The sequence below is a fragment of the Gobio gobio genome, assembly GCF_949357685.1.
Source record: "Gobio gobio genome assembly, chromosome: 25".
Taxonomy (NCBI): domain Eukaryota; kingdom Metazoa; phylum Chordata; class Actinopteri; order Cypriniformes; family Gobionidae; genus Gobio; species Gobio gobio.
This window is the reverse complement of record NC_137121.1, coordinates 31,236,993-31,381,171: the sequence shown is the minus strand read 5'-3', so window position 1 is coordinate 31,381,171 and position 144,179 is coordinate 31,236,993. Positions and strand designations below refer to the sequence as shown.

General features: G+C 38.3%; 5 protein-coding genes across 9 annotated transcripts in view; 1 reads left to right on the top strand and 4 right to left on the bottom strand.

The window, feature by feature from the left end:
* The window catches only part of chst6 (carbohydrate sulfotransferase 6), a 13,900-nt gene extending 13,845 nt beyond the window's left edge, over window positions 1-55 (bottom strand). For both annotated transcript variants that reach the window (XR_013816000.1, XM_079809908.1), the window contains exon 1: window positions 1-55. This exon is cut by the window's left edge and continues 8 nt beyond it. The gene's annotated coding sequence lies outside the window, so the exon portion shown is untranslated.
* An 843-nt stretch (window positions 56-898) lies between these two features.
* On the bottom strand, window positions 899-7,079 carry tmem231 (transmembrane protein 231). Of its 3 annotated transcripts, none has more exons than XM_079809686.1 (7): window positions 6,512-7,079; window positions 6,259-6,425; window positions 6,054-6,182; window positions 5,784-5,927; window positions 5,333-5,414; window positions 4,525-4,630; window positions 899-1,801 (listed from the first exon to the last, which is right to left on the bottom strand). In XM_079809686.1, the coding sequence occupies exons 1-7, from the start codon at window positions 6,672-6,674 to the stop codon at window positions 1,639-1,641; spliced, it is 954 nt and encodes a 317-aa protein (XP_079665812.1). In that variant the 5' UTR covers window positions 6,675-7,079; the 3' UTR covers window positions 899-1,638. The 3 variants fall into 3 exon arrangements, with proteins under 3 accessions (XP_079665812.1, XP_079665814.1, XP_079665813.1); XM_079809688.1 differs by having other exon boundaries at window positions 5,784-5,885; XM_079809687.1 differs by having other exon boundaries at window positions 1,494-1,804; window positions 4,528-4,630.
* Window positions 7,080-7,087: 8 nt separating this feature from the next.
* gabarapl2 (GABA(A) receptor-associated protein like 2) lies at window positions 7,088-22,436 on the top strand. The gene is made up of 4 exons (XM_079809689.1): window positions 7,088-7,270; window positions 8,055-8,110; window positions 9,601-9,773; window positions 21,977-22,436. Exons 1-4 carry the CDS (start codon window positions 7,237-7,239, stop codon window positions 22,065-22,067), a joined length of 354 nt encoding a protein of 117 aa, XP_079665815.1. The 5' UTR covers window positions 7,088-7,236; the 3' UTR covers window positions 22,068-22,436.
* Window positions 22,437-24,683: 2,247 nt separating this feature from the next.
* On the bottom strand, window positions 24,684-51,833 carry adat1 (adenosine deaminase tRNA specific 1). The gene is made up of 10 exons (XM_079809685.1): window positions 51,698-51,833; window positions 51,459-51,620; window positions 51,303-51,371; window positions 51,166-51,220; window positions 49,924-50,054; window positions 45,167-45,728; window positions 40,192-40,337; window positions 34,786-34,885; window positions 33,656-33,742; window positions 24,684-24,920 (listed from the first exon to the last, which is right to left on the bottom strand). The coding sequence occupies exons 2-10, from the start codon at window positions 51,598-51,600 to the stop codon at window positions 24,788-24,790; spliced, it is 1,425 nt and encodes a 474-aa protein (XP_079665811.1). The 5' UTR covers window positions 51,601-51,620; window positions 51,698-51,833; the 3' UTR covers window positions 24,684-24,787.
* Window positions 51,834-59,062: 7,229 nt separating this feature from the next.
* On the bottom strand, window positions 59,063-142,605 carry wwp2 (WW domain containing E3 ubiquitin protein ligase 2). 2 transcript variants are annotated; one of them, XM_079809681.1, is made up of 24 exons: window positions 142,537-142,605; window positions 141,759-141,853; window positions 134,244-134,400; window positions 131,678-131,799; window positions 129,350-129,487; window positions 122,460-122,538; window positions 118,460-118,611; window positions 117,888-118,083; window positions 117,719-117,808; window positions 116,791-116,965; window positions 79,285-79,339; window positions 76,593-76,674; window positions 75,456-75,584; window positions 72,587-72,665; window positions 72,409-72,480; window positions 69,074-69,162; window positions 68,278-68,437; window positions 66,488-66,621; window positions 66,238-66,378; window positions 64,290-64,410; window positions 64,033-64,137; window positions 63,853-63,949; window positions 61,884-61,956; window positions 59,063-61,780 (listed from the first exon to the last, which is right to left on the bottom strand). In XM_079809681.1, exons 2-24 carry the CDS (start codon window positions 141,829-141,831, stop codon window positions 61,681-61,683), a joined length of 2,619 nt encoding a protein of 872 aa, XP_079665807.1. In that variant the 5' UTR covers window positions 141,832-141,853; window positions 142,537-142,605; the 3' UTR covers window positions 59,063-61,680. The 2 variants fall into 2 exon arrangements, with proteins under 2 accessions (XP_079665807.1, XP_079665808.1); XM_079809682.1 differs by lacking the exon at window positions 75,456-75,584.
* Between the last annotated feature and the right edge of the window lie 1,574 nt (window positions 142,606-144,179).

The window sequence follows — 144,179 nt, the reverse complement described above, 5'->3', positions numbered from 1 at the left end:
TAGTAGCCTAATGTGTCCGGATTCAGTGTTCTTGTCGTGAACTCTCTCTGGATGTGAAAAAAAGCTGAGACGTGGCCTATAAGAGTGATTGGCAGGATGTGGGCGGAACCATCTGCCTTCTGTAAGATGATCTGTGAATGAACTTCACAGAATAGATACATTGTCTCCTATTTCATTGTGCTAGGAATAATAAAAAGCTCATTGCAACGCTACTGTGTGCACTTACGTAAACTACAAGTTTGTAAACTACTAAACACATTGCTAACTAACCTAGTATCTGGGAAGTTTTTTTTTCTGAAAGATTAATATGCATCAACTAAATATATGAAATATATAAATCCCCATATCTGAGAAGAGCATGTGGAACATGAAGGGTGAATGAAACAGGAAAACATTACATCTGCATCCTGTCCATTGTACCAAACTTCCTGTGTTTGATCTTATTGGTATCATGGAGGAGAATAAAACAGCTAGGATAGAGATTATAAGAAATACATTGACACCGTTTTTGCCAATGTGTATCTGTGGAACTGAGACAAAGACAATATGTGGTGTTGTTTGGTTTGATTCAACAGTAGTTTGAAAGCATCTTACTGACAATTGTTATATCATCTGTTTCCTTTAGCTTGATTACTGACAACAATCTTCCAGAGGATGTTTATCACATAATTTAGTGTAACATAGCCTGTCAAACAACAACATTAAATATCCAACTACAAAGCTTGCAGTATCTTAAAAGTGCGGCATGTAGGATTGTAGGACCTAGTGGTTGAAATGGATACTGCAGTCCAAATTCAAAATATTGTTTGCCCCGCCCCCTCTTCCTCACGCGGGTTGCCAGTTTGAGGACACGAAACAGGAGCGAGCACAATTGACAATGAAAGCCACACTGTAAGTTGATGAGTTGATTTATCTGCGTTTTAATGTGCTCTCGTTCATAGAGATTTTTTGATGGATGCTGAGGCTTTTTCGGTAGGGTAAAATCTGCGATCTCTGACCCAGTTTGTTCGCTGGCTTCCATGGCTGCTATACGCTGTGTTTTCCGCAACTGGCAACCTGTGGTGTTGAAATACTATTACACATTTCAAGGTAAAATAACTGACTGTAACATTGTTTTTCAGTGAAATGAGTAGGTGAATTTAGCATGTTTCCTAAATATCTGCAAACATATTATGGTATTTGTATGCTTTAGTAAAGTGAAAAACTTACATACAGCACCTTTAACAAAGACACCATGCTCAAATTAGGACATTTCCTCCTTTACATTAAACAATATTCAGTGAGCCACTGAATAATGTAGAAAATGTTTCTTCATATTTATCAAACAACATAAGGCCATTTTATACAATCTTATCTTATGTCATGTTTAAAAAAACAAGTATTGTGTGAGGACATATTTATTCTATTATTCTTTCACATTGCAACAACACAACAAACACATATTGTACAGTATGCGGCTGAACTTGAAGTTCTTTAAAACCAGAAAAACCATATGTACTTGATTTACCATATGTACTTGAACTGAACAAAGACAACTAATTATATATATGTGAAGTCCTCAACAATGAATGAAGTTCCTGATAATTGTACAATAAGAATGAAATCATAAAAGAGGGAGAACAAGAAACTCAGGTCACATCAGGAGCTGTGCTGTTTAACCGCCGGCACTGTGGTGGTCGGTAAAACCTGGTTCTGGAAGATGAATGTTTGAATGTGCTGGAAAACCCAGAGAAAGATGAGCAAAACACTGACATACTGAATCCAGGCAAACTTGATCGTTTCCCAAAAGCCTGGTCGATAGGTAGAAAACCCAGTCAAGGAAATTAAACTTGAGTATAAAATGAAGCATGACTGGCAAGTCTAGGAATGCACAGAAGTCAGGAAGTGACTGCATGTGTCCAATACGTGCTCATCATGAGAGACATGGTTGTAGCCACAAGCTAAAAAGCAAAACGGGACAATTTCCTATCATGTGTTTTGTATCAAAATAATGTTATCTGAAAGAAATTTCAGACTTCTTTTTTTGGTTTTAGCATTTTTTTGTAGACCAGATGGTTGATTTTAGCAGCCAAGCATGACACAATAAAAATATGCAATATATCCTTGAATAGAGTATTCAATATCCTGTTGTCATGTGTCACATGTTTGGGCTTTAGTTTGAGTTTCCTGTTTCTGCTTCTATTCTCAGTTGTTTCTGGTATTCCTCCTGTGTTAAATATTCAACTAAATTACTGATCCGCCTGCATTGACACTATATGATAATTGAAATGAACTGATGACATCAGCGTTTTCTCCAGAGTGGCTGTACAGCCGAATCAAATTCTGTTGCATTATTTTCCTGTTAACACTGTGAAGCTGCTTTGAAACAATCTGACTTGTAAAAAGCGCTATATAAATAAAGGTGAGGTAAAGGTGTTTCGTGTTCCTTGTTTGTTTGTTTTTTTATGAAATACTTGTGTGCTTAGTAGCACATCTCTGCCTGCCTTCCTTGCCTGCCCTGTGTTACACCTGAATATATAGTTCCTTGAATAGATTATGTTTTACAACAAAAGGTTAATTCAGCAAAAAAAAATGTGAATACTTCCCTACTATATAGGGTGCAAAAAAAAAAAAAAATGCCAACAGAGTACTGTGTCCGTAGTATTTGAAAAACAGTCATCTAAACGTCCCCAGATGACCTACAGATTCTGAAGTGTGCATTCGATGGACAATTTAGTATCCCATGAGGCCACGGGAGAGGATTTATGAATGGCAGTGACGCCGTAGGTCACATGACAATGACAACACGGCGGATGTAGTATGTCCGAATTTTATTCATACACACATTCATAATAGAGAACATACTTTATCAATGGTTGTGAAGTAAGTTTCAAACCAAATGTAGTGCCTACTATACATTATGTGATTTTGGACACAGCATATGGCTCTTTTTCTTCTGTGGAAAAATGTTGAAGAAAGAAATGAGGACATGATTTTCATTTTTTTGGGTGATCTATCCCATTGTTGTAAAACACTCGATTTGAGGATATATATTGCACATTTTCATTGTTTCATACTTGATTACTATGACAATATGGTCGACATTTATGTTTTTTCACAAGAAATAATTAATTGTACTAAATTAACATTTAACGACAGTTGTACTAAAATGTGCTAAACCACTATAACAAAGACATACATTTCTGGAATCTGTGCAGAATGACAGAAATGAGGAATATATATAATATTCAGAATCTCATTCCTGTATATATTATATACAGTATAGATATACACCGAATCAGGCATAACATTATGACAGGTGAAGTGAATAACACTGATTATCTCTTCATCACGGCACCTGTTAGTGGGTGGGATAAATTAGGCAGCAAGTGAACATTTTGTCCTCAGAGTTGATGTGTTAGAAGCAGGAAAAATGGGCAGTCATAAGGATTTGAGCGAGTTTGACAAGGGCCAAATTGTGATGGCTAGACGACTGGGTCAGAGCATCTCCAGAACTGCAGCTCTTGTTGGGTGTTCCCGGTCTGCAGTGGTCAGTCTCTATCAAAAGTGCTCCAAGGAAGGAACAGTGGTGAACCAGCGACAGGGTCATGGGCGGCCAAGGCTCATTAATGCACGTGGGGAGCGAAGGCTGGACCATGTGATCCGATCAAACAGACGAGCTACTGTAGCTCAAATTCCTCAAGAAGTTAATGCTGGTTCTGATAGAAAGGTGTGAGAATACACAGTGCATCGCAGTTTGTTGCGTATGGGGCTGCATAGCCACAGACCAGTCAGGGTGCCCATGCTGACCCCTGTCCACCACCGAAAGTGCAAACAGTGGGCTCGTGAGCATCAGAACTGGACCATGGAGCAATGGAAGAAGGTGTCCTGGTCTGAGGAATCACATTTTCTTTTACATCACGGGGATGGCCGGGTGCGTGTGCATCACTTACCAGGGGAACACATGGCACCAGGTGCACTATGGGAAGAAGGCAAGCCGTCGGATGCAGTGATGCTTTGGGCAATGTTCTGCTGGGAAACCTTGAGTCCTGCCATCCATGTGGATGTTACTTTGACACGTACCACCTACCTAAGCATTGTTGCAGACCATGTACACCCTTTCATGGAAACGGTATTCCCTGGTGGCTGTGGCTCTTTCAGCAGGATAATGCGCCCTGCCACAAAGCAAAAATGGTTCAGGAATGGTTCGAGGAGCACAACAACGATTTTGAGTTGTTGACTTGGCCTCCAAATTCCCCAGATCTCAACAAACAAGTCTGATCCATGGAGGCCCCAACTCGCAACTTACAGAAGTTAAATGATCTGCTGCTAACATCTTGGTGCCAGATACCACAGCACACCTTCAGGAGTCTAGTGGAGTCCATGCCTCGACGGGTCAGGGCTGTTTTGGCAGCAAAAGGGGGAACAAAACAATATTAGGAAGGTGGTCTTAAATGTTATGCCTGGTCGGTGTGTGTGTGTGTGTGTGTATATATTATATATATATATATATATATAAAAACACACTGAGCATTTAAAGGATATGTAATATTCTCTACTGGATAGTTGATCTGAGCACTGATCTGGAATGGAGCATTCGCAGCTCTGCCCACTGTCCACACGGGAATGACGCCGGAGAGATGAGTTGTCACTGTGTGTGAGAAATGGACCATTTCATAATGACATATTCATAATGACAATATATTATATTATATTCATAGTACATATCCACCTGTAAATTCTGTTTATAGTAATAACCATCTGTATATTATTCACTGTACATATTCACCTGTAAATTCTGTTTATAGTAATAACCATCTTTCTATTTATAGATATATTTATAGATATTCAGTACATATCCATGTCCTGCACTTATGCAAACGTTGTATATCCTGCACTTGCTGCTATTGCACTTCTGGTTAGACCTAAACTGCATTCCGTTGCCTTGTACTTGTACTTGTGTAATGACAATAAAGTTGAATCTAATCTAATCTAATTTAAAGATAGAGAGACTGCTGGGAACAAAAGTGACATTTCAGCTCAAACAAAAGCAGCACATGAATGCCTGCATTTCCTGCAATGATGGGTTGACATTTGAAATTGATAGGAAGAGTTGGCAAACAAAGTTTCAAGAACATATATAGAATTAGGTGGTAAACACTAAACAGAAATGATCATGTAGCTCAGAACATTCTGGAGTAAATATTTTAGGTATAGGTGTTGAGTACAGTTGAGTATAGTGAGTACAAATCTGTGTTTTTGAAAGCAATGATAAGGAAGACGAGAGGTTTTGGACATATTCATAATGACAATAATAATAAAATGAATGTGTTTATGAATAAGTTTTGCTTACAGTTTCTCTGCTGATAGAGTCTAATGATGTTGGCCATGTCATATGTGCTGGCAAACGGACTGGATCCATCAACCACTGAAACCTAGGAGAGGCAATTCAAAATGAATATGTGATTTTTTACAAATTAATGATGCACACACTCTACACACATAAACCATATTCTGACAACATAGAGGCCTGCTTACACGAAAAGCTAGATTTGTTGATTTAGAATTTAGGACGGTGTTGAAAATCTATGCAAATACATTCCAAAATATTTCCATTGCTAATGTTTTAATGTGTTTATGATCTTCCTGTTCACACACAAGATTGTGGCATTGCAAGTCCTACCGGTTCAGTATCAATGCTTTATTTCCAGGAATGGATGAATCAGCACATTAATTTGTATGTTAGAGTAGGCCACGCATTGATGGACTTTAAATTCTACTCTGGGTTGTTCAGATATACTCACATTGTATGTACTATGCAAACCTCTGTGAGGAAGAGGAGTTCGCTGGTTTAGCCTCAGGTCTCCACAGATGGAAAGCTGAGAACCTGGGACAGGGGAGGAATGCTGCACAAAGGCAAGCGTCTGCATCACAACAGTAGACATTCTCTAGAGGGATGGACATTTAAACACAGAGGACATATGAATAATACAAACTGAGAGAGAGAGAGATAGAGAGCAATTCACAGAAAGGCATTTCATTTGTGGTGCTATATGAATGAACTCAATACACACAAACAGCTGGTATGAGAAGGTAAGGAGGAGCTGAACGCTAAACATCTGTTCTTCTGGCTTGAGTGGGATGCTGATCTGAAGCATGAGGAGGTCGGATTTCCCATCCTGGTTCCTGTCCTCCTCCTGGGCCTGAATAATGAACAAACCCAGTGCAACTTTGCTTCCAGAGTCCACTAAATGAATTTGGTTCATATTTCATACTCACAGAGATTTGTGGGATGCGTAAATTATCTCCGATCAGTCGATTAAAGTTGGGAAATGTGCTCCATGCTACATAATTCCCAGCTGTGTCTGTTGCTCCGATGAGAAACATGTCATACTGGAACTGTATGACCGGCTGCTCTTCATATGTGCTCCTCTTCAGCCAGAACCCTGTTCATACCAACAAACTGGGTCACTTTATTTTATCCCATATTTGGGATTTTGGAAAAATTAGCTTGAAATAAATTGCATCTTACCTTGACTTCTATAAGCCACCAGAAGAGGTGAAATATACGTGAGGCATAAAACCACAAAGACAAACAGTGTTGCTCTCGAGCAAACACATGCCCTGTATCTTATTAAAGCAGGGTGGGCGTAAACGTCATAAAAAGCCATTGTTATTAATATCCCAGGAAACATACACTTCCATCCAACAATTCACAAGACCATTTAAACACATGCATATCGTTTGAGCTGTATATGCGTTGACAAAAGCTTTTTGGCTTAATAGTACACTTTTGAAAACAAAAAAACTTAATAAAGATGAATCGGTCCAGCAAACAAACAACACGCGCACGCACTGGTTGTTGTTCCGGTGGCTCAGCGTCGTCTGTTCACCATAGCAACAGCCCGAATCTTAGCCGTGCGCGAAGTATGCGCATAATAATGATTCGATAGTTATTAATCTGATTTGTGTTTAAAAAACAAAACTATGAGTTCCACCACGTGGTTTCTGCAAACGTAGAGCTGTACTTGCAGCAGAGATATACGGATTTGTGTATTAACCCCCCGAATAGACTGAATGGTACGGCCGCGCTGTGACGTAAGCGCACGCTCTCGCGGTGACGTCATTACGCCTCGTCTGAAGACGAATGTCTGCTGCTGTTACATTGTTGACGTTTTTAGTTTTAACGTTTAATTGACTTTAAATCATCAGATATTTCCACTAACAGGTCGCTCTTCGAGCAATACCTCTGCAAAAATGAAATGGATGTTTAAAGAGGACCATTCTCTGGGTAATTCATCGAAAATGTCATGTTATTATCAGCAACGGCCTGTCAGATACGTGTAATTATTGATCTGTTTGTCAAACCGATGTTTTTATCACGTCAACCTGCTAATTTGATCTAATTTAACACCAATTGGCATCTAAGAAGACCTATTTTATTTATTTGCTTATGTCAGGCCTGTTGTTTGCCCATCATAGCGAATTGATACCGATAACAAACCGAGATTACACCGTAGTCTGACCGTCTGTCTGGTGTTGTTTTTTTAAAGTGCATTTGATAACAGTTCATTGTGTTCTGTCATTTAGCATGTCACCTTTTTATCAACCATATATGACATACAGATGTATTATTTGATGAGATTATCTCAGTCAATGCTTTGGTAATTGTCAAACTGTGTGTGTGTGTGTGTAATATATATATATATATATATATATATATATATATATATATATATATATATATATATATATATATATATGTATATGTATTATATATTTACAGTAGGAAATTTACAAAATATCTTCATGGAACATGATCTTTACTTGATATCCTAATGATTTTTGGCATAAAAGAAAAATAGATAATTTTGACCCATAAAATGTATTATTGGCATATACCTGTGCGACTTAGGACTGGTTTTGGGGTCCAGGGTCACATATAGTCATTAAAAAGAATGCAGATGAGTGAGGTGCCCAATCAAAATTCAAATAGGTGCTGTTTATAACACTCACTAATGTATAACATTGCATGTAGACTGATCGATGTCTCTTCTTTTGCGTCTGTCATTTAGAGCACAGATGTGTGGAGTCAGCCAAAATCCGCAACAAGTACCCAGACAGAGTTCCTGTGAGTATACATTTGAAAAGTTCAACCATTTTTATACTTTATCTTATCATTTATAATGATAAGTTATAGTGGCAAATGCTTATCACTGATTTGCAGCAGCGCATCCTTTCAGATCTAGACAACGACAGTTTTCCCAAACCAAATGTGAACAGTTGTTTGTGAGCGCAAACAAGGTTTTGATCTTTTTTTCTTCTTCTTTGACCTGCAATGAAAGATACACATATCAGGGCATTTCATGGTGCTAATGCACTGAAGCTGTTTTTACAACAAGCATTAAATACCAAATGATCTTAAAATGGCATTGAAGATGGATGGATGGGAAGTGGCCCAAAATAAACATATTAAGCACAAGCCCCAACAAAATAAATGTTTTTGCCGTTTGTGAGCCTTTGAACTACAGACATAACCTTTAATTGAGTTATTTGCATAAAATGTTGGGCAAAAATGCACACTTTTTTCTCTTGCACAAGACATCACATTTATTTGCTGCTAGTAGTCTTTTGCCTATCTCTTACAATTTAAAGATTTGTTTTACAATAAACAGGATTTTTTCATTGTAGTTAATGCAGTTCCATTGTAAAAGTGTATTTCCACCAATTTATTTAGTGATGCTTGTAGTAAAGTATATATATTTTGAATGATAATGGCCAAAGGTGAATTTCTGCAACCGTGTGCTTGTCTCACAAAGAATGGAATTTTCTCAAAATGGACCAAAGAACAGTTTTGGAAAACAGTGTTTGAATGAAGACTGTTTTATTCAGTTTTGCAGTGTCTTTTATTAAATTCCATTATACTAAAACAAAACAAAAACTAAAATAAGTATAACCTTCGTTAAATGTCTTGTTTGTGTTCCTTTGTATATTTATTGCTAAAATTAGTGTTAAACTTGACAGACCATCTGAAAAGTGCGTTGTAGGTTGCACGCTGGAGTGAATTTGCTTTTCATATTTCGTTTCATTCTTGGTATGACTGTTTGTTGTTGATTGTGTGTGTGTGTGTGTGTGTGTGTGTGTGTGTGTGTGTGTGTGTGTGTGTGTGTGTGTGTGTGTGTGTGTGTGTGTGTGTGTGTGTGTGTGTGTGTGTGTGTGTGTGTGACTGGTAATCCCTACGTTATGGGGACTAAAATGTCCCCACAAAGATGGCAATATCCGAAATCCTCGTCCTTGTGGGGACATTTTTTGGTCCCCATGAGGAAAACATCTTATACATCAGACTAAATGATGTTTTTTGAAAATGTAAAAATGCAGAATGTCTCCTGTGATGGGTAGGTTTAGGGGCAGGGGCAGTGTAGGGGGATAGAATATACAGTATGTACGGTATAAAAACCATTACGCCTATGGAAAGTCCCCATAAAACATGAAACCCCAACATGTGTGTGTGTGTGGCAGTCATACCAGTAAAACAGTTTCACATCATCATAACCTCAGGGTTTTATAATTGCATGTATAAAACATAATTGGCTGTAATTGCTCTTTTCTTGTGTTTATCAGGTTATTGTAGAGAAAGTATCTGGTTCACAGATTGTGGACATTGACAAGCGGAAGTATCTGGTCCCATCTGACATTACTGTGGCTCAGTTCATGTGGATCATCAGAAAGCGGATCCAACTGCCTTCTGAAAAAGCCATATTCCTTTTTGTCGACAAAACTGTCCCTCAGTCCAGGTAAAATCATGCTGTATTTATTACGATGATTCGACTGATTACAGTCTCTATAAAACGTTTTCTCCCCCTGGACATTCACATGGTGTGTAATTTTTAATTTTTTCCCCCAACATTGAATAACTGGACTTTTTCTTGGGCTTTTAGCCACCAATAAACAGAAAACGACTGAAAGTAAAAACAGACGTGGCTTCTGTTAGAGAAGATAAAGTACAAAAATCTGTTGTTTTTAAAAAGTTTTCATTAATATACCATCACTGGTGCAGGCCGTTCCTTTTAAAGGTTGCATGAGTAGGAAGCGGATAACACAGGAAGTCTCACATTTTCAAGTTACAAATGGCCACGCCCGCTCTAATGTTAAAAATATGGTTGATAATGGCAGAACTTACATGAACAGAAGAAAAAAACAACGGCACAAGATTTCCAAACCATTGAATATCCTTTAAAATAAAGTCATATCAATACTTAAGAAATGAAAAAGCAGGTTTTCCTCAAATACTGAGTGACCACTCAAGAAGGAAACCTGAGGGAGGCCAGCAAGAGACCACAGACATCTGTGAGAGTTACAAGCTTCTGTGGCTCATGTGAGAGAGAATATGCGCACTGTTGCCCTGTATTACAGAAACTTTCTGTCTTGAGTCTCAAGTTAAGATGTTACTAGTTAATTTGGGATTATTCACATATTTGTATTACAGAAGCAAATCTTAAAGGGTTAGTTCACCCCAAAATGAAAATTATTTTATTAATTCCTCACCCTCATGTCGTTCCAAATCCGTAAGACCATCGTTTTTTTTAAGAACACAAATGAACATATTTTTGACGAAATACGAGCGCTCTTTTACCCCTCCATAGACAGATATTTAATGTACACTTTCAAGGTCCAGAAAGGCAGTAAAAATTGTCCATGTGACTCCAGTGGTTCAACCTTAATTTTATGAAGCAATGAGAATACTATTTTCGTGCAAAAAACAAACAAAAATAATGACTTTATTCAACAATTTCTTCACATCTATGTCAGTCTCTTACGCTGTTGATGTAGTGTAAACATTGTAGCGCTCACCATTGGCTAGCTTCTGTGTCAGCATCACAGCATTAGAATGAACACAGTTACTTACATGTTGCATTACTGTCGAGCCCAGGCACTGCACACTATTTTGTAATCCTCAACAGCATGTTTATTGCTTTGTAGCTCGATCTGGTTTAACACTAGGCCTATGTTACTTAGGCTGCCTATTCTATTCATGTCATGCACGAATCGGTGGGCGGGGCTAAACAGGCAGTGATGAAGTAGGCGTTAATCTTCTTCTGCGGAGGCGGTGCTTGCCTTAGGGATGTTAACCGATGACCGTTTGACCGATGGTTGACCGTATCAACATTAACCGATCAAAGTTGTCGGTTGTCGGTTAAAAAAAAAAAGTGATCTCTAAATTAGGCTAATTAGGACTAAACGCTACTACAGTTAGCCATCTCATTCCAAAATCTTTTTGTGTGAAGTGAACAAATCCCTCACACTCAATTTTTCATAACTCGCCTGTTTGTACTTAATAAACCCATAAAAACATTTGGCGCGAGGTCACAGCGTTTGGGTTTGCGCACTCACAAGGTTTGCAAAAAGTAAACAGGCTAAAACACTCGAGGTTAGCAGGGCAGACGACAGTATGAAGCGTGCAAAGAAAAGTAGTGTGTGGGACCATTTCACCAAAAAGAACGACACAGATGTAAGTTGCAACTTGTGTGATACAGTGCCTAATTAGAAGGCACACAGTGAGTTAGACCTGCCTTGGCCGGTGCGTCTTTTACGCATTCTGAAGGTGCCTGTTTTATCCATTGGTTTTATCGTGTTGCAGTTTATTAGACAACATTCCGCATAAGATGGGCTTACATTTGGAAATATATTACATCTACATTTCAGTGGTAACACATAAAGGTGTTGATCATCATCTTTCTTTATTATTGTTAGCACTACCTCAAACTAAAGCGGCGTCTCTTCGGAGCTGTCATTTTCTTAAATGAGCCACGGTAATGTTTCAAATGAGCTTCTAACGCTAGACAAATGCCTTTATTTTCAACGCGATCACCTTGTACCCAAACCATTTCGGAAGCAAGGAGCCATTTGTCCTCCGATTACAAACAAGCTCCTCGGCGCCGCGTTTGCGGGACTCATGTTTCGCGCTGTAGGGTTTTTAAAAAAGTGACGTGAGTGGAAGGGAGGCGGGGCAATGTGTGTGAGAGCGGGAGGCAGAGCGGCAGAGAGATGCGACAGAGTTGCGAAATTGCAGGCGCGCCTCGCGGCTGTTATTTCAAATAGCGCAGCATATTTTAAACTAATCGGTTAACCGGTTTCAACCGGCTAATGAGGCTCGGTGGTCGGTCAAGAAAATGTTTAGTTTTCGCCATCCCTAGCTTGCCTCCCTTTGATGTCATAGATCCCCACTTTGAAAAACCTGTCGTTTGCTGGGCCTGGTGTCAATAAAAGCTTTTATTGGACTAACAAGGAAGTTTTCAGTTCTGAAACTTACAGGATATTCTTATAGTATGGTGACCTCTCATATGTCAAAAGCTCAAGGAAAATTGTATTTCTCAGTTCATGACCCCTTTAAAAAATGTGACGCCATTCTCAGATGGCTATTATGTGATTTTTACAGTTGGCTTTCAAATCATTTTGAAGTTAGGACACCAGTGTGGTTTTTAGGAATTTTTGTTGAGTTAGGATGCTTCTATAATACCTTTTTTCCTATCCCTAGTTAAGATAAGATTATGCACTTAAGAAATGTCATTCTGTAATAGCTTTCCTCCCAAATGAGGTCCATGCCATGTTTACCGAACAGATAAGTTATCGTAGATAAGGATCTTTTTGTAATACGCCTGATACTTAACAAGTCAGAGCTTGGCAAAAATCATATGACATCTCAGTTATAGTTTATATGTGGGCAAAGCCTGAAGCCAACTAGAAGGTTCTATGATATGACAAGACCAAAATCACACCTTTTAGCAATCAGGCTAAATGCCGTGTCTGGCAGAAACACACCATGGCAACATTATGTTGTTGTGATGTCTCACTGCGACAGGCCCTTCAAGGCTTGAGTGTGAAATACAGAGAAAACCTGTGAAGTGATTAACAGCGTTTGGGCATATCTATTTCCACCGAAAATAATTTCAATTTGATAGTAATAAACTTCTGTGGAGGCACACTGGGCCAGGTGAACAACTTGAAAGCCCTGTTTCAAAAATATGACTGAAATGAGACCAGTGTGATAGAATTGCTTACTGACTTTGTCTATATAAAGTTATATGGAAATGTCATTATCATTACCACATAAAACCAGTTAAACATCTGGGCCCGTATTCATAAAGAATCTTAATGCAAAGAGTAGCTCCTAGTGACAAAATTCTAAGAAAATTCTTAGAAATGTGGGCGTTTACTCTTAAAATTAACAAAAAAATCCTAGTAAAGAAAAAAGTAATTCAGAAAGCATCTTAACCCTTAAAAGAGGTCTTAAGATCAAATTTGTTAGGAGCACGGACGAGGACTTTTAAGAGGCTTAAGAGTTTCTTTAGCAGTGGAGAAAATGGCAGAAAGACGAAGAGGGAGAAGAAATGTGTTTCAGACGATGGATGACAGTGACTTAATAAGACACTATAGATTAGATCGTGCAGGGATCATGTTTGTTGCATTAAACCCAACTTTCAAACAAACATTTAAATAGACATACCAGCAATCAGTGTAATTGGAAAGAGTGGAACAATGTTTATAATTCTAAGCCAATCAAATACCTTATAGGAAATTAACAGCATGGTAAATAATAAAAGGATTTATATACAGTGAATTTTTTTTTTTTTTTAATTTACTACATTTTTTTAAGTGGTCGCAATCAAATTATTTGATCTCAATTTAAACAAAAACACATGCAATTCCCATAAAACCAATTCATTTTTTAAAATTAACATTAAAAAAACTAAATTTAAATTATTTAAACGAGCACAAATTAATTATGCTTAATTTAATCGGGCCATAATAATTTTTTTCAGTGTACATATATATATTGTGTGTGTGTGAGTGAGAGAGAACGGTAAAATAGGACAATTTGCGCTTGCAATTTCAAAGTGAAGGCTTAGAATAGACCCTATACTTAAAAGCGCTCCTTTTTCCCCCTTTTTGGACAACCAACCAATCACAGTCTTCAAAAGACTGTGTCATACGTAGCAACGGGGTCAGCCCCGCCTCTTCACTAAGATAAAAGTTTTTGCATTTTCCTTGCTCAGAGTTGCTCTCAGATCGGTCCCGAATAGCTCTTAAACTAAGACTCCTACGTAAACGTTTTTAAGCTAAATTAGGAGTTTTCTGAGAGGACTCTTAGAATCTTTATGAATACGGGCCCTGGGGCCGTATTCACGAAACATTTTATCTTAGCACTAAGAGTTCTCCTAAATAGCAGTAAAAGTTCTTAGCTAAAAGTTTTCTCTTAAATCCTCTTCACAAAGCTGCAGAGAGCAACTTTTACTAAGGAATAGAGAGAAGTCTTAAGCTAAGAGGAAAGGCCATTACATACTCCCAGTTTGGGAGTTCTTGCAGCTTGTTTTTGACACATCATCTGAGCTGAACCTTTTTCTTGTGGTTGTCCGAGAACTATTGTGTGATTTAAAGTGGGCGGGGTTAATGCGGAGAAACGTAAATGTGCGGCACCTGCTTCTCTCGTGAAGAATGGAATGTCCTGGCCAGAACGAACTTTGTTCTTTTTCTTGTCACCTCGAGTAAACAAACAAATTTCTTTAAGGGCGGGGTTGACCTCGTTGCTATGGATGATGTCATCATGCCTACTAGCTATGGCCATAGTGATTGGCTGATAGTGGAGGAGTCTCTGTCAGTGATTTAATTATGCAAATATTGTAGAATGATGTATAATTTTACCATATTCAAAGAAAGGTTTTAAAATAAGAATTTTGCCATAGTCAAATAAAGATTTTAAAAAGTAGGCTAAGTGTCACTAATTAAACAAGTATATGTTCAGCTAATTGTCAGCCTCTTTCATGTCTGCATTTTGAGAGATTGCAGAATTCAAGGGACAAATTATCTTTTATAAATAAAGTTCGGGTAGAGCACTATCCAATCAGCTCGAGTATATACAGTATACACAGCCGGCTCACCTACCTCGACAGCTTTCTGCATCCCTCCGCCACCCCGACTCCTCACTCTCGGCCCAGCCGGAGATTCGGGGGAGACTCTGGGTTTGGGCTAAATTCTGAGCTTGGAGCCCTCGAACCGTCGGACAACACCCCAAATAGGCTTATTTTACTCTTTTACTCTATCCGAGTGTGAACTCGTGAAACAACTGCCACGGGTAATCAGACATTATTTCTTTTTTTATTAATTAATTTACTTATTTAATAAATAAATATGTTTGGCATTTTTATTATGATAGGATAGTGAGTAGACAGGAAGCAAAATGGAAGTTACAGTCATCTGGGCCTGTATTCATAAATAATCTTAAAGGAGCTGTATGTAGGACTGTGGCCAAAACTGGTTCTGCAATCACTTTCAAATTACTGTAGAGCGGTGTATCCCCTCCCCCTGACTCGAGGTTGCCAGATAGGCTGCAGGATCCAGCAGGAACGTAGGCTGCTACACGGAGCTTTCAATGGCAAGTGACGAGTCGTACACAGTACGTTTTTTTTTCTTTCTGTTAATTATGTTTATGCTTCAAGAGCAATGTTTTGTGAAGTAATTATGAATCGCAAAAATATACTAATGGCGATTAGCCAAATATAATCGTAAATATGAACGCTCGTATGTGACAGTACATTCCCACATGAAAAAATACTATAGTAAAATTACAGCAAAGCTAAATAACATTAGCAATGGTCATACAGGTCAACTTGCAGCATGTTTTGTCCACTATATATGCGAAGAACGAATGAGGAATCATTTTTACTGAGGTAACGTTAGGCTACTGTCTCAAATACGTTTACACAGTGCTAATAGGCGTGCTAATGTTGTTTTCCTCAGCGTCCCAGCATAATGACAGAGAAACGGGCTCTGATAATGCATTACTAATGTTAGCAACATAGACTGTAAAAAAGGTTAGCAATGACGACTCGCCGTTTTTATTTACCAAAAAATTCCTTAACGTTACCTTTTCAATTCAATGACCCACCTCCTCCATCTGCGCTAACCTAACGTTACTTTGCACGAACATGCATATCTTTGTTCGACTGTCATGAATATTTGAAATGTCCATTTACATTAAGTACAAGTTAGCCAAACATAGATGAACCTTACCTGTCCAGGAGAAAATTAGCAACGTTGGCATCAGTCTTCAAATTATTCTCCGTTTTCAGCCGTCTCCATCTTTCAAAGGCATCATAAATCCTTGTTTTATTTCGGACACTGTCACAACGTTTTTCTGATTCATAACGAGGTCGTTTAGGTTTCGTAAAGTTAGACATTGTTTATCCAAAAAGTTTGTAGCTGCAGCTGTGGTAACTAGAGCAGAGCTGGCAACCCGAATACAGAAACACTACTGACTTCGTGATTGGTAGACAGGTGGAGGGTGGCGCTTCAGGCACAACACAACATGTCAACATCAACATCAGTTGAGGGCTGCAACTTCACTTTTAAAATGACAATATCTTGGCCGGACAACCGTTGTCAGTGATATAAATATTTGAAATTAACATGATTTCTTAATGTCTAGTGACATATCAGGGCCATTTTATGATTAATTGAAATACATTTCTTACATACAGTTCCTTTAATGCAAAGAGTAGCTCCTAGTGACAAAATTCTAAGAAAATTCTTTGAAATGTGGGCGTTTACTCTTAAAATGAACTTAAAAAATCCTAGTAAAGAAAAAAGTAATTCAGAAAGCATCTTAACCCTTAAACGAGGTCTTAAGGTCAAATTTGTTAGGAGCACTGTCGAGGACTTTTAAGAGGCTTAAAGCTACACTGTGTGATATTTTCCCCCATCTAGTGGTGAAAAGGTATATGACCATCCAGTGAATTTTAGTTTCTGTTCCTCTCAATTCCGATTTCGTTTTAACTCCTACGGTGGCCGATTTAGTCCAAGATTAACATGGCTTCCAGTTCGACCTCGTCCACGTTCGACACGGTGCCTGTGGGATATTCTGTGTGCAGTGGGATGGTTGGAACTCAACTGGCCTAATTATTCGGCTAGAAAGAACTGCAGCTAATCCAGAGTGAACTTAGATGATAGTAATGTTTATTCAGTCATCCAATTGCAAGGCATAAACAGGTTTGCGTGGATATGTACCAATGATGCGCGGGTTGATCCAAAATGAGCGGGTGCCCGCGGCCACCCGCGGTTACCCGCGGTTACGAGTCATCCAAAAATATTTTTAATGATATTCGGGTCACGGTCGGTCGGATCGTCAATAAATCCTTATTTACCTTTTGAATGTTGAGCGTTATTAACTTTTGAATAAATGCTGACGCGGGACAAAATGCCCGATTTCCCAAAACGTTGAACTGAGCAATGCCATTGTACCATTTTAATAGGCTACTTTTAAACGCATTTAAAGTCAGTTTTATGTATTTTCTGAGAGGGGGCGGGATTTTTGTTGGGAAAGTCGGGGGAGAGACGCACACTTCGATTAGACTGGATAAACACATGCAGCATCTTAATTGTTAAGAAAATTAAACGAAATAAATGAATAAATCAAGCCTGTATTACATAACACTAGGCTATATCATACAGCATTCAGAAAAATAACAGTTTGCGCTCCTAAGGGCTTTCACACTTTTCCAAATGTTTTCCAAATGTGGGCTGATGAATTCTTCAAGCCGGGTCGAAACATAAACATCGCGTTCATCAATAATATGCATCTGGAGCTGAAATGGAAAATGATGGGCCGCCTCAAGAACTGCCTGCTCTCGCTGCTGCACCTCTGAGCGCACCACGCCAGGGCCTGAAACATTTTCTCAATGGCCCAATGAGCTACGATGAGCATTTACTACTTTTAAAAAATGCGGGTCAGGAAGCGGGTCGGGTACAATATTTTCTTCTTTTTTTTGCGGTCCGAGTTGCGGGCGGGTTAGTTGAAAACGTCGGTCGGGTGCGGGTTGTTTATACATTGACCCGCGCATCACTGATATGTACATAAATGTGGTTTCAGTGAGAGAACAAATAAGGATGGTAAATATACATACACAGTTAAGAACTGTATAACTATACTTATAAGTAACATTTGTATAATGTAACCGTAAACCAGAGCTTATTGTACCATATATAGGCGCTAAATGCAGCTGCATTAAAAGGAGCGGAGCTGCCGCTGCTAGCAAGCGGTGTCCTGTTACAAAAGTGTGTGCGCCGCTTTAACGTTAGCACTGCAGTGCGCTCTGTATAACAATTGTTAATATGCCGATCAGACCTGATACATATTTCCATCAACATACATTACAAGCAAATATTTTCTAAAAACGAATAAACATTGTTGATAACAAAATAACTGAATGATTATTCAAATATGTGAGCATTACACTATTGTATGTTGACACAAAAATACTTCTGAGGTGACATCAACTGAATTACGCGATGACACACTCTGAAACACATCTACAATGACAATAACTATTATTACTTACGGAGTTATTAACGCACAGAAATACCACACAAGGAAAAACAGACTTTTGAGGAATAAACAAGCCAGGAAAACTGTATAACTCTGTTACTGGACGCTGCTGAGATGAAAACTCTCTGCACATGCACCAGACAAGTCTGAACAAGTTGACGCGCACATGCGCGAGGCAGAGAATTTTGTACAGTGCCATCGAGTATTAAAACCGGTTAAAACGCGAAAGGCGAAGCTTGAATTTACGGGTATGTCCCTCTTTGGCTAATGTACTTTCAAGATGGAGGGGCAACATGGCGACCACCGTTAGATCCCATTACCTTATGTATTTTCAATGGCATATTATACACTTACGAGAATACTTTATTACTTGAAAGAAGTAAATATACATTAATGAGCACATATATTTTTGAAAGAACTCAGTGTTTTTAGCTAAGAATAGACTAAAAAAGTTACACAGAGTAGCTTTAAGAGTTTCTTTAGCAGCGGAGAAAATGGCAGAAAGACGAAGAGGGAGAAGAAATGTGTTGCAGACGATGGATGACAGTGACTTAATAAGACGCTATAGATTAGATCGTGCAGGGATCATGTTTGTTGCATTAAATCCAACTTTAATGGTTTAATTCAAACCACCAATTAAATGCCAGCAACTGGAATGAGTGGAACAATGTTTATAATTCTAAGCCAATCAAATACCTTATAGGAAATTAACAGCATGGTAAATAATAAAAGGATTTATATACATAATGTGTGTGTGTAGGGATGAAACGGTATGGAAATTTAACATCACGATTATAGTGACCCAAATTATCACGGTTATCAATATTATCACGGTTTTGTTCAAACGAAATGAAAGTGTTCAAAAAGAACAGATGCACACACTTAAAACATTTCAACAAGTTTTATATTTGAAATTCAACAAATAACTAAAGCAGCTCTAAGCACTTTTTTAAGCTAGATTCTGTGGGATTTCCTTCCTTAATGGCCGTCATCAATAGCAACGCATAACACATAAATAATAATAATTTGTCGTAAATATAATCTCTAATATTATCACTGTAAATATATTCCCAAGCAATATTCTCATCAGTGTTCTATCAGACACATTTAAATCTAGCATATTTTGTGTTAGAGCCCAAACAGTATCCTAGTGAAATAATGCATATCCATATTTCCATATGATTTGACAGTTTATTTTATTAAATATCAAAATGTGTGCATCATACCTGACACCTAGATGAACACTTTACAGTCTTTTTATGACTGTCATTCTCTTCAAATGCTATTGAAGTTTGAAACGTGTATAACGTTACCAATTGTGTGTAACTTTAGAGACGGTCCCTAAATTCGCCAGCGTTATGCCTGTCATATCAGATGCGCTCATGGATGCGCTGTGGTTCTGCTGTGTTTTTTTTAAACCATTTTCGCTGCTGAAATAGAACAAAAACAGTCATCCACTGTATGATGAATGAATCTCCTGCATACAGCACACGTTTATCTCTGATCTGAGTGCAGATTTCAGCGAGTGAGCGGCGCGCGCTCTGAACAAAACTCCGCTAATCTGAACGCCTCTGATTATGAGATATTGCATTCATAAACTCAATAGAAGCACGTGTAAGTGCTTATAATGCGCAACGCGATTATAACAGATGGCTTTTGAGAAGACTATTATAAGTTCAACAGCAGAGTGGCTAGTGTGCAGCCGAAATAACGTTACACTCGCAAATGGCGGTTGTTAATGTCAAACCCTGATTATTATCCCTTAAATGTCACCCTAGTCTTGTCTGAATTTGTTCGTTCGCTTCACGTTATTATTTCCCAGACGTAGGTTTGGTATTGAGGTCAAAGTCCACTTGCCTTGCGTTCGTAGTTTTGAAGTGTTTTCCCTATTACAGCGACTTTCTTCTGGCATGTTCTGCAGACAGGGTGACCATCTTAGATTAAGTTTCCCTCAAGACTTTTGTAAAAGCCAAAATATGACCACACCTCAGATTTGGTCCTTTTAGAAGGCAGAACAATCCCCCGAGTGCTGTCACTGCTTTCTGCCATTTCTCCTCATTCAGAAAACAGCGGTGCGCCAGACTGACGCTGACTGGACAAGATTTACCGCGAGTTTTCACAACCGTGATAATCACTCGCGGTTTTAATGATAATAAAATTTTATACGATATTACTAACCGTCACTAAATTTCATCGTGGTTTATCGTGAAACCGGTAATCGTTTCATCCCTATGTGTGTGTGAGAGAGAACAGTAAAATAGGACAATTTGCGCTTGTAATTTCAAAGTGAAGGCTTAGAATAGACCCTATACTTAAACGCGCTCCTTTTTTCCCCTTTTTTGACAACCAACCAATCACAGTCTTCAAAAGACTGTGTCATACGTAGCAATGGGGTCAGCCCCGCCTCTTCACTAAGATAAAAGTTTTTGTATTTTCCTTGCTCAGAGTTGCTCTCAGATCGGTCCCGAATAGCTCTTAAGCTAAGACTCCTACGTAAAAGTTTTTAAGCTAAATTAGGAGTTTTCTGAGAGGACTCTTAGAATCTTTATGAATACGGGCCCAGGATTGTTTGTGATTTGGTCTTAGTGACTTAGGAGTCCTCTTGACTACCCCTAACGCTTCACTGATTTAGGAGCTAGTTTTAGCACTAAAATGTTTTGTGAGTCCTAAAATTAGGACTGACATGCCCATTATTTTTAAGAGTTTCTCCTAAATCGGCAAGTAAGGAGCTTCTTTTAGCTTCAAGATATTTTGTGAATACGGCCCCTGTAGTTTATCTTTAAGGGGGTGAAAACTTTTCATGCACTAGCTTTCCTTCCACCCACACATCTCATGGCAAACATTCCAGGAAATAAAGAGGACAATGACTCTCCTGCCAGGCAATTACTCTTGTAGGAATGCAGTTTACTGAAACAACCGCAGGAATTTATTGTTTTCTTATACACAATGTAGATTTACAGGATTTGTATCTTGAACACACACCATTCAAGCTGATGAAACCGTATAGGGCTGTGATTGTGTCCTGTAGATAAAGATATGGCATCAGGTTTCGTCTGAAAGGGAAGTAGGCCGAGTGAAAATATCTTCCAGTGACGCCTCAGGTCACAACCAACATCCTCCATTTAAATCCTAAATAATCTCTATTTACCTCCCCCGCCTGCCATCTCAAATAGACTCACCTGATATTCCTTAGCTTGGAGGAGTGTTGAGAACTGACCAAACAGGCTCAGAAGGGGAAAATGAGAGTTTATTTAGCAAGGGATTACTTTGGATTCATCTGTTCAGAGGTATTCATTGACATTGGGGCCTCCTCCTTTTGTAACTTTCCTTGTCTATCACTCATTGTTAAATATATTGTCACGAAATAGCCGAGCACACATCACTCATTAACAGCACATGCCATGCAACTGAAGATATAAACATACTTAACCAAACTGAACATTGGAAGCCAACCCAACGGTGTAATGTTCAACTCATAAAATATGGCAAGATGAAAGTTTACAGATTTTCATATTCAGAGTGATGTTTTCTTCAATTGAATACATTCATCTGTTTGGATAAATTGTTTCTGCATATATTTCTGTGTGTGTAAAAACACAATCTACGTTCTTCTTTCAGTCTGACTATGGGGCAGCTCTACGAAAAAGAAAAAGATGAGGACGGCTTTTTGTATGTGGCCTACAGTGGCGAGAACACGTTTGGATATTAAGATCCCGCCCGCATCACCCCTGGCTGTGCAACACATCACTCCCGTTTCTTTTGGACTAGCTCAATTGTTCTGTGGTTGGAAACAGGATAGACTCATCTGTGAAATAATCACATAGCAGATGTGTTTGTACCTCTATTGTCACCTGTCATATTGTGCTCTGAAAGAGATCGACTCCATTAGTGATTTTTCTTCTTTTGGTGAATGGTGTTGCAGTATTATTACAGACGCTTAATCTTGACACTGACAATATATAGCAACTTTTAATGTTTTAATTTATCTGTATTTCTCCCCTGTAAATTATATATTTAAGATAATTGAAAGGTAAGGTAGCTGGATGACCTAACCAATAAAAACCAAAACCGAAAATCGTCACGATGCTTTATTGAGACACACCCACCACTCTTGAAGAGGTCATTTTCAAAAAATCATGTCATTCAAACTTGTATGACTTCTGTGGAATATATTTTGGAAGGCGACATTGGACCTTCTCTATAGTATAGACAAAATGTAGAAAATATCTTCTTTTTGGTTAAAGTCAAGGTAAAAAAATCAAAGTAGTAAAAATACAAACATCAAACATAGACAAAACGCACACTGATCAGGCATAACATTATGACCGGTGAAGTGAATAACACTGATTATCTCTTCGTCACGGCACCTGTTAGATGTTGTGGGTGGGATATATTAGGCAGCAAGTGAACATTTTTCCTCATTTTGTCCTGATGGTTAGGCGACTGGGTCAGAGCATCTCCAAAACTGCAGTGGTCAGTATCTCTCAAAAGTGCTCCAAGGAAGGAACAGTGGTGAACCGGCGACAGGCTCATGGGCGGCCAAGGCTCATTAATGCACGTGGGGAGCGAAGGCTGGACCATGTGATCCGATCAAACAGACGAGCTACTGTAGCTCAAATTCCTCAAGAAGTTAATGCTGGTTCTGATAGAAAGGTGTCAGAATACACAGTGCATCGCAGTTTGTTGTGTCATAGCCGCAGACCAGTCAGGGTGCCCATGCTGACCCCTGTCCACCACAGAAAGCACCAATAGTGGGCACATGTGGACCATGGAGCAATAGAAGAAGGTGGCCTGGTCCGATGAATCACGTTTTCTTTTACATCACGTCGATGGCCGGGTGCGTCCTCCTTACCTGGGGAAAACATGGCACCAGGTGCACTATGGGAAGAAGGCAAGCCGGTGGAGGCAGTGATGCTTTGGGCAATGTTCTGCTGGGAAGCCTTGGGTTCTGCCATCCATGTGGATGTTACTTTTACACGTACCACCTACCTAAGCATTGTTGAGACGATGTAGGCCTACACCCTTTCACGGAAACCGTATTTCCTGGTGGCTGTGGCTCTTTCAGCAGGATAATTCGCCCTGCCACAAAGCAAAAATGGTTCAGGAAGGGTTCGAGGAGCACAACGAGTTTGAGGTGTTGACTTGGCCTCCAAATTCCCCAGATCTCAATCCAATCCAGCATCTGTGGGATGTGCTGAACAAAAAAGTCCGATCCATGGAGGCCCCACCTCGCAACTAACAGGACTTAAAGGGTGTGCTGCTAACATCTTGGTGCCAGATACCACAGCACACCTTCAGGGGTCTAGTGGAGTCCATGGCTCGACGGGTCAGGGCTGTTTTGGCAGCAAAAGGGGGACCAACACAATATTAGGAAGGTAGTCATAATGTTATGCCTGATCAGTGTATACACTTAAGCAAAGTTCACCCAATAATGAAAACTCACCTGACGTTGTTCTAAACCCATATTTGCATATCTTCATGACCAGGGGCTTTCAATCTACAAACATGTAATATGAAAGAGTATTACGATTTGAAACGTTTTTCACTGAAAATGTTCCCCTCTGCCGCAGCTCATTCAAACTTGGTTGTCACATGTGAAAGCCGATGTTGTTTGGTATCAATGATGTATCACTGAGATTTGAGAGCTTTGCCAGTGGAAAATCTTCAGGGAATAATATCTTAAATTTCAGCTCAAATGTTCCTCACACAAAGCTAGTGTATGACGTGGCATGCAGCACTACAGTCATATGGCCATTTTAGGTTTATTGCCCCTGGTCACTGCATGCTTTAAACAGTGTGAGCCTGCTAAACATATTTTTCGATAGAAATGTTGATAGAAAGGGCGGAGAAGGGGTTGATTAGGGTGACCAAACGTCCTGTTTTTCCAGGGCATGTCCTGTTTTCAAGTCCTGTCCTTAATATAACAATTTTCTATCCATACAGTGGGGGCATACTTTAAATGTATTGAAATGAATAAGGAATCTTTGAGTAAACTTCGAGTATCATTTGAGTATCTCATTGCCGGGCCGAGTGTCCTGGTTTTCGGAAATCAAAATATGGTCACCCTAGGGTTGATAGTTAAGGCCTTAGTTTAATCAGGACATTTAAATAGCTTTTAGAAATGTGCCTTAGAAAAAAAAACATTACTGGTGTGCATCTTGAGACAAAACTACGGCAGTTAAAACATGCATTGTAGTTTAGGACTTGGCTTGAGCTTTGTATGTGAAACCGGGGGACAAAGTCACACAGGTTTGGAATGATAATCCAGGTAAGCAATGTCAAACTCTTAAAGTTTCGGTTTTTACAATATTTACAAGAAGAGAGTCAATTTTATAACATTTATTAATGTGAACTGTGCTAAAAGGACAAGATACGGCTTCGTTTCATGTGATTCATTCAGGACACTGGAATGGTCAAATGTCCAATGGGCTAATAAAACAGCAGCAGTTCTCGTGGGCTGCGGGGCCACAGCGGGAAGGCCTGCAGTCGCAGCTGTGTCCAGGCCTGCTGATACGTCCCTGCAGCCTGCTTGTAGTCCCAGTATGTCCTCAAATCTTTTCCACTTCAGCAAGCAAAGAGAAGAAACAAACACATCGATCAGACACAACAGATACACAAACAACACCTGCGCACTGTGGGGAGCGCGCATGACATGTCAGAGGTCAACGCGACTTAAGGACAGGCATGCATGGCGTCACATTTCTGTTTCAAACACAATCTAGGGCTAGAAACAAACTTTACACAAGTTTGTAAACACAGACACAAATGGCTGACTCTGGTTTGAAAACTAAGTATGAATGAATCTCGACAGCATTAAACGTCTACATTAAATACAACAAAAATAAGTCCGTGTCTAACTAGACATGTCGTAGATACTTGATGCCACACAAACATTTGCAACAATAACATGCCTTGAGAGCTGATGCAATTCTCGAGGAAACAGGAGTTCCCCCAGCGTATGCTACGCGATACGAGGGATTCGCTCGAAAGGGAACACAAAATATAATCTAATTGTCACTATAGTCAAAATCCCAGAAAATATCAAGAAATAAATTCTCTTCAATATTGTACACCCCAAGGCTTAAGAAAAATCAATTATGTGATCATTGATTTGGATTCTTTTATTTGATATTGTGATTTAGTGCGGTCAAATCAATTAATCGCGATTAATCGCATCCAAAATAAAAGTTTGAGTTTATATAATATACGTGTGTGTACAGTGTATAATCATTGTTTTTATTATAATTATATTTATATTATATATAAATACACACTCCCACATGTACAGGCAAACCAAAATGTATTCAGACACCCTCAACATTTTCTCACATTATCACAGTTTATTCGCTGTAGTTTAGAAAACGGTAATAAAATATGACAAGAACTCTGAAATTCATCTTGATAATGTCATAACTTTGATAGAAAGGTATCTAATGGATTACAATCAACAAATCAGCTGTTAAATTTAAGTACACAATTAGATAATACCAATTACCAAGCAATGCTTTATTTTGATCAGTCTGTACAATTATTTAACCACAGTCTGTATGATTATATACACCAATCAGGCATAACATTATGACCTAATATGGTGTTGGTCCCTTTTTGCTGCCAAAACAGCCCTGACCCGTCGAGGCATGGACTCCACTAGACTCCTGAAGGTGTGCTGTGGTATCTGGCACCAAGATGTTAGCAGCAGATCCTTTAAGTCCTGTAAGTTGCGAGGTGGGTCCTCCATGGATCAGACTTGTTTGTTCAGCACATCCCACAGATGCTCGATTGGATTGAGATCTGTGGAATTTGGAGGCCAAGTCAACACCTCACACTCGTTGTTGTGCTCCTAAAACCCTTCCTGAACCATTTTTGCTTTGTGGCAGGGCGCATTATCCTGCTGAAAGAGCCACAGCCACCAGAGAATACAGTTTCCATGAAAGGGTGTACATGGTCTGCAACAATGCTTAGGTAGGTGGTACGTGTCAAAGTAACATCCACATGGATGGCAGGACCCAAGGTTTCCCAGCAGAACATTGCCCAAAGCATCACACTGCGTCCACCAAGCCTTCTACCCATAGTGCACCTGGTGCCATGTGTTCCCCAGGTAAGCGACGCACACGCACCCGGCCATCCACGTCATGTAAAAGAAAATGTGATTCATCAGACAACCTTCTTCCATTGCTTTGTGGTCCTGTTCTGATGCTCACATGACAGGGGTCAGCACGGGCCAGCCTTTGCTCCCCATGTGCATTAATGAGCCTTGGCCGCCCATGACCCTGTCGCCGGTTCACCACTGTTCCTTCCTTGGAGCACTTTTGATAGATCCTGACCACTGCAGACCGGGAACACCCCACAAGAGCTGCAGTTTTGGAGATGCTCTGACCCAGTCGTCTAGCCATCACAATTTGGCCCTTGTCAAACTCGCTCAAATCCTGACGCTTGCCCATTTTTCCTGCTTCTAACACATCAACTTTGAGGACAAAATGTTCACTTGCTGCCTAATATATCCCACCCACTAACAGGTGCTGTGATGAAGAGATAATCAGTGTTATACCAGCAGCCATATCAGCCTGTAGCCCAAGACTGGTTTCCCACTGAAGCTAAGCAGGGCTGAGCCTGGTCAGTACCTGGATGGGAGACCAACTGGGAAAACTAGGTTGCTGCTGGTAGAGGTGTTGGTGAGGCCAGCAGGGGGCGCTCACCCTGTGGTCTGTGTGGGTCCTAACGCCCCAGTATAGTGATGGGGACACTATACTGTAACAAGCACCGTCCTTCGGATGAAATGTTAAACCGAGGTCCTGACTCTCTGGTCATTAAAAATTCCAGGATGTCCTTTAATAATGAGTAGGGGTGTAACCCCGGCATCCTGGCCAAATTTGCGCATTGGCCGCTGTCCATCATGGCCTCCTATGCATCCCCATATATATATATATATATATATATATGATTGGCTTCATCACGCTGTCTCCTCTCTACCAACAAGCTGGTGTGGGGTGGGCGTTCTGGCACAATATGGCCGTGGTTCTGGCACTGCCGTCGCATCATCCAGGTGGTGCTGCACATTGGTGGTGGTTGAGGAGATTCCCCCTTTCTATATGTCAAGTGCTTTGAGTGCCTAGAAAAGTGCTATATAAATGTAACAAATTATTATTATTATTATTAATTATGCACTTCACCTGTCAGTGGTCATAATGTTATGTCTGATCGGTGTGTATATATATAATACAATATACAGTATACACTAAAAAAAATTATAAACGCAACACTTTTGTTTTTGCTCCCATTTTTCATGAGCTAAACTCAAAGATCTAAGACTTTTTCTATTTACACAAAAGGCCTATTTCGGTCAAATATTGTCCACAAATCTGTCTGAATCTGTGTTAGTGAGCACTTCTCCTTTGCCAAGATAATCCATCAACCTCACAGGTGTGGCATATCACGATGCTGATTAGACAGCATGATTATTGCGAAGGTGTGCCACAATACAAGGCCACTCTAAAATGTGCAGTTTTACTGTATTGGGGGTCCGGAGGGGTCCAAAAATAAAGTCAATATCTGGTGCAACAACCATTTGCCTCACGCAGTGCAACACATCTCCTTCGCATAGAGTTGATCAGGTTGTTGATTGTGGAATGTTGGTCCACTCCTCTTCAACGGAACTGGGATTGGACTTCCAAGATAATCCAATCCCAGTTTTTGTGTACAGACTGGGGCCGTGCATTATCATGCTGCAACATGAGGTGATAGTCGTGGATGAATGGCACAACAATGGGCTTTGGGATCTCGTCAAAATGCCATGAATAAAATGCACCTGTATTGTCCATAACATACGGGATTCATCCGTGAAGAGAACACCTCTCCAAAGTGCCAGACACCATCGAATGTGAGCATTTGCCCACTCAAGTCGGTTACGATGATGAACTGCAGTCAGGTCGAGACCCCGATGAGGACGACGAGCATGCAGATGAGCTTCCCTGAGATGGTTTCTGACAGTTTGTGCAGAAATTCTTTGGTTATGCAAACCGATTGTTGCAGCATGATAATGCACGGCCCCATGTTCCAAGGATCTGTACACAATTCCTGGAAGCTGAAAACATCCCAGTTCTTGCAGGGCCAGCACACTCACCGGAAATGTCACCCATTGAGCATGTTTGGGATGCTCTGGATCTGCGTTTACGACAGGGTGTTCCAGGTCCTGCCAATATCCAGCAACTTCGCACAGCCATTGAAGAGGAGTGGACCGACATTCCACAGGCCACAATCAACAACCTGATCAACTCTATACGAAGATTTTCTATACGAAGATGTGTTGCACTGCGTGAGGCAAATGGTGGTCGCACCAGATATTGACTTTTCAATGGATTATCTTGGCAAAGGAGAAGTGCTCACTAACACAGATTTGTGAAAAATATTTGAGAGAAATAGGCCCTTAGTGTACATACACTGTAAAAAATATTGTCGGTTTAACTTAAAAAAGTAAGTAACCTGGTTGCCTTAAATTTTGAGTTCATTGAAATTAAAAATTTGAGTTAATACAATGAAGGAAATTGGTTTAATAAATAGAAACTCAAAATATTATTGTATCCGAATCACATAAATATTTTTGTTGTTGTTGTGATAAATCAATTTGGCATGTTTACGCACAATTATGCTTACAAAATCTTTTAATAATATTTGACTAAAGGGTGATGTCGATTCTCAAAAATGCTCATTGTATTAACTCAAATTTTTAATTTCAATGAACTCCAGGTAACTTGATTTTTAAATATTTTTTTACAGTGTAGAAAGTCTCAGATCTTTGAGTTCAGCTCATGAAAAATGGGGGCAAAAACAAAAGTGTTGCCTTTATAATTTTGTTCAGTGCATATATATGAATGAGTGTGTATTCAAATATACATAATAATTATACACAGTACACACACATATATTATGTGCACACAAACTTTTATATTGGATGCGATTAATCGATTTGACAGCACTAGATGTGATATTAATATTTTCTTTTTGCCTTGATTATAATGGAGTTCTGTGATTTTATGTAACAACTTCCTGCCCATGGATTACAGATGCAAATAAGCTATCTAGCTAACTCTGGCACAATATTTGTGTTGTGTCTGGTCTCTGTTAAATAAATCAAATAAAATAAAACGAGTTATAATACTGCTCCAAAACGGTATTAGGGGAGGCGAGGACGTTAATGCAACCTCACACACAGCAAAAATGCATATTTGTACAGTGATATAAACTGTCTTTTGACATTTCAGCACAACACACAAAACTTGGGGTAGAAGCATTTGTGTTTGGGGGCCTATTAATGCTGCAAGTCATCTGGAAATCCAGCCATCATTTTCACGGTAAAATCCTACTGTCAGAAAAATGCAGAAATCCTTTGTTAATGAGATTGTGCAAGAGGACGGACGCGGGGTGATGGATTTATTTGCACATGGAGTGCATATATAACTGTGTGTCCTGGGATTTTTGTGGATGGACCATTGTTCTTGGCTCTTGTGTGAGTCTGTCAGCGGTGTAACAAGAGCTGGACGCTGGGCAGGATCACTTCAAAGACACCAGAACTCTGAACAGAAGAACACTGTTCCCTGAGGTCAGAACTAACAAAGATCTACTGTTTAATAATCATGCTGCTTTACACGAATAAAACACACCTATTATTAGATATATAACACAAATGTACAAAAAATTGTGTCATTTTACACAGTGATTCAGTAGTCTGAATCCAAACAGAGTAATGAATCTGATTACCACAATTTACCTCAATATCGATTTATTGAGAGGCTCAGGCTAGTTGTTGCATGGGAAAGGGCTCTAAGTTGGTACCCATGAGTCAAGAGTCTTATTACACACATCATGCTTGTTTTCTCTAGAGCGGTTTGTATGTTGGTGTCATTTTTCAGCTGAAAACTGACAACATTTTCCTGTTATCACTGTAAAGCTGCTTTGAAATAATCGGTACTGTATAAAGCGCTAGAAATAAAGCTGACTTGATTTGACTTTTGAATGTCATCATAGTTTAGTAATAACTGTAGGCTAAACATGGGGACAATAAAACCACACTGGGAATTATTAAGACATGGGTATCATTCATGAATGTTTGCATTTAGTACATTACATTTTAAAATTTATTTACAATTTACAATTTATTTGTGTTCATTGAACTGTATTTCTCGTTCAAAAGCTACAAGAACTACCGAATAGAGGAAGTCAAGTCACATTTATTTATATAGTACTATATAGAAGTACTATATAAAATATTGATAGTTTTAAAGCAGCTTTGCATTAATAAACCGGAAAATAACAGTGTTAAAGGAACCCAACAGTTGAGTTTTACCGTTTTCGAATCCATTCAGCCGATCTCCGGGTCTGGCAGTAGCACTTTTAGCATAGCTTAGCATAGATCATTGAATCTGATTAGGCCGTTAGCATCTCGCTCAAAAAATGACCAAAGAGTTTCGATATTTTTCCTATTTAAAAACTGGACTCTTCTGTAGTTACATCATGTACTAAGACCGACTGAACATGATATTACGCAGCGCCTGAAATAGGCTAACTTCCGTCAACATAACAGGGTTTTTCCTGGGTCAAAAAAGGTCTTCGGTGGTGGCTGACAGACATGGTCATCCATACACACACACACACGCACGCACAGTAAAAAAGTCCCCTACCCACGTGATCTGCAAGCGCAATACTGACAATACATTTTAAATAAATTCAAAGAAAGTTTGTAACTTTTGCTTATCTTATTTTGATCCCACATGAAAAAATACTGTAGTATATTATAGTAAAATTACTCTAGTAAATACTATAGTGTTTTTGAACCGTACTATAGTAAATATACTACAGTAAATTAACAAAGTGTAGTAAATACTATAATATACTATAGTATTTTTTCATGTGGGATACCTTGAAGTTTGTTTTTGTTCCTCATTTTTACACTATTTACTGATAATTGTTTTGGTATATAATCATATCAATATTAAAAAGTAGTAATAAAAAAATGAACAAATAGCCTAATTTTCTGCCATATACAATTTTATAAAATGATTAGCTAGCTAACAACAACTTTGTTCTGGGTTCACCTCACTCCAGTCTAAACTAAGTGATTTATAGGCTATTTATTTTACTACACATTATGAACATAAATAAGCTGAAAGACTGTGGATAATTAAAACTAATTCTTACACCCACTCTTGCTAAATTGTGTAAGCACACTTGTGTTCTCATTTCAGACGTGTTCAGAGTAAATGATTAAACTGATTTGTTAGTTCAGTGTTGGACAGATCAGTTGTTCTAACCAGTCGTTAAAATGATTCGGTTCAAATGAGTCATTAGGTGGCGAATCGGACATTAGCAGACGCTTTGTGTGCGAATCCCGTCTGTTAGAACATTGCGAAAGATTTGTCAACACACAGAAAACACTTCATAACCGGATAGGATTTGTTTCCCGTTTATTGAAAGTATGGTTTATTTCAGCTGGTCAGAGAATCAGTCAATGTTTTTTGAGCGCATTTCACACCCAGCGGTAATTAAAGGAAAACATTGTCTGATAGCGCCACGTGCAACATGGATTCGGTCTTCCGGCCTTTTGATTTTGATTAACGTAATATGTGTAATATTAGAAAGCTAAGAATGCTTATTTTAAAGACAGAGAGTGTGCGCGGGGGAGGAGCTCTGATCGTTCTCTCTGTCACTCAGTTACAAGCGCAGCATTCTACATCATTCATAAATCACAATAACTCATCAAATAAAGCTTTGGCGGGACAAAAATTTGTTTTGGCGGCCGCCAAAAAAATTTCAATGTAGGAAAAACCCTGCATAACCAATGTGACATAACCATTCTGGGGACTATTTTCAGGTGCTGCGTAAAATCATTGCGCCGCTGCACTCATGGTACGGCACAAAGTTCCTTGATTATTACGCAGGAATGAGAGTATAGTTCCTAGCCATATCGGTCTAGAAAATCGCAACTTTTCATTTTCCATTGGTCTTAGTACACGATGTAACTACAGAAGACAATAGTGACATTATTCAGCTCAAGTCAGTTCAGTTCAAATAGCGTTGATGTTGCCATGTTAGTGTCAGGTTAGGTAATAAAATGGGATGGCAAAATGGACTTAAAATAAAAAAATAAATCCACCTTGAGAAATGTTTACTAAATAATAAATATTCTGAATGATATCAATCAACAATCTGACTTGTGATGCTGCCTGAATCATAGGTTGCGTTCACACTGCAGGGCTTAATGCTCAATTCCGATTTTTTGAAAAAATGCGATTTTTTTTGCAAGGCCGTTCACATTTCCAATTAAATGCGACCTTTTGTGATCTCCTGTGTGAACGTGAAATGACCCAGAAGTGACCCGCATGCGCAGAAGAGTACTCAACGGTCAACGACGTCACTTGTTGTTTACGGAAGTAGCCAAATATGGGTGTCAGCATTGGAGTTCGTTTAGCTTTATTAAAGTTATTTTCGCAACGGAGCCATCACAACCTTCTCATGTAAAGAAGAAAATTAAAAAAGAGGAGGAGAGCAAGGTTTTTGGCCATGGCGTTTTGTGGAGCAGTGGTAGCAACGTCGGTACAGAGAAACGTGTGTGTGCGGAGTCGCAGCCAGGAGTGGTGGGATACTGATGTGAGATTGTGAGTGGCTTTACTGATACGTTTGTCGCGTATCAACGACGTGCGGGTCGGATACATGTGACCTGGCAGTTCAGACTGAAGACGCATTTAAAAAGATCGGATATGTATCGGATTTGGACCACATACCCAAGTGGCCTGGGTCGCATTTGAAAAGATCGGATCTGTGTCGTTCAGACTGTCATGAAAAGATCAGATACAGGTCGCATAAGGGCAAAAAAATCGGAATTGGGTCGTTTCAGCCTGCAGTGTGAACGCAGCCAAAATCACATCATGTTTGTTCATTGGCCAGAGGAAAACTGACCCTAGTTTTTTTTCTCCATTCTGTCACCTGATGGAGTTTGGTTTATTGCCACTGTCGCTTGCACAGTTGGGGACAGTTAATATTCAACAATATTATTGAATTGAACATTTTTGATGATCTTTACAGTTATTGAATGGAACTGAATCAACACTGAACAGACTTCAGCTGAACAATGACACTATTGTCTTTTTAGAGCTGCGTTTCGGCAGAATTGAACTCTGTTTGCATCACTAAATCATTATTTTCCTGTTATCACTGTAAAGCTGCTTTGAAACAATCTGTATTGTATAAAGCGCTATATCAATAAAGAGGACTTAACTTAACTAAGGTCTATATGAAAACACTCACCGGAGGGTCTCTGGAAGCTGAGAGTCTTCAGTTGCTGCCACCAGTTTCAGAAACGAATGAAAGAGCTCCACTTTACTGATTAAAGACCTACATATGGAGAAATATAAAAACAAAATATGCCTGAGCTCAGAGCTAGTTATTGTGGTGACTGAATGTTTTGTGATGACATTGTCGACAAAGTGACATTAAAGGGATAGTTCACCCAAAAATGCAAATTACCCCATGATTTACTCCCTCTCAAGCCATCCTAGGTGTAGATGACATTCTTCTTTCAGACGAATACAGAGTTATATTAAAAAAGGTCCTGATTAATCCAACTATAATGGCAACCCAAAATTTGAAGCCCAAAAAAGTGCATCCATCCATTATAAAAGTGCTCCACACGGTTCCAGGGGTTAATAAAGGCCCTCTGAAGTGAATCAATGGGTTTGTGTAATAAAATATCCATTTTTAAAACTTTATAAAGTGAAATATCTAGCTTCTGCCAGATCGCCTTCCCCCAAACGCAGAAAGTGTAACGCCTCTCGCAGTTCAAAGCGTTTACGCTACATCTGACGTCATCTTCACATGTTTTCAGTAAGTTGATATATTTTATGTTAGAACGTGCTAAATATGGATATTTTTCTTACACAAACCCATTGATTCACTACAGAAGGCCTTTATTAACCCCTGGAGCCGTGTGGAGCAGTTTTATAATGGATGGATGCACTTTTTTGGGCTTCAAATTTTGGGCTGCCATTTACTGCCATTATAGTGCTTGGATTAATCAATCCGGGCGCGGAAAGTGAAGTATACCCCGGGCTTTAATCTGAAAGAAGAAAGTCATATACACCTAGGATGGCTTGAGGATGAGTGAATCATTGGATAATTTTCATTTTTGGACTATCCCTTAAATCATGGGGTCATTTTCATTGTTGGACTATCCCTTAAATCATGGGGTAATTTTCATTGTTGGACTATCCCTTAAATCATGGGGTAATTTTCATTTTTGGACTATCCCTTAAATCATGGGGTAAATTTCATCTTTGGACTATCCCTTTAACCAGGCTTCATTCCGAATGCATGCAGCACAACATCTGTGCGACTCACGAATATGTTATTTGTAAACTTATTTGTTATCATGAGATCACCTTGCTTGCAATGTGCCCAAAGCTTTTTTCGTCACTCCCTGTTTATAGCCGTTAGCAGTGACATCTAGAGGCTGCTGGGACACTGCACACCAGCTGATGGCTGCAAGAACATTCATAGTTTTGTTAAGTCAGGAAAGCAGGACATTTATTTACCTTATTTAACTAAACTAGGCCTTACTATACAATATTTGCAAAGAAAATGGATGAAACTGATAGTAAATTTGAAACATAACAGATCAAAGAGGATCACTGACTTCTGAGTGTGTTGAAAAGGAAGTTATGACGTTCGCTCGGCGACTGCTATGACACTTCTTCACACTGCAGTGAGAGTACAGCGTTTCTGCTAACTAAAACCGGAAACCGAGAGTAACGCAGATATGACGCAATCGACAGGCGACTCCCTCAAACACATAGCTCACACGTCCCGGTTCCTTGGTTAAAGGGTTAGTTCACCCAAAAATGAAAATTCTGTCATTAGTTACTTACCCTCATGTCGTTCGACACCCGTAAGGCCTCCGTTCATCTTCGGAACAGAAATGAAGATATTTTAGTTGAAATCTGATGGCTCTGAAAGGCCTCCATTGGCTCAATGGCACGGTTCACTCTCAAGGTACTAAAGACGTCGTTACAAAGTCCATCTCACTACAGTGGTTCTAAAATAACTTTATGAATCGGCGATAATAGTTTTTGTGCGCAAAAAAACCCTAAATAACGACTTACATAGTGATGACAATTTCAAAACAAAGCATCATGAAGCTTCGAAGCGTTATGAATCACTGAGTTGATTCAGCGGTTTGAATCGCCAAATTTCAGCAGTTTGACACGCGATCCGAATCATCATTCGGCTCAGTGATTCATAACGCTTCGAAGCTTCATGATGCTTTGTTTTAAAATCGGGCTGACGGGTGTCGAACGACATGAGGGTAAGTAATTAATGACAGAATTTTCATTTTTGGGCGAACTAACCCTTTAAATAACAATTTCTCACGATTTACAAAAAGTTGGAAACATTTGGGATATTCTAAGTACTCAACTGAACAAAATATATAACACTGGCCTAGTGTTTTTTGGATATTTTACTGCAAAAATCCTACATTCAGAGATTCAGTACTTCCTCCACCACTGCATCTTAGTAAGATACAAGTCAACATTTGAACTGTTTTAAAGTTAATTTTTTTTTGTTTGTTTTTTTTACATTTGTATAATTAGATATTTGAGTAAGTTAAAAGTGTAATTCTGCAATTTCTCCAAAAATATCCTGTTGTCACTGGCGCGCAATGAATTCTGGGGTATGCAAAGCTGCGAAGGATCCATCTGTTGTATCGAAGGACGCATTTGAAGGAGCCTTTGAATTGGGACAGCCTTTGTCACGCCGAGGTGACGCAATCAGTCTTTGAATGCCACCCTCATAGGATCTAGCATCTGAATTGAGCATTGGGCTTAATAACATAAGTAATCTACAGAAGCAGTCAAAAGGGCTGCAGGGATGATATATTTCTGCAGGCCAAAACCCAGAAAATAGTTTGCATTTTAGCATTTCCTTCATCTCAAAATCAATGGGTTTTGAAAAGTGTTTTTGGTTAAATGCCGGGAAAAATGGTCAGTGGTTAATGGTCTTATTTCTTAAATATTCTTATATAGTCTTTTCTTCCCTGTTGCGATGTATATGTGCCACAGGACTTGATTTGGTCCATGGGAATTTATTGGATAGTAGGAAGTTGGGCATTGCTAACTAAAGCCATTTCACACAGAGATTCCAGAAAATACACTGACAATGTTTCCCGGGATTTGTGCTGCAATCCTTTTCTTTTTTCTTTTTAATTTCTAATTCACAATGTCAGTGATTCTCTGGAATCTGTGCATCCGTTCACACACATCCCGTAAGGATAAGGATGTTATGTGTAATGTGTCCGCAGCGTCTTGAGTTTGCTTATGATCTGCAATTCCTCTCGAGAAACCATGCTCTTATTTATTTATTTTTTATTCGATTCAGCATTGAGCCTGCCTTTTGTTCCGGGAATGATCCCAGCAATGTTACCATCCCGGGACGTGTTTGCGTTCACACAGAAGGCACTCTAGCAATTTTATCTAGCAAAAAACACTTGCGTCGCAACTGCCGTGCCGTCACATTGCAGCGGGTGTATGATGTGTGAAAGGGGCTTAAATGGAGGCAGATCTGAATATATTTCCTGAATATATATATATATATATATATATATATAAAAAAAAATATTACTACAAATTTTACTCACTGCAGCTATCAAGTGTATCACATGCAGATGGTTAAAACCTGACCCTCCATCATACAATGTCTAGATTCAAAAAGTATGGGAGTTGTATGAAATGGAAGAAATCACATATGCGTTATGACTTCAGAAACTATGTTTTTAAAGAGGTGGGCTCTTGTAATGATTTAATACTCCAGTGATCATGAGCTATACTATCATATCCACCCTGCGTTCATCTCTGCCTTTCTCCATTATTTTTATTTTAGTTTATTTATTATAATTTTTCTCCCTTTCCTCCCCCTGTACTAGGTGTATTTTCTGTATAATGTGTACGACATAATTAAGATTGAACAAGTGCCAATGTTGTTGGCAAGTGTTTAAATGGGATTATGAGAAGTTGTCGGCCGAACATGATCAAATCATCTAGTCCACTTTCACAGCTACGTTGTTTATAATCACGCTCTTGCAATCTATTCTAACTCAAACTTTCAGGGAAAATGCTTTTGTAAATAAAGACTGAAAAAGTTGTCTGAAACTTAATGATGGTGAGATTGAAGACGTGGGACCATGTCTCGTTCATTTTGCAGGTTACAACTTACAGGTTGGCCAACAAAAATACGTCATTACTGAAGTGCTCTAATAATTTTACATTTAATTCTAAAATATTATCCGGTTTGGTGATGTCACATGATGTAAAAAGTAATTATTTCCACTTTTAAATCGTCAGTTTTTAATCATTATAGAGGACAGAAAAGTTCCCCTATATAAAGAATTCATCATATACACTGAGCAAGGCCCAGATTTTTGAATTATTAAGGAATTGTTTAGCTTATCACAGCCTGCTCAACACGGCTCTAAGAATGATATATGACATACATTTGCAAGAAAAAGTATGTGAACCGCTTGCAGAATCTGTCAAAATGTGAACAATTTTAACAAAATAAGAGAGATCATACAAAATGCATTCTTTTTTATTTAGTACTGTCCTGAATAAGATATTTTACATAAAAGATGTTTATATTTAGTCCACAAGACAAAAAAATTGGAAGAGCTGGAGGAAGTGTCTAAGGAGAGGGAAGTCTGGCGTCTCTGCTTAGACTGTTGCCCCGGATAAGCGGAAGATGATGGATGTTTGTTTTTTTTTCATTTATTACTGCCCTTCAGAAGCAACAGAAGATACTTCCATGTTTCCCAGAAGACAAATTAAGGTAAATTTACCGTGATCTTCAAATTCAATACGTTTTCACCCGCCAGCTCTTAATGCAACGTGTTTCCTTCTGAACCATCAGTGAATGTTTCAACCTTTTTTAATAGTTGTGTTTGACTCCCTCAGTCGTCCTCAGTGTGAAAAGATGGATCTCAAAATCATACAGTCCCTGCTGGAAAGGGTTCAAATATGCAAAAGATGCTGGAAAACTGAATAATTTGCAGGACCTGGAGGATTTTTCTGAAGAGTGTTGGTCAGTTTAAAGGTAGGGTAGGTAAGAATGATCTAAAACACTTTTGTCCAAATTTGTTTAAACTTTCTTTATATGTCAATACATAATTAAAAAGTAAGTACTCTGAAAAAGAGAGTATAAAAATCGAGTGACTCTAGACTTTTTAATCTGCAATAAACACCGCTCATTATTTTCGTTCGGGCCGAATCAAGTGATTGGCTTGGGCGACTGTCACTCTCTCTCGCTACCATGGCTACCGCCGCTTTTGCTCCAGGATCTGCCCACATGCGCCCCAGTGTTGCCGAGTCGGGCTACTTCAAACACTGTTGCCGCGGGCTGTTTTTCATGTCCGCGGGTTGAAGCGACCCCAATTATGTGTTATTTTGCGATAACAAATGCGATTTTTACCGGAGAAACACGATTGGGCTTGTTTTGGCTAGTTTCTCAAGTTGATCGCTGTCGTGTTGAATTTCGCAAAATGTAACTTTAGATAACAAAATGCATGTGTAAAAGCTTGTACACCGCATCCAGGAACTTTTTTTAGAACTAAGTTAGCTTTAGCTACTACCCTCTGTCTAAACTCTTTTACCATGTTCACCGGGAACTTTACCTGCACGTTTATTTCGGCCCTTAGTTTGTTTTTATATACTCTACCAATGTTTATGTTGATGTTTTTATCTTGCATCTGTGTGTGTCGTAGACACTGTGTTGTGTGTGTATTTTAAACTTTACCAGTATCGTTATTCTAGCTTGATAGTGAGTACTAAAAGACATCTTATTTGTTTATATTCATAATGATAAAGTTAGATTTTTTATTACATGCGATTCTGACATGATGTCACTACATGCACTTCTTCTCCGCTCGCCTCGGGTAAATAATGCGTCTTTCAGCTGAGCTGATCGTGGTCGGCGTAGCGCGTTCATGTGTTTTGGGGGCGTGGCTTTGGAAAGAGTCCAGAAGGGAGAAGGTGGAGTGAATGGAAATAATGAGCTGTCTTTAAAACAGTCGTGAGAGGTCTACAGACACTCAATTTTTATACTTTCTTTTTCTGAGTACTTACATTTTAATTATGTCTTGATATATAAAGAAAGTTTAAACAAATTTGGAAAAAAAGTTTTTTAACCAAATCCTACCTACCCTACCTTTAACTGCTCAGGACAAACAAGGGACTCATGAACAACATCACAAAACCCACACACATCCGTGGATCATCCAGGCAATGACAAACAATATTGAGAATCAATGGTTCATAAACTTGTAATCATTTTAACACGAGTCATTTGAATAAATTCAGCAAATGTTTTGTCTTGTGGACTATATGTAAACATATTTTATGTTTATGATAGTTACACAATCAGCTGAAACAGACGGGCCATTATGATCCTGCCTACACCGTCACGTCACGCTGCGTCAAACGCAAAGAAGACCCATTATAATCAAGACCGGGCGCAGGAAAGAAGAAACACCAAATGACGTGTCCGATGTAGACAGGGTGTCACTGTAGTTGTGAAATCTGCTTTGGCATTCTGTACACTTAATACATTTAAGATTAGGCCTAATGTTTGAAAAACGAACATTGTGAAAACACTCGTCTACACTGGCTCTATTTGCTTTTGGCGTAACATGCCACTCAGGATACAAGCCTGAAAGTTTCCAGCTGAATTAATTGCAAAAATGTGTGAAGAGTTACACAGCAAAAAAAAAGAAAACAGATGAATGAATATGTTTGTGTGCTCACCTGCCCCACAGGGAGATATTCTGCCCAGTGTGTGTGTGTGTTTGGACTCGATGTGTGTGTGGTTGTGAGTGAATTCCAGACTGGCCTGCAGAAGCTCTGGAGCACGTGCGGAAAAACCTGATGGCAAAGCCCTCACATGAGAACATCTATAAAGAGATGAAAAGTGAGTTTTAATTACAAAACAAACAATTTTGATTTCATGTTGCCTTTAACATAATTTGGCAGTTTTTATGTCATTCCTCTTCCTCTTTACGATAATTTAAATAAATAAAAAATAAAATAAATTTAAATGATTGTAAACTATGTATATAACTGTATTCAATTTATGTCAAATTATTACTTAATAATATTTATTATTAAATGGTAAAAAAAATGTTTTATTGTGTGTTAATTTTTGTGTTTTAATGGGCACACAGTGTTTGCATAAAAGTTCTGTATGTTAAACTACTTCAAGCTCAGATTAATATGCAGAGACATCAATATATACATTTAAAAAAATTTAATAAAGCATTAACTATATATATTTTTTTTTAAATTAGCAACATCCAGGACAGTTTTTGTTCTTCGAAATTCAGAATTTTGTGTAGGGCGGCAAGAAAAACAGAGAGATCCCGGTTCCAATCCAAGACCCTCTGGAGCTCTAGCATGTGGAAAACTTGCACTATTAAAAATGGAGGGTTTATAAGGTCATTTCTGGCTTTTTGGGTGTAACTCCTAATAAAAGTGAACACTGGTTGAAAATCAGCATAACCAGAAAAATGGAAAAAGAACAAAATCTGTGAAAACATGGAGCTGTTTCCACAACACCTGAACTAAGACAAAATTCCAGTTTAAGCATAACGGCATTCCAAAAAAGACAAAGAAATGTGATCTCTGGTTAAGCTTCTATAGATGACCTGTATCCTGTGTGTCTAGGAGGCTGGGACTTAACTAAACACACACTTATGGCTATTACAGCACAAGTGTTATTTGAGCAGTGTGGAGGTAACTCTCATTTAAATGTGTATTTAAAATGTATAATATGTGCCCAAACCCATATGTGTGCTTATGTGTGTGTGTGTGTGGGGGGGGGTGGCAACAAAGATGGCAATATTCGAAATCCTTGTCCTTGTGGAGACATTTTTGGTTTTGGTCTGTGAAACTACCTCGTTACCCAGTTAGGCCAGAGACTCGAACCTTTGCCATTATAAATTGACCCTAAAACTGGAACTTTGAACAATCTTGATCATTACATTTGGACAAGTCTAAAGTACAAGAATCTGCTAAATGTTTCTACACTCACCTAAAGGATTATTAGGAACACCATACTAATACTGTGTTTGACCCCCTTTCTCCTTCAGAACTGCCTTAATTCTACGTGGCATTGATTCAACAAGGTGCTGAAAGCATTCTTTAGAAATGTTGGCCCATATTGATAGGATACCATATTGCAGTTGATGGAGATTTGTGGGATGCACATCCAGGGCACGAAGCTCCCGTTCCACCACATCCCAAAGATGCTCTATTGGGTTGAGATCTGGTGACTGTGGGGGCCATTTTAGTTCAGTGAACTCATTGTCATGTTCAAGAAACCAATTTGAAATGATTCGAGCTTTGTGACATGGGGCATTATCCTGCTGGAAGTAGCCATCAGAGGATGGGCACATGGTGGTCATAAAGGGATGGACATGGTCAGAAACAATGCTCAGGTAGGCCGTGGCATTTAAACGATGCCCAATTGGCACTAAGGGGCCTAAAGTGTGCCAAGAAAACATCCCCCACACCATTACACCACCACCACCAGCCTGCACAGTGGTAACAAGGCATGATGGATCCATGTTCTCATTCTGTTTACGCCAAATTCTGACTCTACCATCTGAATGTCTCAACAGAAATCGAGACTCATCAGACCAGGCAACATTTTTCCAGTCTTCAACCGTCCAATTTTTGTGAGCTTGTGCAAATTGTAGCCTCTTTTTCCTATTTGTAGCGGAGATGAGTGGTACCCGGTGGGGTCTTCTGCTGTTGTAGCTCATCCGCCTCAAGGTTGTGCGTGTTGTGGCTTCACAAATGCTTTGCTGCATACCTCGGTTGTAACGAGTGGTTATTTCAGTCAAAGTTGCTCTTCTATCAGCTTGAATCAGTCGGCCCATTCTCCTCTGACCTCTAGCCTCAACAAGGCATTTTCGCCCACAGGACTGCCGCATACTGGATGTTTTTCCCTTTTCACACCATTCTTTGTAAACCCTAGAAATGGTTGTGTGTGAAAATCCCAGTAACTGAGCAGATTGTGAAATACTCAGACCGGCCCGTCTGGCACCAACAACCATGCCACGCTCAAAATTGCTTAAATCACCTTTCTTTCCCATTCTGACATTCAGTTTGGAGTTCAGGAGATTGTCTTGACCAGGACCACACCCCTAAATGCATTGAAGCAACTGCCATGTGATTGGTTGATTAGATAATTGCATTAATGAGAAATTGAACAGGTGTTCCTAATAATCCTTTAGGTGAGTGTATATGTTCATGTACCTTGAAATAGTTTTTGTTTTTCAAGCAGCTTGGTCTGTCCTGAGCAAAAATATAGTGCTGCAGCCTGCAGGCGTGACGTCAAACCCCACAATACTAATTCGAACCGCCAGTGGTTCCTTCAAGATTTTCCTATGGGTTTCTATAATGGGGTTTTTACATTTATGAGTAAAACAAGGTATTTGGTAAACATAAGTTGGTGATACTTGGGCGTTTCTTTCTAAAGACGAAATTGCACACACCCATATTGAAAACGCAAATTTTAAAGCTGTTATGTTTATTTGATAAAAAAACGTATGTTTCTAATAGGTTTCTAACTAGATAAGAATGTTTGGGGTGTGAGTGTGTGCAGTTTACGTTGTAGAACCAAACGTCCAAGTATCGTCAAGTTATGTTTACCACAGACCTTATTTTACTCATAAACTAAAAAACCCACAAATCTTGAGGGAACCACTAGCGCATTAGTCCTCCTGGTTTTGACGTCACGCCTGCAGCCCTCTCTTGAGGTTTCCGTAAACACCTGTATAGAGACAGAGCGACACGCATCATTATCTGAAGACCACGCCCACCAGGGGGGAAAACATGTCCTGTACCGAAACGGTTCAGTACAAATACGTGTACCGTTACACCCCTAATATATATATATATATATATATATATATATATATATATATATATATATATATATATATATATATATATATCAGGCATAACATGACAAGGGGTGGGCGATATGCCAATAATATCATATCACGATTTTATCACAATTCTTTTTCATGTTGGTTTTATTATTTTGCAAATGTATATTTATTACATATACACAACATAATATACAAATGAAATAAAAAGTGCTTTATTTTGTCATGCAGCTACAGTAGGTGTATTTAACAGCAACATTCAAGTAAGAAATTAAATGAACAAATATAGAAATAAAACACTATAGACCTCACTGTATGTATAAAAGTTCTCAGTCAAGAGCAGTGAGTGATTTTCTCTTTGTTTTGTTGTTTTATTATTAACATTAAAGGGATAGTTCCCATTGAAAATGATGTCATCATTTACTCTCTCAAGTTGTTTTAAACCCGAATGGGTTTCTTTCTTCTGTTGAAAATAATACTTATTTTGAAGAATGTGGGTAACCAAACAGTTCTCCAGTGACTTCCATAGTATATTTTTTAATATGTAAGTCAATGGGAACTAGCAAATGTTTGGTTACCCACATTCTTCAAAATATTTTCTTTTGTGTTCAGCAGAAGAAAGAAATGAATACAGTTTTGGAACAACATTAGAGCGAGTTAATAATGACAGAAGTTTCATTTTTGGGTGAACTATCCCTATATGGACAAGCGATAGCATGACCTACACGCATGTTTAATATGGACTGCTGTCAAGACCTGTACGGGGTTTCTCTTACATGATTACTTTCACTTTAAACATAACCAACTTTGTTTGTGCAAAGGTGGTGTATATTCGAGTATACATGCTCTGAGTGTATGTGCTCAGAAAAGCGCATGTTAGAACAGCACATGCAAATAATGAACTTTTGTGAACGGCAATGTCCTGTGAGTGTAACTCTACCTCTGCATAAACATGTGATGTGAATGTACGTCGTGTTGTGCAGTATGTTGAGACGGAGACGCCAGAACTGAAACTGATAGAATGCACTGTAGCGCCATACTACCATATTTCTTCAAAAGCAGATCGTGGACACATTTTAATCGTCCACGATCAAAAATCAACATATCGCACACCCCTAGTTATGTCCCCTGACAGGTGAAGTGAATAACACTGATTATCTCTTCATCACGGCACCTGTTAGTGGGTGGGATAAATTAGGCAGAAAGTGAACATTTTGTCCTCAAAGTTGATGTGTTAGAAGCAGGAAAAATGGGCAGTCATAAGGATTTGAGCGAGTTTGACAAGGGCCAAATTGTGATGGCTAGACGACTGGGTCAGAGCATCTCCAGAACGGCAGCTCTTGTGGGGTGTTCCCGGTCTGCAGTGGTCAGTCTCTATCAAAAGTGCTCCAAGGAAGGAACAGTGGTGAACCGGCGACAGGCTCATGAATTTAGGAAATTGAAAATGGTCAAATCAGCCTATACTGGGCCACTTGAGATTGACTGAACCAACTGTAAAAATACTAACTTTAATACCTTCCAACAGACTCGCGTGGTAGCCAGGCGTCTCATTCAATGGCGAGCTCAGTTGACGCTGTGTGCTTCAATATTCTGAGGCAAGTGCTAAGATTCCGATTGGCCAAGAGAAAAAGTGCTAAGATTCCGATTGGCCCAGAGAAATGTCAATTATAAGAATTATCCAATAATGTTTCGCAATTCTAGCCTGCATTGCATGCAGATGAAGGGTAGCCTACACCCCCCCCCCCCAATTCCCGATTGACCAAGAAAACGGCGATCGTCGCCGAAAAACGACAAGTTTGCAGGTGTGATGGTAGTATTGCAACACTTACCGTGTTTTCATCGCTCTCTGCATTGCCTGATGGCTGTACGGACCCTTTCCAACCACCACAGAGCTGAAGTAGATCGGCCCTTGCAGGTAATGAGACAGCAGGGCACCCTGGAAGCCCAGAACTCCCCAGCGGGCAAGTTTATCACTGCACGAGAGAGAAAGTGTGCGATCCCCACGGCCCGGCTTCACCCGCAAAACCCCAACATTGTGATAGAGTAATCCAGCCTCGAGAGGGTCGGTCGGGCCATCAGGGACACACTTTGCCCCAGTGCGATGGAGGTCAGGCCGTTTCTTTACATTCGGTTGATAGTGCGAGACTTCATTTAATTGATTACGCTCTTTGTTTTCTGTTATAACTTCATGCTCATCGGCATCCCCCGATTTTCTACATGATGAATGGTTGTCACTTGTCTTCATTCCAGGACCCTGTCTGGTCTCCTCTAACTCACTCTCAGCGTGTCGCTTCAGGCCTCGTCTCTCTGATTCTTCATTCTGAATTGCCTTTACTGGCTCGCAGGGCTGCGCTTGACTGCCAGTCATAGGGAATATGGAGGCATCGCCACCTGAGGATACATTAGCAAAGCATTGAGTGACAAGATACACACATATGGACACTAGGGGTGTAAGGGTACACAAACATGATGGTTCGGTATGTACCTCGGTCACATTTCGGTACAGCTGGGGGGAGAAAACTAAACACAAAAGGGAACTAACATGCTGTCGACCCTAAATGCCTGAGCTAAATGTAATGCTCCGTGAGATATTCTCAAGCTGTTTTATTGATATCTTTCCACAGTTGAAACACTGGTTGAGAGATTACATGTAATTATATTGATCGATCTGCGTTTTTAATGGTAGCAAACAACGTTGCATTACCGTGCGCTCCCACTTCTGGATTTGAGTGTGGATTATGGGATTAAATTCCCGCCAAATGTACAGCGGTCACGGATCAAACAATAATAAGCGTGATTTCAAAATTTAAAAACACATGTACACATATAAAAATCATGCAAAATATTCAGAATAGCAAACAACGTGGTCATGGATAAAATTATTATAACCATGAATCAAAAAATTAAAAGTGCATTTAAAAAATAACAAACATGAATCAAAACTTTAAACACATTAAAAATTATATTGCACAAAACTTAAACTTGGTTTTATTACTCTGTGTTTAAAATTTTCTGCTCATATTTAATTTTTTTATACACGTATAAATGTGTGCTGTTTTTCTTGCGTTCTGCGTTTGCTTTTCCAAATCTTGCAGTTCGAGTTTCATGTAAATTAAGGCAGGCTTAAGCGTCACCATTGGTCCACTAAATCTAGATTGACAGCTCCCTCTCAAGCCAATCAATCGAAGAGGGGAGTTGACATCACAGCCACGTTGACGTCCCGGTTCGGAACGAATACATGTACCATTACAACCCAAACAGACACTCAAGATATACACACACATATACACACTCACAAAAGTGCAATGTAGTGTTGTCAAAAATATGGATATTTTGATACCAGCTGCCTGTTCTCGTGCTCTAATCTCGCCGACAGTAGCTATATTTCCATCCAAAGTTGCGAATGTAACTTATGCGCAAATTTGCAATATTGCAAAAAACATTTGCGAATAAGCATCGTTTCCATCCAGTGAGTCGAAGACTTCCTGATAAACTACCGCTAAAAAATCACTAAGAAACATAGGAGAAGCCACCATATATAATAATTTTCAAATGTAATAAATTATTTGCGTCTCAGAGAAACTTGTGCGTCTCAATAAACTTGTGGTCTTGCTTTCAGAGGCAGATGCTGCTGTTTGGGAACGCAGTCATGCAAGACGGTTCTAGGAGGGAAATATACCGAGCATCTTTGACAACAGACTTCTGAATGACCAAAACAGCATTTCAGATCCTGTGCAAACAAGATTTTTCCGCTGGTTAGTACAGTTATGCTGTTACATTGCGAAAGTTACATCTTTTTTTTTTATGTGCATTGAGGAATTTATTCGGTAAATGCATTTCCATCATAGTTTGCATGCAGGTTCTGTCAACACTGCAATGGCTCCCTATTAAAGGGTTAGTTCACCCAAAAATGAAAATTCTGTCATTAATTACTTACCCTCATGTCGTTCGACACCGGTCAGACCTCCGTTCATCTTCAGAACACAAATGAAGATATTCTAGTTGAAATCTGATGGCTCTGAAAGGCCTCCATTGGCACAATGGCACTTTACACTCTCAAGACCCTTAAAAGCTACTAAAGACGTCGTTACAAAGTCCATCTCACTACAGTTGTTCTACAATAACTTTATGAATCGGCGAGAATAGTTTTTGTGCGCAAAAAACCCTAAATAACGACTTAAATAGTGATGACGATTTCAAAATACGGCCTCATGAAGCTTCGAAGCGTTATGAATCAGTGAGTCGAATCAGCAGTTTGGATCGCCAAATTTCAGCAGTTTTTTTGCGGTTTGACACGCGATCCAAATCATGATTCGACTCACTGATTCATAACGCTTCGAAGCTTCATGAGGCCGTGTTTTGAAATCGTCATCATTATATAAGTCGTTATTTAGGTTTTTTTTGCGCACAAAAACTATTCTCGCCGATTCATAAAGTTATTTTAGAACCACTGTAGTGAGATGGACTTTGTAACGACGTCTTTAGTGCCTTTTAAGGGTCTTGAGAGTGAACCGTGCCATTGTGCCAATGGAGGCCTTTCAGAGCCATCAGATTTCAACTAAAATATCTTCAACTAAAAATATCTTCATTTGTGTTCCGAAGATGAACGGAGGTCTGACGGGTGTCGAACGACATGAGGGTAAGAAATTAATGACAGAATTTTCATTTTTGGGTGAACTAACCCTTTAAACATCGTATAAATTTTAACATTTTGCTAATTACTTACAAAGCACTAAATGGTTTAGCTCTCCAATACTTGAGCGAGCTCTTAACGCATTATACTCCATCACGTCTATTGTGGTCTCAAAACTCTGTCCCCAATGTCACATCCCTGAAGAAACCTGTTCCGTGGAGTGACAAATCACACGTCTCTGTTTGGCAGTCTGATGGGTCGGATGGGGACGGTACCTGCCTGCCTGCATTGGGCCAACTGTAAAGTTTGGTGGAGGAGGGATAAAGGTATGGGGTTGTTATTCAGAGTTTGGGCTATACTTCCAGTGAAGGGAATCTTAATTCTTCAGCATACCAAGACATTTTGGACCATGCTATGCTTCCAACTTTGTGGGAACAAAACAAGGTCCATATAGACATGGTTGGATGAGTTTGGTATGAAAGAACCTGACCTCAACCCCATCAAACACCTTTAAGTTGAACTGGAACGCAGATTGAGAGCCAGGCCTTCTTGTGATGAAATAAAAAAAATAAAAAATAATGTCCAAAAACTTTTGTCCGACGGGTTCGAGGGCTCCAAGCTCAGAATTTAGCCCAAACCCAGAGTCTCCCCCGAATCTCCGGCTGGGCCGAGAGTGAGGAGTCGGGGTGGCGGAGGGATGCAGAAAGCTGTCGAGGTAGGTGAGCCGGCTGTGTATACTGTATATACTCGAGCTGATTGGATAGTGCTCTACCCAAACTTTATTTATAAAAGATCATTTGTCCCTTGAATTCTGCAATCTCTCAAAATGCAGACATGAAAGAGGCTGACACTAAGCTGAACATATACTTGTTTAATTAGTGACACTTAGCCTACTTTTTAAAATCTTTATTTGACTATGGCAAAATTCTTATTTTAAAACCTTTCTTTGAATATGGTAAAATTATACCTCTTTCTACAATATTTGTATAATTAAATCACTGACAGAGACTCCTCCACTATCAGCCAATCACTATGGCCATAGCTAGTAGGCATGATGACATCATCCATAGCAACGAGGTCAACCCCGCCCTTAAAGAAATTTGTTTGTTTACTCGAGGTGAAAAGAACAAGAAGAAAGTTTGTTCTGGCCAGGACATTCCATTCTTCACGAGAGAAGCAGGTGCCGCACATTTACGTTTCTCCGCATTAACCCCGCCCACTTTAAATCAGACAATAGTTCTCGGACAACCACAAGAAAAAGGTTCAGCTCAGATGATGTGTCAAAAACAAGCTGCAAGAACTCCCAAACTGGGAGTATGTAACGGCCTTTCCTTTTAGCTTAAGACTTCTCTCTATTCCTTAGTAAAAGTTGCTCTCTGCAGCTTTGTGAAGAGGATTTAAGAGAAAACTCTTAGCTAAGAACTTTTACTGCTATTTAGGAGAACTCTTAGTGCTAAGATAAAATGTTTCGTGAATACGGCCCCAGACTGCCTAGAAAGACATTTTATAGGCTTATTATATTGCTGGTATGCCTACTTAAAAAAAGTTTATTTTATCTTTTTATTAATTTCTTGTCTTTTGTTTATTTTATTAGTTTGACTTGCATAATTGCTTTATGACTATAAACAATAAGAAGTTTGCAATTGTTTTGATATCATATTTATAATCAATGTTGTATATAAAATAAGTAAAAGCAATAACCTGTTTTTGCATGTATTTATTAGTCTGTTTTGTTATTTTGTAAGAAATCCTTATTAGGTGCATGGCACCAGATGTGAGCCTCCATGGCTATATCTTACAGGCCTACTGTTACTGTACGGGATATGAGTGGAGGGAGTTTGGGGCCCACACCAATGTTTTTTCAAGGGGCACAGGAGCTATTTCAAAGTCATAATGCAATGGCTTTATTTAACTAAACAAATAGTTACATGTAAGACATAAAGCTGGACTCACAGGGTGTTTGACTGGTGAAGAAAAGGAAAGAAACTCCCGGTTTAACTGCCCATTTTCCCTCGTCAGTTCCTGGACAGAAGACCTCAGAGCTCTGGCCACTCACAGCCCTGTACAGCTGCTCCGTCAGATACCTGAGGATAGAAAACATCAGTGTGGCTGAGCAAAGGCTCCAATGCACAGATTCATTTATACTCGTATTCCTTTAAAACCCATTTAGTCCCAACAGTGTGACCAAGAAGAAGCACATTCTTTTCATTTGAATTTTTACATCATTGGTGTCACATGAATAGAGCCATTTCATTTTTGTTTGCCCCTTCAGAAAAATTACATCTGTCTATAATTCACATTATAAGACTGCTTTGATTTGAAAGTACTGTTACATTAAATTAAAAATGCATTCATGCTTGAAATAACATGAAATACCTAATACTTAGACAAGACTATTTAGAAGCAAAACTGGGTAAGATTATAAGACTTAAATTATACACTATATTGCCAAAACATTGCCGACACTGGACTCTATCTCGAATCATACTTCTCTGTCTGGAAATCCGATGGATAAATCTGGGTTTGGCGGTTGACAGGAGAGCGGTACTTGCCTGACTGCATTGTGCCAAGTGTAAAGTTAGGTGGAGGGGGGATTATGGTGATCATTTTGGACAATTTCATGCTCCCAACTTTGTGGGAACAGTTTGGGGATGGCTCCTTCCTGTTCCAACATGACTGCGCACCAGTGCACAAAGCAAGGTCCATAAAGACATGGATGAGCGAGTTTGGTGTGGATATATATATATATTAAATTAACTATCAACAGATTGATGATTGGAGTATGAAAAATAAAATCCTCTGTCAACAAGTCTTAATGTCTTATACTATATGGTTAGTTCAATTTTTCATTTTAGAAACGTTTAGATGTTTAGTAAAATATATTTGTTAAAAACGATTTGTTGCACTGTAAAACATTAAAATAGTCTGACCAAACTAAGGATTGCATAAAGTAAAACTTTGAAATTTGGTCTAGATTTAGACACAGCAGTTTTAATGGGTTCCATTACAACAACACATGGTCTACAGCCATCTAGAACAGGTTACAGGACATAACATGTCAAACCCATGTACAAATATAGAATGGTAAACAAATAAATCCATCAAATATGTCAATAAGATATGTGTACAGTGAGCAACTGTCAAGGATTGTGAGGCAGGATGTAAGAAGTTTTGTTTGTGAATGATGTCAAATACCTGACACACCCCCTTCGAGCAATAACCTCAGCGTGACTGTCATTCAGAACATCACCTGCAAATCATCACAATACAAAATATATGAGATTGCAAAGTAGGTTTGCTTTTTACAAATTGTTTAAATCTTTTACATTTACCCTTCATGCTCATAGCAGACTGGCCGATGCATTTGGTGCCCGTCCCCAAAGACACAACCTGCTTGTGAACTGAGATCAAACGGTTGGGAAGACATTTTGAAGTTTTCATATCACCATGTTTATTAGATGAGCACTTAGTTGGTCGGTATTGCTAACCTGTCTTCTGGTCTGAACTGTCAGTCAGCAGAATTACAGCAGCCAGTAAAGTCCACTCTCTGTCCGTCTCTGGCTTTCCTCTTTTGGGTAGTTTATTAAAGTGATTATAACACACACTGGCTATTTCATCGGGACTCCACATGATCTGGTGTTAACTTATACCTGAAGAGTAGAAATTCAAGATGAAAATGACCATGTGTTTTACAACATTACAATTAACGCAGTATTTGTGTACTCACACTTAAATGCCTGGCTAACACTCATGCGAGTTACGGATGCAAATATAAATGCAGTAGGTCATAAATGTGTGCTTTCTCGAGTCTTTGGCAGGAGTCTTACACCCACAGCAGAAGCAGAATATCAAGATTTCAAAATAAGAGTCTGCACATACGCTCGATAGAGGGCGCTTTATTACAAGACAGCGTTTCTGTTTGACAGAGCTACAATCTACTAAATGCCTTGGAAGTCGATTTCTAGATATTAACTTATTGTTTTATTGGTTAATAAATTAAGTAAAGCAACAGCTTGAACAAAAGGCAATTATTCAGTGGCAGAAGATGTGTTTAAACATTTATTTAGTGTATCTTTACTGCGTTACATTTTGTTTTCTGTTTCTGTTCTCATCAACACTGAGGGGTTAAAAATAGGCCCAAATTTATTACCAAAATGTTTTCTTTAAAGCCTATTATTTATGCATTGTCATGCACCTCAATGCATTGTATGAATGCAATAAAACACAACAAACAACCAATTTAAGATGTAACAAGGAATCTGCTAATATTATAATGCATTTTAACGTTGTAACAATTATTTATAAAATAATATATATCATGCATTATAACATTATGAATATCTTTAGGATGCATTATACATTACGTGTGACCAAATGACAGTATTTAAATAGTTTTCAATAAAGTAAAAAAATAAGAAAATTAATAAAATCGTTTTATTAGGCTGCTATTCATGACTGGAGTAAAAAAAAAAACAGACACATGTGAAGTCCACAAACATATTTCTCTCACAAATGCACAAACATATTCTCTGTTATTTTATAAAGGTCATTGTTGTATTACTTGAGTTAGTAAATATATATACAAACATCACATTTGACCAGCAATTTATTGCATCTGTAAACACTTTTGAGGTTCAAACTTGCTGACCTTAGCCATTAATTAGCTGAACATGTCAATTTGAAAAGATTTTTGCATTAATTCATGCTTAACAAATGCACAGATAATCATGAGTTAACATATGACTCATGAAGCACTAAACCATTAATTCATGTTTACTGCATCAGCAACTAATAAAGATTCTATATGATTAATAGATGAAGTAATATATGGATTGCTTTTAATTAAATGTGTTGTCATGTATGAATTCTTTAATAACATGTAGTATTAACTAATAGTGTAAATGTATGTGTTCATTACCAGAATTGGTTAAAAACCGTGTACTTCAACTTCCAGTTGTCTGCTTTAATTATCATTAGATAATGATTTGCTGTTGAGGCACATGATGACTATAAACTAATTGTTAATAATTGGTTTTCTCGATGTTGTGCAGCGCAAACCTGCCTGACCGAGCTGTCTTTGATATTTGGTCTTTGAAGGACAGCTGGTCATCAAAGGATGTTCCAAGATTTCTGACTGACCTTGAAGGGGAAATCAAGGATGAACCCAGCTGGATGGTGAAATCGTGTTGTATAGACGGATTAGCAGGGAAGATGAGAAGCTCAGTCTTTGCCAGGTTGAGATGCAGGTGATGCTCTTTCATCCATGCCGAGATGTCCGCCAGACAACTTGAGACCTGTGCAGCCACTGTGGGATCGTCTGGTTGAAATGAAAAGTTGAGCAGTGTGTCATCAGCATAGTAATGGTATGAGATAGGGGTCTCAGTGATATAGTGTAAGTGGAGAAGAGGAGAGGTCCAAGCACTGAGCCCTGAGCACCCTATCTGGATCAGGGTGATCCAATCCAATTTTGCAATGAAAAACCATCACACAATTAAGATGAATTACCTGATCCTGGATTGTTTTTTTTTTTAATAACTGGCCCTAGGTGATAGGGCTAAGTAGTTCTCGGTGTCATCTGCATAACTTTGGTAACCAATTTGCTTCTCTTTCTCATTATTTGGCTCAGTGGGAGCATATATAGTTTGAACAAGAGGTCACATAATAACCTCTCCCTTCTTAGTATGACCTGCAACCATTTTAAGACTATCCCAGAAAGCCTGACCCAGTTTTCCAGCCAGTCAAGAAGTATGTTGTGATGAATGTGATCAATAGTGTCAAAAGCAGCACTGATATTTTGCCTGTATCAGTATTGATGCATTATCTGTATAATATCATTTATTATCTTTATGAGTGCTGTGCTGTGATGCGGTCGGAAACCAGATTGAAAATTGGCAAAGTATCCATTCGGGCTTAAGAATTTGTTCAGCTGATTGAAAACGACTTTTTCCAATGATCTTGGCTGAAAGGAAGATTTGAGATAGGTCTGTAGTTGGTCAACATGGTGTTATCCAGATTGCTCTTTTTCAGGGGGAGATTAATTGCTTCGAAATCAGAACTACTTTCTGAGGTTTTGGTCTGATCTGTTTGACCTCAGCGCAACACGAGGATGTGCTGATCGCCTTTCTGATATTGATTTTCTCAGAGAAGCATTTGCTGCCTGAGAGTAATTCACTGACTGTGACTTGGGGGTTTGTTAGTCAGTAGCAAAAAGAGTGCGGTTGTTGTTTAAGGGACTGTTTATAGTATTTGAGAAGAATGTCTGTCTAGCTTTGCCTAGTTCCACATTGAAAGCATGAAGGCTGTCTTTATAGATGTTATAGTGGATTTCAAGTTTTGCCTTCCGCCATAAGCTTTTCTCCGTTGTATTTCCGTGTTTTGCACTGCTGTTGAGTTTCTCAAAGGTGCTTTTTGTCTGCTAGTCTTCTTCCTGACTTTTACAGGAGCAATGCCATCATTGACATTTGAGTTAAAGGAATTAAGGAGAAAATCAACAGTCTGTAGATATGCTTTGAGTTAAAGATAGCCTTCATAAATTGCACACTGGTGTTTTCATTTAAGCATCTCTTTTTGACAGAGACAGATCTTGCTTCAATAGTAGGATAGATCAAATATATATATATATATATATATATATATATATATATATATATATATATATATATATAATAAAAATGTCCTTAACAATCAATTAAATGTTTAGACCTTTACTTATGATTAAATCTAGAGTGCCCATGATTGTGTGTGGGTCCATGTACATGCTGAGTCAGATCAAATGTATTTAAAACAGTTATGATATCTTTTGCCATATTGATTTCTGCATTATACGTGAATATTAAAATCCCCAGCAATAGCAAAACAGTCAAACTGTGAGGAAATGGTTGATAACAGTTCTGTAAAGTCCAATAACACCTGATGTACTCGTGACATCATAAAAAAAAATGGCATCCACGCAAATGTTAGTCTCTCTGTTTATCCTGAGGTTTACTGCAGTCAGCCGGATCCGGGCTGAATCCAGATCAGATGGTGGACCTGCACCCAGATATGACCAGCGCATCCCTGAAGTGTCTGCAGAGACCGTGTCAATTAGAATCTCCCTGAAACTGCCTCATCGACACGGCATCCTCAATAAACCCGTCTCCGGCGTGATGACTAAGATCTTTCGAATATTCCTATTTCATTAATTGTTTAATCGACACGTCATGCTCAATAAACCCGTCTCCGGCGTGATGATTCCAATCTTTCGAATATCTAATATGACCTCTGACCTGTAAAGTTGCCAGAATAATAATCATACGCTGTTTGTTAATTGGCCAGAGGAGAACTGGCACCCCGACTGAGCCTGGTTTCTCCCAAGGTTTATTTTTCTCCTTTGGGACACCTGATGGAGTTTTGGTTCCTTGCCTTTGGCTTGGCTTGCTCAGTTGGGGACACTACATTTTCAACTAAATATCCAAATACATTTAATTACACAACTAAATTAAATACATCAACTAAATTACTGATCTGCCCACATTGTCACTGTATGATAATTGATAATTCTCCAGAGCGGCTGTACAGCCGAATCAAATTCTGTTGCATTATTTTCATGTTTAACACTGTGAAGCTGCTTTGAAACAATCAGCATTGTAAAAAGCGCTATATAAATAATGTTGACTTGACTCGACTAAATACAGATTCAAAGCAGCTTTACAGTGATAACAGGAAAATTATGCGTTTCGGCTGTTGTTCAGCTGAAGTCAGTTCAGTGTTGATTCAGTGCTGTTGTAAAGATCATTAATTATTAAATTAGTTCATTACATCTATAAGGAAGTTCTGCAAAAAAAGATGTCATCGTCCAGCTCAGCTCAGGTCTCATACAACCGCGTCAGTACAGTCAGATCAATAATATTGTTGAATATTCAGTGTCCCCAACTGAGCAAGCCAGAGGCGACAGTGGCAAGAACCCAAACTCCATCAGGTGACAGAATGGTTAAAAAAAACCTTGGGAGAAACCAGGCGTATTCATCCAGCATATTCATTCTTTTGCATGAAGATCAGATTCATCATGCCGGTATGGAGCCAAAGCTGGTCATAGTGTCTGTGAGGAGGAACTGTTTGGTTCTTGTGGTCTCTGCTGACATTCAGGGCTGCGTTTTGGTCGTGTCTAGTTGCAGGTCAACCATTTGATCTGGAAATGGACCGGCTGACTAAGGTAACCTCCGGATAAGGGTGAGAAAGACAGACTATTAGATTAGACAGCATAGATGCCATTCTTCTTACAATGTAACAAGTACATCTGGTGTTTATGGGAAGTGATCATGGTTCCGGTTGACCTAATTTATGCAGCGTAACAATCATTTAACTGATTAGAATAATAGAAATTGATAATGTGTTATGTGTATACCAGGTTTTTGGTCAAGATTTAAACTGACAGTGTGTCTGCTTCCCAAACAAGGCAAGGAAGTTCCAGAGTTTAGGTGCTAATAGGAAAAGGATCGACCGCCTGCAGTTGATTTCGATATTCTAGGTATTATCAAGTGGGTTTTGGGGTTGCAATAGAGGTGAAGGACTATAATGCGTTGAGCTCGCTCAAGTACTGAGGAGCTAAAATATTTAGCGCTTTGTAAGTTATTAGCAAGATTTTAAAATGTATGTGATATTTAATAGGGAGCCAGTGCAACAGAACTGGGCTTAAATGGTCATACTTCCTGGTCCTAGTAAGAACTCTAGCTGAGCTTTTGGACCAGCTGCAGTTTGTTTATTAGAGCAGGGCAACCACCCAGGAGAGCATTACAATAATCTAGCCTTGAGGTCATAAGCGCATGTCATTGAGAGCATATGTTGTAATATGTTTAGATATATTTTGAAGATGGAAAAATGCAGTTTTACAGATGCAAGAAACATGGCTTTCAAATGAAAGATTGGTATCAAAGAGCACACCCAGGTTCCCAACTGACAACAAGGACTTGACAGAGTAGCCATCAAGTGTTAGACAGTATTCTAGGTTACTACAAGGCTTTTGGTCAAATAATCAGAATTATAAATCCAATTTATTTTTTTATTTTTTTCAGAATTAAGTAGTAGGAAATTACTAATCCCATTTTTTATATCAACTATGCATTCCGTTAATCTTGTGGAATTGGTAAATTTCATCAGGGAGTGATGAAATATTAAGCTGAGTATCATCAGCGTAACAGTGAAAACTAATGCCATGCTTCTTAATGATGTCTCCCAGTGGTAGCATGTACAGGGTGAAAAGCAACAGCCCTAGCACTGAGCCATACTGAACTTGTGATCGGTGTGACATCTCTTCATTTACTGATAACGGTCAGATAAGTATGATTTGAACCATGCCAATGAAATTCCACTAATGCCAACAATGTTCGAGTCTATTCAAAAGAATGTTGTTGTCGATAGTATCAAATGCAGCACTAAGATTGAGTAACACTATACTGTAAACCGGAATAAGTTGGGCTAACAAAAGAATTTTAGGTAATCAGTTACATCAAATTTTTTGAATTCCCAATTTTAAGTAAGCAGAACTATCATGTTTTGAGTTTGTAGTCCTCATGCATGTTAATTGCTCCTAAGTACTGAGTTATCCAACATTTTGATAGCAAAGCATGCTGGGAAATAAAAAATCCCAGCTCAGTTTCAGTTAAACTTAAGTTTTTTATTTTACTTAAGGAAATTTGTTCATACAACTCAAAACAACGAAACAGTTCAGTTTACTTGAAATATGTCAGTGCTGTGAACTCAAAAGAAAAATAAAGTTCAAAATACTCATGAGGGTTAATTTAACTGAACTAATTTTTTTTTCTTTCATACTCAAACCAATTAATCATTTTGAGCGTTAGGGTTTACAGTGTAATAGAGAGATAAAACCATAATCAAATGATTAGAGCAAATCATTTGCAACTCTAATGAGAGCAGTCTCAATACTATGATATGGTCTAAATCCTGACTGGAAATAATCACATGTACCATTTCTTTCCAAAAAATGAACACAGTTGTGAAGACATGGCCTAGTATTTTTGACAAAAAAGGGAGATTCAAGATTGCTCTGTAATTAACTAATTCTGTAGGATTAAGTTGCACTTTTTAAATAAGAGGTTTAATAACAGCTAGCTTAAAAGTTTTTGGTACGTATCCTTTAATGACAATAATTAGTTAATATTAAGAAGAGGATCTATACCTTCTGGAAGCATCTCTTTCAGTAGCTTAGTCAGTATGGGGTCTAACATACATCATGTTGATTTTGATGATTTAACAAGTTTAGACAATTCTTCCTCTCCTATAGTAAAGAATGAATGAAATTGTTCTTCATGGGGTATATAGCACAATGTCTGATGTGATACTATAGTAGACGGTTACATGGTTTTGTCTCTAATGGTATCAATCTTGCAAGTAAAGAAATTCATAAAAGTCATTACTGCTGTGTTGTTTGGAAACATCTGAAATTGAAGCTTTATTTCTTGTTAATTTAGCCACTGTATCAAATAAATACCCAAGGTTGTGTTTGTTTTCTTCTAAGAGAGTAAAAAATAAACCAATCTAGGCCTTTATGTATGCAATCATGCTCTCTTTCCATGAAATGCGAAAAACCTCTAGTTTTATTTCCTTCCATCTGTGCTCCATTTTTCTGGCTGCTCTTTTAAGGGCCAGAGTGTGCTCTTTGTACCACGGCATTGGACTATTTTCTTTAATCTTCACAAAGGAGCAACTGTGTCTAAAGTGCTGGAAAAGAGAGAGTCAATAGTTTATGTTGCAACAACGAGTTCTTCTAAGCTATCTGGGATGCTGAGGAGATTAAACTGATCGGGAAGATTATTATTTATAAAGCAATCTTTAGTGGTAAAAGAGAAGTCGCTTTGCAGCCTTTGCTAAATGGAGTATACACGATACTAGGTAATGATCTGAGATGTCATCGCTCTGCTGCAGAATTTCAACGTCATCAACATTTCTTCCATGTGACAATATTAGATCTAAAGTATGATTATGGCGGTGAGTGGGTCCTGACACATGTTGCCTAACTCCAATAGAGTTTAGAATGTCTGTAAATGCCAAGATCTGCAGCCAGAACTAACTCTGATAGAAAACCAGCAAATTCTTTGATAAAGTCTGTATTGTGCTCTGGTGGTCTGTATACCGTAGCCAGCACAAATGTCAAAAGGGATTTATCAATTACACTACATAACGTTACATAAAGCACCAAAACTTCAAAGGAATTATATTTGAAACTAGACTTCTCAGTAATACTTAAGATATTATTATAAATTACAGCAACCTTTGCCTTTCAGACGAGGCTCATGTTTATAACAATAATCTTAGGGGGTGGACTCATTTAAAGTAAAGTGATGTAGTCGTCAGGTTTTAGCCAGATTTCTGTCAAACACAAAACATCAAGGTTATGATCTGTAATCATATCATTAACAATAAGTGCTTTTGAGGAAAAGGATTGAATATTCAGCAACCCAAGCTTTATCATTTGTTCATCTCTATTATATCTTTTTTTATTTGTTGAACATCAATTAAATTGGCAACACTTTACAATAAGGTTCATTAGTTAACAACATTCGTTAACATGAACTCATAATGAACTGCACTTGTAAAGCATGTATTTATCTTTGTTAATTTCAACATTATTAAAATCTTAAGATTAGTTAGTGCACTGCGAACTAACATGAACAAATCATGAACAGCTGTATTTGTATTAACTAACGTTAACAAAGATGAACTAATGCTGAACAGAGGTGTTGTTCATGGTTAGTTCATGTTAACTAATGCATTAACTAATGTTAACTAATACAACCATATTGTAAAGTGTTACTATAAAAAAATTTTACCCATAAATGGATTTGGGAGTTTTTTGTATTTACCAATTTGGGGAACAGGCACAGTCTCTATGAGATGATATCTAACTGAAAGAGTCTCTATGTGTCTACGTGAGAGCTAGCAGACGGTCGGTTAAGCCAGTCCGTCTGCTTCCTGACCCGGGCCCCAGTTGGTCAAGGTTCAACTCTAAGACCATGTGCCAAATTACTAGGGAGAAGAGCGGCACCACCCCAGGAGGGATGGATACCATCTCTTTTTAACACGTCAGATCTGCCCCAAAAGGTTTTCCAATTGTCTATGAACCCTATATTATTCTGCGGACACCACTTAGACCAGGGGTCGGGAAACTTTTTTTGACCAAAGAGACATTCTTTTTTCATTTTTGGTTAATGCATTTTTCCAAAAGAGCCACATTTAAAAAAAAATGGTTTAATAATATCATTATTAAAAAACATTTTAATAAGATTTCAACAGTAGTTATTATTATGTCCATAGACAACTAAAAACAAACATATGCAGCAAACAATAAGTTGAAATATGGAAATAATTGTGCAGGGCTGTGAGGTTCAGTTATCAAATTATAGCATAAATCCTCTTCTTGTGTGTGTGTGTGACAGAGAGAGAGAGTGAACGCACACAGTGCTTACATCTACTGTGTTTATGTGAATACTTGACTTGGCATTTTGATATATTTCTGTGTTGGCCGCATGCAATCGAAGACAAAGGTTACATGCTTGTCCGTGTTGCGCACAGCATCCTGTCAGTTCTCTTTCGCGACTTATCAAACTTTTGCCAAAATACCAATAATTGGATACATAATTTGTTTTAAATTATTATTTAATTATTTTAAGTCATACAAGGACAGACCTCATAAAACATCATTAATGGTCAAAATGAATACATGTTGTGTTCCAAAATGAGGCTCCTTTAACTACGGGTTGTCCTTTAGAAAAAGAAACCTTAAGATGTACACCTGAAAGAGTTTTGTTTCTTTACCTAATAAGTCACTTTGTTTAAAAAGGATTTCAATCCAAAATGTTTTCACAGTCCATAACTGGATTTTATTTTAACTATGTACAGTGTAGCATGGCATGTCACAAAATAATGAAATCACGTCTGGTCAATCTCTTTAAAACAATTATTTTCTCTCAGTGGTCCTCTAGCTAGCCCATATACACTGATATGACACATGAGCTCCAGCTATGCGGCCCATGATATTTGCTGCTGTTTATTTTATTAGTAGTAGCAATATTTCTGTGTTGAATGCTGCATTACAAGGAGGTTGAGAATTTCAGCTCACACTGAAAATCAGGATTGATCACATTTTGATTTAGGCAATTTAAAAATCTTGCAGTGAACGGTGTCATGATTTGCATTGCTTTCTCTGCATAGAAATGTAAGGTGAAGTTATCATTCCCAGAAGTGACCAAATGAAATATTACATTCGAACAAATGATTTATCCCCTGCTGGTCCATCTGTGTTTCTGCTCTGCTGTTTAAAGGAATAGTTCAACAAAAAATGAAACTCACTTTTGTTTTACCCATCCTCATGTCATTCCAAACCAGCATGCTGTTATTAGTTTTGAGGATCACAAAAGGTGAAATCTGAAGAATCACCACACAGCTCTTTTCCACACAATAGTTCATCGTGACCATTCCACAAAATCCTTCTTTTCTGTTGCACAGGAAAAATAACTGTGTATAGCAGTTTGCAATGACATGAGGGTGAGTTTTCCTTTTTAGGTAAGCTAGTAATTGAACTGTAAATCTGTTGCCAGTCTCTTCAACAGTCTGTCCCGTTCAGTCCACATTAGTGGTATTAATGGCCTAGTCACAAGAAACTGGTTAATCATTTCTTGGTCCTGTCCTTTCCATGCTGAGATTGCATGCGTCTTGTCACTCTTGTCCGAATCCCTCAGTTTCCTCGATAGCAAACAGAAGTTTTTCTCTGAGCTGTTCCAGGTTCTTATAGGGTGGCAGATCCAGACGGTTAAAGCTGAAAATGTAAGGCAGGAGGGATAAATAAGTCACAAAACAGTTCTATGAAAAGGTTTCATTTCTATTATTTTTCAGATTTAGGTTGAACATTTGAATCTCACCAAGTGTGACTTCTAGGCAGCCATGTTTCCTTCCCCACTTTGTCAATGCAAAATTTTTGTGGCCCGTTACTTCCTAGACAATGAGGCCATAAAATAATAAACTATTAGAAATATTTACACTTCTAAACATTGAATATGTACAATGTGGACAGACTTCAGGTCATATGTAAAGACGGTGGAAAGACTTGGTTTTCATTTAATTGTATAACACACTGTATTTATGCTGCCTTCACATGCTATCGGATTTATTGTAAATACGAGTTTCCAAGTTAAAAATTGGATATGAATGCTCTCTCGAGTCGTATTTGCCACTGGGATCATTTTGAGTTGGGCGGACCATAAACTTAAAACATGGAGGAGGGGAGGACACTGCTACCGTGACTGCTATTCGGGGCAGTCGTGGCCCAATGGTTAGATAGTCGGACTTGTAACCCGAAATTTGCAGGTTCGAGTCTCAGGTCCGGCAGGAATTGTCGGTGGGGGAAGTGTATAACCAGCGCTCTCCTCCACCCTCAATCCCGCGACTGAGGTGAGACCCTTGAGCAAGGCACCGAAACCCCAACTGCTCCCTGGGAGCTGCAGCAATATGGCTGTCCACTGCTCTGGGTGTGTGTTCATGGTGTGTGTGTGTGTGTTTCACTACTGTGTGTGCACTTGGATGGGTTAAATGCAGAGCACAAATGCCCCCTTACATGGCCACGTGTCACTTCACTCTCACTATTCTTAATTAGTTTGTTCCACAACAGATACATCACCATGTCTTGTGGTTCAAGTAGAGCATATTTAATTATAATATAACATGTGAGACGGCTTACAGGACTCTCGAGGCAATAGGTGGGTGGTACAGCGGAAAATGTGTAGTCTGAAGTCATAAATGTATCATAAACACTTTCAGTAATTACAGACTGTTCCTCCAAAAGTCACCTGAAATTGAAAGAGTGCCAGATCAACAGCCAAAAGAGTAATGTTCTTGCCCTCTTAATATTTCAACGTAATTGTCATAAACACAGCAAAAATTTGATTTTATACACAGCGAAAATATAAGTGCTGGGGAAAAAATGTATTGTGATTAAATCGCATCCAAAATAAAAGTTTGTTTACATAATATTTGTGTGTGTACTGTGTATAATTATTATGTATATATAAATGCACACACACGCATGTATATATTTAAGAAATACTTGCATCTGTATACATAATTCATCTTAAATATAAATATAATTTTTAAATAAAAATATAAAATTTTTCTTAAATATATACATGCATGTGTGTGTATTTATACATACATCGCACATATATATTATGTAAACACATACTTTTATTTTGGATGCGATTATCACGATTCATTTTTATCCAGCACTAATATATATTATAAACTATTTGACTGAAATTCCAGAATTATCAGCAAGCTATCTCAGATACCATTGCACTGTGAACGTTTATATGGACGGGACACTAAATATCATTCTGTCTTTAATAAGATTTTCCCAATAAATTTGCAAGAATAAACCTGGTGTCTTTTATGATTCCTGTTCTTTCTGACAACCAAGCACTTGACTGCGACGAGCTTGTGGCAATTAGGACATTTTCGATAGCATGTGAAGACAGCTTTAGCTCATGATACTTAGTTAAACTTCCTGAGGTTAACGATCAACATTTTCGGAAGGTTAAACACCTCCTTTCACTGACTCTGTTTAAGGCCCTATTCGTGGACTTTCAAACTTTTCCCTTTTCGTTCATCAATATTGTTCAGCTTATCAACCAAAAGGTTGTAAATCCTCCTCCTCTAAACCACCAAGTAATCAAAACAATAAGGCCAAAGAAACCAACATTAAATGCTCCATATTTGAGATTTTGATAGCATGCAGTAATTTCATATTATATGAAAACTGTCTGTAGGGCAAAATGATTGAATTAATGTGTTGTTATTATTATGGCAAATAGTGTTATCAAGATATTATAAATGTACCTATGAGTTCTGCAAAACCTCCAACCGGAAGTCGACAAGTTCCTGTGACGAACTGCAGAAGGCGAATTCTCTTTTCATTGTCCATTTCCTTTACGACCTGTGTGACACACAATAAAATCAGGAAACCGGGGGAGTTGCCGTGACTGCATAAAAACACGCACGACCGAACCTGTGAATTACCTGCCAGAACCAGTGAATTTGCTTGCTGTTTTTGGTGTAATGCCGATAGATGGTGTTCTTCTGCCAGTCATTCAGATCGATTTCCTGCATCCCGCACAACATCAGCTGGAGCAGGAAACAATCACAATCAGTTATGTACATCTGTTTTCTCAGTGATGTGTCTTTGTGTACATGAGGGTTTTTATTGGAGTGTTAGGCGTCTTTAAATGTCAAGTCCTTGCTAAAAAAAAAACAAAAAAAAAAACAATACCACCCACCTCCAACTCCTTCTCATCAAAATAACGCAACCACTCCAGAGGCACAACCTCATTGAAGCCATCCAGGAAGGCTTTAGTTTGTTCCTCCACCCCACGTGTGAACCTCCAATCAGTAAGCAGACTGCAAGAAAAACGTGCAATGAGTTTAAAATCACTGTGTTAAAGGAACAGTGCTTTTAAAAAAGAAAAAAAGGTGAATAGATGAGGGTGATTGTAGCTTAAAGGGATAGTTTTCAAAATTTCTGTCATCATTTACTTACCCTTAAGTTGTTCCAAACTTGTATAATTTCTTTCTTCTGCTGAACACAGAAGAAGATATTTTGAAGAATATTTGGAACTAAACAGTTGATGGACCCCATTGACGTCCATAGTAGGGGAAAAGCATTCTTTGTAAGTCAACGGGTTCCATCAGCTGTTTGGTTACCGACATTCTTCAAAACATCTTCTTCTGTGTTCAGCAGAACAACGGAATTCATACAAGTTTGGAACCACTTGAGGGTGAATAAATGATGACTTTTGATGAATTTTCATTATTCAGAAGTATTCCTTTAATGTTTAAAAGTCAAGTGTGAATTAACTAGCATTACCAGCCAGAGTTGCTAATAATTTCAAACAGGTTTCTCGAACACTCAACTCCTTCAGCGACTAGCATTAAGCTTTGTATCAGTAGAAACCCGGTAGTATATTCCAATGATCGTGGTTCCCCCCTTCATATCCCCCTGAGACGAGAGATTTATGTATTTTATGTCTGGAAAAAAGCCTCCGCTGATGCAAATATTGTCATTTTGCGTCATTGGAGAAGCTAAAGACTACAGCCAGTAGAGGGAGCTGTTCCGCATGTTTTCAACCCGCCCACAGGGGAGAGATCTCACTCACAGAATGTAAATGCGCACAGCCGCTCAGACAGTCATAATAGAGCGGTGTGGAGCAAGCGAGTGTTTTCAATTAATTCATTGCACTGTGAATGACCATGAGGCCGTGAATGAATGCCTGGCGGCCGTGCTCATTTTAGGTGCGGTATAGAATTAGCAGCAATTCGGGGGCGGGTTGCTTGAATTGTGGGTTCATTAGCCTTTTATTCTTAATGAAAAACACAACAATAAAACAGTACAATGACAAACTCTCTTAAATACGCGCTTTTACATTTCGCTTTGAAACCAAATCTTCGGCGATCATCTGGTCTGTCAGCGCCTCACTCTCTGATGACTGAAATCTGACTCCTGCTGCTGGTCTGTGCGGCGACTCTTGTTCGGCTCGTGCTGTATTGAGCAGACACGTTCCGTTTTTAATTCCAGAGTCTGTTCTCTAATTGAACTAAATGATTTTATTACTATAAAAATGACCACGACGGTTGGGGTGGTGCCGCGGTGGGCAAGTGATGTAACCGGTAGGCGTGGCTTGGGAGTGGCCTCGTAGGCAGTGAAGCAAGTGCATTCTGGGAGTTGTTGTCTTTCATCCAAAGGAGTCGAAAATACATTTTCTGTCAGGAAGGCACTAACTTCTTAAATCATTTCAAATTTCTACTAGATAAATGACCCAATTTAAACACACATTCATTTTTCCAGCGGTGAAGTCCCCCTTTAAATAATAAATGGATATAAAAAAAAATATTTACTTTATCTCTAAGGACAGTTCCTGTTATTAGTGTATGTACGGAACACCTCAATGGATGAAAGGTGTCTGTTAAACGGCCAGTAATACACTTAAGACCAATTCACACTGCACCAACAGATGCCAACAATCACCAGATTACAGTATGTCACTTCTCAGACATTCCACGACCCGACAAGCACCGATTCAGCCTGTTCAATCGGCGAACACAAGCTCTGACAGACGCCAACAGGGGTAACACACTGATCCAACACAACCCGGCAAAGCGTCTGTTGCCATCTGTCAGAGCACTGTGAATTGGCCTTTATAGTCAAAGGAATTAATAGGGCAGCTGTACCCAATATACTCCTCCTTGTTGTCGTGAGTGACGAGCTCATTTTCTCCATCGTTCTTCAGCTGGTGCGTCGTCACCTTGCCCAAAATCTCCATGTCCTGAGCGAAGTACAGCTCCACGCCGCACTCTTCCAAATCATTCTCTCTGTGAACGTACACCAGCATGGATATCATGTGATGCGCAGTTTGTCATAGAATTGTGTTGATTGACATTCTTATTAAATCAATGAATGTGCTGCGGTCTTGATACTCACTTGACCCACATGATGGAGTTGTAAAACTCTGGGTCGATGGACTCCAGGTCTTTCAGGGTGGGTTTCTTGTTAAGCATGCGCTTGTAGAAGGGTAGAGTGAAGCCAGTGTCAATGAACTTCCCATGATACAGTGCCTGCAGAGAACCAATCACAGATCGAAGGTCATAAAAACAACAAAAATTAGTTTGTTTAAGTCAGCTAATTTTTCCGCCAATTGTTAATTGTTAGGCAAGAGATAAACCCATCTATTGGACAACCTTATTAGCCAGCCTTTGTGTCGGTATACTGTACATGTCGTTGTGAGAGGAGAAGGCTTCGTTAAAGCTACACTGTGTGATATTTTCCCCCATCTAGCGGTGGAAAGGTATATGACCATCCAGTGAATATTAGTTTATCTTCCTCTCAATTCCGATTTCGTTTTAACTCTTACGGTGGCCGATTTAGTCCAAGAATTAATATGGCTTCCAGTTCGACCTCGTCCACATTCGACACGGTGCCATCGAGAGTTAAAACGCAAAAAGGTATGTCCCTCTTTGGCTAATGTACTTTCAAGATGGAGGGGCAACATGGCGACCCGCATTCAAACCCATTACCGTATGTATTTTCAATGGCATATTATAAACTTACGAGAATACTTTATTACTTGAAAGAAGTAAATATGTATTAATGAGCACATATATTTTTGAAAGAACTAAGTGTTTTTAGCAAAGAACAAGCTAAAAAAGTTACACAGTGTAGCTTTAATGCTTGTTTATGATTGTTAAACACTTTTTAAATAATAATAATAATGTGCATGGATATTTATAATACTGCAACATTCCCAAAAAAATTATAATTGTCAATTCTGTCAAAATGTCACGATATCTAAATCTATTTTAAAAAGGATTTTACTAAATATGTTCATTATTATGCAAGCAGCATTAATGAGCTCACATTAACTGAGAGACCACATGGAATTGTTCTACTTTTAAAAACTAATTTCATCAACCAGGTTTAAATTCAGTTTTATATATATATATATATATATATATATATATAGAGAGAGAGAGAGATAGATAGATAGATAGATATAGAGAGATGGATGGATAGATAGATAGATGGATGGGAGAGGAGAGGAGAGGAGAGGAGAGGAGAGGAGAGGAGAGGAGAGGAGAGGAGAGGAGAGGAGAGGAGAGGAGAGGAGAGGAGAGGAGAGGAGAGGAGAGGAGAGGAGAGGAGAGGAGAGGAGAGGAGAGGAGAGGAGAGGAGAGGAGAGGAGAGGAGAGGAGAGGAGAGGAGAGGAGAGGAGAGGAGAGGAGAGGAGAGGAGAGGAGAGGAGAGGAGAGGAGAGGAGAGGAGAGGAGAGGAGAGGAGAGGAGAGGAGAGGAGAGACTTTATAAAACACAGAAATGTGCTTTTGTTGTAAAATACAGCAAACTGTTTAATGTAACAGCACAGAGCACTGGGAATGATCTCCAAAAACAACACAGACGCCCAGAGTCACACAGTCTGTTCCGAACAAGTACAAAATAGGAGAAACACAAGGGTTGAGAAAGATAGAGAATCTCTAGAATATATGTTTGAGAATGCTAAAGCCAGGCCAACATGGCCTCATGAAGGGTGTGAGAGAAAAAGCTTTTTTCTCTCTGGATCTTAATATAACACCAGTCACTATATCAGAACACTATGATTTCATTTTCAAGCCATGAGGTTGACATACACAGACACACACACAGAGATGTACAGAAATACAAAATTACAAAACTTCAGTAGTTTAATGTCAAACTACTATAGTCTTAAGGCGTTCTCACCATGGCAATGAAGCGCCCGATGAAGCGGAAGTAAGTGAGGTGGTCGGGGTTGATGGAAGAAGCAGGGTTTATCTGCAGACAGTAGTTGTTTTTACCGGCGTACTCAAACAGACAGTACATGGGGTTCAACACCTCATGAGACAGCAAGAAAAACCACTCCCTACAGACAGAGACAAGGAGAAATAGAGTCAGTAACACAACACTGTATTGTCGCCTTTAGTCATAAGCTATTTAAATATTCTTGAAATTTACAGACAAATGCACAAATAATAAAGGGAACCTTTTTGTGGGGGGAAAAAATGGAATACAAAACAATTATTCAAAAATAAAACAAATGCAATACAATTTCCTGAGATGGACAGTGTGCACAGTGCCACATAAAGTGATGAAGATGAAGACAAGCACAAACACACATCAAATCACAACCAATTCAACAGAACCCAAGGCCTGACTTTTGATCCCAGGGGGTGTTTGGAAAGAAGGTAAAGGGGCAAAGAGGGGACCATGATTGGGGGTGGGGGTGGTTTTGTCACACCACAGGACGACGCAGACACCTCCAGACATCCCGTCCGTGGTTCTACCCTGTGGTAGAACAGCATGACGTAACCTACCATAGGGTAAAACCACTGACAGGACACAGGAGACAGACACAGACACAGGAAGACAACTATGAGGTCCAGACACCAAACGAGCAAAGATACACCACAGCATCCCCGAAAACAAGAAACACTCAGCACGAGCAGGAACATGAAGATGACGAACAGCGAGATGCCACAGATGCACACAATGAACTTGCCTTGCTATTCCTCCGTAATCCAGTCCCTCCTCTCCTCTCATGATGATGTAGAGCCTCCGACGGAGGTCATACGGCTTCATATTCATGATCTGAGAGGAAACAGGGCGACATTCTCATTAGAACCTCAATCTGCACTATGGGGCTCGAAAAATGGAAGTAATTTTTTTCAGGAAAGTGTTGTTCCAGTGATGTTGATTGTCCATCTCAGGAGATTAGCCGTTTAGCCTAGTCGTTATTGATTATCTAATATTGGCCATAAATTAAAGAAAAAGAAAATTGGTAAGAGAGGGTTTAATGGAATGATAATGTACATTTTTTGAGTTGTTGTATACAGTCAAGAAAGTAATTTGAGGTTGTACAACCCAAAATCATAATGATCTATTATAATGAATTAGGGGGACAGAATTGTATTGTTACTTCTACACAGGCGCTACTGTGTTTTGCAGGCATGTCGTCATCATCGTGGTAACCCCAAAAGCTGGCAATGGTTCTACGGTCTACTTAGGTTTATGATGCTTTTGAGAAAGGCAGCCCTGGGCAGTATGACAGTAAAAAATTTGTGATCCAAGGCTCAAACTTGGTTTATACTCGACGCATCCGCATAAGTGCGAAGGTGCACGCCGCAAAAATTAGGCCATCGCAGAGTGGACGGTCGTGCGCGTCGAGAGCACGAGACCCCATTTTGCTTGACGGTGTGCAAGGCAAATTTTGTAACTTTACGTGCGGCTCCGCATCCGAAGATGCGTGACTTGGAGGAAAATCTAACCGGGCAGCTCACCGCACTGTTTGCGCGTCTAAATTAATTGCTTATTTTTACAAAATCATTCATGAAACTATATGAAAATGTTTAGTGAAATGAGAAAATAATTAAGAAATCATTCATTTAGTTCAGGGGTGTCCAAAGTCCGGCCCGCGGGCCAGATGTGGCCCGGGGATGAATTTCAAACGGCCCGCAGCGCGTCTATTAAAATGTATTATATGTGGCCCGCCACGGATCATTTACAAATCATGCAGTTTCACGATGTCACCGCAAGGTGGCAGTACTAGATTTTAGGCCAGGGAAACAGCGCCCAAAGCGGAACGAAACAGCGCTGCTTGTGCTCTGCGCAACTCGCAAGCTCTGACTCTGAACAAATGTGTTTACCTGCTGAGTGTCTCGATCACGCGCCCACTAAACAGCCCGTGAGAAGTGTTCGAGTTCGGCGCAGAGGTCTCCGGTACTGAATCTCTCTGTGATTTGATTTCATTTAAATCCAGTTAAACAGCGCTGACTTAATCAACAACACACTAACGTGCAAATCAGCTGAGCCGATTCAAAATCATTTTCAAACAACAATTCGCATTTCGAATTTATCATGGATTTACTGTAGTAACACTACCTGTAACCATGGTAATTTGTCAGAAATGTAGGTTAATATCTATTTTTATTTCATTTGTAATGTAGACATGAATTAAATGAGTAATAAAGGCCAAATTGCAGACAATTTTTTTGTCATAAACTTGCAGTTTTGTGCATTTGAATTTATATGTAGACTAAATACCATTCTATATATATATATATATGTGTGTGTGTGTGTGTGTGTGTGTGTGTGTGGGCATGTTTTTGTGAAATATCAGGACACAAATGTGTATAATGACATGGGTATGACATAGGTATTACAAAAAGAGGGTGAAATATGAGGACGTTACCCATGTCCTCACTTTTCAAAATGCTTATAAATCATACAGAACAAGTTTTTTTTCACAGAAAGTGAACTGCACAGTCTCCTGTGAGGGTTAGGTTTAGGGGCAGGGGCAGTGTAAGGGGATAGAAAATACGGTTTGTACGGTATAAAAACCATTACGCCTATGGAATGTCCTCACATTTCACAAAAACAAACATGCGTGTGTGTGTGTGTGTGTGTATTACTTTTTGCCTAAAAAATGCTGTCATTTAGTATTTTTGTCCTGTTTCTAGTCTAAATATATCAAAAAATTCTTAAATCAAGATGTTACGAGATAAGTTAAATGACATTAGATATTTTTTCTGGAAAATAAAATAAAATTGAAATGAGTTTTTGTTTAAAACAAACAAAAATATCTGCCAATGGGGTAAGAAAAATAATGTTTCTGTTTGGAATCTTTAAGGAAGATTTTGGAAGATTATTTTTCTAATCCATTGGCACATAATTTAGTTTGTTTCAAGCAAAAACTCAATTCATTTAGATTTTTTCCCCCAGGAATCAAGAAAAAATATGTAATTTTCCTTAGTAAAAGCATCTTGATTTAAGAATTTTTAGATATTTGGACTGGAAAAAAGACAGAAATACCAAGTCACAAAAGCATGTTTTGTAGTGTGGTTTTACCTGTGGTGATCTAAATAGAGCACTTATTAAATTTAAATAAGAATAGAGCTCTAACTCTGTAATAATATTAAAATTTCACCCATTAAAACTTTTTAGTTGATGAAAGTTTTACAGATATTGTTAAATATCTATACATTTCCTGTGTCCTATCTCAAGCTACTCTACTGTCAGCTCAAGCTTTTGTCAAATTTGTCATGTTTCAAAGAAACAAAACATGTCATATATATATATATATATATAATAGGCTAGAAAAGGGACCGGCCCCCGGGTATGTCCACAATATCGAATCCGGCCCCCTTTAAAAAAAGTTTGGACACCCCTGATTTAGTTGTATACATGTTCTCCTATCCATATTTTGTTCTAATGTCACAAGTAATTATCTCAAGGTTTACTGGGTTTTACACAATTCTTTTGTAGTGTGGTTTTGGTGAAGTGTACTAAAATAAACATTGTCACGTGTACCTTACTTCTTCTCAGCGCTGTTTCCTAATGGTTTATAGAACAATTACTCCGAGTCGCCCTCTGTCGTTTCAAAGAATAGTACAACGGCGAGCGTGTCAAGTATAAACGCCACGTCCGTTCAGGGAGGAGTGCACGCAGTTAGTGGAAGCTCGCGCTGCGGAGCCAGGCCAAAGTATAAACAAGGCTTTATAATGCAATAAACCTGCGACACAAATTAAGAAAAATCTATCGCCTGCGTCCAGTGTAGACCGTTTTGGAGATTATAACAGAAGTGTCAGCACTCCAAAGTTGAGCAGCCCTGCACAGCATCATAAAAACAGCCTCAAATGAACTATAAAACGAGAAGTTTTGTCTGAAAGCTGCAATCTTTTATTTTTATTTGTTAAAATGAAATGGAGAATATCTTGTTTGTTGAGTTTGTCTGTGTTTGTTGGGTCAGTGTGAACATGACATTTATTTTTCATAAAATTCAAAATCCAACGGCCATTTGTTTGTTTGAGCCGTGTGAACTGGCCTTTACTCACTCACCTGTTGAAACGAGTCCTCAAAAAGAGTCTGTCGAGATACAGAGATTTTCACATGACTTGGAAGCGCGTTGGACTGCGTAAAGAGAACAGAAAAAGTATAGCCCACACATTAATTTGCTGATGCTAAATGACAAAAATGTTGCACTAGCACAAGGCCTATGGTGATTTGAAAAACTCACATGACATAAGAAGCGGAACTGGTGATATTTCCACCTGAAGCTGCGGTCGTATGCACCCGGAGACCCGCCCTGTCTTGAACTAAACAGGAAGACAGAAAATAAAGCCAAAGCACTATGAGAACATTCTGATGTCATTTGTTCCGTGAGTGTGGCACTTCAGACACTGGCACGGACTTCAGATCAACATGAGCTCTTAAACGGACATAAGCAATGAAAAGAAAAACAGGATAAACTGAACTTTACAAATAGCAGAATAAAGTCAGCCATGACACAAACTCCATAAACGGGTGAATGTGACGCATCATACAGGACAGAATGTGGGATTCAGATCAGATAGAAGGTTTACACAAGGCAGATTTAGGGAGTCTGGTGCTGCACAGCCGCGTTAACAAAAGCAAAAGGCATTTCACTTCGCTTTAGAGAGAGGGGAAGTCTGAGGAATGAAACATATTTAGGACAACAGAAAGATGCGTGAAAGGAACAAAGGAGATACTGAGAGAAACAAAGAAAGAAAAAAATAACACTAACATTCTGTGCAAGTATATATATACACAAATGATACACTACCCTAGCAAAAGTTTGGAATAATTCAACTTGTTTAATGTTTTTGAAGGCTGCATTTATTAGATCAAAAATAGAGTAAAAACAGTAACATTGTGAAATAATACTACAATTCCTTGTTTTATTCATGCAAAAGAAAAAAAACATTTTAATGATGCAAAGCTGAATACTCAGCAGTCATTAGTTTAGTCTTCAGTTTCACATGCGCCTTCAGAAATCACATTCTAATATGCTGATTTTGACATTTCTTATTATTATCAATGTTGAAAACAGTTTTTGCTGATTAAAATTCTGTAGAAACCGTGATAAACATCCATTCAAAGGTTTGGGGCAAGTACAATTGTTATAAGAAACTAATACTTCAATATTCAGCAAGGATGCATTTAATTGATCAAAAGTGACAGCAAAAACGTTTATAATGTTACAAAACATTTATATTTCAAATAAATGCTGTTCTTTTGAACTTTCTATTGATCAAAGAATCCTGAATTTTTTTACCACGGTTTCCGCAAAAATATTGAACAATATTGACAATTTTTGAACATCTACTCGCCCTCAAGTTGTACCAAACTCGTATGAGTTTCATTCACAAAAGATGATATTTTATAGAGATTTTGGTAAGCAGACAGTTGACGGCAGCCAGTGACTTCCATAGAAGGAAAAAAATACAATGGCAGTCATGGGCAACTGTCAACACTTACAAAACGTTCTTCAAAATATCTTCTTCTGTGCTCAGCAGAAGAAAGAAACTCAAACAGGTTTGGAACAACTTGTAAACGATGACAGAATAAAAAATTTAGTGAACTAGTTAACATTGATAATAATAAGAACCATTATTAATAAATGAGCACCAATAATAATTGATCATTGAGCATCAAAACAGCATATTGAGTGATCATGTGACAAGAAAATTTAGCTTTGCTATAAAAGGAATACATTTCATAAATATGTTAAAATAAGTTCTTTTAAATTGAAATTTCACAATATTACTATTTTCAATTGATTATGATTAAATAAATGCAGCCTCGGTGAGCATAAGAGAATCCTTAAAAAAAATTGGTAACACTTTACAATAAGGTCTCATTTGTTAAGAATAAGTCATGCATAAGTTAGCATGAACTAACTATGAATAATATATTTTTTTCAAAAATATTAAAAAATATGATTGTTCATTGTTTGTTCATCTTAGTTCACAACACATTAAAGGGATAGTTCACCCAAAAATGAAAATTACCCCATGATTTACTCACTCTCAAGCCATCCTAGGTGTATATGACATTCTTCTTTCAGGCAAACACAATTGGAGTTATATTAAAAAAATGTCCTGGCTAATCCAAGCTTTATAATGGCAGCCCAAAATTTGAAGCCTAAAAAAGTGCATCCATCCATTATAAAAGTGCTCCACACGGCTCCAGTGGGTTAATAAAGGCCTTCTGAAGCGAAGCCATGCGTTTGTGTGAGAAAAATATCCATATTTAAAACTTTCTAAACTGTAATCTCTAGCTTCCGCTAACTGTCATATGTGCATTCAAGAGAGACTAGCGTTCCAGCGTATGACGCTCCAGAGAACGACAGTTAGCGGAAGCTAGAGATTACAGTTTAGAAAGCTTTAAATATGGATATTTTTCTTACACAAACCCATCGCTTCGCTTCAGAAGGCCATTATTAACTCCCGGAGCCGTGTGGAGCACTTTTATGATGGATTGATGCACTTTTATGGACTTCAAAACAGAAACTGCCATTCACTGCCATTATAAAGCTTGGATTAGCCAGGACATTCTTTAATATAACTCTGATTGTATTCGTTTGAAAGAAGAATGTCATATACATCTAGGATGACTTCAGGGTGAGTAAATCATGGAGAAATTTTAATTTTGGGGTGAACTATCCCTTTAACTAATGTTAACCGACACAACTTTTGATTTTAATAATGTATTAGTAAATGTAGAAATTAACATTACCTAAGATGAATAAATGCTGTATTGTTTATCGTTTGTTCATATTCACTAATGTAGTTAACTAATGTTAACAAATTAAACCTCATTGTTCAACTTTTGAACGGTAGTGTACATATAGTTTATATATACATTTTGAGCTTTATTATGTGTCATAGACCTACATTGTATTGGCCTTCCTCTCTCAAGATATTTTTAAAAACCCATAGAAGTGGGTGTGAACCTTCCACGAACCCCTATCACCATCAGGTCCTTGATCTACCGGGTGTCTGTCTCTCTATCGCAGTGAACACCTCCTGCCTTCACATACAATCAAAACAAGCGATCTAAACTATAGCGTGTGTGATGTTTACCCTGACTCAAAGCCTGGTCGAGGGTCTTTAAAGGTGGTGGTGCGAGAATTGTGGTCCACAAAGTATCGCACCCCCTCTGCTGTGTACTTCATCTCCCAGCCGGGCGGCAGGGGCGGCTCCTGGATCATCCTGCAAATGGAGGAGGGCAGTGAGAGCAGCGCACCCTGCTGGACACTACACACATAAGACTGGGGGGGGGGGGTTTGCTTAAATGTAAAGTAACATGCTGTTTTTCTGTGCAATCTAAAACGCAATGTACAAATAAACAGAATGCAAAAATAAAAAAAATGAGCAAACAAATAAACAATGTTTTGCAGCTTAAGTGGATGAGTTTGATAATGTGTGGTTTTCATTGGGTCTCTATCAAAGGACTAATACCAGTGTGGGTGAGTAAGCAACTAGTCAAAGCTATCACGCTGCTACCTTAAAAACAATGCAGCTTTCCAAGTAGTTTTAAAGAGCCAGGCATCAAAAGTGTGATCCACACTGCACGGCCAATAACCATCCGCTTAGACAGGAAAAGGCCTTTCTGACTGATGTATAGCAATTAAGCCCAGTTCATTTGTCACGCAATATTTAGTCTGGGCAAATCTGAAATTGGAAAACTTTCTTGCTTGTGGATATACTGCTCATTTTAACAGCTCGGAAACTGCAAACACGACTTTGCTTCCAAGTGGGCGGTGAAATGTGCCAGAGGCAACAAATCAGCAACAATTTTAGCCATCTCTTGCCCACTTGTCTGACAAGTAGCATTACAGCTGTTCATTTTTTTTTTTTGGCACATTATATGGCGTGACATATATGGCAGTATTTGAGATGTCAATAACAATGTCTAACTTAAGTCACCTTGATCAAAGCGTGTTGAATGTAGCTTTAATGATAGGTAGCGTAAAACCTTAGTAACCTGTACTGCCAACTACATTTTCAAAAGGGTAGCTTAACTGTAGCTCAACTGAATTATGACCTGCTTGTAGCTTAGCACTTTCAAAGTCGCTTCCCCAACACTGGTAAACTGACGCTTTACCAAGACACACACTATTTAACACCCACTGAATGAACTGACAAACTCCACTGGAATCTACAGATCACTTGCTATGTATGGACTGTACGGATCATGTGACAGGAGGACGTGATTACCCTTGGGTTCGAGGATCCTCCCACTGCGTAGTTCGGGTGTTGTGATTGACATAGTACACTCTCCCATTGTCCTGGCGTTTCTCTGAGGGAAAAGAGAGGACATTTAGTAGTTCATTTTGAGCATAAATTACGTACAGCTGTTTGGCATTCAGAATGGTGGCACATTTACTTTAAGCTTAACCGTTAGTCATAGCCCGAAACAAAGATAAAAATGCTATGTGTTATGGACAAGGTGGTTATGCAATAATCAGTAACCAAAGTTGTTGTTGTTGTTGTTTTTGCCTGGGGAAGGGGGGGTATTGGTTTTATTGGATTATTTAAATGAAATAAATTATTACAGGATTAAAAGGGATTTCATAAAATAAAGAAAAATAAATAAGAACGTTCCATTTCCACTGTAGTTATGAAGTAAACTATTTGCAAATAATATTTACACATTTAAATATCATGCACACATTCACATTCATGTAAAAATGCAAAACGCACGTCAAATTCAGTTATGATTTTCGATTCAAAATGGTGTGCATCACCAAAGTAGTTTGCATCACTTGATATTACTGTTGGTCGCTGAACATTTTTATTGTAAAACAGTTGTCAAATATTAAATGTTTAGCTACTTACATCTTACGACACACTCATTCACTGCTATAACTAAAGTGTCGCGTTGGAATTGCACTAACGGTAGGCCCCGCCTTCTTTCTGACAATGACGAGCGCTGTTAGTCCAACCAAAAAATGTGGCCATTTCTAATTATTCGGGGGGACATTGACTTGTTCCCCTCAATGTCAATGGTGGTTACAGCCCTGGCAATACTTATGCATTACAAAAAATAAATAAATGACTTAACTTCCTGTTTAACGCACAGTGATGTTATAGTGTTATTGGGTGCATTTGTTTAGAGAAGATATATTGAGCACATAGTCAGCCTTCACATTAACATGCTCATTAAAGGAACTGTTCACCTAAAATTAAATCTGTCATTATTTATTCACCCTCATGTCATTGTTTTTTTTACTGTAGTGCCATTTCCTCAATTTAATCTGTTTTTCCCGCTAATAATTTCCCCCATTTTGATGGATTGGGTGAACTATTCCTTTTCATACTGAGAAAATATACAGATGGTAACGTTATCCTCTTTTAATCTCCCCATTGGCTGATAGGTAAGACAGTGTCAAATCTGACAGAGCTGACTGAAAACTCACGAGTCAGTGGGGCATGTCACCAGCGCGTGCTTCAACATACCTTCCCGCATTTCACTTCAGCTTTTTGATTTGGTTTAACAGAACAGAGACAGAAAGAAACCTTAACGATTTAAAGAGCAAAAAAGAAAAGAGAAAATTTGCTGGCTAATTCCTTTTCCCCACAAAAAGACGGAGCACTCTGCCCTACAAGTGTTAGTGTAGCACCCCTCACCCCCTCATCCACTCTACGTCTGACATCTTGTTTTCATTAACAGTCGTTTGTGGAGCACACAGTAGCCCTCACATTACTGCTCACACAACACTCTCTTTTTCCCCCTCTTTAACCCCCTCATCCCAGAGATTTCCCCAGCTCCGTTTCACAAAGTTATATTCCTGAATTCTACTATACTTCTGAAAAAAGAAAACCACCATTTCGACAGAAATAACCGATTTTCAACAACAGATAAGGATACAGATACATTTAAGCTTAAGATAAAAGAAGACATGAAGATGTGATCTTAATGATGATGATAATGTTAGCATTAGACTGTAATAATTATACTCTCTCTCTCGCACAAAATGTTTTTCATAATTAGCACTAAACTGTCTCCTTGTCTATAATCGTATCACTCGCCACTGCCCCTTCTCACAGAATCAAACATTTCAACTCCAAACAATACTTCACACTCATTTATTTATTTATTCAGCAAGTAGCCATGTAATAATTGAGAAGCTTCATGTTGGGGTTTATGTGTCTGATTGTACATTAATCCTCACTATTATATGCATGTACACAGCTTCTTTGTGAGCAAAATGGTTACAAATTTATTTTCTTTTTTGTTTTGGGCTATGTTAAACTATTAATCGCAATATGATATGCGTTACGTAAAAAGCAATACATGAAATGTGACCCGGGACCACAAAACCAGTCATAAGTCCCACGGGTATATTTGTGGCAATAGCCAACAATACATTGTATGGGTCAAAATTATACATTTTTCTTTTATGCCAAAAAATCATTAGGATATCCAAAATGTATTTTTAGTAGTAATATGCATTGTTAAGGACTTCATTTTGACAACTTTAAAGGTGATTTTCTCAATATTTAGATTTTTTTGCACCCTCAGATTCCAGGTTTTCAAGTAGTTGTATCTCGGCCAAATTTTGTCCTATCCTAACACATCATACATCAATGGAAAGCTGATTTATTCAGGTAATGTATAAATAATCTCAATAAAAACAAAACTGGTTTTGTGGTCCAGGGTCACAAGTTACTTCACTCAACAACTGTAAACCACCGATTTTGTTATGGTGTTGTGTGATCCACCAAATTCTACCATTTATAAGTAGATGCCGTACTAGAAAAGTATAAATACTGGTACAAAAGACAACTTAGGCCTTGCTGATTATAGGCCTCTCTCTACTACTAAAGTTAACACTTTAAAAAAAAAGCTCACATTGACCTCATAAGAGACACCTCACCTGAAGATAGAGTATGAATGACGACTTACCCCAGCCTGGAGGAAGAGCACCGAGCGGGTCATTCTCCACTACAGCTCCAGACGGCTGTGAGAGACAAACAGACTGTAGTTAGGACAGTTTTTGCGCAACATACCCCTCACACCAGAACCCACAGAAACCTGTTCAAATAAACTACCAACCCAAATAACAGCAGGAATATACAAATGGGCTTCTCCCTACAGTTGTACTGCAAACAAAAAACCCTGTGAGACAAGATGCTGATTCTAAGAGGTGTTTCTAGAAGATGTTGAACCCAACAGATCACAGAGTTTGCCTCTTACTCTCAGAAGAGAGACTGATGGAGGTGCCTAGCTAGCGCCGTCCAAATGCTACATGCCTGCCATGGGCAGAAAAAGACACACACACTGACACATACGCATGCAGTGTTCCAATGATCTCACTGGCTGCTAGAAAACCCCACCCTGTCTCCATCCGCCCAATCCTGACCCCACCCATGCCTCCGTCCTCTTCTAGCGGAGCTGTGAAAGTACACAGGGAGGCGCGATGTCTGAGTGGACTGAAGTGAACATTCATGAGCGCTCCAGATGGCCCAGCCCCCCACCGGACAAAAGCACCTTTATTCACCCTCCATGGCCGTGTTTATTCTGTGCACACATGTGTGTGTGTTTGGCACCAAAAACATCCATCCAGTGTGTGTGCTCTAGGCATAATTATAAATGAAAAACAGACAAACACACTCTGTGGGCATGTTTGTGAATTTATACCCTGAATGTGGTATAAATATGTGTAGAGTAGATTTAAAAACTTAAGACAAAATTATAAAGCAAAATGAACAGCAGACTTTTAAAACCATAGGCTAAATCAAAATGTTTTAATACATGCTAAACTATGCATATTGCCCAATGTGCTTTTTGGAAGAGAATTTCTACTTTTCAATAATCAATTTTATCTATAAAAATCCAGCTAATCAGCTTATCCCGTTAAGACGGTCCCCTATGGAGCATTTAATACTTTCCCCTATGGTGTTCCTGTATGGAACGGTGTATTTTAAAACTGGACACAACATTAAGCATTTTCTTAAAACAAAAACACAAAGTGAATCCCATTTAAATGTTGATGAAAATCAGGTTCTAGGATGCATCTGTTTATACTTGTTTTGTACTTAATCATCTGCAGATGAATATTCTTTCCACAATTCATATAATGTCATTTACATTTTCTACACCATTAATCAGATAATCCAAACTCACACAATTGGCTCAGTGAATGTTGTATATGTAAATATTTTTCCAGAAATTTCGAACAATTTTTACAGTTCAAATGATAGTGCTGTCAAATAGATGAATCCAGCCAATAATAAAATATCCAAAATAAAAGTTTGTGTTTACATAATATGTGTGTGTGTACTGTGTATAATTATTATGTATATATAAATACACACACACACATGCATATTTATATTTAAAAAATATATGTGTTATATTTATATATAACATATTTATCCTTATTAGTGCTGTCAAATCGATTAATCGCGATTAATCACATCCAAAAAGTTTGTGTTTACATAATATATGTGTGTGTACTGTGTATAATTATTGTGTGTATATATATATATAAATACACACACACACATGCATATTTATATTTAAAAAATATATGTGTTATATTTATATATAACATATTTATCCTTATTAGTGCTGTCAAATCGATTAATCGCGATTAATCACATCCAAAAAGTTTGTGTTTACATAATATATGTGTGTGTACTGTGTATAATTATTGTGTGTATATATATAAATACACATAATAATTATACACAGTACACACATATATATTATGTAACCACAAACTTTTATTTTGGATGCGATAAATCGCGATTAATCGATTTGACAGCACTAGTATTTAATCATGATTATGCATATGAATTAAGAAAGGGGTCCTTCACAAAGAGATCATCATATTCAGTTTGAAAACCCCTGCTCTAACAAACAGTAGACTTGCAGCGGTAGTCTGTGTTATCGATGTTACACGGTGTTCGTCTGCAATGTAAAAAGCTCTATATAAGTAAAGTTGACTTGACTTGGTCTGTACACTGATTACGTTACTTGGCATCCGTGCCCTGATGCCCACAAGTTACTGGCCTATACAAAGAGTACATGTGATCGAAAATTCAGAAAGAAAAAGGGAAGAGTGCATTTAAAATACTCCAAAACCAGTGTCAACATTTCCTCACCATGACTTCCCTAACAAACAGAATATGAGTGCTCTCATAAAGTCACAGTTTCAAGGGAATCAACCCATAGTCTTTATTATTGTTGTCTCTGCATATCGAGCTGGTATATTAGCATTTTAACATCTAATCGCTCCACCTTTAAAAGAAGGGTTGATTTTCCTATATTGGTACAAAAATCCTATTATTTTTTTTACGTTTCCTCTAGTATGAGAAGAGCACTAAAATGCAATGACCACTAAAGAATCATGAGATCTCTGCCATTTTCCTATGGGCCTTACATTCTTACATTCAGTGTCATTACATTCATTTTAAACTCAAGAGGCGTTCCTATGGTTGCAGCCAAGAGCTCTGACTAAGCAAAGTTTGAACTGGCATCTCGCAATAGCCATTTCACCATTGTTTTGTCCTTTTTCAAGCAAGTTATTTCATCAGTTGTGCTTGTGGATGAGGCGTATCTGAAAGCCCACATCTTCATTTATGAATCATTACCAGTTGTATGCCTTAGTTGGGCTAAAGATGGTCAAAAATGAGGGGGATGTTAAAAACTACTGTGTGTCAGTACGCCCCACCCTCAGCACTTTCTATGACTAAAAAAGGTAGGAAAAAAATGAAAGAAAAGCATGACATCATCTTCGCTCCCTCCGCACGGCCATTAGATCCAAACCAACCCTCAAAGAAACAGAGAGAGAGAGAGAGAGAGAGAGAGAGAGAGAGAGAGAGAGAGAGAGAGAGAGAGAGAGAGAGAGAGAGAGAGAGAGAGAGAAAGGAAGGCTTGAAGGAAGAGAGAGTGAGCAAGTACATAAAAAAAGAAGATAGACAGAAAACAAAACAGAATAACTCACTAGATATAGAAGGCTCAATGTCCATATAACTGGCAACAGAATAAAAACTTTCCTCTCTCTTAAAGTAGCAGTTCATCCCCCAAATTAATTCTGCCACGAGTCAGGATGGCGCCATATTTAATGTTTGACAGAAATGAAAACGAGGCTGTGAGGCATAGAAGTACAGCACATTCAATAGATTGTACTGTTGTTTAACAACATGTCAATTGTTCAGCTGACAAAACATATAAATAAAAAAAAACTTCATGAAAGTTGAAAGTTTTGAAAGTTGAGTTTTGAAAATTACATCATCTAGTACGTTTATACAGTGCACCATTGTAAAGACAGTATCCCAGTCTTATTTTCATTTTCGCTAAATTCAATATGCCATAAAATTGTCAAATTTGCTTGGTACCATATGCTATTCACACAAGCAACTGTTTTACTTTTTTTTATTTATGTTACTAGTAAATTTGCATTTTGAAGTAGTGTGCGGGTTCTCTTCACTAGTTTCTATTGGGCTTTAAAAGACAGGGTAGTTGATTTGCATCCAAAACTTTTTTTTTTACGCTGGTTGAAGTCTCTTCACATCCCGATAGCAATCACTAAGTTAATGTAGGGTAGGTGATTCCGAAGGCTAGCAATAGCAAGCTAGCTTTGAGAGCATTAGATCCCCCCCTCCACCAAAAAAAATTAAAAATAAAATAATAATAATTTGCTCTCCGAAGCCACGCCTCCTCCAAAACACATGAACGCAAACAGCAGAGTTTGCAAAGCACCACGAGATGAGAGACGATGTTAAATTTCCACACGTCTCAAAGCACAGATTAATTTCAGCGTTGATAGTTTTGACCTAGAAACGCATACATCTGAGTCTGAGGACGTGAACAGCTCTGTCACAGGTTGCCTTCTTGTAATTATGGTTATGACATGGCATGAACGCAGCATAAGCTCATTGTTTTGGTTCAGGAGGAACTGTAAAAGGCGGCTGCTGTTTGTTTGCGGCGCTATGTGTCCGTCTATCTACAACTCTGCATAGCCTTACAGAACGTGCTGATGATGTGTGACGCGAGCAGTGTGTTGACAGGTGGGTATATGTATAAGCAGGGCTCGCCATTAAGCCTGTTCCCACGCTTGTTCTTCGGACAAGTAAATCTGTCACTCACTTGTCCGAGTAAAAAATTTGCTTGTCCGGATTTTTTTTGTAAATATAATCTATTCTGAAGCAATATTCTCACCAGTGTTCAATCAGCTTTGACATATTTAAATATGCATATTTGTGATATTTTTGCCTTTTTATAATTTTTCCATAATCTTATTAAATATAGGCTATGCTTCAGCTTTCCTTTTATATTCTTAAATTTAATCTATAAATTAAACTAGAATAAGACACTATAGGCTGTTACCAATCATATTAAATCATTTACACTGAAAAATTACAACTGCATTAAATAATGTTATGAGATTATTTTAAATATTTTTGAATATACAAATAAGAAATGTTGGAAAGATGAAACTAAACCACCAGTAGGTGGCAGCAGGTGACCGTCTTAATGAGCGAGTCATTGAGTCGATTCGTTCAAACGCTGATTCATTCAAGAATTAGGCGGTCATTTACGAATAGGTCATTGAATCTTTGATTCAACCGATTCATTAAAACACTGAATCATTCAGTAACACACTGTTGCTGTGAGATGCGTCACGGTTCTGCTGTGATCTTTGTTTGGAACTATTTTAGCTGCTGAAATAGAACAAAAACAGTCAATATTGCGTCTAAAATGTAAGTGACTTAATGTTAATTAATTGTTTATGGAACTGGCGTATGAAATCAGTGTCATTTTCAGTCGTGATGGTATTCAGAAAAACAACACTCTTGTTAGTGTGATGTTGCTTAATATGTTACTTGTATGTAATAAATATAAAAACTACACAATTTTAACCATGTATGTTAACTGAGTTTCTTTGTATGAGCGGCGCTCATTTGTTTTCGATTTTCTCCTCGAGAGGCTGCGCGAGCCTCAACGGCACAACCTTATTAACGTCAGTTCTATTATTATCCACTATCGATCTCCACTTACACTAACTGAATGCAGAATCATTATTGCACTTTGGTGATTCCTTAGTTATTTTTTGTTTTGACGTTTTACTCAGGATACTTGTCCGTCGGGCAAGTAAAATTCTTTTTCACTTGCCCCTTCAAAAAATCCACTTGTCCCGGACAAGCGTTAATGTCGAGCCCTGTGTATAAGTATGTATGTATGCATGTATGTATGTATGTATGTATGTATGTATGTATGTATGTATGTATGTTTATATATACATACACATACACACACACTCAAAAGCAGTATTATTGTGAAACATTTTAAAGGGGTGGTAAAACACATTCTTTTGAAGGCTTGACTGTGTTTGTGGGGTGCACTGTTACATTTGTTCATGCTTCGTTTTAAAAAAAATTGCCTTATTTTTCATATATTTGACCTTTATTCTACACTGCTCTGTCCCTCCTTGTAAAACGGTCTGATGCTTTCCGGGTTGTATGAAGCCAGTCCCTCAAAAATACACGATGGGCTCTGATTGGTTAGCTGGCCCAGTGTGTTGTGATTCGCTAACCGCCTAGTGCACGTTTGTCGGAAACGTCACGCCCCTTACCTTTACCGGAGGCTGTGCTTTGGTCAGTATTAGAAACAACGGCGTCAATAAAACCATATGAGCCCGAATCAGACCCAGAACATTTGAGTGAAGATGATCGAGCAGAACCTGTTCAGTCCTCAAGAGTAAAGACTGCGGATCTATAATCGCTACTGAATGGCACTGTTACTTTTGTATTTTTAGAACGATTATAGCCAAATATCTGTCGCAAGAACTAACCCAAAACGAACACTAAGCACTGGCTTTAACTAGTAAGTTAGCCAAATCACACACAGAACCATGTTTAGCATGCCTGTAGATAAACAATACATAAAAGCTCTAATCAAAGAATCATTTACACTAATGCCAGGTTCGCTGTTGAGATTTTAACGTTAGTGTTTGTAACGTTAGGTGTTCGTCGGATAACGTTAAGTATGAATGAGCATTTAACAGACTGGTTTGCAGAACAGCGCTGTCATCTGTTTACTTCCTTGCTACAACCTATTACAGGAAAACACATCGATGAAAAATAAATCAGACTTACAGGTTGTGGCCCGTAAACAGCTTCTGTTTGTAAATCCAGCTTTCAGGACAAGCCGTTGTGCATATCCTGTATTGAACTCACAAAGTTTGTGGAAGTTTGTGTTGTCCTCCGTGAAATGTGCAGCGCGCGTGTCGTGCATCCACGCACTGGCAGTGTTTTTTTCACGCAGCTGACGTTGTGCAAATCCGGCATTGAAATCGCGAAGACGGTGGATGTTTTCCTCCGTGAGATGTGCTGCAGGGAGCACCGCATGCGCCTGTTCCCCGCTGTTTCATACACACGTGCATATAACATGTTGTATGTTAAACGCTCTGCAACGCACCCCCGTCCCAAGGAAGGCTGAACAGAGCAAGTACCCCAGACCTGCAATCCGGATGAAAATAACAGCGTTTCCTTGGCATCGCGGCAACAACACTCCAGCCTAACTATACCACAACAGCGCCGCGATACAAAATGGCCTCACCCCGGAGGAGGGGTTTATGTAAATATTGAGCCTGTTGATGTCACCAACCCTGGAGGAATGTCTGTAGTCGCCTACTGGCCGTTTGCTGTAGTTCTTAGAAACTGATTTCTTTAAAAGCAAATATCTCCCTTTGCTTTAAACTTTGAACGTTGTAACTTTGCAGATGTTGTTTATGCTCAAGCAGCAACATTACACGCTAGCTAAAGTTAGAATAGTGAAATCGTGGTTTACCACCCCTTTAACAATTTAAACATTTTAACTTTTTTCTATTTGAATATATTTTAAAAAGCAATTTATTTCTGTGATTCAAAACTGAATTTTCAGCATCATTACTCACAATTGTGAGTACAACTGTTTTCAACATTGATGATAATAATAATAAATGTTTTTGGGCAGCAAATCGGCATATTAGAAGGATTTCTGAAGGATCATGTGACTCTGAAGACTGGAGTACTGATGCTGAAAATTCAGCTTTGAATCACAGATATAAATTGCATTTTAAAATATATTCAAATAAAAAAAAAGTTATTTTAAATTGTAAAAATATTTCACAAAAATACAGTTTTTGCTGTATTTTTGATCAAATAAATGCAGCTGTGGTGAGATTAAGAGACTACTTTCAAAAACCTTAAAAAAACCTTAATTTTGCCAAACTTTTGACTGGTAGTGCATATATATATATATATATAAATGTGTAAGCATAAGGAGCCACAGTGAGAGCTGAGGGCCGGAAGTGCATTTTAATGATACACAGTTCTCTCAGGAGAACCTAATGAGCTGCAATTAGCACACAAAAGGCCCAGTGTGCTGTGTGTGTGGTGACGTGAGCCGAGGGCAGTAGAGTGAGCTGTGTTGTGTCAATGGCAGCGTCCTGTGTTCGCAAACTCTACTGCAGAAGCACTGCCAGGGCATGTAATGTTGGAATCAGCTGTCATATTTGACACTCATGTGACAATGAAACCAAAGGCCTCATGAATAAATGCAGTGAACTACCATCTAAACTTCATAACATGATCGTGTATTGCCAAATGTACACTTCAAAAGTAGAAACAGAAGCGCTTCTTAAGTAGCATTTTGGTGTCTTTACACAGACACAGGTGGAACAAATTTACACAGCAATTACAAATGTCATTAAAGGGATAGTTCACCCAAAAATGAAAATTACCCTATGATTTACTCAACCTCAAGCCATCCTAGGTGTATATGACATTCTTCTTTCAGACTACAAGAGTTATATTAAAAAATGTCTTGATTAAGAAAAAATATCCATATTTAAAACTTTATAAAGTAAAATATCTAGCTGTGGACCAACTTCCGTATTCAACTTACGAAGAAAGTGGTGGTCCACCGGAAGCTATATAGTTTTAAATATGGATATTTTTCTTACACAAAGCCATCGATTCACTTCAGAAGGCCTTTATTAACCCCTGGAGCCGTGTGGAGCACTTTAAAAATGGATGGATGCACTTTTTTGGCCATTCACTGCCATATTAAAATCTTGGATTAGCCAGGACATTTTTTAATGTAACTCCGATTGTGTTCGTCGTTTTTGGGTGAACTATCCCTTTATGTCTGGCTTTTATGCTCCATTATTTCCTTACAAGGAATTTTGATCAGGCACAGCGCTGGTTAAACCCATCTGATCAAAGATCAGAGGTGGGTAGTAACGAATTACATTTACTTCGTTACATTTACTTGAGTAAATTTTTTGGGTAACTTGTACTTTTAGAGTAGATTTAAAGATGGGTACTTTTACTCTTACTCAAGTAAATTTCTTGTGAAAAAACTGTACTTTTACTTAGTTACATTCGGTGGCGTTCCTCCGCTACTGTCAAATGGTAATAATAATTATATATTTTAAAATAAGTGAATATGACTTTCGCAAGTCTCGCGAAGCGTTGGAGAGGCTGCTTCGCGAGAGGTGGCTACGCATCACCCGCTTATAATTAGCGCGCGTTTAGTCGGAAGATGATGGCCGAAGCAGAGGAAGATGTGTGTGAGCTACGGGAGGCAGATTGCCCGTGGCCTCAAGTTCAGTCTATGTTTTCACTCAAAGATGTCAAAAAGAATAGTTTCATAATGCGATGCATGTTGTGTGCACCAAAACAAACTGACATCTCTCAGCATACAAGAATTCCACCCTGAAAAGATCATGTAGCGGTAAGTGTCACAATGATGCCTATATTTGAACACTATTAACGGTAATTTTGGTAACTATGGGAAATTTTCCCTTATTATAATACTATTTCACACACTGTCCGAGTGTTTTCCTCATATGGGCTCTTGTGCAAGCAATGAAATCGTTTGAATCCTCCAAACAACACACGTCCACGAACAAACGTTCACATCTTCACATTTACATATCCTTTTCTTCACAAAACGAAACAAACTGAATAGCCTAATGTGACGTCTTGCATTTATACACAAATCCGGACAGACACCTGTCTGAAGTGTAGAAAATACATACAAATAAAAACGGTATTGTATTTTATTCCTACCTAAAGAATAGCCTATATACTTATAAAAATATAAGAACAAAGTATGTTTTAAGAAGAGCTCTAGTTAGCCCAGCACACCATTAATTTACACTGTTTAACCATTAATCACACACACACACACACACACACACACACACACACACACACACACACACACACACACACACATATATATATAAGGTTCATTAGCGTACATTAGTTAACATGAACTAATAATGAACTGCACTTATAATGCACTTATTTATCTTTATGTTAATTTAAACATGTACTAATGCATTATTAAAATATTGTTAACATTAGTCAATGCACTGTGAACTAACATGAATAAACCATGAACAGCTGGATTTTTATTAACTAACGTTGACAAAGATTAACTAATGCTGAACAGAGGTGTTGTTCATGGTTAGTTCATGTTAACTAATACATTAACTAATGTTAACTAATATAGCCTTATTGTAAAGTGTTACAGAGAGGTGTGTGAAAGCTCTCCAAGTAGCCTGAAATTCAGGGTTTTCGCTTCTTATCAATCAGATCGAAAGTAACTAGTAACTAACTACTTGAGTAGTTTTCTCATCGAATACTTTTTTACTCTTACTCAAGTAAATATTACGATTGTTACTTGTACTTTTACTTGAGTAAATATTTCAGTAAGTACTTGTACTTTTACTTGAGTACAGATTTTGGCTACTCTACCCACCTCTGTCAAAGATGCATTACTGTATGTTACAGACAGTTAAGCGATTACAACAGAAGCATAACTAAAGAGATAAGCACGATCGATATTTCTCATATGGCATCTGACAGCTGCTGTCTACCGTTCAAAAGTTTGGGGTCATAAGAATGTAATGTTTTTAATCTCTTATAGGGATAGTCCAGCCAAAAATGAAATTTCTGTCATTAATTACTCCATCTCATGTTGTTCCAAACCTGTAAGACATTAATTCATCACAGTTTGGAACACAAATGAATCTTTTTAATGAAATCTGAAAGCTTAAATGAGGCCTTTACTATATTTCTGTGGCTTGAAAGTGGTAGTTGCTTAGTCTGTCAATGGAGGGACGGAAAACTCTCAGATTTCATTAAAAAGATCTTCATTTTTGTTCCGAAGATGAACTAAAGTCTTACAGGTTTGGAACGTCATGAGGGTGAGGAATTAATGACTAGGGTGAACTAACCCTTTATGCTCACCAAGGATGCAATTATTTGAGAAAAAATACAGCAAAAACAGCAATATTGTGAAATATTATGAAAATTTTAAATAACTTTTTCTAAAGTGCATGAAAAATTACTGTGATTCCTTGTTTTCAAAATTCTTCGATGACTACAAAGTTTATAAGAACAGCATTTGTTTGAAAAGGACATTTTTTTAAGTTGTTCTAAAATATTTCCATGTCCAAATGTTTTATTAGTACTTAGTACTTGGTAAAACGATGCCATAAATATATTTAAAATACTGTTTAAAATGTTACTTTTGAATTAAGTTGAAGATTCAAACTTGAGTGAGGTAGGTGCAATTAATAAGTATTTTTATTTATCCATTCTCAGTGTGTGTGTGTGTGTGTGTGTGTGTGTGTGTGTGTGTGTGTGTGTGTGTGTGTGTGTGTGTGTGTGTGTGTGTGTGTGTGTGTGTGTGTGTGTGTGTGTGTGTGTGTACAGGACAGGTATATGTGGTTTAATAGGACACAAATGTGTATAATGACATGGGTATTACAATGTAAACATGGTTTATGAGGACACTTTCTGTGTCCTCGTAAACCAAATATATATACAGTATATATTAATATAAATATATATATATATTTAAAAAGTTTTGAGTGATGGGTAGGTTTACGGGTAGGGTTAGTGTAGGAGGATAGAATATAAACACAGTATAAAAACCATTACACCATATTGAAGAATGTGTGCGTATGTGTGTGGTATTTTAACAGGAAAAGACGGAAAGCCGTTGCTTGTGTGTTCACACAAACAACATATTTCAACGTTTTACTGTACAGCAGATATAATGTACAGTATTTATCCATTTTCATTCAGCCATTTTATGGTAATTTACAGAGTTTAAGTGGTAAATGACATGCTAACTTGAAATTTGTTATAGGTGCAAGTAGGGCTGGGCCGATAAGCAATATCATATCGAATCACAATAAAATTGATGTCGATAACGATGATAAGCTCTGGACATTTTTACTCTATATGGATTACTCTAACACCAAATCACACAGCAGAAATAAATGCGACAACAGCCAACAGGCTTTCCGATCTACAAATCTCCATAATTAGGGGCCAAGCACCGAAGGTGCGAAGGCACCTATTGAAACCGTTCCCGTTCCTATTATTATTATTATTAGGGGCCAAGCACCGAAGGTGCGAAGGCACCTATTGAAACCGTTCCCGTTCTTATTAGGGGCCAAGCACCGAAGGTGCGAAGGCACCTATTGAAACCGTTCCCGTTCCTATTATTATTATTATTCATCTTCTTCTTCTTCCGCCACGAAGTCTATGGCAGCCCATAGAACCGTATGGTAAAAAGTTGTGAAATTTGGCACACTAATAGAGGACAGTCTGAAATGTCACCGTAGCAAATTTTGAGTCTCTAACTCAATCCCTCTAGCGCCACCATCAGTCCAAAATTTGACTCATGTTTATGCTAATAACTTTTGAACCATAAGGGCTAGAAACAAAATTCTTTTTTCCTCTGATTCCTTGGCTCAAGACAATTCGAATGCAACCTATGACGTCATTTTCCGTCATAAAAATTTTCCCGCCATTTTGAATTTTCCGAAAAACCTACTTTTACGAACTCGTCCTAGACGGTTCATCCGATTTGCACGAAAATTGAACCAGATCATCTTCAGACCATGCTGACAAAAAATCTTGCAAATCAAGTTGATTCGTCAAATCATTTGCGATAAACGCGCAAACAAATTTTACGTAGCGGTTGCAAAAACACACTTAAGGCAATATCTCCGCAACGCTTTATCGTATTTAAACCAAACTTGGTACATGTCATCACAAGCATGACTTGAGGCAACATACAGCGTTTCGGCGCAGCGCCACCTACTGGTCCGGAGATACGAAAAATTGCTATTTTTGCTTATAACTTCTGAACCGTTTGTCCAAAAATCATAAAAGTGGTCTCGTTAGATTCAGGACGGCATGCCGAGTCGTCTGATATTCAATTTTACCATATCGGCCATTTTGGCTGTCGGCCATTTTGAATTTTGTCAAAAAATGCTATATTTTACAAATGCATTAGTGTATTGTTACTAAACTCGGTATGTGACTTCCTTGCTATGCCCTGAAGGTACTCAAAAAGTTTTAGGGCAGTGCCACCTTGTGGTCAAAAGATATAACAAATTTGACAAAAATGCTAATAACTTTTGATTAAATTAGCCTAGTATATTGAAACTGGTCATAATAGAGTCATTGGCTCATGCCGATTCAATTGCAACCTATGATGTCATTTTCGGTCATGATAATTTCCCCGCCATTTTTAATTTTCCAAAAAACCTACTTTTGCGAACTCGTCCTAGACGGTTTGTCCGATTTGCACAGAAATTGAACCATATCATCTTCAGACCATGCTGACAAAAAATCTTGCAAATCAAGTTGATTCGTCAAATCGTTTTTGATAAACGCGCACACAAATTTTAGTAGCGGTTGCAAAAACCCACTTAAGGCTATATCTCCGAAACGCTTTATCGTATTCAAACGAATCTTGGTACGTGTCATCACAAGCATGACCTGAGGCAACATGCAGCGTTTCGGCCCAGCGCCACCTACTGGTCCGGAGATATAAAAAATGGCTATTTTTGCTTATAACTTTTGAACCGTTTGTCCAAAAATCATAAAAGTAGTCTCGTTAGATTCAGGACGGCATGCCGTGTCGTTTGATATTCAATTTTACCATATCGGCCATTTTGGCTCTCGGCCATTTTGAATTATGTGCTAAAATGCTATATTTTACAAACTCATTAGTCTATCGTTATGAAACTTGGTATGTGTCTTCCGCACCATGCTTTGAAGGTACTCAAAAAGTGTTGGGGCAGTGCCACCTTGTGGTCAAAGGTTATAACAAAATTTACAAAAATGCTAATAACTTTTGATTAAATTAGCTTAGTTTAATGAAACTGGTCATAATACATTCATTGGCTCATACCGATTCAATTGCACCCTATGACGTCATTTTCGGTCATGACAATTTCCCCGCCATTTTTAATTTTCCAAAAAACCTACTTTTGCGAACTCGTCCTAGACGGTTTGTCCGATTTGCACGAAAATTGAACCATATCATCTTCAGACCATGCTGACAAAAACTCTTGCAAATCAAGTTGATTCGTCAAATCGTTTTTGATAAAGGCGCACACAAATTTTGCGTAGCGGTTGCAAAAACACTCATAAGGCTATATCTCTACAATCCTTTATCGTATTCAAACCAATCTTGGTACATGTCATCACAAGCATGACCTGAGGCAACATGCTGCGTTTCAGCGCAGTGCCACCTACTGGTCCGGAGATACAAAGAATGGATATTTTTGCTTTTATCATTTTTTTAACCGTTTGTCCAAAAATCATAAAAGTTGTCTCGTTAGATTCAGGACGGCATGCCGAGTCGTCTGATATTTAATTTTACCATATCGGCCATTTTGGCTGTCGGCCATTTTGAATTATGTGCTAAAATACAAACGCATTAGTCTATCGTTATGAAATGTGGTATGTCTTCCGCACCATGCTTTGAAGGTACTCAAAAAGTTTTGGGGCAGTGCCACCTTGTGGTCAAAGGTTATAACAAAATTTACAAACATGCTAATAACTTTTGATTAAATTAGCCTAGTTTAATGAAACTGGTCATAATACATTTATTGGCTCATGCCGTGAACATAGATACTAATTTTGCCATATTTGGTCAAACATCCTGTCCTCAATGTTCTTATTTGATCAAAATCTACATTTTCAAACTCATCCTAGACCGTTTGTCCGATTTCCACCAAAATCGAATCGTATCATCTTCAGACTGTGTCAACAAAAAGTTAGGGATTTTGCATCAATAGATGAAACCGTTTTTGTAAACCGCAGCGACGAAGTTGAGGCATGATGCCAAAATGACTCTTGAGGCTGTATCTCTGCAATGCTTTGACATATTGGCATCAAACTTTGCATGTGTCATTGTTCTCTTATTCTGACCACACTATATCAATTTCGTAACTGCGCCAACTATTGGTCAAAAGTGATAAACCATTAACTTATATTATCAGTGACTCTATATATGATATTTCAGCCATTTTGCCTAATTTTCTTAAACTGTATAATTGTTCATTGTTGCAGTTGGTCTGACACTCTCAGACTACAATGCATTTTTCAGCCTTTTGCCTAAAATCATCTTAAAACGTGATTAATTGCTCATTGCTCCAGTTGATCTGCCACTGCCAGCCATTTTGGCATGTCTTGTCTTCTTCTTTGCGCTTGGCCCCGGTATTGCTGCTTGCAGCTATATTTAGGGGCCAAGCACCGAAGGTGCGAAGGCACCTATTGAAACCGTTCCCGTTCTTATTATTATTATTCATCTTCTTCTTCTTCTTCTTCTTCTTCTTCTTCTTCCGCCACGAAGTCTATGGCAGCCCATAGAACCGTAAGGTAAAAAGTTGTGAAATTTGGCACACTCATAGAAGACAGTCTGACAAGTCACCATAGCAAATTTGGAGTCTCTAACTCAATCCCTCTAGCGCCACCATCAGTCCAAAATTAAACTCATGTTTATGCTAATAACTTTTGAACCATAAGGGCTAGAAACAAAATTCTTTTTTCCTCTGATTCCTTGGCTCAAGACGATTCGATTGCACCATATGACGTCATTTTCCGTCATAAAAATTTTCCCGCCATTTTTAATTTTCCGAAAAACCTACTTTTACGAACTCGTCCTAGACGGTTCATCCGATTTGCACGAAAATTGAACCAGATCATCTTCAGACCATGCTAACAAAAAATCTTGCAAATCAAGTTGATTCGTCAAATCATTTGCGATAAACGCGCAAACAAATTTTACGTAGCGGTTGCAAAAACACTCTTAAGGCAATATCTCCGCAACGCTTTATCGTATTCAAACCAAACTTGGTACATGTCATCACAAGCATGATTTGAGGCAACATACAGCGTTTCGGCGCAGCACCACCTACTGGTCCGGAGATACGAAAAATTGCTATTTTTGCTTATAACTTCTGAACTGTTTGTCCAAAAATCATAAAAGTGGTCTCGTTACATTCAGGACGGCATGCCGAGTCGTCTGATATTCAATTTTACCATATCGGCCATTTTGGCTGTCGGCCATTTTGAATTTTGTCAAAAAATGCTATATTTTACAAATGCATTAGTATATTGTTACTAAACTCGGTATGTGACTTCCTTGCTATGCCCTGAAGGTACTCAAAAAGTTTTAGGGCAGTGCCACCTTGTGGTCAAAAGATATAACAAACTTGACAAAAATGCTAATAACTTTTGATTAAATTAGCCTAGTATATTGAAACTGGTCATAATAGAGTCATTGGCTCATGCCGATTCAATTGCAACCTATGATGTCATTTTCGGTCATGATAATTTCCCCGCCATTTTTATTTTTCCAAAAAACCTACTTTTACGAACTCGTCCTAGACGGTTTGTCCGATTTGCACGAAAATTGAACCAGATCATCTTCAGACCATGCTGACAAAAAATCTTGCAAATCAAGTTGATTTGTCAAATCGTTTTCGATAAATGCGCACACAAATTTTGCGTAGCGGTTGCAAAAACACTCATAAGCCTATATCTCCACAATGCTTTATCGTGTTCAATCCAATCTTGGTATATGTCATCACAAGCATGACCTGAGGCAACATGCAGCGTTTCGGCGCAGCGCCACCTACTGGTCCGGAGATACAAAAAATGGCTATTTTTGCTTATAACTTTTGAACTGTTTGTCCAAAAATCCTGTCTTCCGCACCATGCTTTGAAGGTACTCAAAAAGTTTTGGGGCAGTGCCACCTTGTGGTCAGAGGTTATAACAAAATTTACAAACATGCTAATAACATTTGATTAAATTAGCCTAGTTTAATGAAACTGGTCATAATACAGTCATTGGCTCATGCCGAGAACATAGATACTAATTTTGCCATATTTGGTCAAACATCCTGTCCTCAATGTTCTTATTTGATCAAAACCTACTTTTTCAAACTCATCATAGACCGTTTGTCCAATTTCCACCAAAATCGAATCGTATCATCTTCAGACTGTGTCAACAAAAAGTTAGGAATTTTGCATCAATAGATGAAACCGTTTTTGTAAACCGCAGTGACGAAGTTGAGCCATGATACCAAAATGACTCTTGAGGCTGTATCTCTGCAATGCTTTGACATATTGGCATCAAACTTTGCATGTGTCATTGTTCCCTTATTCTGACTACACCACATCAATTTCGTAACTGTGCCACCTATTGGTCAAAAGTGATAAACCATTAACTTATATTATCAGTGACTCTATATGTGATATTTCAGCCATTTTGCCTAATCTTCTTAAACTGTATAATTGTTAATTGTTGCAGTTGGTCTGACACTCTCAGAATACAATGCATTTTCAGCCTTTTGCCTAAAATCATCTTAAAACGTGATTAATTTCTCATTGCTGCAGTTGATCTGACACTGCCAGCCATTTTGGCAGGTCTTGTCTTCTTCTTTGCGCTTGGCCCCGGTATTGCTGCTTGCAGCTATATTTAGGGGCCAAGCACCGAAGGTGCGAAGGCACCTATTGAAACCGTTCCCGTTCTTATTATTATTATTCATCTTCTTCTTCTTCTTCTTCTTCTTCTTCTTCCGCCACGAAGTCTATGGCAGCCCATAGAACCGTATGGTAAAAAGTTGTGAAATTTGGCACACTAATAGAGGACAGTCTGAAATGTCACCGTAGCAAATTTGGAGTCTCAAACTCAATCCCTCTAGCGCCACCATCAGTCCAAAATTTGACTCATGTTTATGCTAATAACTTTTGAACCATAAGGGCTAGAAACAAAATTATTTTTTCCTCTGATTCCATGGCTCAAGACGATTCCATTGCACCCTATGACGTCATTTTCCGTCATAAAAATTTTCCCGCCATTTTGAATTTTCCGAAAAACCTACTTTTACGAACTCGTCCTAGACGGTTCATCCGATTTGCACGAAAATTGAACCAGATCATCTTCAGACCATGCTGAAAAAAAATCTTGCAAATCAAGTTGATTCGTCAAATCATTTGCGATAAACGCGCAAACAAATTTTACGTAGCGGTTGCAAAAACACTCTTAAGGCAATATCTCTGCAACGCTTTATCGTATTCAAACCAAACTTGGTACATGTCATCACAAGCATGACTTGAGGCAACATGCAGTGTTTCGGCGCAGCGCCACCTACTGGTCCGGAGATACGAAAAATTGCTATTTTTGCTTATAACTTCTGAACTGTTTGTCCAAAAATCATAAAAGTGGTCTCGTTAGATTCAGGACGGCATGCCGAGTCGTCTGATATTCAATTTTACCATATCGGCCATTTTGGCTGTCGGCCATTTTGAATTATGTGCTAAAATACTATATTTTACAAACTCATTAGTCTATCGTTACGAAACTTGGTATGTGTCTTCCGCACCATGCTTTGAAGGTACTCAAAAAGTTTTGGGGCAGTGCCACCTTGTGGTCAAAGGTTATAACAAAATTTACAAAAATGCTAATAACTTTTGATTAAATTAGCTTAGTTAAATGAAACTGGTCATAATACATTCATTGGCTCATGCCGATTTAATTGCACCCTATGAAGTCATTTTCGGTCATGATAATTTCCCCGCCATTTTTAATTTTCCAAAAAACCTACTTTTACGAACTCGTCCTAGACGGTTTGTCCGATTTGCACGAAAATTGAACCAGATCATCTTCAGACCATGTTGACAAAAAATCTTGCAAATCAAGTTGATTTGTCAAATCGTTTTTGATAAACGCGCACACAAATTTTGCGTGGCGGTTGCAAAAACACTCATAAGGCTATATCTCCGCAACGCTTTATCGTATTCAAACCAATCTTGGTATATGTCATCACAAGCATGACCTGAGGCAACATGCAGCATTTCGGCACAGCGCCACCTACTGGTCCGGAGATACAAAAAATTGCTATTTTTGCTTATGACTTTTGAACCGTTTGTCCAAAAATCATAAAAGGTGTTTCGTTAGATTCAGGACGGCATGCCAATATTTACCATATTGGCAATTTTGGCTGTCAGCCATTTTGAAAATTGTCAAAAAATGCTACATTTTACGAATGCATTAGTGTATCGTTACGAAACTCAGTGTGTGTCTTCCGCACCATGCTTTGAAGGTACTCAAAAAGTTTTGAGGCAGTGCCACCTTGTGGTCAAAGGTTATAACAAAATTTACAAAAATGCTAATAACTTTTGATTAAATTAGCCTAGTTTAATGAAACTGGCCATAATACATTCCTTGGCTCAGGCCGAGAACATGGATACCCATTTTACCATATTTGGCAAACCTTCTTGTCTTCCATCTTGTTATTTGCTAAAAACCTACCTTTTTTAACTCGTCCTAGACCGTTTGTCTGATTTCCACCAAAATGAAATATCATCTTCAGACTGTGCCGACAAAATGTTAGGGATTTTGCATCAATAGATGAAACCGTTTTTGTAAACCGCAGCGACGAAGTTGAGCCATTATGCCAAAATGACTCTTGAGGCTGTATCTCTGCAATGCTTTGACATATTGGCATCAAACTTTGCATGTGTCATTGTTCCCTTATTCTGACCACACCACATCAATTTCGTAACTGTGCCACCTATTGGTCAAAAGTGATAAACCATTAACTTATATTATCAGTGACTCTATATATGATATTTCAGCCATTTTACCTAATCTTCTTAAACTAATAGATACTAATTTTGCCATATTTGGTCAAACATCCTGTCCTCAATGTTCTTATTTGATCAAAATCTACTTTTTCAAACTCATCCTAGACCGTTTGTCCGATTTCCACCAAAATCGAATCGTATCATCTTCAGACTGTGTCAACAAAAAGTTAGGGATTTTGCATCAATAGATGAAACCGTTTTTGTAAACCGCAGCGACGAATTTGAGACATGATGCCAAAATGACTCTTGAGGCTGTATCTCTGCAATGCTTTGACATATTGGTATCAAACTTTGCATGTGTCATTGTTCCCTTATTCTGACCACACCACATACATTTTGTAACTGTGCCACCTATTGGTCAAAAGTGAAAAACCATCAACTTATATTATCAGTGACTCTATATATGATATTTCAGCCATTTTGCCTAATCTTCTTACACTGTATAATTGTTCATTGTTGCAGTTGGTCTGACACTGTCAGACTACAATGCATTTTTCAGCCTTTTGCCTAAAATCATCTTAAAACGTGATTAATTGCTCATTGCTCCAGTTGATCTGACACTGCCAGCCATTTTGGCATGTCTTGTCTTCTTCTTTGCGCTTGGCCCCGGTATTGCTGCTTGCAGCTATATTTAGGGGCCAAGCACCGAAGGTGCGAAGGCACCTATTGAAACCGTTCCCGTTCTTATTATTATTATTCATCTTCTTCTTCTTCTTCTTCTTCTTCTTCTTCCGCCACGAAGTCTATGGCAGCCCATAGAACCGTATGGTAAAAAGTTGTGAAATTTGGCACACTAATAGAGGACAGTCTGAAATGTCACCGTAGCAAATTTGGAGTCTCAAACTCAATCCCTCTAGCGCCACCATCAGTCCAAAATTTGACTCATGTTTATGCTAATAACTTTTGAACCATAAGGGCTAGAAACAAAATTCTTTTTTCATCTGATTCCTTGACTCAAGACGATTCCATTGCACCCTATGACGTCATTTTCCGTCATAAAAATTTTCCCGCCATTTTGAATTTTCCGAAAAACCTACTTTTACGAACTCGTCCTAGACGGTTCATCCGATTTGCACGAAAATTGAACCAGATCATCTTCAGACCATGCTGACAAAAAATCTTGCAAATCAAGTTGATTCGTCAAATCATTTGCGATAAACGCGCAAACAAATTTTACGTAGCGGTTGCAAAAACACTCTTAAGGCAATATCTCCGCAACGCTTTATCGTATTCAAACCAAACTTGGTACATGTCATCACAAGCATGACTTGAGGCAACATACAGCGTTTCGGCGCAGCGCCACCTACTGGTCCGGAGATACGAAAAATTGCAATTTTTGCTTATAACTTCTGAACTGTTTGTCCAAAAATCATAAAAGTGGTCTCGTTACATTCAGGACGGCATGCCGAGTCGTCTGATATTCAATTTTACCATATCGGCCATTTTGGCTGTCGGCCATTTTGAATTTTGTCAAAAAATGCTATATTTTACAAATGCATTAGTGTATTGTTACTAAACTCTGTATGTGACTTCCATGTCATGCCCTGAAGGTACTCAAAAAGTTTTAGGGCAGTGCCACCTAGTGGTCAAAAGATATAACAAACTTGACAAAAATGCTAATAACTTTTGATTAAATTAGGCTAGTATAATGAAACTGGTCATAATAGAGTCATTGGCTCATGCCGATTCAATTGCACCCTATGATGTCATTTTCGGTTATGATAATTTCCCCGCCATTTTTAATTTTCCAAAAAACCTACTTTTGCGAACTCGTCCTAGACGGTTCATCCGATTTGCACGAAAATTGAACCATATCATCTTCAGACCATGCTGACAAAAAATCTTGCAAATCAAGTTGATTTGTCAAATCGTTTTTGATAAACGCGCACACAAACTTTGCGTAGCGGTTGCAAAAACACTCATAAGCCTATATCTCCACAACGCTTTATCGTATTCAAACCAATCTTGGTATATGTCATCACAAGCATGACCTGAAGCAACATGCAGCGTTTCGGCGCAGCGCCACCTACTGGTCCGGAGATACAAAAAATGGCTATTTTTGCTTATAACTTTTGAACTGTTTGTCCAAAAATCATGTCTTCCGCACCATGCTTTGAAGGTACTCAAAACGTTTTGGGGCAGTGCCACCTTGTGGTCAGAGGTTATAACAAAATTTACAAACATGCAAATAACTTTTGATTAAATTAGCCTAGTTTAATGAAACTGGTCATAATACAGTCATTGGCTCATGCCGAGAACAGAGATACTAATTTTTCCATATTTGGTCAAACATCCTGTCCTCAATGTTCTTATTTGATCAAAACCTACTTTTTCAAACTCATCCTAGACCGTTTGTCCAATTTCCACCAAAATCGAATCGTATCATCTTCAGACTGTGACAACAAAAAGTTAGGGATTTTGCATCAATAGATGAAACCGTTTTTGTAAACCGCAGCGACGAAGTTGAGCCATTATGCCAAAATTACTCTTGAGGCTGTATCTCTGCAATGCTTTGACATATTGGCATCAAACTTTGCATGTGTCATTGGTCCCTTATTCTGACCACACCACATCAATTTCGTATCTGTGCCACCTATTGGTCAAAAGTGATAAACCATTAACTTACATTATCAGTGACTCAATATATGATATTTCAGCCATTTTGCCTAATCTTCTTAAACTGTATAATTGTTAATTGTTGCAGTTGGTCTGACACTCTCAGACTACAATGCGTTTTCAGCCTTTTGCTTAAAATCATCTTAAAACGTGATTAATTGCTCATTGCTCCAGTTGATCTGACACTGCCAGCCATTTTGGCATGTTTTGTCTTCTTCTTTGCGCTTGGCCCCGGTATTGCTGCTTGCAGCTATATTTCATCTTCTTCTTCTTCTTCCGCCACGAAGTCTATGGCAGCCCATAGAACCGTATGGTAAAAAGTTGTGAAATTTGGCACACTAATAGAGGACAGTCTGAAATGTCACCGTAGCAAATTTGGAGTCTCAAACTCAATCCCTCTAGCGCCACCATCAGTCCAAAATTTGACTCATGTTTATGCTAATAACTTTTGAACCATAAGGGCTAGAAACAAAATTCTTTTTTCCTCTGATTCCTTGGCTCAACACGATTCGATTGCACCCTATGACAACATTTTCCGTCATAAAAATTTTCCCGCCATTTTGAATTTTCCGAAAAACCTACTTTTACGAACTCGTCCTAGACGGTTCATCCGATTTGCACGAAAATTGAACCAGATCATCTTCAGACCATGCTGACAAAAAATCTTGCAAATCAAGTTGATTCGTCAAATCATTTGCGATAAACGCGCAAACAAATTTTACGTAGCGGTTGCAAAAACACACTTAAGGCAATATCTCCACAACGCTTTATCGTATTCAAACCAAACTTGGTACATGTCATCACAAGCATGACTTGAGGCAACATACAGCGTTTCGGCACAGCGCCACCTACTGGTCCGGAGATACGAAAAATTGCTATTTTTGCTTATAACTTCTGAACCGTTTGTCCAAAAATCATAAAAGTGGTCTCGTTACATTCAGGACGGCATGACGAGTCGTCTGATATTCAATTTTACCATATCGGCCATTTTGGCTGTCGGCCATTTTGAATTTTGTCAAAAAATGCTATATTTTACAAATGCATTAGTATATTGTTACTAAACTCGGTATGTGACTTCCATGCTATGCCCTGAAGGTACTAAAAAAGTTTTAGGGCAGTGCCACCTTGTGGTCAAAAGATATAACAGACTTGACAAAAATGCTAATAACTTTTGATTAAATTAGCCTAGTATATTGAAACTGGTCATAATAGAGTCATTGGCTCATGCCGATTCAATTGCAACCTATGATGTCATTTTCGGTCATGATAATTTCCCCGCCATTTTTAATTTTCCAAAAAACCTACTTTTGCGAACTCGTCCTAGACGGTTTGTCCGATTTGCACAGAAATTGAACCATATCATCTTCAGACCATGCTGACAAAAAATCTTGCAAATCAAGTTGATTTGTCAAATCGTTTTTGAAAAACGCGCACACAAATTTTGCGTAGCGGTTGCAAAAACACTCATAAGCCTATATCTCCACAACGCTTTATCGTATTCAAACCAATCTTTGTACATGTCATCACAAGCATGACCTGAGGCAACATGCAGCGTTTCGGCGCAGCGCCACCTACTGGTCCGGAGATACAAAAAATGGCTATTTTTGCTTATAACTTATGAACTGTTTGTCCAAAATTCATGTCTTCCGCACCATGCTTTGAAGGTACTCAAAAAGTTTTGGGGCAGTGCCACCTTGTGGTCAGAGGTTATAACAAAATTTACAAACATGCTAATAACTTTTGATTAAATTAGCCTAGTTTAATGAAACTGGTCATAATACAGTCATTGGCTCATGCCGAGAACATAGATACTAATTTTGCCATATTTGGTCAAACATCATGTCCTCAATGTTCTTATTTGATCAAAACCTACTTTTTCAAACTCATCCTAGACCGTTTGTCCAATTTCCACCAAAATCGAATCGTATCATCTTCAGACTGTGTCAACAAAAAGTTAGGAATTTTGCATCAATAGATGAAACCGTTTTTGTAAACCGCAGTGACGAAGTTGAGCCATGATGCCAAAATGACTCTTGAGGCTGTATCTCTGCAATGCTTTGACATATTGGCATCAAACTTTGCATGTGTCATTGTTCTCTTATTCTGACCACACCACATACATTTCGTAACTGTGCCACCTATTGGTCAAAAGTGATAAACCATTAACTTATATTATCAGTGACTCAATATATGATATTTCAGCCATTTTGCCTAATCTTCTTAAACTGTATAATTGTTCATTGCTGCAGTTGGTCTGACACTCTCAGACTACAATGCATTTTCAGCCTTTTGCCTAAAATCATCTTAAAACGTGATTAATTTCTCATTGCTGCAGTTGATCTGACACTGCCAGCCATTTTGGCATGTCTTGTCTTCTTCTTTGCGCTTGGCCCCGGTATTGCTGCTTGCAGCTATATTTAGGGGCCAAGCACCGAAGGTGCGAAGGCACCTATTGAAACCGTTCCCGTTCTTATTATTATTATTCATCTTCTTCTTCTTCTTCCGCCACGAAGTCTATGGCAGCCCATAGAACCGTATGGTAAAAAGTTGTGAAATTTGGCACACTAATAGAGGACAGTCTGAAATGTCACCGTAGCAAATTTGGAGTCTCAAACTCAATCCCTCTAGCGCCACCATCAGTCCAAATTTTGACTCATGTTTATGCTAATAACTTTTGAACCATAAGGGCTAGAAACAAAATTCTTTTTTCCTCTGATTCCTTGGCTCAAGGCGATTCGATTGCACCCTATGACGTCATTTTCCGTCATAAAAATTTTCCCGCCATTTTTAATTTTCCGAAAAACCTACTTTTACGAACTCGTCCTAGACGGTTCATCCGATTTGCACGAAAATTGATCCAGATCATCTTCAGACCATGCTGACAAAAAATCTTGCAAATCAAGTTGATTCGTCAAATCATTTGCGATAAACGCGCAAACAAATTTTACGTAGCGGTTGCAAAAACACTCTTAAGGCAATATCTCCGCAACGCTTTATCGTATTTAAACCAAACTTGGTACATGTCATCACAATCATGACTTGAGGCAACATACAGCGTTTCGGCGCAGCGCCACCTACTGGTCCGGAGATACGAAAAATTGCTATTTTTGCTTATAACTTCTGAACTGTTTGTCCAAAAATCATAAAAGTGGTCTCGTTACATTCAGGACGGCATGCCGAGTCGTCTGATATTCAATTTTACCATATCGGCCATTTTGGCTGTCGGCCATTTTGAATTTTGTCAAAAAATGCGATATTTTACAAATGCATTAGTATATTGTTACTAAACTCGGTATGTGACTTCCTTGCTATGCCCTGAAGGTACTCAAAAAGTTTTAGGGCAGTGCCACCTTGTGGTCAAAAGATATAACAAACTTGACAAAAATGCTAATAACTTTTAATTAAATTAGCCTAGTATATTGAAACTGGTCATAATAGAGTCATTGGCTCATGCCGATTCAATTGCAACCTATGATGTCATTTTCGGTCATGATAATTTCCCCGCCATTTTTAATTTTCCAAAAAACCTACTTTTACGAACTCGTCCTAGACGGTTTGTCCGATTTGCACGAAAATTGAACCAGATCATCTTCAGACCATGCTGACAAAAAATCTTGCAAATCAAGTTGATTTGTCAAATCGTTTTCGATAAACGCGCACACAAATTTTGCGTAGCGGTTGCAAAAACACTCATAAGCCTATATCTCCACAACGCTTTATCGTATTCAAACCAATCTTGGTATATGTCATCACAAGCATGACCTGAAGCAACATGCTGCGTTTCGGCGCAGCGCCACCTACTGGTCCGGAGATACAAAAAATGGCTATTTTTGCTTATAACTTTTGAACTGTTTGTCCAAAAATCATGTCTTCCGCACCATGCTTTGAAGGTACTCAAAACGTTTTGGGGCAGTGCCACCTTGTGGTCAGAGGTTATAACAAAATTTACAAACATGCTAATAACTTTTGATTAAATTAGCCTAGTTTAATGAAACTGGTCATAATACAGTCATTGGCTCATGCCGAGAACAGAGATACTAATTTTTCCATATTTGGTCAAACATCCTGTCCTCAATGTTCTTATTTGATCAAAACCTACTTTTTCAAACTCATCCTAGACCGTTTGTCCAATTTCCACCAAAATCGAATCGTATCATCTTCAGACTGTGTCAACAAAAAGTTAGGGATTTTGCATCAATAGATGAAACCGTTTTTGTAAACCGCAGCGACGAAGTTGAGCCATTATGCCAAAATTACTCTTGAGGCTGTATCTCTGCAATGCTTTGACATATTGGCATCAAACTTTGCATGTGTCATTGTTCCCTTATTCTGACCACACCACATCAATTTCGTATCTGTGCCACCTATTGGTCAAAAGTGATAAACCATTAACTTACATTATCAGTGACTCAATATATGATATTTCAGCCATTTTGCCTAATCTTCTTAAACTGTATAATTGTTAATTGTTGCAGTTGGTCTGACACTCTCAGACTACAATGCGTTTTTCAGCCTTTTGCCTAAAATCATCTTAAAATGTGATTAATTGCTCATTGCTCCAGTTGATCTGACACTGCCAGCCATTTTGGCATGTCTTGTCTTCTTCTTTGCGCTTGGCCCCGGTATTGCTGCTTGCAGCTATATTTCATCTTCTTCTTCTTCTTCCGCCACGAAGTCTATGGCAGCCCATAGAACCGTATGGTAAAAAGTTGTGAAATTTGGCACACTAATAGAGGACAGTCTGAAATGTCACCGTAGCAAATTTGGAGTCTCAAACTCAATCCCTCTAGCGCCACCATCAGTCCAAAATTTGACTCATGTTTATGCTAATAACTTTTGAACCATAAGGGCTAGAAACAAAATTCTTTTTTCCTCTGATTCCTTGGCTCAAGACAATTCCATTGCAACCTATGACGTCATTTTCCGTCATAAAAATTTTCCCGCCATTTTGAATTTTCCGAAAAACCTACTTTTACGAACTCGTCCTAGACGGTTCATCCGATTTGCACGAAAATTGAACCAGATCATCTTCAGACCATGCTGACAAAAAATCTTGCAAATCAAGTTGATTCGTCAAATCATTTGCGATAAACGCGCAAACAAATTTTACGTAGCGGTTGCAAAAACACTCTTAAGGCAATATCTCCGCAACGCTTTATCGTATTCAAACCAAACTTGGTACATGTCATCACAAGCATGACTTGAGGCAACATACAGCGTTTCGGCGCAGCGCCACCTACTGGTCCGGAGATACGAAAAATTGCAATTTTTGCTTATAACTTCTGAACTGTTTGTCCAAAAATCATAAATGTGGTCTCGTTACATTCAGGACGGCATGCCGAGTCGTCTGATATTCAATTTTACCATATCGGCCATTTTGGCTGTCGGCCATTTTGAATTTTGTCAAAAAATGCTATATTTTACAAATGCATTAGTATATTGTTACTAAACTCGGTATGTGACTTCCTTGCTATGCCCTGAAGGTACTCAAAAAGTTTTAGGGCAGTGCCACCTTGTGGTCAAAAGATATAACAAACTTGACAAAAATGCTAATAACTTTTGATTAAATTAGCCTAGTATATTGAAACTGGTCATAATAGAGTCATTGGCTCATGCCGATTCAATTGCAACCTATGATGTCATTTTCGGTCATGATAATTTCCCCGCCATTTTTAATTTTCCAAAAAACCTACTTTTACGAACTCGTCCTAGACGGTTTGTCCGATTTGCACGAAAATTGAACCAGATCATCTTCAGACCATGCTGACAAAAAATCTTGCAAATCAAGTTGATTTGTCAAATCGTTTTCGATAAACGCGCACACAAATTTTGCGTAGCGGTTGCAAAAACACTCATAAGCCTCTATCTCCACAACGCTTTATCGTATTCAAACCAATCTTGGTATATGTCATCACAAGCATGACCTGAAGCAACATGCAGCGTTTCGGGGCAGCGCCACCTACTGGTCCGGAGATACAAAAAATGGCTATTTTTGCTTATAACTTTTGAACTGTTTGTCCAAAAATCATGTCTTCCGCACCATGCTTTGAAGGTACTCAAAACGTTTTGGGGCAGTGCCACCTTGTGGTCAGAGGTTATAACAAAATTTACAAACATGCTAATAACTTTTGATTAAATTAGCCTAGTTTAATGAAACTGGTCATAATACAGTCATTGGCTCATGCCGAGAACAGAGATACTAATTTTTCCATATTTGGTCAAACATCCTGTCCTCAATGTTCTTATTTGATCAAAACCTACTTTTTCAAACTCATCCTAGACCGTTTGTCCAATTTCCACCAAAATCGAATCGTATCATCTTCAGACTGTGTCAACAAAAAGTTAGGGATTTTGCATCAATAGATGAAACCGTTTTTGTAAACCGCAGCGACGAAGTTGAGCCATTATGCCAAAATTACTCTTGAGGCTGTATCTCTGCAATGCTTTGACATATTGGCATCAAACTTTGCATGTGTCATTGTTCCCTTATTCTGACCACACCACATCAATTTCGTATCTGTGCCACCTATTGGTCAAAAGTGATAAACCATTAACTTACATTATCAGTGACTCAATATATGATATTTCAGCCATTTTGCCTAATCTTCTTAAACTGTATAATTGTTAATTGTTGCAGTTGGTCTGACACTCTCAGACTACAATGCATTTTCAGCCTTTTGCTTAAAATCATCTTAAAACGTGATTAATTGCTCATTGCTCCAGTTGATCTGACACTGCCAGCCATTTTGGCATGTCTTGTCTTCTTCTTTGCGCTTGGCCCCGGTATTGCTGCTTGCAGCTATATTTAGGGGCCAAGCACCGAAGGTGCGAAGGCACCTATTGAAACCGTTCCCGTTCTTATTATTATTATTCATCTTCTTCTTCTTCTTCCGCCACGAAGTCTATGGCAGCCCATAGAACCGTATGGTAAAAAGTTATGAAATTCGGCACACTTATAGAAGACGGTCTCAAGTGTCTCCATAGCAAGTTTGGAGTCTCTAACTCAATCCCTCTAGCGCCACCATCAGTCCAAAATTGCACTCATGTTTATGCTAATAACTTTTGAACCATAAGGGCTAGAAACAAAATTCTTTTTTCCTATGATTCCTTGGCTCAAGACAATTCGATTGCACCCTATGACGTCATTTTCCGTCATAAAAATTTTCCCGCCATTTTTAATTAACCGAAAAACCTACTTTTACGAACTCGTCCTAGACGGTTCAACCGATTTGCACGAAAATTGACCCAGATCATCTTCAGACCATGCTGACAAAAAATCTTGCAAATCAAGTTGATTCGTCAAATCCTTTTCGATAAACGTGCAAACAAATTTTACGTAGCAGTTGCAAAAACACACTTAAGGCAATATCTCCGCACCGCTTTATCGTGTTCAAACCAAACTTGGTACATGTCATCACAAGCATGACATGAGGCAACATGCAGTGTTTCGGCGCAGCGCCACCTACTGGTCCGGAGATATGAAAAATGGCTATTTTTGCTTATAACTTTTGAACTGTTTGTCCAAAAATCATAAAAGTGGCCTCGTTAGATTCAGGAAGGCATGCCGAGTCGTCTGATATTCAATTTTACCAAATCGGCCATTTTGGCTGTCGGCCATTTTGAATTATGTGCTAAAATACTATATTTTACAAACTCATTATTCTATCGTTACGAAACTTGGTATGTGTCTTCTGCACCATGCTTTGAAGGTACTCAAAAAGTTTTGGGGCAGTGCCACCTTGTGGTCAAAGGTTATAACAAAATTTACAAAAATGCTAATAACTTTTGATTAAATTAGCTTAGTTAAATGAAACTGGTCGTAATACATTCATTGGCTCATGCCGATTTAATTGCACCCTATGAAGTCATTTTCGGTCATGATAATTTCCCCGCCATTTTTAATTTTCCAAAAAACCTACTTTTACGAACTCGTCCTAGACGGTTTGTCCGATTTGCACGAAAATTGAACCAGATCATCTTCAGACCATGCTGACAAAAAATCTTGCAAATCAAGTTGATTTGTCAAATCGTTTTTGATAAACGCGCACACAAATTTTGCGTAGCGGTTGCAAAAACACTCATAAGGCTATATCTCCGCAACGCTTTATCGTATTCAAACCAATCTTGGTACATGTCATCACAAGCATGACTTGAGGCAACATGCAGCATTTCGGCACAGCACCACCTACTGGTCCGGAGATACAAAAAATGGCTATTTTTGCTTATGACTTTTGAACCGTTTGTCCAAAAATCATAAAAGGTGTTTCGTTAGATTCAGGACGGCATGCCGAGTCGTCTGATATTCAATTTTACCATATCGGCCATTTTGGCTGTCGGCCATTTTGAATTTTGTCAAAAAATGCTATATTTTACAAAGGCATTAGTCTATCGTTACGAAACTTGGTATGTGTCTTCCGCACCATGCTTTGAAGGTACTCAAAAAGTTTTGGGGTAGTGCCACCTTGTGGTCAAAGGTTATAACAAAATTTACAAAAATGCTAATAACTTTTGATTAAATTAGCCTAGTTTGATGAAACTGGTCATAATACATGTATTGGCTCATGCCGAGGACATAGATACTAATTTTGCCATATTTGGTCAAACATCCTGTCCTCATTGTTCTTATTTGATCAAAATCTACTTTTTCAAACTCATCCTAGACCGTTTGTCCGATTTCCACCAAAATCAAATCGTATCATCTTCAGACTGTATCAACAAAAAGTTAGGGATTTTGCATCAATAGATGAAACCGTTTTTGTAAACCGCAGCGACGAATTTGAGGCATGATGCCAAAATGACTCTTGAGGCTGTATCTCTGCAATGCTTTGACATATTGGTATCAAACTTTGCATGTGTCATTGTTCCCTTATTTTGACCACGCCATATTTATTTCGTAACTGCGCCACCTATTGGTCAAAAGTGATAAACCATCAACTTATATTATTAGTGACTCTATATATGATATTTCAGCCATTTTGCCTAATCTTCTTAAACTGTATAATTGTTAATTGTTGCAGTTGGTCTGACACTCTCAGACTACAATGCATTTTTCAGCCTTTTGCCTAAAATCATCTTAAAACGTGATTAATTGCTCATTGCTCCAGTTGATCTGACACTGCCAGCCATTTTGGCATGTCTTGTCTTCTTCTTTGCGCTTGGCCCCGGTATTGCTGCTTGCAGCTATATTTATTATTATTATTCATCTTCTTCTTCTTCTTCTTCCGCCACGAAGTCTATGGCAGCCCATAGAACCGTATGATAAAAAGTTGTGAAATTTGGCACACTAATAGAGGACAGTCTGAAATGTCACCGTAGCAAATTTGGAGTCTCAAACTCAATCCCTCTAGCGCCACCATCAGTCCAAAATTTGACTCATGTTTATGCTAATAACTTTTGAACCATAAGGGCTAGAAACGAAATTCTTTTTTCCTCTGATCCCTTGGCTCAAGACGAATCGATTGCACCCTATGACGTCATTTTCCGTCATAAAAATTTTCCCGCCATTTTTAATTTTCCCAAAAACCTACTTTTGCGAACTCGTCCTAGACGGTTCATCCGATTTGCACGAAAATTTAACCAGATCATCTTCAGTCCATGCTGACAAAAAATCTTGCAAATCAAGTTGATTCGTCAAATCATTTGCGATAAACGCGCAAACAAATTTTACGTAGCGGTTGCAAAAGCACTCTTAAGGCAATATCTCCGCAACGCTTTATCGTATTCAAACCAAACTTGGTACTTGTCATCACAAGTATGACTTGAGGCAACATGCAGTGTTTCGGCGCAGCGCCACCTACTGGTCCGGAGATACAAAAAATGGCTGTTTTTGCTTATAACTTTTGAACCGTTTGTCCAAAAATCATAAAAGTGGTCTCGTTACATTCAGGACGGCATGCAGAGTCGTCTGATATTCAATTTTACCATATCGGCCATTTTGGCTGTCGGCCATTTTGAATTTTGTCAAAAAATACTATATTTTACAAATGCATTAGTATATTGTTGCTAAACTCGGTATGTGACTTCCTTGCTATGCCCTGAAGGTACTCAAAAAGTTTTAGGGCAGTGCCACCTTGTGGTCAAAAGATATAACAAACTTGACAAAAATGCTAATAACTTTTGATTAAATTAGCCTAGTATATTGAAACTGGTCATAATAGAGTCATTGGCTCATGCCGATTCAATTGCAACCTATGATGTCATTTTCGGTCATGATAATTTCCCCGCCATTTTTAATTTTCCAAAAAACCTACTTTTACGAACTCGTCCTAGACGGTTTGTCCGATTTGCACGAAAATTGAACCAGATCATCTTCAGACCATGCTGACAAAAACTCTTGCAAATCAAGTTGATTTGTCAAATCGTTTTCGATAAACGCGCACACAAATTTTGCGTAGCGGTTGCAAAAACACTCATAAGCCTATATCTCCACAACGCTTTATCGTATTCAAACCAATCTTGGTATATGTCATCACAAGCATGACCTGAAGCAACATGCAGCGTTTCGGCGCAGCGCCACCTACTGGTCCGGAGATACAAAAAATGGCTATTTTTGCTTATAACTTTTGAACTGTTTGTCCAAAAATCATGTCTTCCGCACCATGCTTTGAAGGTACTCAAAACGTTTTGGGGCAGTGCCACCTTGTGGTCAGAGGTTATAACAAAATTTACAAACATGCTAATAACTTTTGATTAAATTAGCCTAGTTTAATGAAACTGGTCATAATACAGTCATTGGCTCATGCCGAGAACAGAGATACTAATTTTTCCATATTTGGTCAAACATCCTGTCCTCAATGTTCTTATTTGATCAAAACCTACTTTTTCAAACTCATCCTAGACCGTTTGTCCAATTTCCACCAAAATCGAATCGTATCATCTTCAGACTGTGTCAAAAAAAAGTTAGGGATTTTGCATCAATAGATGAAACCGTTTTTGTAAACCGCAGCAACGAAGTTGAGCCATTATGCCAAAATTACTCTTGAGGCTGAATCTCTGCAATGCTTTGACATATTGGCATCAAACTTTGCATGTGTCATTGTTCCCTTATTCTGACCACACCACATCAATTTCGTATCTGTGCCACCTATTGGTCAAAAGTGATAAACCATTAACTTACATTATCAGTGACTCAATATATGATATTTCAGCCATTTTGCCTAATCTTCTTAAACTGTATAATTGTTAATTGTTGCAGTTGGTCTGACACTCTCAGACTACAATGCATTTTCAGCCTTTTGCTTAAAATCATCTTAAAACGTGATTAATTGCTCATTGCTCCAGTTGATCTGACACTGCCAGCCATTTTGGCATGTCTTGTCTTCTTCTTTGCGCTTGGCCCCGGTATTGCTGCTTGCAGCTATATTTCATCTTCTTCTTCTTCCGCCACGAAGTCTATGGCAGCCCATAGAACCGTATGGTAAAAAGTTATGAAATTTGGCACACTAATAGAGGACAGTCTGAAATGTCACCGTAGCAAATTTTGAGTCTCTAACTCAATCCCTCTAGCGCCACCATCAGTCCAAAATTAGACTCATGTTTATGCTAATAACTTTTGAACCATAAGGGCTAGAAACGAAATTCTTTTTTCCTCTGATTCCTTGGCTCAAGACGATTCGATTGCACCCTATGACGTCATTTTCCGTCATAATAATTTTCCCGCCATTTTTAATTAACCGAAAAACCTACTTTTGCGAACTCGTCCTAGACGGTTCATCCGATTTGCACGAAAATTGAACCAGATCATCTTCAGACCATGCTGACAAAAAATCTTGCAAATCAAGTTGATTCGTCAAATCATTTGCGATAAACGCGCAAACAAATTTTACGTAGCGGTTGCAAAAGCACTCTTAAGGCAATATCTCCGCAACGCTTTATCGTATTCAAACCAAACTTGGTACATGTCATCACAAGCGTGACTTGAGGCAACATGCAGTGTCTCGGCGCAGCGCCACCTACTGGTCCGGAGATACGAAAAATGGCTGTTTTTGCTTATAACTTTTGAACCGTTTGTCCAAAAATCATAAAAGTGGTCTCGTTAGATTCAGGACGGCATGCCGAGTCGTCTGATATTCAATTTTACCATATCGGCCATTTTGGCTGTCGGCCATTTTGAATTATGTGCTAAAATGCTATATTTTACAAATGCATTAGTGTATTGTTACTAAACTCGGTATGTGACTTCCACTCCATGCCCTGAAGGTACTCAAAAAGTTTTGGGGCAGTGCCACCTTGTGGTCAAAAGTTATAACAAACTTGACAAAAATGCTAATAACTTTTGATTTAATTAGCTTAGTATAATGAAACTGGTCATAATACATTCATTGGCTCATGCCGATTCAATTGCATCCTATGACGTCATTTTCGGTCATGATAATTTCCCCGCCATATTTAATTTTCCAAAAAACCTACTTTTGCGAACTCGTCCTAGACGGTTTGTCCGATTTGCACGAAAATTGAACCAGATCATCTTCAGACCATGCTGACAAAAAATCTTGCAAATCAAGTTGATTTGTCAAATCGTTTTCGATAAACGCGCACACAAATTTTGCGTAGCGGTTGCCAAAACACTCATAAGCCTATATCTCCACAACGCTTTATCGTATTCAAACCAATCTTGGTATATGTCATCACAAGCATGACCTGAAGCAACATGCAGCGTTTCGGTGCAGCGCCACCTACTGGTCCGGAGATACAAAAAATGGCTATTTTTGCTTATAACTTTTGAACTGTTTGTCCAAAAATCATGTCTTCCGCACCATGCTTTGAAGGTACTTAAAACGTTTTGGGGCAGTGCCACCTTGTGGTCAGAGGTTATAACAAAATTTACAAACATGCTAATAACTTTTGATTAAATTAGCCTAGTTTAATGAAATTGGTCATAATACAGTCATTGGCTCATGCCGAGAACAGAGATACTAATTTTTCCATATTTGGTCAAACATCCTGTCCTCAATGTTCTTATTTGATCAAAACCTACTTTTTCAAACTCATCCTAGACCGTTTGTCCAATTTCCACCAAAATCGAATCGTATCATCTTCAGACTGTGTCAACAAAAAGTTAGGGATTTTGCATCAATAGATGAAACCGTTTTTGTAAACCGCAGCGACGAAGTTGAGCCATTATGCCAAAATTACTCTTGAGGCTGTATCTCTGCAATGCTTTGACATATTGGCATCAAACTTTGCATGTGTCATTGTTCCCTTATTCTGACCACACCACATCAATTTCGTATCTGTGCCACCTATTGGTCAAAAGTGATAAACCATTAACTTACATTATCAGTGACTCAATATATGATATTTCAGCCATTTTGCCTAATCTTCGTAAACTGTATAATTGTTAATTGTTGCAGTTGGTCTGACACTCTCAGACTACAATGCATTTTCAGCCTTTTGCTTAAAATCATCTTAAAACGTGATTAATTGCTCATTGCTCCAGTTGATCTGACACTGCCAGCCATTTTGGCATGTCTTGTCTTCTTCTTTGCGCTTGGCCCCGGTATTGCTGCTTGCAGCTATATTTTACCATGGATTTACTGCGGCAGATATGTGGGATATTCTGTTCATATAGAACTGAATTATATTATTAATGTAGACATTTATTAAAAGGAGTAATGGAATATTATTACTGTATTTTTTGGTGATTGAGCTATAGAATTTGTGCATTTTTACTATGTTTTTAGGCTAGGCCTACTGTTTTTCAGACAAATACCATAGAAACCATATAGATCTATTTTACCATATAGATATATTTTTATATTTTAAGGCAGTGAAGAGCTATATGCATGTTTTTAACTGTGGTTATCCTGATCTAAATGTATGATACTATGGAAGACCAATGGTTAGTTTTAATAAAAACTCACAGTCAGAATATTAAAATTTACCATATAAAAATGAAGTTACAATTTTTACAGATGTCCATGTTTTTGTTAATTAATACAAATTTACATCTGCATCCTAACTCAAGCTACCACTACTGTCAACTCACTGTCAAATGTGCATTTCTAATTTTTTCTATTAAAAAATTTATTTTGTTAAGGAAAAATTACTGGAAAAGTGTAAGGAATTCAAAAATGTTTGTCATATTCTGACAATAAAAAAGTAGCTAAAAAGCACAATTAACAGTCTGGTTTCTACAACTTTCACTTAGGAGCAAAAATCTGCCTTTGAAAGAAATTTGAATTGACATTTATCGTGATAATTATCCAGGTCGACCGATAGTGGATTTTACCGATACCGTTAACTAGGTTGGACTGCACTTGCCGATAACCGATTAATCGACCGATAGTTTTTAAAATGGATACTGGATTAAAAAAACATAAGTAAAAAAGTGCTGAACTTTATAACAAGTAATAAAAAAACAGTACTGATTCATGAAAATATGCTAAATTAAAAACATATAAATATGAATATTAAAATAAGTTCTAACAGAACAAATTCTTCAGAAAATAATTTAAACATTAAAATATTACAGGTCAAAATTGTTTCTTTATCTATAACCTAGAAACATGCATGTACATATCATAGGTAACACTATGCAAGTCCCTATGCAACAAGGATGTGTTAGCTTACATGAACTATAAGCATTATGCATACATTTTTACAGCATTTAATATGAGCAATATTGTACCTTGATCATTCATGTTAGTTCATAGTGCATAACCAAGGTTACCAGATAAAATAAAAATTCAAACTCAATTTAATGTTGAAATTAACATACCAACAATGAACAATACTTCCACAGCATTTATTAACCATAGTTAATGTTACAAATGGAATCTTATTGCAGTGTTACCATTTCATTCAAATCCAACCAGTCTGCTTTTTTAGAAGGAGATTATCTAATAAAAAACAAATGCGTTTCTGCTTTATGTTTCTGTCGGCAGCATGACGATACAGTTTGCTTTCTCACATCACTAATTTAATATATGCAACATTTGGGTCGGACTTGCGTGTTTTTTTTATCACCTTGTTTTAACTGCTTGAGGTACTGCTAATGTTAGCGTCCTCTCAGCCTCTCAAACATACACACTGCTGTTCTTTACCTGTTAATGCAGCATCTAGTCAAGAAATTAATTACTTTATAATGTTTTGGCAACAAGTACTGAAGTGTTCAGTATTCATATCGTTTCGCTGACGTGTTTTAAACGCGCATCTGGTGTGTTAGCGCTCTCTGTGCAGCGTGTGCTTTCCGTGCAACGAGCAGACTCACGTGTGAATGTAAACACAAGGCGTCAGTGAGGTTCTTTTTCACCTCTAGAGGCCGCTCTCATGCTTTATAATGCCAGCAGGCCCTTCTCAGAGCTCTTGTACTGTGTAATGACAGCGCACCCGTCTCAGCCGCTCCAGCAACGGACGCATCACGGAAAAACTATCGGTGTGGATTTTTGCCGATAACCGATTGTTCCACCAATCAACTATCGGTGCCGATTAATCGGCAAAAACGATGAATCGTTTGACCTCTAATATCAACTGATATGAAAAGATTTTAACGAGATCCTTGGCCATATCGGCCCAGCCCTAGGTGCAAGGAATTAAACTTGACATTTTTTAAATAAACTTTTTATGATCAAAATAATAATTTGATCAGTTTCCTCTTCATCATCCATGATTGTAGTTCTTTAAATCCTTATTCACTGTAGCCTCTCACTGCACCATATAGATTGGCTAGATTAGGGTTAGGTCATAGGTTTATAAGGTAAAACTACCCACTACTGTTTAGATCATGCACACAGTAGGCAATGGGTTGTCAATAAATAAAAAATAAATAAAACCTTTTCTCATGAGGTCAATGTAATATGACCCGGTTAGGTGCTGTGTTTACCTGATAGAGGTATCTCTGGTTAAACTGCTGCATGGCTCCCTGCAGCTGACTGCGCTGAGACTGCCACTGCTCATAGTTGCGTACGGACTCTGCTGTGGGCCGTTGCCATGTTGTGGTTCTGGTGTTGTGATCCACATAGTAAAACCTTCCACGCTGGTCCACACGCTTCTCCCAACTACAACACAGACACGGATCATAGATTAACACCAGCCCTAGATAGGTGTATAAGTGGCCATGCACAAAAGTGAATTGTAAATATATGCATGTACGCAAACAGCGTTCCAGCTAAAGCCAAACTTTATTTATACAGCACTTCATAAAATAGATGGCTTAAAATCAAGCAACTTTCTAACTTTAACTTTATTGTCTCGACAGACTGAACAGAGGAAATTAACTGGAAAAGATTTCAGTGTGAAAGAAGGTGGAGCCTCAGCGCACAACCACCTATTACGTAATTGCCACAGACCAATAGTACAAAGGTGATTAATAGCCGGAGTGAACTTTTCTGGAAAGCCGTTTCAAACTCCCAAAACAAACTCCAAACAAATTTTGTTTCGGCCTGATTTTGTTCGAAATTACATCACATCAGTACTTCGGCGCACTGTGCACCTCAGCATGCACTGACCCCACTCTGTGATTTTACAGGGCCTAACACTTTTGTGGCTGAGTTGCTGTTATTCCCGATTGCTTCCACTTGGAAGTGATTCTAACACCTGAATTCAATGATTTGGAGGGGTGTCCCAATACCTTTGGCAATATAGTGTATATACATTCTGTTCTCTTTTTGCTCTGTCGTCTATGTTTCTTTGTCACAAGCACTGTACTGTATGTTGCGTTGGTATCAGTTGTTGGTATCGGAGTATTTTAATGAGCATGAGTATATTCCTATCTGTTGGCATGTAAAAGCATGTGAAAATCAGATACACACCCTGGTGGGAGGGGCCTCTCCCATGTGGTGGTCTTTGTGTTATGATCCACATAATAGACTCGTCCATGGGGAAGAATTCGCTGTTCCCAACTGCAAGAGATGAAAATCATTGAGAAAACTGATATGGCATGTGTTCATGTTTAAATTCAACCCCAGCTCTCTGACGTACCCAGTGGGCAATGCATCAGTGGCTTGTGTCTCTGTGGCTATACTGGTCTGGTCAGTGGCGGATGGGGTGTCTGTGGCTGGCGGCAGGGCAGAACCATCCGTCGCAGCAGGGGGGTCTGAGCTCAGTGATGGTGAAGACAGAGCTGGACGCGACAGATGACCTCCCTCTATCCCATTAGTAGGAGTGTCACCTTTACCTTAGCACCAAGCAAAAGTTAGAATTAACATCTTATCAAATCAGAAGCCTCAAAGAGTGTGTACCAGGGCCTACGTAGGGTTGGGTGATATTTATCATGGTAACAAATGTTAAGTGTCAATCAAAAAAGTTGTTGTTACATATTTGTAACATGGTTTGTAAATGTATTCAGCTTTGAGTAGGCAGGAATTCTCAAAGCTACTGACACATCAGAGCAATAAAGAAACACGGAATATTAAATAATACTGTCTGCCGAAATAAAAGCAACTTTTGTGAATTAACAGATTGATTATAGCATTAGATTCAGATGAGCCCTTATCACACAGCAGCCTGAGCGAGTTTGTATGTTTGTAAATTTGAATGTGTGTGTATCTAACCAGCATTGCTCAGGCTGTTCATAGCCGTCTTTGAGTTGCGGTGGCATGTGGTTTCTGCGGGTTCTCCATTCAGTTCACCGTTAGTGAGAACAGCTCCTCTGATGTCAGCTGGAGAATCTCCACAAGAACCCCCAGATGAATGACCTAAACTTCTGAAAATATATTAAAGATACATATAAGAAGGAGTGCATGTATGCTGGTTATGTGCATTTCTTGTTATGCTTCTATAATCCCACACACAAAGTGAATCATTTTAATTATGGGTGTGTCCAGGCTATTTGTACTTTGAGCAAGTATTTTTAGTAAATCAGCTGCATGCCCACTAAAAGTCCCCAAGCAATCCTTTATTTAGGATCTTAGTAAATCAGGTCTAAAAACTGACTAGATAATGTTTATCACTAAAATGTCCAAGCAACACATTTGCTCCAGTCATGCTTGTTTGGAACATACTGGTGGTGGGTAAGGAAACTCAGCTCCTGGTTTGATCAAACTAACATTTTCATCATTTTAGTAGTAAAATTCAGCAGCGCAATTTGGAATTTGCAACCAAAATGTTACATTTCTATTAGGGATGCTCATATTGACAGTTTAACCGTTAACCGAAAGTAAGAATTTTGGCCGATAAGTACCATCAGTTAAACGCTTTAAAAGGAATTTTTTTATTTTTAAGTTTTTGGGTTTTTTTGTTTGCTGCATGGTTAAAGAAAAATATGCTATATTTGTTAACTCATTGGGGCATGTCGACACGTGCAACCACATATGCCTACACAGTCATATTTCGCAAAATGAAGCAATGGAAAAGAAGCAGGCCTACTGTGTGGGACCATTTCGACAGAAAGGGCGAAAAAGTTACTTGCAAAATATGCTACGCAGTATTAAAATACAGCAGTAGTACAAGCTCTTGACTGGTGGAAAGCAAATGAATGGCGCTTCCCGAAGCTGGCCACTCTAGCGAGGCGTTATCTCTGTATTCCCGGGGCATCAATGCCATCTAAGAGGGTGTTTTCTGCCACGGGTCTAACTGTCAACAGGCTGCGCTCCAGACTAACCCCACATCAAGTAGACATGTTACTTTTTTTTTTAAATAAAAACCAGACAAGTTGTGGATTGAGGTAGGCCTGCTATTTTTATTTTACGAAAAAAACTTTTCAGATTCAGTGTATTTTCTTTTTTAATCTTAATTTAATTATTTAAGTGAAAAATATTTAGTGTAGGCCTATTTATTTTATGCTTTTTATTTATATAATTTTATTCAGTTTTTCTCTGTTGTCAGAAACGCTGCAGGTGCGTGAAAATTTGATAATGTGTGAATCCAGGTTCTTGAGTTGTTGAGCTGTTCTGTATGCTGCTGTTTGCATGGTAAAACAAACCTGTGATTTTTTTTTTTGTCTTTTTAACAGGTCACAGACACTTGTCAATTATTTTTTTATTTAATGCCAATTGAATATTGTAATCTTATCAGTTAACGGTTAATACTCGGATAATGAGCGGTGGTTGTCGGTCGGGAAAATTAACCGAAATGAGCATCCCTAATTTCTATAAAAAACACCCCAAATTTTGTCCTCCAACCCCAAAACATGTTCCTAGTACAATTTAATAATGATAAATAATTGTGTGCACAATGTCGTAATTACCATGTTCTCAATCTGACAACAGATTCTTGGACTGGGAATTATGCGATTCTATGTCACCACTATCAATGCCTAAATCAGGGTTTCTGCAGGTTTTATGAATTTAAGTTTTTTAAGGAATTTTTAGACCTTTTTAAGACCAATTAAAGTAAATGTAAGGAATAACTGCTACTTCTTGTCTAGATAGTATCTGTCCTCTGTCTTCTAGGCCAGCACGTACTATTCCCTCTAACCCTTGGTTATCTGATGTTCTTCGTGAACACCGGACCAAACTCAGGGCAGCAGAGAGGAAATGGCTTAAATCAATCGACCCGTCTGACCTGAGTAAGTATCAGTCTCTGCTCTCATCCTTTTCAGGTGAAGTCCATGCGGCTAAATCTTCATACTTTCACAACAAAATCAACAACACCTCAAACTCACGGACACTCTTCAGAACATTCAACTCTCTGCTCTGTCCTCCTCCTCCTCCTCCCACCACCTCCTTATCTGCCGATGATTTTGCCCATTTCTCCACAAACAAAAACAACAACCATCAGCAGTTTCCCCCACACACACAGGATTTTACATCAGCCAAATCCACAGCCGAACATCATCTCTCCACATTCGCTACACTCACTGAGGCAGAAGTATCTAAACTTGTCCTCTCCAGGCATCCTACCACCTGTCCTCTAGATCCCTTCACATCTCCTTCAAACCATCTCTCCTACACTCCTACCAGCACTCACACACATCATCAACACATCTCTCAGCACTGGCATCTTCCCTACCATATTCAAGCAGCCTTGGATAACTTAAGAAACCCACATTAAACTCTTCACTCATAGATAACTACAGACCTGTCTCTCTCCAACCATTCATAGCAAAAACACTTGAGTTGTTTTCAATCAGGTTTCATCTTTCCTCTCACAGAATAATCAGCTGGACATCAACCAATCAGGTTTCAAAAGGGGCCACTCCACAATACTGTCGGTCACGAAGCCCTGCGGATTGCAAAAGTTGATTCCAAATCATCAGTCCTTGTCCTCATCAATCTATCTACTGGTTTGAGTCCTATATCACAGGTAGGTCTTTCAAGGTTGCCTGGAGAGGGGAGGTATCCAAGGCACATCAGCTGACCACAGGGGTTCCTCAGGGCTCAGTGCTTGGACCTCTCCTCTTCTCCATTTACACTACATCATTGGGACCATTCATACAGGCACATGGCTTCTCATACCACTGCTATGCTGATGACACTCAGCTCTACCTTTTATTCCAACCAGACGACCCCACAATAGCTGCAAGAATCTCCAGCTGTCTGGCGGACATCTTGGCATGGATGAAAAAACATCTCCTGCAGCTCAACCTGGCAAAGACTGAACTGCTTGTTTTCCCTGCCAATCCGACAATACACCATGACTTTACCATCCAGCTAGGTTCATCTCGTATCACCCCTTCAGGGTCGGTCAGAAACCTTGTCATCAAACCTTGTAATCTTTGACGACCAGTTGTCCTTCAAAGACCACATTTCAAAGACAGCTCGCTCATGCAGGTTTGCGCTCCACAACATCAGGAAGATCAGACCTTTTCCAACAGAACATACAACCCAGCTTCTCTTCCAGGCCCTGGTCATTTCTAGGCTTGACTACTGCAATGCGCTTCTGGCTGGACTTCCATCATGTGCGATCAAAACGCTCCAAATGATCCAGAATGCAGCAGCACGTCTTATCTTCAACGAACCCAAAAGGGCCCATGTCACACCACTCTCCATCTCTCTGCACTGGCTACCACTCGCTGCTCGCATCAAGTTCAAGGCGCTTACGCTCGCTTACAGATCCACCACGAGCTCAGCTCCTGCATACTTTGACTCGCTCCTACAAGTCTACACCCCCACCAGAAACATTCGCTCAGCTAAGGAGCAACGGATGTGGTACCATCACAGAGAGGCAGAAAATCCCTCTCCAGAACTTTCACATTCACCGTTCCCTGCTGGTGGAACGATCTTCCCACCTCCATCCGAATTGCAGAATCACTGACGACATTCAAACGACAGCTGAAAACTCACCTCTTCCGCGAGCACTTAACCTTATCTTTTCCTTATTTTCCTCTACTTCTTCCCTGCCCTAGTGTGTGATGCTCTGTGCAATGTCCAAAACTTAGTACTTCAGGCACTTTCTGTGTTTCGCTGCCTCCTCATGACAGATCACTTCCTGTACTTTTTGGATGCAATTAATCGTTAAACAGCCCTAATTATTTTAAAATTTAAGATGTTAAGCATAAAAACACAAGGATGTGTTGACTAGCAGAAAACAGCAGAAGACATGAAACAGAAGTATAAAAAAAAATAATTAGACAGACAAACTATAGAAAAATAAAAAGACATTTGTTCTGACCGTCCACGGGGGCTGCTGTTACTGGGGGTGTCCTCACTATGAGCTCTGTGCAGATTAGACCTGCTCGAGTGAACTACCTCTGCACAGAAAAAACACACAAAATCATCATAAAACAGTGCAATAGGACAACTGATTTACATCTTGCAGAAAAGTTTGTCATTCCTACTTTGCTTTTTTCAATAAATTATTTACAACTTAATCATTTCTGTTTACATATATTCTCAATGTACTGTAATCATATAGTTGACTAAACGGCACCTACAATGATTGTCCTCAAGAAGATTTAAAAATCAGAGACCGGAGAAGAGATATTCTGATGATTACTGTGTACAGAATTTTCAACCCAAGCCGTTCTGAGAAAGCAAAGGCTCAAGTGTGTGAGACCTGATGAATAAGATCATTATGAACATTTATTTATTTAAATTAAATATTTTAATCAATATTCTGTCAATTTACTGTATGTAATTTACATGTTTATGCCCAAAAAGCTTAATTACTATTCAAAGTAGTTGACTGTCATTCTCCTCTATGCTGTTTAAGATAAATTAAATATTTAACTAAGACCCAAATATCCTTTAAGTGGACACCGGGACTTGAAAAAATGACATGAAATGACACATATAGGTAAAAACAATGGGATTTTTTTTTTTTTTCATTCAACAATCAATTTTCAGGTTTCAGGAATTGTTTTTTTAAACAAACTTTGTTTAAAGATGATTCTCAACTGTCATGAAAGATAGAAATGGAATGAATTAATATGCCATATTTACTTATTTGCAATATGTGGGTAAAATACTCTGGTTTTCTCATTCAATGCAATATATCTCTAATTTGCATATTAATGTGTTCTTGGAGCAACACTAAAAAAAAGAAGTTTAATAATGGGAGTAACAGTTGGCAACATTTTCATAATATCTAATATTTCATAAGAATATTGATATGTAATTTCTTTCCCTATTCACTTGTTGTATCTCCCAAAATGCCTGATAAACATGAGTTTAAGTCCTGGTGTCCTCTACAGTGGACCCATTATCCAATACCCATTCATTTAATAGTGACGTCCAAAAGTTTTGGGACACCTGCCTTTACATGCACATGAACTTTAATGACATCCCATTCTTAATCCGTAGGGTTTAATATGGAGTTGTTCCACCCTTTGCAGCTATAAAAGCTTCAACTTTTCTGGGAAGGCTTTACATAAGGTTTAGGAGTGTGTTTATGGGAACTTTTGACCATTCTTCAAGAAGCGCTTTTGTGAGGTCAGAACACGTCTCCACTGCTCTAGAGTCCAGTGGTGGCGTGCTTTACACCACTGCATCCAATGCTTTGCATTGCACTTGATGATGCTCAAGATTATGATTATGAAAACCCATTCCATGAAGCTCTCTACGCACAGCTCTTTGAGCTAATCTGAAGGCCACACGAAGTTTGGAGCTATTGCTATTGACAACTTTTTATACGTGGATTATACAAGATTATACGTGGCCTACCACTTTGTGGCTGAGTTACTGTTGTTCCCAATTGCTTCCACTTTGTTATAATACCACTAACAGTTGATATTTAGTAGTGAGGAAATTTCACAAATGGACTTGCACAGGTGGCAACCTATCACGGTATCACACTTGAATTCACTGAGCTCCTGAGAGCGACCCATTCTTTCACAAATGTTTGTAGTAATGTTTTCCATGGAAGTGATTGGAACACCTGAATTCAATTTTTGATTTGGAGGGGTGTCCCAATACTTTTGGCAATATAGTGTAATACCTGAAATTAAAATAAATTCTGTATTATGACTACTTTTTTTGCTCTTAATTAAATGTCTTTGCGTTTTATTCTTCTGTTTTTAATTTCACATGAAAGTGTCTGTTAATGAAGCCATGCAGTTGTAAAAATGTACAAATGTAAAACTCAAATGGCGACATTAAAGCTTTCAGTTCAAAATCACAAGTTACTGTAAGAATGTTTCAAGCTTAGAAAGTTTGAGCACAAGTTTCTGTTTACTGAATGTGTGCGTGTGCGTGCATGTGTCATTCTGGCTTTCCCCAGGCCTGTACACAAAGACCTGTTTATGTAGTTACATGTGTTTCAGAAAAAAAACACCAGGGGAAATGAGGGAAAACTTTAAACCAACAAGAGCGACTTCAGAGTGAACAGAGGACCCTAACAGACCTACACACACTCCAACCTTTATCCACTGCTGAAGGTCAAATAGAAACTTGCACACTGAAAGAACACACTCCAGATCTTTATACTGTGTGTGGCTAAAACAAGGATTTGAGATCAGATCACAAAGCCAGTTGCTGTTCTGGTTGTGAAAAGACTCAAAAGAACATTTAAGCAAAACTGTCATTTTATTAAGTGATTGTGTGTGTGTGTGTGTGTTTGTGTGTGTGTGTGTGTGTGTGGCTTTACTTGTGAGAGCCAAATGTCACTTATATTGTGAAATTTTATGACAAATGACTAGTAAGGACATTTAACTGGTCCTCACTAGTTAAAAAGACTTATAAATCGGTCAAAATATGTTTTTATTTGAATCTAGGTTTTTGCACGTTTCTGTGATGGTAATTTTAGATGTAGGGGTCAGGTTAGGCCATAGAAAACTTAATTTATCTGATAGGAGCTGGATGAAATATTTGAACGCTTCCAATCCACAATCTGACTTGTGATTGTCTTATGCTCTTATTCTTTTGTTCACATAATCTTTAACTGGAGTAAAATTATAGAATAAGTTAAATAAATGAAAAAAAATACTTATTTTTCTCCAAAACATGTGCCACAATTACCAGCACCCCTAGAAATTGTTAGGAGTAAAAAAATGTAACTGATCGAATTTCCATTCATTTTGTACATTGAGGTTACTTGAGTGATTACGAATACTTTAGTGGTATGCCACGACTTCCTGTTTTTTAACTGGGGTATAAATATGAGAGACAGGCCAAATTCCTATACACTTCCATTACAATAGAAAAGACCAGTATACAGCAACAATGTGCAGAAATGACACAAATCAGCAAAAGGCTAGAAGAAAATAGCAAAATTGTTGAAAATGCCTATTTTCATATATCAGTTCCACAACTGGATATGTTAAGAATCAGCATGGAAGTGGACAATCTTTATTGCCATGACACACAATAAGGACTATGGCTTGACGCGTAATAATTGCATGAATTATTTGTACTTTTGCACACAGTAAAGTCAGGTTGCCCAGAGTAAACACAGGCATGCCAATGTTTATTTAATATATGAGAAAAATACTTGTGGTTAAATTCTTCTAAATATTTTGAATGAAAAACCAAGAGGATAAATAGCCAAGAATTTTCAGCCTGTTTTGCTCATATTTACCAAGGGTACCGATAATAGTGGAGGCCACTGTGTGTTTGCAAGGAATATAACGACAGGCTGTTAAATTACTGAAAAATAAGGCACTACTATGCCTATAATAACGCCTAATTCAAAAAATATCAACACTACCACCTCACCACTAAGAAATGCCTTTGGCTTTTTACTGATGAAGTCATGAGGCAGCGCTGACAAGAGGTGCATGTGAATGTCTGTGTATGTGCAAGTGATATTTGAATATTCCTATCTAATAATTGCCTCATCGACACGGCATCCTCAATAAACCCGTCTCCGGCGTGATGACTCCGATCTTTCAAATATTCCGATCTAATAGGACTTCTGATTGTAATGTTGCCAGAATCATAATCATACACTGTTTGTTAATTGGCCAGAGGAGAACTGGCACCCCGACTGAGCCTGGTTTCTCCCAAGGTTTATTTTTCTCCATTATGCCACCAGATGGAATTTTGGTTCCTTGCCACTGCCGCCTTTGGCTTGGCTTGCTCAGTTGGGGACACTTCATTTTCAACTAAATATTCAAATACATTTTCAACTAAATTACTGATCTGCCCCCATTGTCACTATATGATAATTGAAATGAGCTGATGACATCACCGTTTTCTCCAGAGCGGCTGTACAGCCGAATCAAATTCTATTGCATTATTTTCCTGTTTAACACTGTGAAGCTGCTTTGAAACAATCGGCATTGTAAAAAGTGAAGACTTGAAAATATTCTGAAGAGTGCTTTTAGGCACAATGTGCAGCAAAGTGGTTTTATAGAATGATTACCACATAACAGAAATATTAAGGATATAAAATTTCATTCAAATGTTATTTTAAACACAACTATAAAACAGCGTTGCGTGACGGGACAACACTGGCATCTGCTCCCTCAAGCTCTGAACTGGAGAGCGCATGAGAGAAGAGTGTCGTCAGTTAAAGTGCATTAGTCTCTGCATCTGATGCAAGAATCCCAGTGTAATCTGAGTCGACCTGTTACAAATTATTGTCATCATAATCGATTATTCATTTCTGGAATCGATGCATTGAATTTTGCTATAGAATGCATTTTTACACCCCTTCTATATGTGTAAGTAGAAATGCACTCTGTGTTCATGTTGGTTTAATGAGGTTTTGAAAAACTATTGTACCATTTAAGAAAGGTTTACATTTATTGTTGTGGTGTAAGTAATACAATTTTCCTTAAACCTTGTGAGTGTACACATCTTCATTATATTCAAAAAGGTTTTTAAATGTCTAAGTATTTTTTAGAACTATCATATGTTATTGATGCATAAATATCACAAGACCTATAACATACATTAACAAAAATAATTTGGGACCATTTTGTTGACCATGTCAACTTTAATATTGCTTTAATATTTTTAAGTGTTTTGTCTTGTTGCTAGGCCAATTGTTTCACAAATTGTAATGTTTTGGTTTTTTGCAGAAGCTTTACGATAATGTACAGATAAATAAATAATGTTTACTCAAATCAATATTTTATGCTGACATGTTATTTGATTATTATTGTGTAATAAGTGAGATAATGTTCAGTCAGCCAGTCATAATATATGGATATTTCGGAGTAATATCACCCTGATGGGGATTTCTTTTTTTCGGTTACATTTTCTCATCTAGAAAAGATGCTGTAAAAAGGTTCAGACCTTCTGTCAAGAGTCAAAGGTCCAGCTACGTAAGACTAGTTAACGCTGCATTAGAATATAGGGCAGACCGGGGTTAGTTCTCTTCTCACAGCGGGAAACTTGTCAGCAGCTGCAGTAGCAGTAATTATTTTAGGTTGGGGTTGTCACGTGCATTTTATTTGCTGTAACTCATGTCCCAATTACATTTGCTGCTCAAAATAATGGTTATACATTTCTGCGGTTTAACTAATTGTTGTGTTTTAGAATCGTTTTAACATTTGGCAAAAAGCAATAATAGATATATAAAACAAATTATTGGCAGGTTGAGGGTTTAGCAATGGGAAGGTGAAATCTCAACCAACCCCTCCTGGAAAAAAAAAAACGCTTCTGAAAATAAATCTGGTGGTCTTGTTTGAATCTTATTTTAAAGACAACTTTAGACAAATGTAATGGCATATAGACACTTCTACAAACTTTTGTGAAAGAATGGGTCGCTCTCAGGAGCTCAGTGAATTCAAGCGTGGTACCGTGAGAGGTTGCCACCTGTGCAATAAGTACATTCGTGAAATTTCCTCACTATTAAATATTCCACGGTCAACTGTTAGTGGTGTTATAACAAAGTGAAAGCAATTGGGAAAAACAGCAACTCAGCCATGAAGTGGTAGGCCACATAAAATCACAGAACGGGGTCTGCAGGGTTGGGCTTGGCCCCTTAGTTCCAGTGAAAGGAAAGCTTAATGCTTCAGCATACCAAGACATTTTGGACAATTTCAAGCTACCAACTTTATGGGAACAGTTTGGGGATGGCCCCTTCATGTTCCAACATGACTTCGCACCAGTGCACAAAGCAAGGTCCATAAAGACACGGATGAGCGAGTTTGGTGTGGAGGAACTTGACTGGCCTGCACAGAGTCCTGACCTCAACCCGATAGAACACCTTTGGGATGAATTAGAGCGGAGACTGCGAGCCAGGACTTCTCGTCCAACATCAGTGCCTGACCTCACAAATGTGATTCTAGAAGAATGGTCAAAATTTCCCATAAATGACATTATAAAATACAAAATACACTCCTAAACCTTGTGGAAAGCCTTCCCGGAAGAGTTGAAGCTGTTATAGCTGCAAAAGGTGGGGCAACTTCATATTAAACCCTACGGATTAAGAATGGGATGTCATTAAAGTTAATGTGCTTGTAAAGGCAGGCGTCCCAAAACTTTTGGCAATATAGTTTATGTTGACATTGCAGCACACACCATATGCTTCAGAGTATGAAACTTTTTACAAGCTAGAGATGGTCATTTAGTAACTAGACTCAGTTTCCTACAGCTCAAACAGTAGAGCGTGGCACTAGCAATGTTAAGGGTTAAATTCCAGGCAAATCAAAAACTGATCAAATGTAAATGTGTACCTTGAATGCAACATAAGTCACTTTGGATAAAAGGCAAATGCAAATGCGTAAATGTAAATGTAAACTCACCACATACCACTCTTTTTACAGTAACAGAATCAATGTAGTACCTGTGCACTGTGTAACTGACACATGACTGCTTTGTGCTTTCCAAAGCAACTTAATTTACTCCCAGTCAAAAATGAATGTGTATGAGTCCGAACACATTACACTTGTGAGTGGTCAATAGACCCACTGACCTCCTGGGCTCTGTTTGTCAGTTGTGAGTACACAGAGGAGAAAAGCTCTCTTGTGAGTTTCCGCTGGGTCTCTTCTGGTCAAACTCGACTCTTTCCATTCCAACCCCTCTCACCACAACCTCCTCTATTCCTGCATTTAGTTTAGGTGGAGTCACAGCCAAGGCTTTGCAAACTCATGAATGTGCAGTTGTTCATGTGTTCTGTGTGTTCTACGAGTGTTTTCTATGAAGTGTGCATGTGTGTCTGTGAACAGGACTTACTGTCTGGCGCAGCATTGCCATTGGGCAGCGATCCTAGATCAACAACCAGGCCGTCCAGACAGACGTTGAGCTCACCTCCTGCTACAACTGAGCCTTTGTTCTCGGTCTGTAGAACCAGACTGAGCTGAACATTCTCCACTGCCAGTCAAAGAGAAAGAGAGAGAGGGCTACTAGATACATTTGTTTTTTCATTTTTATGAAACCTAAATTTCATTTACATTCATGACATTTTATTTGACCGATTCATTGTTTTGGCAAAACACTCACTGGCTCATATTTTGTGTTTTGAAATAGGAGGGAAGAAGTGAAACTGGTTTAAAAGGGGAGTGCTCTGCTGTTCATTGAGATTTCATTCTATCCCACATTAGTCTCACATATCTTTGATTTATAGAAATAATTTATTTCTGACACTGTGATATGTAGAACGTGTCCTAACATAACTGATGGCAGAACCTTATATAACAGCAAATATATAAACAGTATAGTCAGTAAAAGAACTGATCAAAATTAAAACTCTGTCATCATTTACCCTCATGTCATCCTAAACTTGTACAAATTTCTTCTGTGCAACAATAAAGGAGATCTTTGAAGAATATCCTGTCTTGTAAACGTAGTAAATATCACTTGTGATAGTCTTGATAAATCATAGCATGGGCTGCTTCTCTGCACGTTTGACAGAAACTGTGGATCTACGTATTATCGTTTTTTGCAAACCCAGCTGTCTTCCACCAGAAAGACAAAAGTTCAAGATTTTTTTTCTAAACAATGTGAAGCACACAGCTGACTCAGAAACAACAATACCACCAAAAAAAATAGGACTAACATTGTGGAGTGACTCTGCTGAAAGTCAAACCTCAAATGTTCAGGAAAAACACTGCACTGAGCTGAAAGGAATTCATGCAGACCTATTCAAAATCTTTTGGCCAGTAGTGTCAAAAAAATCATAAATGCAAAAGTATTAATTACAGGGCTCAGTTGGGGACACTTAATATTCAACAATATTATTGATCACTGAACTGACTTCAGCCGAAATACATAACTTTCCTGTTAACACTGTAAAGGTGCTTTGAAATAATCTATATTGTATAAAGCGCTATATAAATAAAGGTGACTTCACAGATTTATTTTTAAAAATCAGAGACATTCTAGCTTTATATTTTAAACTGTAAAAATAAGACTTTTTAATGTCAGTTACAGGGAGTTATTGACAGGTCTGGGGTGATCAGCATTGCTTTTAACCTTAATATTAGGGCTGAGAAAAAAATACTTGAGTTATATTAATATTTACTATTTAAAAGTTTAAACTGTTTAAAATAATTACCACAATTAATGCAGAATTTGTTGGCTTTCAACTATAATGTTGAATGGCTATAATTTCAAACTTTATCCCCAGAAATTTAAAAAAAAATCTGTTAAAGGGTTACTTCACCCAAAAATTAAAATTACCCCATAATTTACTCACCCTCAAGCCACCCTAGGTGTACATGTCCTGGCATAGTCATTTTTGAAGTCCATAAAAGTGCATCTATCCATCATACAACTGCTCCACACAGCTCCGGGGGGGTAATAAAGGCCTTCTGAAGCAAAGTGGCCTGTTTGTGTAAGAAAAATATCCATATTTTGTAGACTTTATAGACTAAAATGACTAGCTTCCGGCAGTCAGCGGTACGCAAGTCAACTTTACGAAGAAAGAGTAACCCCTGACGCGATGTATAGAAGCATCACAAGCTTTGACGCCTCTCGTGGATGGGCAACAAACCCAAGCCCTGTTCTCTTATTTTAAAATCCTTCGCCATTTCTCTTTAAAAATTCCATATGCATGCGTCAAGGGTCAGGGGTTACTCTTTCACCGTAACTTTTTACTCTTTCACTTGCGTACCGCTGGCTCCCGGAAGCTAGTTATTTTAGTCTATAAAGTTTTAAATATGGATATTTTTCTTACACAAACACGCCACTTCGCTTCAGAAGGCCTTTATTAACTCCCCGGAGCTGTGTGGAGCAGTTATATGATGGATAGATGCACTTTTATGGACTTCAAAAATGACCCAACAATTCACCGTCATTATAAAGCTTGGAAGAGCCAGGACATTTTTAATATAACTCCGATTTTATTACACCTAGGATGACTTGAGTGTGAGTAAATCATGGGCTAATTTTCATTTTTGGGTGAACTATCCCTTTAAATAAAAGCATCAGTCTTGTTATTAGTAATCCTGGCCTTCATTCATAATACTTAGTGAAAAAAGATGGCATTAAATAAATATTTAAAATACTGTCTTTGTTGTTTCCACATATTTATCATGATTTTGTATTGTAAAGACAACTTACTCTTGCCATCATGTGTTCGTAGAGTGTCCAGTAAGTCAATGGTAGCACTGCCCAAAAGTTCCTTCCTCAAAGTGTGACAACTCCACAACTTCAGATCCAAACGACTCTGAGGAGTCACGTTTCTGTAAAAATAAATAAATAAATAAATGAATAAATACCAGGGCTCAGCATGAAGCCTTTTCATGTGCTTGTCCTTCGGACAAGTAAATTGATCATTCACTTGTCCCAGTAAAAATTAGCTTGTCCAGAAAAAAACGATTTTGTGTGTTTTGAATTTTTACCGCAGTATGTTACAGAGTTTCTTTGAGCAGCGCTCATTTGTTTTCATTTCTCCTCATGAGGCTGCATGAGCCTCAACAGCACAACCTTGTTACCATCTGTACATTATTTATAATATTATTCACCATCAATTGCCACTTGCACAACATAAATGCAGAATCACTCTCGTGTTTTGGTGATTCCCTAGTTATTTTTTGTTATTGACGTTTTAATCGGGTTAATTGTCCGGTCGGGCAAGTAAAATTATTTTTAACTTGCCCGTTAAAAAACCCACTTGTCCCGGACAAGTATTTATATATTAGGGGTGTAACGGTTCTCTGTAAAAAATCGAACCGTACCGTTCTCCACCCACGGTTCGGGATGCACTTGCACATTTATAATATGGTTTGTTGAAAATAACAACGGTTAAGACAGACAGACTTCCCAATACATTACAACAGTGATGATCAAAAAGCTTGGACAAAACAGTCACTCTTATATGCAAGTCCCATCTGCTCGATCATGATTCATGATGATTACGCCGTCATCAGCCGGGTGTTGACAGCGGCGAGCACAGGTGACACCTGAACAGCACACGTTGTGTTTAAACTAAACTCATTTAAGCCTTGCCAATTTAGACATTCAAGAGCAATAACTTTTGTAACTACAATAATGATTAATCTTTATTTAAAGGTCCTGTTCTTCGTGATCCCATTTTTCAAACTTTAGTTAGTGTGTAATGTTGCTGTTAGAGCACAAATAATACCTGTAAAATTATAAAGCTCAAAGTTCAATGCCAAGCGAGATATTTTATTTAACAGAAGTTCCCTTTCAAAGCCTACAGCGAAAGGCCGGTTTGGACTACATCCCTGTACATCCTGCTTTAATTACGTCAGTAGAGCAGTTTGTCGACTAACCTCCGCCCACAAGAATACGCAAAAAAGGGGGCGTGGTCTTGTTGCTCCCGCGTGGAGAAGAGGAATTGTTGCGTTTGTATAGTGTTTGTCGCCATGTCGTCGAGACGCTGTTATTTTCATCCCGGAGTCAAGTCACCTTTGTTTGGCTTTCCCAGGGACGCTGTACTTAGAGATCATTGAGCGCATGCATCCCCGTTATGGTAAGAGGCGTGACCTTTCCGGTAACGTGCGCTCTGCGTGCGCTAAGCTGCTGTCGAATCACAACACGGGAACCGCTGGCACAATCAGAACTCGTTACTCGTTCTGAAGGAGGGACTTCATAGAACAGGGAAATCTTTCAAGCCGTTTTGAGGACAGTGAAAACAGTGGTATACAGATAAGTAAATTGTGTGAAAAATACTGTGTTTTTTTACACGTGAAACATGAACACATGTTATATTGCACACTGTAAACACAATCAAAGCTTCAAAAAAACGCGAAAAACGGGACCTTTAATTCATACAGTGAAGATGATAATATACAATGTAACTTCAATAATGATTAATCTTTATTTAATTCATACAGTGAAGATGATAATATACAATGTAATTTTATATTTGATTACTTTATTTAAATTTCTGTACCTGAAAACTACTGTTAGATACCTGAAAAACTTGAAAAGCACTGTTTATTTTATATGCATCTTTGCTCTACTGTATGTATTTGTGCTGTTGCTTGTAGTCTTTGATTATTTGTTCTTGTTTTGTTTTTGTTTTATTTGACAAATATCCAAATACACCCTGAACACTCTGGGTTACAATAGCATATACCGAAACCGGGACCCTAAAACCGTGATGAGATCCAAAGCGTGTGTAATCTGAACCATTGCACCCCTAAGTATATAGAGTCAGACTGGTAACCCAAATGTAGGATTCTCAATACCGGCAGGAAATGACTGAGCTGCCCTTGAACAAAGCACTTAACCCCCAATTATTCCCACAGAAAAAATGGCTGTGTGTGTTACTCACTACTCTTAATGTATGTGCAGACAGTGCATTGTGCACCAACTTGGAAAGGTTAAATGCAGAGGACAAATTCTGAGTATGGGTTACCATACTTGGTCTTTACATGTCACTTAAGTTAATAATTGAATATAGTTCATAAATGAACCTTTAGTATGGCTAAACACGGCCCCTTAAAACTGTAAGAGCTTTTTTGAAAAGATTTTAAGAGATGTAAATACAAATAAACCGAAAGGAAGACAGCCATCACAGAAAAGAGGATTTCTTTACTTTACTGATTACAGCAATTAAATGGTCTTAAGTAATTATTTGTTATTTAAAAAAAATGTATACTTAAATGAGAAATGAAAAAAGTAACCAATAAATAAACTCAGTCAAGTGAGGCCTTACAGGGTGAGGTCTTCATTCCACTGCAGCTCAAGGTGTCCGGTGCGTTTGCCTGTTTTCTTCGTTTCACTGGTCAGGCCATCAGCGGTCACTTCCACAAATGAACTCAGACGAGAGTGACGACTGGGGAGCTTAGGAGACTGAGGCTTAGCGGACACCACTGTCAAATGAGCAGAACAGAACAGAACTTGAATAGAAGGCTTGCAGAATTTCAATGAGAAAGAGCACACTTCAGTTCTAAACTACTGTGAACCAAATCATTACAGAGCCATAAATCTCATATCATATTCACTGTTATTAAACTTACAACATACCAGAAATAACAGAGTAAGTAACATATCCAGGGTTGGCCCTGGCATTTTGGGGGCCCTAAGAAAATTTTCAAAATAGGTCCCGTGTACGGTTTCACCTAACCACTCCCATGCCCCAAAGTACACAACGTATACGTCCTACACTGACACCTTATTGTACAGTGTACTTAGAATATTTATCTTTAAAGATACTAGAAAAATAATAAACTAATGATAAATAATTTTAAAAATTGTAGCGTGAACTACCAATGTAAATACAATAGAACAATAAACAATAATAAAAAAGTATAAAGTAAACAAATATTTCAAACAGATTAGAGTGTGAAAGTACACAACTATAAAGAACAATAATAAAGAATAAGATTATTTTCAACCAATATATAGACCTTTTCTGTGCTGGCATGTTTTAGCCCAGATTGATATGTATACATGTATGTGTGTAAACAAAAGTTTGGAAAAAAATTATTATTGGAATTATTTGGTGTTAGCAAATACACCATAGCAAATACAAAAATCTAAATGGCTGTTTGAAAACATTTTAAATACTGCTTAAATCCTTTCCTCTGTGTGACATGCAGGTGTCAGATATAGAAAGTTGCATTGTGTACAGGGGTGTGATAGGGAGCAGAGCGGTCACAAGGAGATCACACCAATGTGTAAAAAACGGGTCAATGTTGGCATCCAAAACATTTTTTATTACAAGCAGATGTGCAAATAAATATGGTTAAGAGAAATAAAACGCGTTATCAATAAGACAGTCTAAATAAATGGAACTATTATGTACTAAAAGTGTACAAATTTAACTCTTGTTCTTAATCATCTTGTGTATCTATTTATTAATCATATGGTGAGGCAATAGTTAATTAAAAATGGTATGCTCTAATTATCAAGTGGGAAAGTTTTTGTATTTAAAGGGATAGTTCACCCAAAAATGAAAATTATCCCATGAATTGCTCACTCTCAATTCATCCTACACTGTGTGCAGAATTATTAGGCATGTTGGTTTTCTGATCATATTTTTTTTTTCAGGCACATTTGACCAATTCCAAACCACAGTAATCCTAATAACTACTATTCATTTGGTATTTAATAATGTATAAGAGATATATAATTGCTCATGAAGGCTGGAAATGAAAAACACCTTATATTCAGGTGTGCAGAATTATTAGGCATGTTTTCTTTTACAGATAAATTGAGCCAAAAAAGAGATTTAACTCTGAAAAGTCAAAAAGTATTAAATGCCCATGAGAAGGATGCAATACTAATGCAATACTAGACATTGCAGTTAAGGCATGACCATTGGACAGTGAAATGCTCGTTGGGTCAGCAGGGTCAGACAAAAACATGTGGCGGAGAAAAGACACCTGTTAACTGCAAAAGAATTAAGAATTAAGGTGAAGAATTAAGTGTGAAACCATCAGGAACCCTTTAGTCTCCAGCGCCACCATTTTCCAGAGCTGCAACCTACCTGGAGTTTCCAGAAGTGCAAGGTGTCAGGATCTCAGAGACTTCAGTTAGGTAAAGAATCCTAAAAAATGACCCCCACTAGATAAGAATCATAAGCTGAAGTGTTGTAAAATACATGAAGAAGGTTTTTTTATAGACTTTATGGACAGATAAAGTCTATAAAAAACAGTCTTCATGTATTTTACAACACTTCAGCTTGTGATTCTTATCTAGTGGGGGTCATATTTTAGGATTCTTTACCTAATTTGGCAGTACGTTTTGGGAGTTCATTTTAGTCCATCCTGAAGTCCGTTTTGCAGAGATGGACTAAAATGAACTCCCAAAACGTACTGCTAGATTCTGGAAGATGAATTCTTCAAACAGTGATGCACTAGTGATTTCTCTAGTGAGCTAACAGCTGTGAACACTGAATGACTGCCCGAGGTAACGTAAATGTGATGCTACGTGACATTGTTTACAAGCTGTTTTATTTCTTTCCACGGTTGAAACACTGATTGAGCGATTACACGACATATGATACGTTTCAGTCAATTGCAATGTATCCTCAACATACCTTAAGATATTAATTCATTTTTATTCTTTAGGTAGAGATGATGGCGTTCACAGACGATCGCGTTCACCCGGCATTTATCGTATGAATTTAGTGATAACATGGACTGAATACTTAAAGGGTTAGTTAACCCAAAAATGAAAATTCTGTCATTAATTACTTACCCTCATGTCGTTCGACACCCGTCAGACCTCCGTTCATCTTCAGAACACAAATGAAGATATTTTAGTTGAAATCTGATGGCTCTGAAAGGCCTCCATTGGCTCAATGGCACGGTTCACTCTCAAGACCCTTAAAAGCTACTAAAGACGTCGTTACAAAGTCCATCTCACTACAGTGGTTCTAAAATAACTTTATGAATCGGCGAGAATAGTTTTTGTGTGCAAAAAAACCCTAAATAACGACTTATATAATGATGACGATTTCAAAACACGGCATCATGAAGCTTCGAAGCGTTATGAATCAGTGAGTCGAATCATGATTCGGATCGCGTGTCAAACCGCAAAACTGCTGAAATTTGGCGATCCAAACTGCTCATTCGACTCACTGATTCATAACGCTTCGAAGCTTCATGATGCCGTGTTTTGAAATCGTCATCACTATGCAAGTCGTTATTTAGGGTTTTTTTGCACACAAAAAACTATTCTCGCCGATTCATAAAGTTATTTTAGAACCACTGTAGTGAGATGGACTTTGTAACGACGTCTTTAGTACCTTTTAAGGGTCTTGAGAGTGAACCGTGCTATTGTGCCAATGGAGGCCTTTCAGAGCCATCAGATTTCAACTAAAATATCTTCATTTCTGTTCCGAAGACGAACGGAGGTCTGACGGGTGTCGAACGACATGAGGGTCAGTAATTAATGACAGGATTTTCTTTTTTGGGTGAACTAACCCTTTAATATGTTCGTGTGGGAACTCGGATTGAAGTGTGTTCCGCGTTTAAAACAAGCTGACTGTTAACTGTTAAAGATTGCATTCGAAAGCGTTCGGTACACACGTGCACCGTACCGAAAGCCCTGTACCGAAATGGTTCGATATGAATACGTGTACTGTTACAACCCTAATAGGAACAGTAAGAACACATGATGGAAAACAACTTCAAGGTCCTTCCATCACAAGGAGTAATTGAATAACCACCGGTTTTCTGCTGTTTCATAAACACCACCTACTGTCAGAGTGTGAATGTACATTTTCATTCACCTAACATCTGAACAATTCAGACAAAAGGCGTCTAGAATTATTCACTGAATCTGTGCCAAAAAGCCCACAATACGCATCCTGAGCACATTCATTGCCACAATATACTGTAAGATGACACTGTTGTTTCAATAGCACAGCATCTTCAAATAACAGCATTCCTGAAACGCTGAATTGAACCGATAAGATATGAGCAGCAACCACTATTTCAACAAATGTAAATCTTATCCAAATTCAACATTTAGACCACCCTTATCTTGCTCCTTTCTTTCGCTTGGAAGAGCCAGGACATTTTTTGTTTATAACTCCAATTGTATTCGTCTGAAAGAAGAATGTCATATACACCTAGGATTGCTTTAGGGTGAGCAAATCATGGGGTAATTTTAATATTTTGGGTGAACTATCCCTTTAAAGAAGATCCATGTTTCTCAGTTTCATTCACGGTGAAAACATGAATGTGCATTGTTTAGTGGAAGATTGCTGCCATCTATTGGAAAACAAGCACGTTTGCTAGTTCTCAATGAATAGTTTGTGCATGAATGCTAGATGCAATTACTCTTGCTGTTTGTGTTTAGGCTGTAATGTGGCGCAGGTGCTATTTTTGTATAGTTTAACCATCATCAGCCTCTTTTTTTATATCATGAACACAATGACGGGGTGGAATGGGCTGTGATAATCAATTTATCAATCAAAACTATATTAAAGGGGATGTCTAATGCTATTTCATGCATTCTGACTTCTTTACACTGTTAAAGACGTGGATTCTCATGCTAAACATGGACAACATTTTTAAAAACTAGTTTTGATGTGTGACAGTATTTCTGTGCCAAATACACTCCTTCAGGATTTTCTGAAAGTTTTTTTGAGTATGGCCCTGTATGACATCATAAAGGGTGGAATTCCTTTTATGGGCACTTCTCCCGGATGAGCCCACACACAGAAGCCGTCGTCACTGAAGAAGTGTGTTTTTGGTTGAGAGGGAAAGACAACTTTCTTCAGCTTCCCAAATAACCCAGTGTTAAGGCAACAGTGGATGCAGTTTGTTTATCCGGAGCAGCAACGGAGTTTTGCACGCGTGTTTGTTTGTTCCCGGTCATGAGTCAAAATTGCAGGCGGTGAGTGAAACTGCAGTGTGTGTGTGTGTGTGTTCAGCTTTTTTTGGAAAGAATTGGTACAGCGTATCTGTCTTTTATAAATATAATAAAACTACAGACTCTTCAGAGATATGAAGGATGCAATACTACTCTCTGTACTCAAGATTAACATGAGATTGGTAGAGACTATGTGTGATGTACACCTTTAAAGCTACACTATGTAACTTTTCCGTCCACTAGAGGTCGCCTGTTCAAAACAAAGGCGTAGTTTGATGACGCCACGTTTAGGGCTGAACGATTAATTGCATTTGCGATAATATCGCGATATGCTATAACGCGATTTCCTAACCGCAAAGGCTGCGATTACAGTCTGGTCACGTGACACGCGAGAGTAAAGTCTGCATAAGAAGCATCAACTTGGCACGTTACACATATCATATGCCTGGCCTAAAAGAAAAAAAAACTATTTGTGTTTGATCTATCTAATATGGTGTTGTTCATATAGGCTACTATCATCTCTCCAATGATTCTGGATCGATTCTGAGCTTAGATTTTAACTGCAGGTGCGCGGTGGCGCTGCGTGTGTTTTAGAAACACCCGTATTCTGATTGCTTCCATTATATCTCTCTCTCACACACACACACACACACACACACACACAATCACGCACAAACCATAAAATAATATTTCATAACGTTCGGAAAGGTTGACGGCGCGAATTGCAATGAAATTCGCAGGCTTCTTTGCACAGGATAAGCGCTGTGAGAAACTGATGTCACGATGTGTTCTCGCCCGCCGGTATTTTCCTTACAAATGCTCAACGAAGGCTTCATTCATGTCGTTAGAAACTCACTGACAGCAGGTTTTCCATTTCAAATGCTCACGCGGCGCATTGTGAAGAGTGCTTGCGAGCACGCGTCTGTGCGCGTCTCAAAATGCTTTTATGACGCAAAATTAATGTTAACACCATCAGTAATGTCTTAATGAATTAAACAGACAGGGCAAAAACATCTTATATTTCAAAAGAGATCTGCGCATTAGTGTGAATGCAGGTCTCCCGCTGTCTATGATGTCATCATTAATAATCAAACAACAGTAAAGCTGAGAAAGAGAAAAATCACTCACAGTTCAGACACTCTTAAATACTGAAAGCACTCTTTGTTCATTGCTTGTAATATGTTTTTTTGTTTCTCTTTATGATTTACTACTTTATGTTTTGCAGCTATATTAGTTTATATATTTAAAATTATTAACATGCAATTGTTTTAATTAAAATGTTATAATGTGTAGTTATTTTAAAAAGCTTATAATTACATATATCACAATAAAAAACATATTAATTATTAATATTAATCTTATTATTTTATTAAAAACTTAAAAAGGAAAAAGTTCAAGAATTGTTTTGGAATCGGATCGTGACTCCCAGAATCGGAATCGGATTGTGAGGTACCAATTAAAGATTTCCACCATTACAATAATGTATTGTTGAATAATACAGAAGATAATGAGTTTAAAAAATAATCGCATATTAAATCGCAATCGCAATATTGGTTAAAAAAAAAAAAAATCGCAATTAGATTTTTTTCCAAAATCGTTTAGCCCTAGCCACGTTTGAGCGCAGAATCTTGGGACTTCACCTCACAGCCGGTGGAAAACAGTCAGGATAGGACTCGGGCAGAAATCATGTTCATGTATGCGATTATTAACATCACTGTAGTCTGAAGCAGAGCATGACCGAGTGTTGTGGAGCTGAGCAAGGCCGCAGGAGCGATTGAAGAGCGGGACTGTTATTATGGCATAGTCGCCGGCGGGACTTTTATTATGACACGGTTGCCGGCGCCACTTCCTCTTTTCCAGTCATGAGTATATGAGGTAACGCAACTCTGTTTATCGTATTAGATATATCTGAGTGTGTTGAAAAGGAAGTTATGACGTTCGCTCGGCGGCTGCTGTGACACTTGTTCACACTGCAGTGAGTGTAAAGTGTTTCACTGAATAAAACCGGAAACCGAGGGTGACGCAGATATGACGCAATCGACAGGCGACTCCCTCACACGCATAGCCCACACGTCCCGGTTCCTCGGTTAAAATAGCAATTTCTCACGATTTACAAATGGTTGGAAACATTTGGGATATTCTAAGTACTCAACTGAACAAAATATATAACACTGGCCTAGTGGTTTCTGGATATTTTGCTGCAAAAATCCTACATAGTTCACCTTTAAAGACTCTGTCAAATTTTAAAAACAATCAACATATAAAACAAAAAATAATAAAAAACAAAATACATCAATGTGTAACAAAAATATTTGTTTCCACAGCTTAGACTGATAACGTGTAGCGCTAAACCTTGATACAAGGGGCACCAGGTAAAATCTTGCCTAGGGCAGCAAATTGGCCAGAGCCCTGTGCCCATGTATTAGGTAGGGCCGGCTCTGATAACATCACAATAATAAATTCAACATGCTTCATGCTTCTTTTATTATATGACTTTTCTCGAGAGCAGTTAACGTTTATGAAAATTCCAGGCAGCGTACAAGACATATTCCTGCTTAGAGACAGATTTATATGAATAATTAATAAGTGGCAATGACTATGATTCCAAGGTGACAAAAGCAATTATAATTTTGATGCCTGTAAAGAATTTTCTGTCAAACAGGAAATGGAAGTAAATGTGTCCTGACATGAACGCTCATAGTTGAGTTATAAAGTTATTATTCAGCACACATCACCCTCTAGAGGACACCCCGCAAAGTGCAAAAACACACGAAGCTCTGATGCTGCAAGTTGATGCGTCATATGAGCTGATAAATCACATCAAAATTATCAGTTTCAGATCAATCAATCACAGTGCTGATAGATGGGGCTGGATTTAAAAAAAAAAAACATATTTTCTTACCTTTCAAGGTCAACTGTGATTTCTCTGTGGCCTGAACGTTGGCAAACTGAGACACACTGGCAGCTGCCATCATCACATCACATCACATCACAGCCCTGAAACACACACACACACACACACACATAACCATCTTCATCATCATCATCATTCATATTCACTCAGCTACTGTACATTATAATCAGAGGATAATAAACCAATGACGTGTGCGTTTCCTGAGAGCTTCATCTATCATTAAAACTCACAGTGATCATCTGAAGCACCTCACACACACACACACACACATTACAGTTTAATACAGGAAGATTTTACATAAACTGTGTAAACGTTAAAAAAACGTCAACAGTAAAGGCAGATTAAATTATTTATATAACAGTGTCATGATAAAATGAGTGAATATCCGAGTCTGACACACTCAAAGGTCAGTAACTGATTTTGATGATCAGACACAAACAAACAGAAATCATATAACGTTAACTATTACAAAGGTGCGGTATACAGCAGGCTCGGCTGATTATAACCACATTTATTTTCGCCTCCAAGTTAGACATCAGAAAGACTTAACCGAATATCCTTTCTGCAGCAAATAAAGATGTATAATCATTTATAAATTGAAGTTTAATGCGATAGTGACGCTGTTTGACTAGCTGGACATCATTTATAGAGAAAAGTCACAATGTACTTGAAATCGTCAAGAACGAATATTAAAGGGGGCGAGTTTATGTGTAATTTAAACGTTTGCTGTTAACAATAACACACAAATAAATGTTTTGATCCCTACCTTTTATCTGCTGTGAGACTGTGAATCGCTAACTGTCATTTCCGCTTTAATGTCATGGTCATGTGACTCACAGACGAGCGCCGCGGTGCATCATGGGTCCGGTTACTCCATAGCATCAATGTGGCAGGGGTGCGTTTTCTGCTAAATTAAATAAAGTAAATTTCTGTAAAATGTTCAAGATTTTACCAAACCAGGTTCATATATGTTCATAGATTTTTGATCAAATGTTTACAAATTGTATTTGTGGCATACACGGCTGTTCAACTGTGACCCTGGACCACAAAAGCAGTCATAAGGGTCAACTTTTTTTTAATTGAGATGTATACATAATCTGGACGCTGAATAAATAATTGTATGTTTTCCATTGATGTATGGTTTGTTGGGATAGGACAATATTTAGCTGAGATACAACTATTTGAAATTCTGGAATCTGAGGGTGTCACCTCAGAGAAAATCACCTTTAAAGTTGTCCAAATTAAGTCCTTAGCGATGCACATTACTACTAATAATATTTATATATATATATTTACTGTAGGAAATTTACAAAATATCTTGATGGAACATGATCTTTACTTAATATCCTAATGATTTTTGGCATAAAAGAAAAATGGATCATTTTGACAATGTATTGTTGGCTATTGCCACAAATATACCCGTATGACTAATGGCTGGTTTTGTGGTCCAGGGTCACATATGATTAGAACACCTAAATGTTTTGAATTTTTCACAGTTCAGTATACTTGAGTTAAAACACATACTGTAACAGCCAAACACACTCATCATAGCATTATTTCTAGGTATGCGTTCTAGGATCTAGGGTCATTTCTAGGATAATTTTCTTGTTGTAGGATGAACCCCTGACTAACTCTCACAGACGTAGCCTTTCAAGATGCATAAACTGCTTAGACTAGTCTTACAAGTTAGTCATCTTATTTGTTTTCTTTAAGACTGGTTATAACTTTTTAGTAAGTTACTTAAACAGGTACTGAAGATTGGTCTAATTTGAGTCCAAAAAGTAAGACTGATTACCCTCAGACTAGTTCTTAAGACTTAACATAGTGCCTGTGTTTATGCAAACGGACCCAGATTCTCCAAGACCCTGACTAATACCAGACCCTCTGAAAAGCAGATCGAGACCGATGTATTTTCTAGAGCCCTAGACCGAGACCATTGCATGTTGACCCAAGAACATGTAAAATATTAGACATTTACAGAAAGAAAGAAAGAAAGAAAGAAAGAAAGAAAGAAAGAAAGAAAGAAAGAAAGAAATAAAGAAAGGGGAATGCTATTGGATTTTCAGAAATGTCTATCATGATTTGGAAACTGTATGAGTTGCATGATTCTAGATAGACACCTAAACAAAATAACAGGTTCTGACAAAATGATAAATGCTGCAGTCTATTTAAAAATATTCATTTGATTTAATTTAGTCGTGGCTCCTAAACATTGGAACATTGTCACTCTCCGTTCAAGTGTAGAATGAAGATCTCTATAGCCAGGTATGTCTCAACACTGTATTTCACTGCATGAGTCAGGTCTGCAAGAATCAGAACAAAGTCTCAGCATTTTAAAAATAACTATCACTCCACTAACATTAGTTTGTCTCCCCTATACGTTGACACCTGCTTGCATCATTCCAGTCA

What these genes read in the sequence shown, in the direction of transcription:
- tmem231 (XM_079809686.1), bottom strand. Translation starts at nt 6,674, where the DNA reads ATGTTTCCTGGGATATTAATAACAATGGCTTTTTATGACGTTTACGCC. An exon ending in GTTTGCATAGTACATACAAT is followed by an intron (nt 5,415 to 5,783) that starts GTGAGTATATCT and finishes TGCCTCTCCTAG; the next exon opens with GTTTCAGTGGTTGATGGATC. An exon ending in ACTCTATCAGCAGAGAAACT is followed by an intron (nt 4,631 to 5,332) that starts GTAAGCAAAACT and finishes TCTCACACACAG; the next exon opens with TGACAACTCATCTCTCCGGC.
- gabarapl2 (XM_079809689.1), top strand. Translation starts at nt 7,237, where the DNA reads ATGAAATGGATGTTTAAAGAGGACCATTCTCTGG. An exon ending in TAAAGAGGACCATTCTCTGG is followed by an intron (nt 7,271 to 8,054) that starts GTAATTCATCGA and finishes TCTGTCATTTAG; the next exon opens with AGCACAGATGTGTGGAGTCA. An exon ending in AGTACCCAGACAGAGTTCCT is followed by an intron (nt 8,111 to 9,600) that starts GTGAGTATACAT and finishes TGTGTTTATCAG; the next exon opens with GTTATTGTAGAGAAAGTATC.
- adat1 (XM_079809685.1), bottom strand. Translation starts at nt 51,600, where the DNA reads ATGTGGAGTCCCGATGAAATAGCCAGTGTGTGTTATAATCACTTTAAT. An exon ending in TTGGGCACATTGCAAGCAAG is followed by an intron (nt 33,743 to 34,785) that starts GTGATCTCATGA and finishes CTCCATATGTAG; the next exon opens with GTCTTTAATCAGTAAAGTGG. An exon ending in CAGCTTCCAGAGACCCTCCG is followed by an intron (nt 24,921 to 33,655) that starts GTGAGTGTTTTC and finishes TGCTTGCTGAAG; the next exon opens with TGGAAAAGATTTGAGGACAT.
- wwp2 (XM_079809681.1), bottom strand. Translation starts at nt 141,831, where the DNA reads ATGATGGCAGCTGCCAGTGTGTCTCAGTTTGCCAACGTTCAGGCCACA. An exon ending in ACCAGAGATACCTCTATCAG is followed by an intron (nt 79,340 to 116,790) that starts GTAAACACAGCA and finishes TGTCTCTCACAG; the next exon opens with CCGTCTGGAGCTGTAGTGGA. An exon ending in TGCTCTTCCTCCAGGCTGGG is followed by an intron (nt 76,675 to 79,284) that starts GTAAGTCGTCAT and finishes CTTTTCCCTCAG; the next exon opens with AGAAACGCCAGGACAATGGG.